General features: G+C 30.7%; 5 protein-coding genes and 1 long non-coding RNA gene across 6 annotated transcripts; 3 read left to right on the top strand and 3 right to left on the bottom strand.

Moving 5' to 3' along the window:
• Positions 1-19,083: 19,083 nt before the first annotated feature.
• On the top strand, positions 19,084-37,742 carry LOC136988610 (delta-sarcoglycan-like). Its single transcript, XM_067286516.1, is given in 9 exon segments — positions 19,084-19,111; positions 32,397-32,563; positions 32,565-32,651; positions 33,135-33,236; positions 33,926-34,013; positions 34,106-34,225; positions 36,521-36,593; positions 36,690-36,813; positions 36,898-37,742. Coding segments are annotated over 9 exon segments (951 nt in total). The 5' UTR covers positions 19,084-19,092; the 3' UTR covers positions 37,069-37,742.
• Positions 37,743-46,959: 9,217 nt separating this feature from the next.
• Positions 46,960-47,604, top strand: LOC136988524 (peroxiredoxin 2-like). Its single transcript, XM_067286395.1, has one exon. It carries the CDS (start codon positions 46,990-46,992, stop codon positions 47,602-47,604), a length of 615 nt encoding a protein of 204 aa, XP_067142496.1. The 5' UTR covers positions 46,960-46,989.
• Positions 47,605-50,318: 2,714 nt separating this feature from the next.
• LOC136988428 (uncharacterized) lies at positions 50,319-51,718 on the bottom strand. The gene is made up of 2 exons (XR_010882753.1): positions 51,500-51,718; positions 50,319-50,608 (listed from the first exon to the last, which is right to left on the bottom strand). It is a non-coding gene; the product is annotated as an uncharacterized lncRNA (long non-coding RNA).
• A 3,688-nt stretch (positions 51,719-55,406) lies between these two features.
• Positions 55,407-62,016, bottom strand: LOC136988498 (MFS-type transporter SLC18B1-like). Its single transcript, XM_067286371.1, has 14 exons — positions 61,958-62,016; positions 60,309-60,505; positions 60,144-60,239; positions 58,913-58,986; positions 58,700-58,847; positions 58,555-58,623; positions 58,397-58,484; positions 57,698-57,837; positions 57,528-57,626; positions 57,364-57,455; positions 57,186-57,281; positions 55,803-55,877; positions 55,634-55,727; positions 55,407-55,528 (listed from the first exon to the last, which is right to left on the bottom strand). Exons 2-14 carry the CDS (start codon positions 60,495-60,497, stop codon positions 55,448-55,450), a joined length of 1,341 nt encoding a protein of 446 aa, XP_067142472.1. The 5' UTR covers positions 60,498-60,505; positions 61,958-62,016; the 3' UTR covers positions 55,407-55,447.
• Positions 62,017-68,532: 6,516 nt separating this feature from the next.
• On the top strand, positions 68,533-88,914 carry Archease (protein archease). Its single transcript, XM_067286372.1, has 9 exons — positions 68,533-68,761; positions 74,212-74,236; positions 80,827-80,837; positions 83,686-83,717; positions 87,109-87,187; positions 87,998-88,080; positions 88,151-88,203; positions 88,262-88,298; positions 88,371-88,914. The coding sequence occupies exons 1-9, from the start codon at positions 68,671-68,673 to the stop codon at positions 88,458-88,460; spliced, it is 501 nt and encodes a 166-aa protein (XP_067142473.1). The 5' UTR covers positions 68,533-68,670; the 3' UTR covers positions 88,461-88,914.
• Positions 88,469-118,722, bottom strand: OstDelta (oligosaccharide transferase delta subunit). The gene is made up of 18 exons (XM_067286369.1): positions 118,635-118,722; positions 112,818-113,011; positions 112,653-112,745; positions 112,451-112,559; positions 112,308-112,371; positions 112,111-112,225; positions 109,841-109,930; positions 109,666-109,773; positions 95,915-96,111; positions 95,729-95,846; positions 95,570-95,661; positions 95,283-95,487; positions 95,067-95,171; positions 92,275-92,358; positions 89,089-89,184; positions 88,956-89,031; positions 88,748-88,884; positions 88,469-88,656 (listed from the first exon to the last, which is right to left on the bottom strand). Exons 1-17 carry the CDS (start codon positions 118,636-118,638, stop codon positions 88,748-88,750), a joined length of 1,887 nt encoding a protein of 628 aa, XP_067142470.1. The 5' UTR covers positions 118,639-118,722; the 3' UTR covers positions 88,469-88,656.
• Between the last annotated feature and the right edge of the window lie 13,166 nt (positions 118,723-131,888).

Here is a 131,888-nt window from a genome sequence, read left to right as displayed (position 1 = left end):
TCATCTTAACTGCGGCTGGCTCTTCATTCGTTTGTGGCTAAGTATGGTTGTGAGTGTATAATTGGTTTGGACGAAGCACGAAAAGTTCGTTTCTTGAATGCCTTTTAATTGAAAGAATGCTTCTGAAATTTCTTCAAGTGATACATCAAATTGACAATTGTTAACGAACAAGTGACAAAGTCGTTAAAGAATGATGTCAGAACCTCTAATTCTTCCTGACAGCATCCAAATGACAACTCGCAGGATCTTCGGGAGTTTAGATGACAGGATGACGTCCTTTTTATCTACTTTGTTGATTTTGTTTCTTTATCGATTATATCATCACAATATTCTACGTTAAGTAGTTGCAATGGCGAATTTATTTTGAACCGATAAAATGGATTTCGAAGTCCTATGAAATAAATCTTGAACGGACGAATCATTTCAAATTCTAATTTATTTTAATCAAAGTGCATTTTTCTTATTGCACTTTGCAATTTGTATTTAACTCTGATAAATTTAAGCAAGAATAATTTCAATAATTTCCAATGCAAACTAGATAAAGGCATTTATAATTTGTGTTAAACTTCCTATATGACTTAGTAGTAAGCAGATATAAACTGGAATATAAATTAAATTAATTATATGACATCAATTGGTACATTTAATTTAGTTTATATTCCGGTTTTTGATATACAGCAGATCAGACAGACAAAACAAATATTCTTCGATCTAGTCTTACCCTCAATCATTTTTAACGATGATGCCAACTGGAATGGGAAAAACTGACTCTATCGTATAACAACTCATTAATCCAATAACACTCACGGTGTAAATAGATGATAAATTTGTACATACACGACGATTATTTAGTATTGTAACTTATTGTGATACAAAATCATTGTGTTTTTGTATTGAGGGATATTTACAGAATAAATCATAAGTTAGCAATTTTTCATCATTTCTTCGTTTCGTTTCGAAAAGATACTATAAACATTTGATACAAACTTTCCATAATCCGTGTTTTTTTTTTATATACTTATGTGAGTTGCAATAGAATTTGTGTTAAAGGACAATGGTCTCCGTTCCAAGTACTAACCGGATGCAAAGGCCATTTTAAATACTTGAGGCATCCTGCTCAATTTCTTTAAAAGCAACATACGGATACGGATAGACCTACAGAACAAAAATATTAGTCATGACATGTGAAATGAGGCCTTCAAGAAGGCGAGACCCCAATCATGGATGAGGATACCCATGCATTAAAGTGGCCCGGGGAGTGCTGTGTAGTTTATTATGGTTTACAAGTATAGTTCCTTTTTATGGGAGTTGCTAGGATATGTTTTAATGAAATTATATTTTACACTATTTATGCTAAAGACTGCAGTCACGGATTTGAATTCTTTAATGATTTATGATAACGAATGCTTCTTATCCAACATAACTCGAGTAACTTATATAAAACGTATAATCAGGTGCAGACAGAGACGACTCAATAGGACCTTTTAGGCCCTAGACATAGAGATACTCCCCAAATTTAATACTTTATGTAAAAATATGTTGCGAAAGTGATAGAAATTAAAGTTTCTTTTGATTTTTTTTTAATGGCTTTTGGACCGTGATGAGGCCCCACATTTGTAACTAGCTGGGACCCTTCTCACCTTTTTAAAACTCTAGTATTGTGTAACTATACAAAACTATTAGAAAAATATATAATTTATTATTTCTAATGATAAATAATGTGTAAAGAAAGATAAGTGAAGAGAATTTGTTATTATTTACAGCTTAAATTCATTAAAAAATAATTATTGGATATTTATAAATACCTATCAAACAGTATTATAAAGGCATAATCATTAATTAAAATAGTTTCAATGGAAAGAATTTAAAAATGTCGAATCAATTTATACTTTAGAATTTTCAATCCGAGATGTGATAGATAATCTCTCGAAGAATTCTATTTGTGAAAAATAATGTTAATTAAATTAAAACTTATTACGTTCTTCTCCAGAAACTATGGAAACGGCAAGGTTAAGTATAAAAATAAAAAAAAAATATTGTCAATTAAATAATAATTATTGTTAATTTTATTAAAAGAGCCTCTTAACTATTTTAATTCGTTCATTTTTGTTTCATTATCGCATTGTCACAATTTATGAAAATTAACTTCTCTTCTTTTTATCCCCTTTTTCTAATTAGTAAAATTTAATTTTAATAAATCGCACACATTAAATTCTCAAAACTTATTCTTTTCTTTTATTCTTCATTATATTAAATATAATCTAAGATAGACTTAGCATAACTTAGACGTAGAGTAAACTTAATTTCCATTCTATATGCTGTATTAACTCAAGAAAGATTGTCAAATATGTATATAAGGGAGACTTTAAGTACAGTTTATATAATTACTTTTATTTTAATAATAACAAGGCAGTGATTTAGCCAGGAATTAAGTCAGGTAGATGCATACAAATGAATTTACATTTTATTAATATAAACCTGAAAATAACAAAGAAATTTGTATCAATATTGTATTTAAATTCTCTCTCTTTTTTTTTTTTTTGGTAAGAATTAATGGCCCTTAGTCTCACTTTGGCTGTGCCAGTGTTTTACATTTAGTATATTTTCCATAATGTATCAATATTTTTACTGTAAGTACTTAAAGAGAACAGTAAATAAGGTAAACTTAAATGCTACATTTTAAGTATTTTTTGAAAAATTTTCATAGATCTTCGCTTTCTTTTTTGTTTTCCATAAGACAAAGTAATTGATCTTTCATTGTCTTAAATCGCGTTAATTATTATAGAAGTATAAAGAGGGCCGAGGGTCAGGTTCCTTCTTAGAGACCTCATTTCGCTGTTTATTACTAATATCTATCTGTATAATGTCTCTAAAAAACTGGGTCGGAGACCTCAAAGTGCTTAAAATAGCCATGGATGATAATAATAATAATAATAACTCTCCTGTGGTCACCATCCGGTCGTGGTGGGAGAGCCCAGTAATTTTACTATTTTACCGAATCATAGAGCAATGCAGGTTGGAGCACAAGCTCCTGGTAGGGACATCCGTGCCAGGAGCTTGACCAATACCAGAGACATTACGTAATATTATCAAAATTAAAGTGTATATTAATAAGTAGACCTAGATATAGGGGAAGCCTATAGGGCCCTACAGTTTTCCTTCACTGAAAGGTCCTAAAACTTAGCTTCTTATGTAAAATATATAAACTGATAAACTCTATTTTATGGCTTTCGAAAGGTGGCAAGCCCCCAATTTGTAATTAGATAGGCTCCACTCTCACGTGTCTCAGGCCCTACATTAATAAATTTTCAAATCAAAATAAAACTTTAGTTCTAAACTTTAAATATTCTTTTAGATCAATTTATTACCTTCATTTTTTTTACGTCTTATTCCATATTATTAACTTTCTTGTAAGAATTTTCTTATTTTAGCGAATGAGAGGAAGCATAAAACAGTATTTCGTAAACATATTCTAAATATATAAAGTGTTTCGTCTATAGAATAATGTTTCTGTGTGTGTTCTAAGTGTTATTTTTACACATAGTCGAAGAAGCTATAGCTTAGGGCCTCACTCTAAGCTTAGTTTAAAAGGCCTCACAGTTTAAATTTATCGAAAAAGAACCTCTAAGTCTAGCCCTTATGAACTTTAACATCCTATAAATATTTATGTATATCTAATATACATTTCCTCCCCTATAAAATGTATATTTTAAATATAAACTATACACTTACTAGATATAGAAAAAGTGTTCCATAATTAGAGTATTTTGGTGTATTTGTGATAAGTTAACTCTTTTTACAAAATAGTTTAAGCTTTTTATTTATCACAATTTATCTTTAGAAAAGTCCAAACAATTGTTTAAGGTGAAAATTTTATAATTATCATCAGCTTTAAATATAATTAGAACTCGCATAGAACGAAAAATAATCTGTTTAGAGTTATTCTAAATTTAAACGATAAAAGACCCCGCTGAAATTCAAGAAAATGTGTGGATTTCTTCATTGGAACTAATCCAAATTGAGGAAAATTGAGTATAAAGTAATTACTGTTTTCTCTTTGATATGTTAAAGAAAATCGTTGAAAGTTATTCAGTAAAGGGCATTTTCTAATAAGTTTAGAGAAACGATGTTCATAAAGTGCCAAGGGAAATAAACATCATCTGAAATTTGATAATATCGCATTCATAAAAATCGAATTTTAAGAATTATTCCACGAATAACTCTTAAAATTCGATTTTTAAGAGTTATTCGCATATCGCATTCATAAAAATCCTATTTTTATGAATGCGATATATATATATATATATATTATCAAATTTCAGATGATGTTTATTTCCCTTATCTACTTCTGCATAATGGTGCCACAATGCAGAAGTAGATCAGGATATAACTTTTAATTCTCATAGAAAACAACAAATCAAATTGACAGTTTTATAATCTTCAAATTGTGATCAGAAAATAGTCGATAATATGTCAATTTACGATAAAACATATATTTTTATTTGATACACGCCTTTGCAGGAAGATGAATTAAGTAAAAATAAAAGTGTAAGTAGGCCCCATGGGGGTCTGCAGAGGGGGAAATGAGGCACTTTTCTTTCCCTAATTGAGATATGTAACCTTACACTCTCGACCATGGGTTGTTTTGATGCGATACTGTGTTCTATGAAAGTAAGTTACTCTCTCGATTTCTGAGAGGCCTTAAATGTAAGTAAGAAACGATTTGTTATTCAAATTTGTTTATTGAACGTCAATAAACTAAAGGAAGTTCCGATTTTTTTTCCTTCTAAGCTCGTCTTTCTTCTAATATTTTGAACTGATTGCACGAATGATTTATTCTAACCACCACAAACATAAAAGTCTCCTCCTCTCGACCATAATTTTTATCTTCGACTTTCTTCCGCATTCTTCTTAAACTAAACATTTTGACATTACAAAAAAAAGAAAGAAAAAAGTTCGTTCATTCATCTATTTTTTCGATTGTTTTAATTTATGAATGTAAATTATTTTTAAAGTGATCATCCTGGATAACTTCCAAAAGAATGTTTAGTCTACGATAGGATTTCATTTGTTTAAGTAGCTGTTTTCTAGAACCTTAAAAGTTAATGTTCTTGCTGTTTTATTATTTAAGAACTTTGGAAAGAAAAGAAAAAAAAACCCTTAAAATTATATTCTTGAGTGATTCTGTAAGGGATCCAAGATTTAAATCACTCAAATTTCTATTCTTTAACTCGTACTGTCGCGCAATCCGCATCAAATAACGTTCATCAATCTTATATAATTGCTTCAATTTTTTTTTTTTTTTTATAAATTTTAATAATGTCTAAAGTTTAAAAAAATATATTAAATTATAAACTAAAATACATATTATTTTTTACTAATTTTTTTTTTCAATTTATTTTTTTTTTCTAATTGAAAATGAGATACATCAACCATTCATATTACGTAAAGGCTTTTCTGATACAATTTTATTAATTATGATGATTCATCTTGTAAAACATAATGTCTTTATAAAGTTTTATAAAGTTTATCTTTATTAACTTACACGGATTTAAATCATACAGTGATCAATCCTTCGATAATTAAACTTGGACATTGCTTTGACACGTGTTAAGACAAGATAATTAACTAGAAACATAAACTATTTTTAAGAGGAGAAAAGTTCTAATTTTATTATTAAAAAGTGGGATTTAAAAAAAAAAATTCAATTGGTAAATGAACTGTTCCCATATTAATCTCTGCCTCAGGACATAAGTGATTAAGAGAAATGAACACATCCCAACTCCTTGAACAAGTGAATTAAGTTACAATTCGGTTCAAATCATAATATAAGGTGATATATTCTAATTTGTACATTTATTAACAGTATACTGTAGGGTATATAAATGACTTGACACATAAGCAGAGTCCAGGAGAGGATATTTTTAACAATCTGTTGTAAATTGACATTGGGGAGCGAAAATGGGCAGATTTTTCAGAAAGTGTCACTAGAGTGTCAGTTAATGATACCTCTCTCTTCGGGTCCCCTTCTTGATGGATGTAGCTGACACTCAAGTGGACGATCGATAGATGTTTCTGTATAAGAAACACTTTCTGGAATGTTTCTAATGTATTGTTACATCAGCTTCTTAAACATGACTTAAAAATAGAAATTAATAAAGAACATGTCAAATCTTAAATACAATGGGCTAAAAAATCGAGTTTTTTAAAAAATTAAAATAAACAAAATATTATTTTTAAATTTTAAATTTTATGCACATTTTATTCTTTTTTTTTAAATTGCTACGATTAAATATTTTATTTTATAATAAGTAACGATTTTTATCGCTAGGTAGCGCTGTAGATGGTGGCGCTCTATGTTATTAATAAATTATCCAATAAGCGTAACGTTTCATTTTAAACGATCCAATAAAAGAGACGTTTCATTTTAAGTGACCAATAGGAAAACTTTTATTTTAAATTAACCAATAAGAGTTAAATATCCGATTGAAAATTTTTAAAGTTTAAAAAATTAAAAACACGATTATTTCGATTTTTAAATTTAATTTCGGATAATAAAGAATGTAATTTAAGAACGTTTTTTTGTAATTTTTTATTTAAAACATAGGACAAACATTCTTAATAATAGAAAGAAAGTTTATATTTTTAAAAAGCAGATTAAGTTTCTATTGAATTACACGAACTTTAGAGTTTACAATTAATTTAAAAATTGAAAATTGTTGCAAACTATATAATATTTTATATATTCAGAAAGTGAATTTGAAATAAAATAAATCTCTAATGATATTTTTTAATAAACCTTTTTATGTTCTTTTAAGATGGAGCAAATTACATAATGTATAAACAACCATTTATAAATATTCTTCCCATGAGAAACATCATTAATTATTCTGTTTCCTAAAGACGATTAGTCAGTCCCAAAAAAGAAAAATACCCGGACAAGATTGTATCCCAAGTGTGTCGTTTGAGTATTGTCTTTTAAAACGAAATAGAAAAATATTCTACGATACTTCTTTTATTTTAATGTTAATTCTTAAATGTATTCGACTTATATTCAGTGTTTTTAAAAAAAAGTTTTACAAGTATAATTAATGTACAAATTTACTTAAGTGGATATAAAAAAATGAATGAAAACATAATTATTTATTTCTATCACATTATGATAAGTTTGACTACGCTTATTGGATAATTTTAAATCAAAATTTACGCTTATTGGCTAATTTTAAATCAAAACTTACTCTTATTGGCTAATTTTAAACCAATATTTACGCTTATTGGCTAATTTAAATTACTTAGTACGCTTCTTTTATTGGACGATTTAAAATTATCTTCTCTTATTGGATGATTTTAAACGAATGCATTTTTCTGATTGGATAACTTAAAGTAAAAATATTTTAAATATCCAAACTGTTAGTTTTTATTTGGTAATTTAAAATTTTTTATTTTAATTCTGATTGGTCTATTTAAATATTATAATATTAATACTTATGTCGTATAATTTTTACATAAGAAAGTGTATCTTTCAACATTTTATCATCATTATAAAAATATTTAACTTTTTTATTCTAGAAGTTGTGATGATATTCATTCGAACAAAAAAAAAAAAAAAAGAAAAAGAAAAAAAGCAGTAAATGAATAAAAACAAACGTAAATACCGTTAAAATTTAATGGAATATATTTTTATAAGTATTTGGTAACATTATACTTGTAGATCATATGCAAAGAAAAAAGAGAAAGGATCTTTTTCCTCCTGCTTGCCTTATGACTGGAAAATAGATATAAATGACCTGTCATTACCAAAGTTACAATGTTTTTATTTCTAAGGAATCACAAAGAGGCTTTTGTCGTAAAAACCAATTGGTTCTTTGTGATTGGTCCAGGTTTGATGGATGGTAAAAATCTGAAGATATGAAAGAGATGTTGGCAAAATAAAATTTTTTAACAACCCATTAAGACATTGTTGAACTTTCTACGATGGCAAAACACGGAAAGAGCTTTCTGAATACCTTTTCTTTATTTTGTTACACGTGTAGGAAGATTATTCTTTTTTTAATGCGGTTGAATAATCGAATAAACATTTTTAAAATAATTTAAATATTAATCATTAATAAAAATTAATGCGTTTTTTTTTCCAGCATTGAAAGTATTCAATTAATAAGTTTCCTGTAAATCTGTCTTCACCGCGATACTTCATTTGAGGTTTACCATCCGGATACATTTTTAATGTAATTTTTTTCTGTTTTTTAATTAATTTTAATTATTTAAAATGCGTAATTAATGTTTCTAGATACAGGAAGTTGCATATATTTAGCGCTAATTGTTTCGTGAAGTTATTAATAAAAATTAAGTTAATAATCGAAGAAAGACTGAATTACTTAAAGTACAAGTTAGATAGAATAACAATCAAACTAAATAAGACAGATCCAATATGTCTGCGCCTCAGATCAATCGTTATTCTATGTCAACACCGAGTAACTCGCCAAAATGAAACAATAATAATGGGTGTATCACTTGCAATAACAGGAAAATTTTCCTGCTTATATTATTTAGTAATTTTTATAATAAAAAGTATATATATATATATATTTCTATAGCCTTAAAAACAGATTACTTTACCTTATTTTTGAATGAGAAATATTTTTGTTATTATGCTTATTAATTGAATAATAAAATAACAAGAAAAAAAAATGATAGTTATCACTATTTCTTTCGTAATTTTTAAATAAAATATTTAATGAAAGTGATTAAGAATTAAAAAATAATTAAAATAAAAATTGAAGATGGTATGTAAAGCATGTGTTTTTAAAAAATTCTTTTCATTGCAGAAATTAATGATTTAATTTTCAGAAAATGATTCTAATTTAAGCAAACTTTTGTTCTCCGGTATGAAGTTTTCGCCATTTCTAACGATTAAAGCTTCTTAATCCCATTAAAGAATAATTCAAAGCTGTTTAATTATACTATTTTTCAATAATATATATTTATATAATTATTCCTTCCATCTCCTTCGCTTATCGTCTCATTTACATGAGGCTCTAGAATGATTTAATGAAGAGATGTATTTTCTCATTTCTCTTAATTAAAGGAAGAACTAATGGTTAGAATAAAATTCCTCTATGTGATTATTCACCTGTCACATCTTTTAATCGACCAAGTTACTCCCTTAACAACAGATATTGTCGTCTTGAGAGAAACTTCCTAGTTTATCACAAAGAAAGCTGTTTGAAACTCTCGAAAACTACCTTCGAATCCTTCTTACAATTGTAAATTTTAATTAAAAATTACTATTGGCAAGTTATTTGTTTATAAGCTTTTAAAAAATTAATTTTTTTTAAAATGAAATTAAATCAACTCTCCAGTGTATAGACGTGAAACCTGAATTACAGAAATTATTTAAATCCTGAAAACAGTGCTTCACTTTAATATAATTAAATGAAGAGAAGAGTGGTGGTTGTTTTTTTAAGGAACCTTTTAAATAAATTTAGTGACGTAAACGTATTATCTCTTTTTATATAAATGCCAAACCACACCCTGTTATTCCTTTTTAAAGTTTTATTTCAATATCAAAATGTAGACACCTGTAGTTATACTTTCGTGACTGTTGGCTGAAGATCTGTAGATCATCTGGAGTAAGTTTCTTATTGCTATATATCACGTAAAATGCTATATAGGATAACCTACATGTCCAAAATGGAAAAGAATATTTATTATTTTATCACATACAGCTCTTAAAATCAATATAAATGAAGGAGTCTATCTGAGTTCTATATAAAAAAAAAATAGGTTAAAACCTTGAAATAAAAATACTTTATTAATAAATTAGTTATAAAAGCTTTAAGCGTAATTATTTTATAATTATGTAAAAATATGAAGTGGAATAAATTACATTTTAATAGAAAATTTACGACATAAAAGAAGCGATTAAAGAATTTTAATTAAAAAAAAAATATTATCAATATTCTATTGTAAATAAATTAATGTCAAGATAATATGATTTTTAGGGAAGTAGGACGATAATTAATTTATTAAAAATTGTAAACGTTAAGGGTGTATTTAAAATAAAGAATAATTAACAAAAAAGTACATGTAGATAATATAATAGAACCTCTCTAAATTGGACACTAGTAATTTCATATAAATGCGTGTCCAATTTAGAGAAGTTTCCCGGATAGAGGGGATGAGAAAACTATATAAATGCCCCGCTGTACCAATTAAAAATGTCCAATTTAGAAGAATGTCAAGGATATAAAGACGTCCAAATTAAGAAGTTTTACTGTGCTAGAAAATTTTTCACTATACACAGACTAACAAACAATACCCCCGATTTAAGAAAGTATATCTAAATTTGAAGTATTTCTTACTTAAAAATATTACTCTAGAATAAAATAATATGCAGTTTCTATTGAATAATACAGAATTTACAGTCGAAAATAAACGTTTTATTTAAGGGTTTTACTCGTATCTGATTTTTATATAGTAAAATATCTATTCGAGCTTAAAAACGTAGTTACAGTTGGTGTGATGTATTCTACTCTTCAACCTCTTTTATCTTTCGGAAACATTAAATTTGAAAGTATAAAACGAAAGAAGCGCCTAGTTTTCGAAACTGGACAAGGATTTCGTTCTTTATGATACCAGGAAAGAAAAATCTGGTCCATTTATATAAAAACTATTTTGACATTGAAATGTGGCTGTCCATTTATCAAATGATGGCTGTAAATTATATTTTCAAACGAGATCAAACCAATGGCTGTGTAGAAAATTTTAAAATTCAATGTATAATTTAAGAAAAAAAAAGAAAAAATTTAAGTGGCAAAACATTAGGAAGATTACAAAAATGTTACATCCAAATCCTCGCATATACCGTTAGAAACTCGCTACGTTTAAACGAATTTAATACTCATACCGTATACTGTATGCATAATTATTATTATTTTTTAAAAAAAATTAATTTTTAGTAATTAAAAATAATCTACGTTATAATTAATTTATAAAGTTTACGTAATTAAAAACAATTTATTACGTGTAAGTGACTCGTTGTATACATCGTAATATAGGGGGAGAAAAAATTAATTTTTCTGTTTTATCGCTTTATTTATTTAACTTTTTTTTTTTTTTTTAATTTTTAGAACGAGTTCGGTGACTTATCTTCACAATTTTCTAATATAGAGAGAGAAAGGTTGACTTGATTGGAAGCTTTCCAGAAACTGAAAAGAAAGATGCTTCATTTTGGCATCCCTTCTCCTATTGTTAAATGATGGTTTCCGTGGTAACAAATATACTTAAGTTTCCTTCGAATCAAATCAATCTTCTGAAGTTTATAGAAGAATATTTTAAATTAAGAAAAGAGAGAGAGAGAGAGAAAAATATATATATATATATATATATATATATATACACACACACATATATATATATATTTATTTGATGACAAATGTATTAAATGGAAAATCAGCATTGGAAGGATACACGATTATCCTAATGGATTCCCGAACGTCATACACAAGTATCTCTGTTATTACTGCAATAACATTTACAAAACTGATTTAGATATTTTAACATTATCGTAATTCTACAGCTTAAAAATAAAATAAAATAAAATTTATATTTTAAAAGTGTATTTTGGATGTAATTTACAGTCGCCTGTTCTTTATTATTTAAAGACATTTCAAGTCTAAGAGAGAATTCTTCTAACAACAGAAGCACAAGGTTAGTAGAATAAGAATGTTCTTTCTTGAGAATTCTTATAATGAATTTCTATGTCCTTTTTTTTTTGGCACTGATACTGTTGATAATTGTAAAGTATCCTAGTCAGCACGAGTTATAAATGTCACTTAAAGCGTTAAAATTGTTTAAAACGTTTTAATACAGTATGAATAAATTGTAAAATAAAATACTTCTTATATTATAAAATGCATTAACTGATTCGAAAACATTATCTTAAGATAATCATATTTTATTTTTTCATAAAGGTTTTACTGATTGGCTGTATCAAGAGATGTATCATTCATTCATCTGTTTGATAGTAATCGATGACAGGTTTTTATAACTCCACCCAATATCCCAAATTCTCCCTTCGAATAATAATAACATTTCTAGAATTAATATCAGGCATTTATATGCGGGATATGCCGCATATTTTCGTAAAAATCAGTTACATATTCGCTCCAAAGATGGCGCCGTTATAAGTAATGATGTCGATTAATCAAAATCCTCCATTTTTTTCTTTTTTTTTCTTATATCCTTGACAATTTCTCAATAAATTTTTCGATTATACGGATAATGTTTAGCAAATATTTTAATGAAAACTGACACGAAACTACCAACTATTAACTCACATTGTGATACGTAAGGAGGTTGAAAAATAGTTTATCTTATCTGTCAGTAACACTTGTACACTCGAACTTTTGCGTGATGCAGAAGAGAAAAGACAAGGTAAACTTGCTAGCCGAAACGATTGAGTGACAGAATAAATTTGGGACAGGTGAGGAAAATAAAATAAGAAGAAGAAGAAGGAGAAAAAACATTATCGGTTCGAAAATTTGTTTGCGCTGAATTGATTCGTGTCACTAGCAGATGTTTAACCTATATAAAATGTTTTCCAAGTAAAGTTTTAAAGTAAACACAGGAGTTTTGCATTACAGGATTAATAATTTTTAACAAAAGAACAAATTTACGTATATTCCCATTGTTCGAAGCGGTTAGAAATAGAGAGATTTTCCATTAGTTCGAGCGATGTTATCTGATCGTTTTACTACTTTAATAATAGAGAAAATTGAATAGAAAATTTTAAACAGAACAAATAATTTTAGCGCTTATTTAAAAAGGTTGGTTAGCGTGAGAAAAGATTTCTAAGCGTATAATTCTTATATTGTGAATCAGAGTAAATAAGAGGAATAAAAAAGAAAAGAAAGAAAGAAAGAAGCGCCGAATTCGCATTCTACATCTCCAGGGTGTCGTTAGTAACGTATAAAGTCTATGGATGTCGCTTGGGGCGTCTTATTGTTGATGTAATAGGAAAATCGTTGGGGGGAGAGAAGAGAGCGAGAAAGAAGAAAAGCATCCACCAGTAAAAGTAGTGAGGTGCACAGCATCAATAACGTGACGCATCCCCAGATGAACTAGTACAAAAATCCAACCAGAAACTCAGCAACTTGATGGATTTTGGATGTAAGTCATCCACCCGATCTTCCTCCTTCAAAGCTTCGGAGTTTGATGAATGTTTGTTGAGTGGAGAGTCCAGAAAGATGAGATGACCGTTGGTTACCTGCCTTCCCTTCCGACATGTTCCATTTAAAAATAAAAATAATAGAAAAAATAAAAAGCGCCTACCTTTCTCTTCTCGAAATAGTTTACTTCCACTACATTTTTCATTGTTTTTAAATGGGAAAATTTATTTTCTTCCAGCCGGAAGTGGGTATACACTATTAAAAGATCGATAAAATATTTTAACTTTATATCAAAGCGTAATGGCGTTAGAAATATTTGTTTATGATTATAGAAAATTGCGTAGGAATATTTATAGCCCGTATATATAGATTATATACACTCTAGAATGTTTACTGCGGCTTATGCATTACATTAAATTTATATACACATCCCACAAAAATATATTGAAGCATATACATGCGGCATAATCTTTATAAGCCATAAAGAATTTTTTAAATGATTTTTGTGTGAAATTTATTGTAAATTTTTCTTTCCATTTTTTTCTTTCCTAAAAAAAAACAATGATGCATTTATAATGTACGGTTATTTCCCTATTTTACTTCAATACGAAGCAATTTAATAACTTAAGATTATTTATTAAAATTTCTTTATATATTTTATTAGCTATACATAAAAATGTTTTTCTTATAAACGAGATATATCAAACAATTCATTGTCTATTTTATCTAACCTCCTATTCAATCAAGTAGGCAATTTGCCATAATGCCTCTTTCGAGCGATTCCTCTTAAAAAAATAAAAAAATCAGGAAAAAAACCCTAAGGAAAACAAAAGAACAATAGATGAGATATAACACAGAACATAGAAATTCTATCAAAATTCTATCTTACCTGCAAAATGTAGTATAAGAGATTTTCCTCTTTTTTTATATTGTTTATATCAATATCTTTGATAAATTGTAAGAATGGACACAGTTAGATTTCATTTTATTCTGTAATTCCTACAAGATCTTACAGTATTTAATATTTAAATTATATATTTTATTAATATTTATGAACTGTATAAAATAAATAAACTTTGTTTTGTATCATAAAATTTTAAACAAAGTTCATAAACTTCGGAATTTTCAAACTTTTATTACACTTTGAAAAGAGTGGAAATATTCAGGAGGATAAGAATAAAAGGGATTAAAGTAAGGAATAAAAAAAAAGCGTTATAAAAAATGAATAAATATTCAATTGATCAAGATTTAAGAGAGAGAATTTTGTTATTAAATATTCAAAATTTTAAAAGAAAAATAAGCTTTTTAGAACTTGTTTATATCTTTTATTGATCCTAAAATCATTATCAGTTATTTTATTTATGAAGAAAATCGTCGATTTAAATACTATTTATGATTTTCTAATTCAAATAGTTGGAGAAATAACTTATTTTTTTTTTTTTGTCTAGAAATGGAAATTACGGTAGAATTTTAATAAATTTTAAGTAACCCCTGAATACTCTCTGTAAAACTAGAGATTTACTGGGAAGAAGATATTCAGGAGTTACTTAAAGATGAATTTATATTGCATTTTTATCTATCTTTACTTTAAAAAAAAAACTCACCTTTCAGAGTAATCTTAACGTATAATTTATAAAAAAAAAATCAAATTTACACTACAAAAAAACAAATTTATTAAGTTAAATTTTATAAAATGTGCGAGTTATAAACGATTTTTATCTTGTTTTTACTCCGTATAAAAGCTGGGAAAAGGAATTTTCGAACAATTTCCAACGTTGTTTCTCCCCGGGAAGGAGAAGGGAAAGCAATTAAAAGTAGCGACACTAATACGTCACAACAGCGCCCTCTCTTTTGCCCTACCTGCGCCTCCTGGTGAGGATAGTTGGCACACGTGCACCAGACCTTCATTTAGACGGAAGTGACGACATCAGACCGTTTCTCCCTACCCAAAATTCTCAAATTCAAACATTAGTAGACAATGTTTAGAAAAGTTATTCTATGGTTATATACGAATATATATTATTATAAAGGATACGATACGGTGTGGTTAAAGTATATATAAAAATATGGTGGAAAATTGATGGAATTTTTGAAAATACGAGTACAAAAATTTAGGTAAGACTTCTTCGATTAAATTAATAATTTATTTAATTATTTAAATTAAACTAACGTTTTTTTTTTAAATTTAAAATAAAGTTTTAAAATAGAAACAAATTAGCTCTGAACTAAATTCTTGTCAATGTTTGTTTAGGCAGGGTTTATTTATAAAGTTTTTTTTAGGAAGCATCCCATCCAAGGTCACGTGTCTTGTTAATGAAACTACTTAAAACACGATAAAAATTACCCCTTTACGAATTTTTAAAATGGAAAAAAATATATATATTTAACCTCTTTAAAAATAAGCCAGAAAACTAATTATTCCATTATTAAATTATTTAAAATTGATTTTACGAACGAAACACTTCGCTTTATGTCGAAATTTTGACAATAGTTTCCGTCCAGCGAAAACAAAATTCCTGGTTCAAGTAATCAAAAACCGGTTTTCGGACCTTATATGGACAAGACCTTATAAAGTAGAGGCTAAAGTATGATTTCAGCTCTGTAATTATTACATTAAAATATATATATATATATTAAAAATTAAATAATAAATTGAAATACTTATGTATAATTTTTGTAATTAATTGTAAGGATTTCGTATGTTTAAGTGTGTTTTTAAGGTGGAGGAAAATATATAAAAAGTTGAAATATTGCATTGGAATTTTTAAAAATTCGAACTGAATTAAGTAAAATATTTTTTCTTTTTTCATCTTTTTTTTTGAGGGGAGAATATATAAAAGTTAAGCACCAGCAACTTCTTGAAAGGTGAAACTTATTAATCATTCCTATTTCATTTCTAGTTAAAACTAACAGCATTAATCTCACTAGAAAAACGAAGAAGGGGGAGAAATATATAGAAAATGAAATAAAGAAATAAATGTGTATCTAGTTTCGTATCATTTCTTTTTATAATATTGCTTTAAACCTTTTATTATTTCGAATAAAAGTTTATTTTAACGAGCCAATTATTGTAAAAAAAAATAAATAAAATAACATTGCAAAATTTATGAAATTTCAAGGCCATTTTAATCATTTTTCTCTCCTGTTTATCATTGTTAAAAATTTTGTATCTAAACCAGTTTTAAAGTTAAATAAATGCTGTAATATGCGACTTTAATTTTTATATTAATTAATAATGAAAATATATATATATAAGGGAAGTTATATATAGGCTACATTTTAAAATTGATATTCAGTTTTGCCTGTCAGAAGATTTTATGTATGATGTGTTTTGAGATATTTTAGCCAGATGAGCTCTTATGTTGCGTTACTTACCGTTTATACCACACGTATGATTTCACGAAAGGTATGAACAGTCATTTAGCAACCGTCTCATTTCTCTTCTGTGCTTATTCCCAGTTGGACTAACTTTGTTTAGGATTGCATATGGTGTTGCTCCCACAGCAACTAATGCCAGATGCTATCTGTGCTTAGTTAAAGAGAAATACCAACAACTTTAAAAATAAATATGTTTAAACGAGGGAAAAATCTTACATAAAAAGTCCCTCTTAAAAAAAATAATAATACCAGACTGTTAAAAACAATACACTGGAAGCGGGGGAGGGGAGTGGGAGATAAGATATAATAGATTGAGCGAATCAATACAGGGCTATGTTATTATTTTACAGGCTTTTACCAGCTTTTACAAAAGGTATATCAACATTATACAGACGATCAAATTTCATTTGACCATCAGAGGAAAATATGTGAGTTGGAAAAGATCCAGAAATAACAGGGTTTCGTAGATAGTTCCCCCAAAACTAATGATCGAAGTAATGGCTAGGATCGAATGTCTAAGATCAGTAACTGGATACTTGATAGAAAGACAAACACTTAGCACTTTCGGATATCGGAATCTGAAGCACATTGCTGATGATTGATGCCAAATTAGATTGTCAAGTTTTGTCTCTTAAAAGTGTTCTACGTGAATGATGACATGAATTATAAACGGTTCCGTTTAATAGAAGATAGTATAAATTTTTTTTTTATTTTTTCTATTATTATTTATTCTAGAAAGAAGGAGAATTATTCAAGATTTTAAAATAAATCGTTTATTTGGTTGGACTTTTTTTGTTTTTATTCCATTCGTCTTCGAGCAATTCGAGTTAACCTAAATAACCAGCGTGCTTTTTGTTACTTGAGAAATAGAAAACGAATCAAAATTGAAAAAATAGAATTAAAAAAAAAAAAAGGCAAATCGTAATAAGCTTATATAGAATTTACCTGGAAGAGAATAAGGCAATAACGAAATGATCATCGGGGTGTGGCGAAAATAGTCGAAAAGATGCTTGTAGCGTGCAATCTTATCTTTAGATGTAATTATAGATTGACATTGTGGCCTACACCCTTAAGATGTCACGTGGTTTGGTGGGCATTTATCGTGTTAAAAATTCTTTTATGTAGGTCAAAAACTTTCTTAAAAAGTCATATAACAGCTCACAGCAACAAACACGTAATTAATAGCAGATGTTATAAGTGTTTTTTTTTTTTTTTTATAAGGTTCTGAAGAATTTTCTGCAGTTGTAACTCTGGTATTTAATATGTAGACTTAATTTTTGATAAAATTTAAAATTTTCTTCTTTCTTTTCTAGGTGAAAAATAGAATTGATCAATTATTCTTAAGGTAAGCGAATTATTTTCTTACATTCCTCCTCCATTCATGGTTTTAAATTTATTCTTTTCCATTTATTTTTTCGAGTTAAAACCGATGCAGTTATACACATTACATGTTATTTATAAGCAGTTTTCTCGATCGTAACACAAACATAACATCATCCGAATGTAACATTTTCGTGACTATTAATATTTCGCGTGACGACCGCTACTAGAGTTAAAGGTTTTCGGGTTATGCGGTGACGTCACAGTACCCCGGGTATAGCTTTTCGGATCGAAAAATTTGAGGATTTTTCGGGTGTTTATAACCGAAAATTTTATACTGCCGCTTTAAGTGCAGCTAATAATATAACGGGGACGAGAATAGATTTCCTGGAACATCTTTTACACGATGATACCCAGAACGAAGCGTTCAAATTTCATTGTTTGATTCTGACACACGCTTTATCATCACATATCGCAACAGGCAAGATATCCACAGGAATCTGCTAGCGACATGTAAATTATCCACAATTAAATTCGTTCATGGCTGATGTTAAATACAGTTGATGTGGCTGCGTCCAGAACAGCAGTAACTGTATAATTAATTTGCAACGTAGTCAATTAACAATATACAGCAATTAGTAAAATATTACCCGTAAATGATTATAATATATGTTTTAATTAACGTTATTTTGAATTTATTCGTCTTTAAATTTCCTCCACTTGATTTATCTTTAATATCTTTACGTTGTTTTTTTTTTTTTTGCTTTTAATCATCAGGCCGCATACCGATTAATGGTAAATTTATATTAAATTGATATTATTATGCCGAATATTGTCTTGAATTTCTATCATTAATTAATTAATTGTTATATAAATAAATAGTAAAGTTATCTAAGTAAATATACATGGTCGGACTTAATTTTAATAATAGAAAACTAATAAATTACTAATGCAAATACCTTCCTTATAAAGTCTTACGTGATGTTTATTTAACATTATAAATAATATTAAATCAAATTAAATACTCTGACGTGATTCATTTAGTAGAATTTAAATCTTTTATAATGTCATACAGTCGTAAAATATAGATTAGATGTTTTAAATAATAATTGGCTATAAATAAATTAATTAAATATTATACAGTTATACAGCATATGATTCTTATTGTTCAGTTAGTTCGGTTTAGCGCCACACCCGATTTAGTGCCAATCTCGTAATCAAGCAAATGGTGACGCTAAATAGAAGTTTAATCGTATTTAGTTTCGTTATTATAATTTTATACAATATTATTTATCAATTATTCTATTCAGAGTTACATTAAATAAACGTTAAACAATGATAAGCCACTGCATAATATTTTAATAAAATATTAAATGTTTTACAAGTTAACCGCTTAATTTTCAATATAATTATGTTTAAAATGATTCAAATTAATATTTTATACTTAATTTTATGCCTGGATGTAGTCCTATATTTGAATTTTTAAACCCTTTTTTACTTTCCCGGCTGTTATATATAACAGAAAGAAAATATGGCGATTTGGGGAAATTTTTGAATTATGGGGAAATTTTGAAGGGACAAAACGTGACTCTCCCAAAAAATTTTACATTTATGGACTTAGAAGACCTTAAAATGTCTAAAAATGAAAACAAAATTTGGGTTTTTTTTTCTGTATGTATGTATATTAGTGTGTGGGGGGTTATTGTGTACAACTTTGTTCACCCATTTTGAAGCTTTATAACTCTTGTGCCTTTTGTCGAAAATTACTAAAACTTTGCAGGAATGTTTGTACATTAGTGGAATTCATGCTATTAAATTTTGAAGGTCAAAGGTCGAGTGGGTGGGAAGTTAGAAGGGGTCATATGTCATATCTCGAATGGCTCGAACGTGAAGATTTTACTCGTTAAAACTCATCTCTATCCTCGAAATTAGGTTTTTTTTGTCATTTTATAATAATTTATAACAAAAAGTTTTTAAATACAGTCTCATAATGGCGCCACACAGAATTTTAATTCTTGCCGGGAAAGTTACGCAACTCGTTGCTGGATCTTTTTTACGCAAGCGACTTAATTTAAATATTCACCAGTCCTTCCTACCAGTAAATGATAGATGCCTATACATTTTTTTTTTTTTAAAAAAAGAATATAATAACATATTAAATATGTTTCAAACTTAATACATGATTCTGACAATGATAAATGATTGTTTTTTTGACAGAAAATCATTTCTACAGGATTGATTAAATGCATTTTATATAAACGCATCCATCTGAAGGATCTTTATAATTTTTTTATGTTATTATTATTATTATTATTATTAAATTTACAATTATCCTTTGATTTTTTTAATGTAGCATAAATATTATTTTCGAAAGAAAATTTTCTAAAGGACATCTTTAGAAAATTTTGTAGAAACACTTGTAAAATAGAAATTTTCTAGTCGAAGCAGTCATGCGAGTAATTTAAATCAATAGTGCTAGTAATAGAATATTCCTAGTGACATGTGAGAAATATGAAGAAAAATAAAGTGTTTGTATTTGCTTTTTTTATGACACGAGAGCCTCTTGGGTTATGTCGAGCCAAAGAAAATGACAGAAACTGCGAAGGAAGAGATATAGAGATGCTACAAACTTATGTCTAATGGGATGAAACCGAAGATTTATAGTAATATAATAGATCAGAAAGTATGGTGTAGTAAATCTAAGTTAGCAACGAAATAAAATTATTACACTGTAGTAAATTACAATCAAGTTATAAAATATAATCATTTTCAAATCTTATTTATAATCATGTAATTTAGGAAAAGAAAGGTGGGGTATACACGCTCTTAAATAATTACTAAAATTAAAATATACCAAAAATTACCTTTTCTTTCTAGTATCCATTTTTATATGTATAATGTATTTACTGTACAGAAGTTTATATTAGATTTATCTACAATAAATTTATGTACAAATCTAGATTCTTATTAATGCTACAGTAAAACCTGTCTATAACGGATCCACTGAATGATATTGTGTGTAAATTGTTATTATAAACCTGTCTAACGGGAGTTTTCTGGAAACAAATTACACGACAGGCGAAATTCTGCGTAACGACATCATTAATGCAGTAACTTGCTGGTTAGGATCATGGTCGACTTCTCGGTGATGAGAGTTACACATCATTTTTTTAAATTCTGTTTTATTAAGTTTGCACTTTCTGGAAAGTATCCTTGACAATACAACATCGCTGCTACTCCTCAACCCTCCAGAAGAGTTAGTTAATTAAAGCGTAACCTTCCATAAACCAGTAACGGGTTTTAAACAGGTTTTACTGTGTTATATTTTTAAAAATTTATATAAAAAATGAATCTTAATTATTATTTTATATTAATTATATTAAAGTAACAATCGATTACTTTGTAAAACTCTTAATTGGAGAGAGAGAGAGAGAGGGAAAAAAAGAAAGAAAATACAAACCAATTGCTTTGCAGATTCACGTAACACATAGAGTAATTGTTTCCCCTTACAAATTAACGACACAGAAAATAGAAATACGATTTATCGACTTGTAAGAATTTGGTGTAAATTCATTACAGTTTCACGGAATGAATTAAAAATTTTATTGATTAAATAGTTTTCATTAATAGCCAGTATGACGGGAATTTTAAATGTGTATCTATAAACCGTATAAGTAATATTTAACATAATGTAAGAAGATATGTGTCATAATTGAGGCGTAGCGTTAAGCCTGTTACATACCCGAACGTGTAGATGACAGAACTATCTGTGTTTTTTCCATCTAAACGTTCAGGTATACCGGACAAGCGCACCTGTTCAGGTACGTGTGTACCTGGCTTTAACGATGCCCCTTCTATGTGGTTTATAGAATTGAGTTCTTTCTCAAAATTTGACGGGCGGATTTTGATTAAACTTTATTATTTGGCGTAATACGGAACGAGGAAATTACAAATGTAATAAAAAGTCGAGAATCCACCATTCGTTTTCGATACGGTGGGGGTCAAAGTGCACAATGTCTAAGGCTGCTAGCACGAGCGTACTCAATTTTTTTAAATTTTATATTCGAGTCAATAATTTAGTAATTTTCGTGTATTATGATCTATAAAAATATTTAACAATACATAATTTGTGCTGAAAATATACAGAAAATTCATTTATTTCTTTACAGTTATAAAAGCATTTTTAAACACTTTTATTATGTTAAATTAATTTAATATTTACTATATAATTTAATAATTTTACAACACTTTAAGGTAAATTAGAAGATTTTTATACAATTTTCTATAAAATTTAAGCCGCAAGTTTCATATATTTTATGATAAATAAGTTTTTATTTCGGAATAATTACCTTAAGATGCTTATAACTGTAAAATTTTAATAACATATTTCCTTAATATTATATTAAATCCGATGATTTATACACGGTCGTTAATTAATATCAGTATTTTATACGTATTATTTGTAAATATCTGTCGGTAACGTCCGTTAACTGCCAATGGATAAAATATTTCTTATGACATTTAAAAATTTTTATTATACAATAATTATACACATTAAAAGATAAACTTTAATGTTATTATTTTAACTACTGGTGCACATTAAAGCATCCGCTGGATTTTATAAACGACTTTTTTATGGCATTTAAAAATTTCTAAATTATTTAATGTTCAATAATCATGATTCAGAATATAAAAATTACACATTAAATTTTCATCAAAATCTTCACTTCGTATCAATATAAAGGTGACGTTTTTATCAGTGAATTTAATTTCGATTTTTAAAATATTAGTTACACGTTTGATCATTGGAATTGATATGATTTTTCTTTCCCTTTTAGGGGATGGAATATCGACGATAAATTTAAATAAAATAATTAAATTACCGTAGAGATTAACGAACTTTCTGTTGAAAAATTCTTTAGTCAAGAAGACATAACATTGAAATGTGCTAGGGAAGATTTACAAGAAAGCTAAATGCATAACTAAAATAAGAATACCCCAACAGTGGCATGGAGCCAGAATTAAAAATAGTAAATGTGTATTAATATGACCAATGATTCGTTTTAAACGATCAGCACACGTTAGTTTTATCTTAAAACATGCAGCGCTTACAATATTCTTTAAAACATTTTTCAATGATTTAGCTTGATTTTCATCACATTAACTTCTTTAAATGCTAGTTTAATCATATAATTTTCTATTTTACTTGAGATTTAATTCGAATTTAAGCTATAAAAAGGAAAAAATTATGGTAGTTTTATATCTGTAAAGAGTTGAACAGTTGCTATCAATCTCCTAATTGTGTTGTGTTTTCTTTACTTTCTCCTGGATAGCATTGAAAAACGCTTAATACTCGATGGAAGAGAGTTTTATCAATAGAAATTTACTCTTAAAATAATTATATAAATGGAATGTGATACAGTAAATCCAATATTAGTAGAACAGTAATAAAAATTCACGCTACAGACATTGATTATTGTTTATTTAGCTACATAATCCTACTTACTACACAACGAAGATCCCAGAAATCGCTTACATCATATTAAATTCATCATCACACTTACACTTACTACTTTATTTTATTAATAATACAAATTCTTGCAAATCTTTCTACTATCATCATTTAATTTTAATTAAAAAAAGAGATTTAAAATTATGGCTAAAAGCAAAATAATATCCAACTTAAATGATTCCGCAGGCAAACGTGTACTTTCTTCTATTCGTAAGGATGTATGAGCGTATTGATCATCATAACATAAAAGCATAAGTTATAGCCTACTTTATAGTCTATAAACCTACTTTTATTCCTATTAACTCTTCTCATTGAGTTATAGTCCTACTTTTAATAATCCATAATCCTACTTTTAGTTCTCTATAGTCCATTATTTTTAGTCGTACTTTTGTATAATCTTATTTTTATTCCTCTGTAGTCCGTAATCATACTTTAAGTCCTACTTTTATTCCTCTGAAGTTCATAATCATACATTTAGTCCTACTTTTGCATAATCCTACATTTAGCCCTACTTTTGCATAATCCTACATTTAGTCATTTAGTGCCTAATTCTACTATTTTCCATCATCAGAATATGAAAGCATAAGTTATATTTCCTCGAAAGTGGTGACCTTCCTTCCGTTTGTAGGGGTACTAAAAGTGGCAAAGAGTATGACTTTTCTCATTGATCGAGATTCATTTCTATTTCAGTAATTCTTTCTCGACTTGAATAATATTTGTTATAGATATTTTTATACAAATAACATTAGCCGCTTACTTCATTTCTCTAGAGCATTTCAACTACGTTTTAAACATGTTATATTTAGCAGTCTCATACATAAAATAATGCATCTCCACATAAGAAATCTTCTTCTGCATACTACACTGGAGGATGAATACAATTCTATCTTATCCTATCAAGTAGTAAATATTCAAAGGAGCGAGGAATAATAAGAAAGGATAATAATCAATACAACAGTATAATTTATTGATCATTTTTATTTCAACAGAATATGTATTGCTCTAATAGCAAACACGTTGTTAATTTTTAAAATAATTTTAACCGTTTCAATCGTTTTAAATTAAACTTCGTGAAAGAAATAAGTTTTTTTTTTCTTCTTCTTTTTTAAATAATTTATGAAGCGTTTATTAATATATTTGTCGCAATTAATTTTCTTCTAAAATGTGACGTGTTCAGCAACTTTCCTGATAGAAACCCACCGGAAATTACGTACAATGACGTAGAAGGTCATATCCGGATGTTGACTAGGATCTATTTCCTGAACTATCTTTGACGATTTCCCAAAGGTATTTTCCTATAAGTTTCTGAAAGTATCGAATAAAAGTGCTATTTTTTTAATTCAGATATTGATTTTTTAAACTCTAGATGGCAGCACAGTTCGCGATCAATTAAAGAAAATTTCCTCTTATTTTATTTTATTTTTTATTTTTTAATTCGTTTAATTCGTAATACGAAAATAATTAAAAATATTAAATAATATAAAATGTTATAAATTATATTAATTTAAAACGGAAAAGAATTTATATATATATATATTTCCTGCGTAAATGTCTGTCCGTAACACTATCGTAGTATTTTGTATAAAAACTTGCTAAAAATGTGTGATTTTTACACGATTTTTAGTAAGCCATACCGCTTTATGTTTAGGATTTTATAGATATTCATACGTCAGATTAATTGAATGCGACGTCTGTCCATAACGCTATCATTTTGATGAATGGATCGATTGAAAATTTCCATATAACTTCTCATTTATCATTAGTAGCGTCATAATTGGATGCGAAATAAATTATTTTATTTAAAAAATTGTTTAAAAATTCCTAATTTGCCTGTGATTTTTAGTAATTAAAATTAATGCTTCGAACATTATCAGCGGTTAGTACTTTCCCGGCTGTTATAACAGAGGGAAAGTACGGCGATGGGTGAAAAATAAACCCTCAAAATGTTTACACTTTTGAACTCAGAGGACCTCTAAACGTCGAGAAATACAAAAAAGTTGGTTTTTTTTCTGTATGTATGGATGTTATGTGCGTGTGTTTGAGGGGCACGATTTTATTCACCTACTTTAAAGCTTAATAACTCCTGTGCCTTTTGTCGAACACTTCTGAAATTTTGCAGGGAGGTTTGTGTATTGAGGGGTATGATGCTGTTAAATTTTGGTGATTATAGGTCGACAGAGTAAAAAGATATATGGGGTCATGCGTCATATGTCGAATAGGGTCGGACTTACTGAAGATTTTACTCGTTATTAACATTTAAAATGTTTTTAAAAAGCTCAAAATGAAAAGTTTTGACATTTTATAATAATTAATAATATAAAAAGTAATTTAATACAATCTCATAACAGATGGCGCCACACACGATTTTAACCTTTTTTTTCTGCCTGGAAAGTTACGCAACTCTCTGACGGATTTTATAAATATTTTTAATAATAAGAATTTAATGGGAAACTAAAAATAGTTATATAATTATAGTTAAGCTAGCTATAGTGCTATAATACCGAATTATATTGGGATATATAACTGTAATAATCAGTTATACAGTGTGCGTGTTATATAACTAATAGGTAGATAATTATTACCGATTATTATATAATAAACGTTACGTAAATATAGAAAATTAAATTATTCATGCTCTAATTTTACATAAAAATTCGAAAAATATAATTTACATATAGAAAAAATATGGATTAAAAGACGATTAATAGCTACTTCTGTCTGTCCGTGTAGATTGGCAGGTTGATTCATGTATTATAAAATAGGCGATTAAAATTTACAGCCAGCTACTTTATTCAAAAGCTTCATTTAACTATAAAGATAGTACAAAAGATACAACGGAACACCAGTATTTTAGATATTACTTCAGGGAATAATAAACTATTTAGATAATTCCACATAACTTCTTTTATCCTCTTCTCATCTTTTAAACTTATTTTTAAAAGTGATAAAAATTTCCGTATTAAAAAGAACGTTATAAACATTAATTTATTACGTGTAAAATTCGCGAAAAATACACTTTTACGGCACCTCATCAATCTTTTAAGGGTATTAAAATCGGATCGAACTTTTCCAGATTTTTATCCTCTTATTTTTATATATTATTACGGCCAACCTTCGAACGACGGACACTGACGGAAACATAAAAGAATGGCCGTCGTTTAGAGATTATCTTTACGCATTTTTCTAAAAAAAAAAAAAAAAAAACCTTTCCTGAAAGATTGGCCGCTGTTTAGAGGTGGCCTCTATTACAGGTTCGACTGTATTATCCGTCTATTCTTTTACATTTTCAGTTTGTAAATATGTAAAATAGAACTTATTAAAACGACTCGTTCATGCATTTGTTTATCTTTTTAACGAAAATATTTTAACGTCTGTTGAACTCAGGAATGTTGACAAAACCAAAAAATAACACTTAAAACGATAAAAATTTTAAAAATTAACCATATAAGGAGAATATTATATTTGAAATATTTCCTACAAGATTTACTTAAATTAAAAATATGTGATATTAAATTCCTTTGTTGTAACAAATCTTTTTTTCCCCCCCTGTTCTGTTTTTAAATCCATCCCAGAAGATAGTCATGTATGCAAATAGAGTAGTGTCAACTTAATATAAATTTATTTTATACAAGAAAAATTTTTATTAATTTTCCGCTAGACGTCTAAGAAAATCAACGTTAACATTGACATCCCGGCATCTCTCTCTCTCTCTCTCTCTCTCTTGTTTAGTACAACTAAACAAATTAACGGTCGATAATTGCCTACCCTCTCGCATCTTACAAATGATAGCCCTCTTAATCACGTGACATTTCCAAAAATTTCCACCCCCCAACTCTGGTTTGGGGGTGGAAGATCTGTGGAAAGTTTTATTAAAAAGTGTACTACACGGCTGCAAACTAAACTTTTTCTTATTACTGTTATTATAATTATATTATTTTTATTGAAACTTTATCTTAGATAATTATTTGTTTTTCCTTTTTCTTTTCTTTTTTTTTTAAAGTTTTAAAAAGATTGATTAAAAGTAAGAACGTGTGGAGAAGAAAGTCGTTATTTTAAAACCCTTTTTAACAAGTATATTTTCAACACACATGTTACATGTCTACCTGCCTAAGTCTTGTTACTACGGTTGAACGAATTTTACTTAGGTTACTTGATGTTACCGAGGTAACCAAATAAAAGTTTGAAGAAACTACACACAGTACTTACTTTTTCTCAATTATTTTTATAATTTTTCTTTTAAAAAATAAGATTAATTCTTTACTTACTTAATGAAATTTACGTCGATTTTTTTTTGTTTATTTCTTTCATCCGTTGTTACGTTAATTTATGAATTTACACTGAATTACGTATACTTTACAGTACTTCTTTATTACTCTTACTAAAATGTTTAGAATTAAATTGATATTTTTTGAAAGATTTAACGATTTCTTACGATCAGGCTGTTCGAGAAGAATGATTCGGGGGTGACTAAAGTATTATTTATCTAATCTTACCTAAGTATAGTCATGCGATATGCGTTATTATGTTTATTTCTATTTTAAAGTAACAAAACTGATTGTTTTAGTATTAAAATGTACCCCTCTAGATATGCTCCCGAGAAGCCAGTAACGCCTCTGTAAATAATAAGATCTCGAATACAGATATTAATAATGGAGGACAGAAGTTTCTGAACACAGCAAATAGAGAGACAACAAAGTTTCGGGTAGGATAGGTCACACAGTACACTGAGAAGTTAACAGGATCCCAATTCAACAGACTTTTATGTAAAAAAAAAACATGGTGTAAATTAAACTTTATTTCGATTGGCAGTGAAAAATCTGCTTTTATATCCTTAACACGTATATTGTCTTTATTAAAAGTAATTGAAGAGTCATTCTTTTTATAGAAGGACAAACATATCCTCGAAGAGCAAAATGACTCATGCTGAACTCTTCTTATTTGTTGCTGATTCATTGATTTTAATAAACTGCCGTGTTTACTGATAACTCATAACTATTTTAATACTCGATATACATTTAACAGGTATTTTACATAAGAAGACAATAAATTTGCACACAATTTCATGCTTTATTCACAAGATTGTATACAATTAAGATATATTTGCGTGATTTTTTTTTTAAAGTTAATCTTCATTTATTTTAATTAAACACAATAAGTAATTGTTCAAATGATAATTTAATCTAATTCGGTTACATTTTTTAAAGTGTAATAAAACAATTTTAAGTGAAAAATGAATGAAATTAGATTGATAGCTGAGGACATAAATCTAAAGTAAATGGACGATTGTAACAAGAAAAAATATAAATAATTGAAGTTTTGTGTGATGAAATGTATTTTTATTCATTTTATTACTTAAATTGCCTTTTAATATTGAAAAGGATGAAGTGCATAAAGATTTTTTATGCACTTTATTCATTAGAAATATATCAGTTCTGTCATTTTGAAAGGGGGGAAATACAGAAATTCACGAAATTGATGACAGCAATGAAGGTACAGTACCTAAATATGGATAATCGTTAACGCATGGAGTATATAACCATTATACTATTAAGTTAGTGAAATCGTTCCTCTTACGAAAACCAACTTTAAATGTGATTAAAACCGAGAAAATACGTTATAAAATTTAATCATGTACTGGATACTTATATAATTTCTTAATTAATTAGCTCATTTAAGGCTAATTATCTCGTAATAGTTAGTATCTTTTTATGAAGCTAGACTTCTAGCGCACGGAGCTTATTACTCTTCAGGCTTATTGCCCGCATATTATACTATTAAAGCGGTGCTGGGCGTATCTTGTAAGAAGTCTACCGTAAGTCGTCCATCGTTGATGGTCCCAGTGAGACAATCACATTGTCACAGGAATAAAATCATCAATAATTCTTGACCATACCATACGCTATTGCGTGTTCATTCGACCATATATTTCAGCATTGGAAACCTATATTTATTCGAAAATTACAAAATTCGAAAGAGTTTTGATTAAAATTTAATTAAAGAGCTACACATTTTAATATTACCTCAAGGAACGGAATTAAAAAAAAAAGAAATTAATTATACATAATTAGTCAGGGTTAATTCAATAAATAGATTAGAGAGATTTATTTATTTATTTTTTTTTTAATTGAATTTAGAAATTGTTAAATTTATTATATTTTTTCCTCTTTACACAGTTTTTTTTTAAATATCTAATTATTGTTACTTGTGTTGATAGCGTAAAGACGTTAATAACATAAAAACTTCTGATAGGAAGGCATCATTTTAGTTTGGTTTTCATAAAAGTTTTTATGAGAATCATAAAAAAGTAGTGCCAAATACATCTTCCTGCATTGTTAGATAAGAAAGATAATGTTTATTTTCTTTAAATTCTGTGAAAAATTACCAAGATAAAGCAGTTATCTTTTGAAAACATTGTTAAAATAATTAACATCTATCGAAAAAAAAAACTAGATTTTAAATTAATTAATTCTGCCATTTAAAACATTTTATTTTTCTGATAAGATACTTTATAATTTTGTTTTCTGTAATTCTCGTTTTAATGGCATTTACCTTCCCCCCCTCTTAATTTAATTTCATATTAATTTTTATAATTGACTTTTTAACTTATTAAAAGTGAATTTATGTTATTATTTAATCGTTGCTTCAAACTTAGCCTAGAAAGAAGCATCAAAAGTAACTTATGTACTGTACTGTATAAATCGTATAGACCATACGTAACTACATTAATAACTAAGTTATTTCATTATTAAATTGTTAATAATTTAACTCAACTTCTCAATAACAAATAACAAATTTATTTTCCATTAAGAGAACGTTAATTCGATTTGAAAATTTGAACTTGGAATCCGTTATAAACGTACTTAAATTACACCAACTGCTATCGAAATGCATTGCTTCGGAAGGGAATTTCGGAGCTAAAATACGGGATAAATTGTCTAAAAATAGAAAATAAAATAGCTAGAATCATCAAAAATTTTTTTTTTTCGTCGATAGAAAACAATAATACAGATTTTCGGCTGATAGAAAAAGTCGAAAAAGAAAGATAATTACATAAAGTTTATGTGATACTATTTTTCTCATATCACATCCGAAACAATCAGGTAGAAAGATATACTTTCACCCCTCCCCACTCTTAACTTATTTTTCGGTTCAAAAATAGAATAATCCCGTTTTAAAAGAGTATAGCGTGATAGAACTTTACGGGAACAACTTGGGAGTAAATTGACAATCATTTGAAATAATGACCCCGAGCCATGCGTGACTGCACTTTTAAAAATACCAAGAAACCTGATAACAAAAAAATGTAAAAAAATGTTTACAAAAGTAGCTTTTAAGGAAATACAGTACGTACCATCGTATACGGTCAATAAGGTAAGCTTAACAGCAAATAACCGGTTATTGAAACTAACAGCTAAATATGTTATACATTCTACAAGCAATAATGTATCAAGAAAATAATCATTTTTATGACACTAAATATAGGTTAGAAAATTGTATATACTGTAAAATAAACACGCTCTCTCGTTAAATTGTATCTCATTCTAACATTGTTTAAATGCAAATGAGTTTGCGAAGTTAGTTATTCTTTCTGAATTTTTTCTTCTCTCTTGCAATTTTTTTTTTTTTTTGTGTATATTTTAATGAATGGTAAAGTGGTAAACTTCAATAATTTATGTTATAAATTTTAATTACTCAATAACTCAATACAGAATAATTTTTCGGGGGTTTAATGTAGTATCTACTGTGTGAATTTTTCAATGTTTACAGAGCTTTCCTTACCAGAAAGAATTCGAATTACAGCGGTAATCAAGTTTTGTAGCGAGCAAACAAAAATTTCTTCCCTCAACTTATCTGGAAGTATTTTAGGGAAAGAATTGCTTCAGGAATTGTGTTTTGCTCATCAAAAAAAAAAAAGGTGATAGAAAGAAATCGAAAACGGATTGTGGCAAATGATTTTTCTTTACAATTTCTTTATCAATCAGTCAATGCCGTATTTTGTTGTTTGCATCCCGAAGTAATGTGTTTTTGAACGTTTTAAAAATCAAAATTTAGCATAAATTTTTATGCAGCAAAGAGAGGATATATATGTAATAATTTTATTAAATTTACAGCTAAATTAGTTATAATTTAATGGTACTGGTTTAGCTGTAAATACCGCATCGTAAATGAGAGAGAGAGAGAGAGAGAGGAAAAAAAAAACTATTTAGTAGCACGATTATAAATTCTAAACTACTTTAAACTTATTAAAATTAATAAGCTAACTTTATAAATAATCTTGTAAGTTATAGTTAACAAAATGAATTTTATTTATTTATTTTTGTTTTTTAATTATTCGGTGGTTAAATTACTAGTTTTTAATGTGCTGATAGCGAAATTTATTTTCATTCTCTTCTCGTGGTACACAATGATGAAAATAAACAAAAACCGCTTAAATCTTTAAAGGATTATGTCCAGTAAAAGTGATGCAGAAAGAGTTCAGAGGGTGATTACAACTAAAATCGACGCTTAATGAGGCATCGTGTAAGGTAGCGATGCATGAAACACTGTGTGTTGTGGGGAAAATTTACCGATAACATTTTACTCTTTCAAATATAACGACTTAGAAATTTGGCGTTCTGCCAGACATTGTCTGTTAAGTAATGTTCCATCAGATGGTACGCCAAGGAGGACTGATGAATCTGCCTTCCTTTTTACTACATTTTAATTGAAAAATTGATTGTACTGTACTTATAATTCTTATATCGAAAAATTTTATAAAGAAATCTCTTCCTTGTAATTTAATATGAATTATAACTAAGGATATCCTTCATTTTTTTTTTTTAAAGCCACGTTTTATCGCGTAATCGGGATGCTTTGCATTATTAGTCATGTGATTAAAATTGATGGGACGTCGCGCTGATCTGTAGAAGTGTCGTATCACGTTAGCATTCACCTATCACGCGACACAATTAACTAGGAATGCATCCGTACATTCGAAACTTTGTTCGTTATTCAATATATATAATATCATTTTACAGATATGGGAAGAGGAGAGACTACATCCACAGCAACCACTTCAGCATCTCAAGATTGGGCAGGTGGAGCACCTCCTTCGTCTGTAGATGGAAATGGAATCCATTATGATCCATACAGTAATCAATATATATACGGAGTAGGCATATACGGTTGGAGAAAACGTTGTCTAATACTTGTTAGTCATACTCTTAACGGCTATGGTCATCATCAATATCGCTCTCACAGTGTGGATAATCCGTGTGATGGACTTTGGAGTGGTAAGTTTATAAGCGGATACCCTAATCGGTACACTAACTAAAGATAGAATAACTTTAAGAAAAAAGAAAGAAAAAAAAACCAATAACGAGAAATATATTCTTAAAGTGTCTTCCATCGACCCTAAAAAAATAACATTTCTAAAGTGGACAGGGGGTTCATTTTACGACCTTTTTATGACATTTTTCCTCGACCCCATACTTTCTACGTAGGTATAGCATCTAGCAGAATAAACGTTGACTGTAAAATTTCAGTTCGAGGTCATAGAAAGTCGTAAAAATGTTCCATTCTTTAATCGCAATAGTAGTAAATAATGTTGTTTTATTATAAGACGAAACTGCAACGTTATGACTCAATGATGAATTACTTATTTCATACCGAATGGTGCGAATGATAATAAGAAACGATTTATATACGTTAAATTTTAGCGGTTTATTTTAAATAAAATTTTATCTATAAAACATTATATGAAATTATCTTTACAGTCTGGAATGGGAAAATTAAGGATAATGAATAATGGATTGAGGGTGGAAGGTAAAGCCGAATTTCTCCATTATCTCTACGCGGCAGAGATTCGTTCCAGAAAGGTATAACTTACTGCATCTTATGCAATTTTATTTATATATAATCTTAAATCGTTTCTAAATCTATTTTCAATTTATATATCTTATATTTTAAAATTGAAAAACACTAATCACGAATTTACGATCTATTGATTTCGTAAAACAAACGTTAGTCCAATAGAAAATAAATAAAAAAATAACGAAAACAGGAAAATGCCGTCAAGAAAATTCACGAAAAAAAGAATTTTTCTAATTCTCCATATTGTTCAAAACGATTAAATTCTCGAATAATCACTACGTGGCGCTGCATACGACGTGCAGATGGCGTTAATAGATAGTTATCGCTACAGCGCCCTCTCGTTAATTTCCTACTGTTGGATACGATCTGATGTAAGAAGAAACTTACACTGCAATTGTTTTTCTTAGAGACATTTATTGTGTATCTTGTGGTTTATTGAGTAGTTATTGAGGTGTTCCACTGCTTCATTGCCGAAATGTATTATAAGCAATATATCTTTACGTAATTAAATGTTTTTCGCATTACATAAGATTAATTACGCTTCCTCTCAACAGATGGCGACAGAATAAAAATTAGTTTTTATGACAAATTTTCGATATAAAATACTGTATATTTTACAAACAATTTTTCATTGAAACAAATTAAGAAAATTCCCGTAAAGGGGAAAAATTTATAACGAAAATTCTATTTCTAGGAGCAACCTTTAAAGTTCGAATCTATGAGAAATATCACATTGAATGCCAGGAATGAGGAAGGAATTATAACAAATAGGTTAGTTGTAGGTAAGAAAAAAGTCAGCTGATTTAAATTTTTAATTATATTTTCATACATTCAATTGAAATTCGAAATCTTTTGAATGTTATACTGCTTTTAGGAGAATCAAAAATTGAATCAATGGCAGAAGAATTTACGGTAAAGGATCCTTATGGAGAAATTCTCTTCCATGCTGATGGCAAAGAAATCGTAATAGCTGCAGATTCACTTAGAATTACAGGTAAACGATTAATAAATTAGATGAATTTAAATTTTCTTTATTAAATTGTTGTTAAAAAGTATATAAGTTGTAGTAAATTAATACTTTCTTTTATAAGCTGATATTGAAGTTAGATGGAATGGTTTCGATTTTAAACATTCTTTTTTCCTTTACTTCACTTTACTTCTATGCGATTTCTGCAAGAAAAGTAAATTCTCAACTTTTAAAAATCAATATAATTCTAATATATTCGTTTTTTATTATCTCTCTCCCTAAGTCACTTAGATATTTTTTCAACGTTTCTACTGTTCATTGCTTTACTTTTATGCTTTTGGATCTAGTTTATTGTTTCTCTCTTTTTTAAAACTATGGCCATTTCTTTTTACGCTGCTTCTTTACCTTTAAGAATAAATCAGAAACTTCTGCAGATTATATTTATTTATTAAAATAATTTAATTTCCTTTCTTAATGCATAATCATAAGAATTTAATGTAGAATGCATCCAAGACAATGGAATAGTCTGTTTCATATGAAACGGACTTTATTGCTTAACTGTCCGTAAATATGCGTGAGTAGTTGCAAATTTAGACAATTTATTACTTGTTTTTTTAATTAGACTTTTTATTACAGATATAGAAAATATTAAATACAAATTGTCAATTATATTACATATAATAGCCTCTTTTGAGGTTATTATATGTAACGTAAGAGGGAAAGTATGACGACTAGTCATAAAGTGACTCCGAAGATTTTTACATTTTTGGACTCGGGACACCCTGAAATGTCCAAAAATGCAAAAAATTCGGGAGTTTTTCTGTATGTATGGATGTGTGTATGAGTGTGAGGGGCACAATTTTGTTCGCCCTGTTTAAAGCTTAATAACTCGTCGAAAGTTTCTGAAATTTCGTAGGCAGGTTTGTTTGTTTGTTAGAGGAATTGATGCTATTAAATTTTTTTTGGTGATTAATTAAAGGTCGAGGGGGTGGGGAGATAAAGGAGAAAAAGGGGTCGTATGTATCTCCAGTAGTGTTAGAATTAATGACGATTTTACTCGTTATTAACATTTACAATGTTTATAAAAAGCTCAAAATTAAGCTTTTTGACATGTTATAATAATTAATAATATAAAAGGTTTTTAAAATAAAATATAACAGATGGCGCCACATAAAATTTTAACTTTTTTGCCGGGAAAGTTACGTAACTCGTTGTTGGCTTTTTAAAAAATAATTTTCCGCTTCTGAATATTTGTGATAGAGAGTAAATCAAGAAATTCATTTTAATATGTATTTAGTTCTATGATGAGGTCATCATAAGGTAACATTTTAGTCACAATTTATGCCTATAATATTGAAGCAATTAATTTAATTCCTTATTTTTCTAAATTACAAAATATTACGGAACAATTTTAAAATAATTGTTGGGTCGGCTGTTTTGCAAGTGTGAAAACCTAACGACCGGAATCCAATCTGGAACTGATCAGGTTACACTTACGTGTGGGCGCGAGATTCGGGGACGTCTTTTGTTCGGGTCAGTTAGACGAGCAGGACGTGACCGGTGTCCAGTCCGACCGTTATACGCTTATTCTTTGTTAAATATAAAACAGCGATTTACGATTAGAAATCTTACACCCTAAGATCCTAACAATAATAACAGCACACAGACATAAAATTAGTTACAAAATATTCAAGTAAATAAATTCTTGCGTTTATGTAAAGGTAGTTTAATGTCGACAATGAAGAGCGAAGCTAAATGTATATAAATAAAGTAATAAGAAATTCAAGATCACGTAAAAATGTTGCAATTTTTAAATAATTTCGTCTGACCAATTCATATAAAAGTGGTTTCATACGTTGTTTATTCAACTTGAAACTACATCACTGCCTGTGCTATTCACTATCACAACAATATAAACTATGAATGCCACAATATAAAAAAATAACTGTACTTTTTATAGATGCTTTTAACGTTATCATACTATGATAAAGAATTTTAAAGCAATTATTTCGTAAAAAAGATATACAGGGTAGTCCAAAAGTAAATAAACCGATATATATATATATATTTGAGAAAATTTTGATAATTAGTTATCTTTACAGATACTTATAGTTTTATACTATAATAATAATAATAATAATAATTCATAACAGAGCGAATTTAAGTTTTAAAAGTTATAGATAAATATTTTCTAGCCAACTTTGTCTATAGTATAGAATTAATCCTGAGAAAATTTAAATGAATTTCTCTTATTCACTCGCTCTTAAATTACTTTCTGTCGCGTGAGATAAACAGGAAACTACTTAATTTTTATTTATTTAGGTGACAGCGGAGTAAGATTTGACGGATCGCTTCAAACACCAATCATCCGAGCCGAACCATTCCAACAGTTAAGGTATGCGTAATCGATATTTTCTAATAAAATGGAGACAAATAAAGTAAATATGATTAATTATTGCATCACAGTAAATTATAATTTCTGTACTCGCAGGCTGGAATCCCCTACGAGTACTATTAACATAAAAGCACCCGAGGGCATAGACATCAAGTCCAGAGTGGGCGACATATCAGCTACCTGTCTCAAAGATTTTAAGTTACAATCTAAAGAGGGAGTGGTGAGGTTACATTAAGTACTTTTAATATAAATTTTAATAAAGTTTTAATTTATTTCTAGGACTTGTATTTTTTTTTTCTTTTAGATTTTACTAGATTCGGAAAAAATAGAATTAAAGAATCTTAAAACGGTACTGCCAAGTTCAAGAGGGAAAACGTATGAAAATGTATATCAGCTGTGTGTTTGTGACAATGGCAGATTATTTCTGTCACCTCCAAAGGGTTATTGCCAAGCTGATAACGATGTATGCATATAAAATAAACTGCTGACAATTCAAAATTATTCATAAGTGGTCCAACAAAACAAAAAGACACTAAGCATATCTACTTTTTACCAGATAAGCCGCCATTTTGGATTATTCAATCCCGTTTTAACAAGTCTTAATTCGCTATATAGTTAAATATATTATAGAATCTTTTTGAAAATGAAACAGAATTTACTTTCTAATCACTATCTAGCGTAAGGAAATTTTAATAAATCAAGCATTAAACGTAGGAAATCAGAAAAAAAAGGTAAATATACACTAGAAACTCATAATTGTGATAATTTCGGAATGACACAAGTGTCGTTTAGGTGAGTATATTCAATATGGCCGCCTTTCTTCGACTGCCGAAGATGAAAAGAGTTAAAATAATTAGTAACTATATGACATTCAATTATTTATTGTTGAAAAAAAAAATTCGATAAAATGCCAGAACTGATTGATGGAAGCTTTAAAGATGGATGTGCCTTTAAAAGTCGGGTACTGTAAAATTAATTATGGCAACCCTAGGGGATATTCGTGTATAAAAAAGAAAAAAAAACTATTATTAATCTGATTGTGAATCCATGAATGTATTTTATACCTGTTTTTATATACAATATACATAAATATATATACTTATAAATAAAAAAATAAATAAAATCATCGCAATATCGTACCTTTCATAATATTGTGATTTCATGTCTATTTTATTGTTTATTTTATTTTTAAATAAAATTTAAAAAAAATACATAGAGTTTTGCTTTTTAATTATTAGCGAGGTTGAGGCCGAAGTTTTAAAAGCGAAAACGTGTACGTCGGACGTTCAGCGCCGCTTTCCTGTAAGCCTAGAAGTTTGACAGTGGCGTTTGGAACGTCGAGCATTCAACTGACTTTCCAAACGCCATTGTCAAACTTCTAGGCTTACAGGAAAGCGGCGCTGAACGTCCGACGTACACGTTTTCGCGTTATAATAGGAAGTTGAGGCCGAAGTTTTCATTATTATTATTTGTATAATTAAGCTGGCGTGAGTATAATCATTTAATAAACGTCGAGTCGATTTTTGATTAAACTTGGAAATGCAGCTTTTGTTTTTAATGAGTAATTATTAACGTAATTAAATGATCATAGAAAAATATTTAATTAATTTGCAATTTCTATTTACATCAATTAAAATGTAATATTTATATTCTTACGTAATTAAAGAATTTTTTAACTCATTTTTCTTCGCAAGAATCCAATTTGTTGAAATTATATGCTTTGTTTCTCCTTCATTAATACAATTAATTTTTAAAAAAAATTTATATATTTAGTAATTTTTCTCTACATTAATTCATTAAATCTTTATTTACTAATAAAATTTGGTACAGTACTAGATCAAATGGAGTAGGAAGTGGTGCGAATTTCTGGATTTTCCGGTTTTCTGGACAAAGATGTATTTTTATTTTCTATATATAACTGAATGTGTGGTCCATCCACGTCACGTGATCTATACTCGTCCAATCATAAGTCTAATATCGTACTCCAGAAAACCGGAAGTGACGCCATTATTGCTCTCTCTCTTCGAAGATTTTAATCGCTTATAGCATATTTTGATTTGAAAGTTGGTCGTAATTGCACACATATATTGTAATATTAATTATATTTATTAAATATTTTCCTAATTACAGTTGCTTCAGATAAAAGTAATTCCTACTCCTGAACGTAATAATGGCGGCGCATCCGGTTCCGTGCCTAAATGATTTACAAACAAAACAAATGAATATTTTATAAAATTAATTTTATTAAAATTTTCTTTGTTGTATTGCTTAATTAAGCAAAGTTTAAAAATATTAATTAATTAGCAAATTTTTTTTTATTTAAAACAATTAAAATGTTACATTACACCTTTTCTAAATAAGCGAAAAATTTTAATATTTTCGCAGATTTTACGCACAAAAAAATATGCGAAAAAGTATTAAAATATTAAATTATTTAATGTTTAAAATAAAATATTTACTGTTAAAATCCACAATTTATTATTAAATAGAATAAATAAAATAAAATATTAAATTAACGCGCTGTTTTAGATAAGGACAAGAGAGGGGGGGGAGAAATATTATTAACAAATATTAAATTTAAAAAAATAAAATATTAAGTTAAACAACAAATATTTATAAAGTTATTACGAGTAAAAATATGCGCAATATTTATTTAAAAAATAAATAAAACTGTTATGTGTGACATTAATACTGGAAGCTATTAAATATATCAAAGGAAGGTGCTACGGGGGAGGTTAAAATTGGGAAGGAACTTTGCCAAGTTGGCATTTTGCCATCATCCATATATCCATAAGTCATCTGTCGTCGTTGCTAACAAAATAACTTCTGATGTAGAAAGGTAAAGATGACGTTTAAAAATTGAAGATTGTTAAAGGTCCACCAGACACGGGTCTCTAACTGACAGGTGTTCCATGTCTCACATCAATTCTTCTTTTTTATTTTATTATTATTATTATTATTTTATTTTTCTTCTCTTCTTATCGTTTGTATAGTTGCTAGTTTAAGAGAATTGCTACATTATTTTGATCAAAGGGAAGGAGGATTGTTCTATCGCTATTTATTACATCGATATGAAATACCACGTCTCCGTTCACTTCTTTTTTTTAAAACTTCTACTCGTTCTTAATGGATTTCTAGAGAAATGCATTTAGACGTTGCTCGGTTTCTTTGAAGAATATTTGATTAATTGACCGACGTTTCCTTAATGTTTTATTGTTTAAAAAAAGGAATAAATATATAAGAAGTTTGAATGTTTATTAATATTTTTTTTTAAACCTAGTTTCGTTGGTATGAATTATTTGACATTAATCAACTAGCATAAACGACAGATTGAGAGAGAGTGTGTGTGTATGTGTTGCGTGTCGTGAAATGAATTTAAACTAATTTATTTATAATTACGTATGTAAATTTTAAGTATTAATTGGAAATTAATTGTAAAATATAATCATTCGACCTCAATTAAAAGAACATAACGAAATATTTTCTCACTTGATGTATTAAAGGATCTGGACAATGTAACAAATATAATTAGGATTTTTTATTACGAGTAAACAACGTACAGACAAAATATCCTGTAAATTTATAGTACATTAATAAGGTTTTTTTTTTTTTCTTTTATAGTTTTTCAACATCTCGTAAATTCTTCTTGTAAATTTACATTAAGTTATATAAAAGTTTGATATTATCCACTTTTCTTTCTACTGTATCTACGTCAAATAAATTAAATTATAGTCTTAAACCAGAACAGAAGTGTTAGTTATGATAGAAAGGGGAAAAATTCAAAATATTTATAGATAATAAACGTACAAACAAAGTCTTATTGATTTATATGGACAATTATAAATATATATAATAAAAACTTTATAGATTTTTTTGACTGTGAAGATATTATTAAGCATAAATTGATAATAAAATGCTACAAATTAAATGCCGATGAGTTGTTACGAGGGCACGAAATTGAATTTTTAAATTTATAATAACATAAACTTTTAATAATAATAAAAGATAATAAATTCTTTACATAATACAGGTGTTTTTAAAGAAATTTATGGCAAATTAATTATAAAATTCCATTAAATATATCTCGAATTCCCTCTGAACATTTAAGAAATCAGTATCAAAATTTTCAGGAATTTCACATTCATAAATTTATATTTTATACATCAATTTTTATTAAATTATTTTTCAGTAATCCATTATAAGAATATTCTTGAATTATAGTTTTTATTACCTGTACAGTACGTACTATTCAACAGTCTATTGTAGGCTATATTATTATGTACAACGTGTTAATTGACCAAGTCTTAATGTATTCGTGTTATAAAGTAATTAGGATAACTAATAATAAAAATTATGCAGAATTTTCTTCCCATATTCATCTATTTTTTAAATTATTTTTTAATTTAGATGCATTCGAGTAAACGCGTTAAAATGATAGTATACACATTGGTAAACTCGAGTCATAACATAGAGATTATAGTAAATAAGGGAGTGAAAACCGAGAATATTATTTATCGAGTTTTGATCTGAAGGAGAAAATCTATTATCGAATATCTAATCTAAAACTACCGTTATCTTACTAGAAAATCTTACCGTATCCACTAGAAGAGGATGGAAAATACATCATATGCTTGTCAGAAATTCGTTCAGAACATTTATAAGTAACGTAGAGGTAAAACGATATATGTATTTATATATATACCCATTGATTTATCAAGCAGACTATGTGTAGATATGTATAGAAGCGCATTATTCAATAGGTAGAACTATAGCAAGCGTGTTTCACTATCTCGTTACATTAGAACTACCTAAATAAATATCAATTTTACTAATTGTATTAGTCAACTAATTAATCCTTCTTGAAATAAGATTTGTTAGTTTTTCACTACTTATTACAATGTTTATTGATCTTCTATTATATATATATATATACGTGGGAGCCCGCAGAAAATTTTCCAGAAGAGGTTAAAGCTTGGATTCAATTACACCAATAAATTGTTATTTAATTTTTAGTGTTTTTTTTCACTTGTAGATTATATACTGTATTGCATCAAAGTTTCCGATGGCTTTATCATAAATTATAGATAGTTTTATTTCAGTGCGTAATAATTAAAAATATAAAAGATATTATTGAGCGAAAATCTAGTCTGGTCGAAAGAATAAAAATTGACCGAGTTGTAAGCAACAGAATGGCAATTATCACGAATGAAAGTATCATTATATGTAAACGTGACTATAAGGCAGATTATCCATTGAGCATTCGAACAAGTCATAATGTTTCTTTAAATTATACAATTATGCCATTTTAATGTTTCTTTGCTCAGAGATAATACTAATAACTTTATAAACTTTCTTTTACATTTCGTAAATTATCACCGAAAGAAAAATTATTATTACAAATGTGTACAAAAACTACACGTAATCATACCTTAAAAGATTAAAAATATGCATTGCACATGTAAATTATACTTATTTCTGTATTAATAGCTGAATACATTAGTTTACAGTTACGATAAAACAATAAAATCATAGTTTTACTTTAAAAAATCGTTTTAATATGATTATAAAGTGTATTAAATGTGCGATGTATACAATCTAATATAATAGAGAGGTTAAGGCGCAAGTACAAACGTTAAACTTGTACAGAAAGTGGAAGTACACGTTTGATGTTTTAAGTCCAAGTAAAAGACCTTGCGGCGCTCGTTCACAACATCACGTGACTCAGTGAACGTCACTCATTGACTCACGGGAAATTTGTTGAAAAAATGGCGGATGCATTTAACATCGAGGGCTACCAGCGAAGGTAAATAAACAAATTAAACTGTTTTAAAGTATTTATAGGATGTTTAATAACACTAAATAATTATTTTAATTAACGTCGTGTACCGTACGATAGGACGATAGGACTATCTCATACTCTTGTTGAGGGAAGTAGTGGCTTATGTAAATTTGAAAGCAGCTCGGAAAATTAACTTTTAGAAAATTTACAAACGTATTACGCTGTTGATGGTGGAAGAACAAACCTACCTTAAGATAAGCTATTATGAAGACAAATATATGTAAATTCTATAGGCACTTCGCATCACTCGCTAAAAAATTGAATAATTAAATAATTTCTGGATTAAAATCGTCTGTTTCTTTACAATATTATTCTTAAATACTTAAATAATCATTATTTTAATAAAATGCGTCATAATTTTAACCACAAACAGAAAAAAATGAAGAAGTTTAAGCCGATCGTCTACTCGCCATTCTAGACGTAGCAAACGCCATTATCGACCGTATAGGATTACCAGATGGCGGCGCTCGTCCGTCCGCCGTTCATGTTTTGGGCTGAATACGTGCACCTCAACCTCTTTTATAAACTTTATAAAATGGGTATTGTGTCTTTATACGGTTTAGGTCTAGGTATAACAAAAATAAATATAAATTTATTATATTCTTTTGCAAAATATTTATATTTAAACATCAATATTTGAGGCTTTTTTAACCATAATCACTGGTAGTTGGTCGCTAGTTTACAGATGGGTGCGGGTTCGTGTCCACCTGTAAGCTAGCCAAGTGGATTTTTCCGGGTTTCCACGCTTGTCTAACATCAAAATAGGAACAGTATTTCAGAAATTTCTCCTGAGAGGGACCCTCCCTCATAGCAGATCGCACAAGTATTGGTTTTCTTCTTCCATCAATCTCCCATCCCAATCCTTTGTCAGGCTACACAACTTCCTAACTTATTTATTGCACGAGAGGCATATTAATTGTACGAGTTTCAAGTATTATCGTTACACAATGATGATACTTGAAATTATTTCGCCACACGTTCAATTTATGTATGTTGTCAACATATTGAAATGCTATAAATATTTAATAAAATATTAAAACTTCTGTGCTTAATCAAGTATCAAGAATAGGTGAATATACAACAACAATAATACGTATTTAAATTATAAAACGCTGTTAAAGTCGACAAAAATCTACAGATATTTGGTTTATTGCTTTCCCGGCTGTGTTATATATAACAGGGGAAAAATGACCCCTCAAGATTTTTATATTTTTGGACTCCGGGGACTTTTAAACGTCGAGAAATGCAAAAAAGTTGGGATTTTTTTCCTGTATGTATGGATGTCGTGTGTGTGTGTGTGTGTTTGAGGGGCACAATTTTATTCGCCTAATTTGAAGCTTAATAACTCTTGTGTCTTTTGTCGAACACTTCTGAAATTTTGCAGAGAAGTTTCTGTGTTAGGGGAGTTAATGCTATTAAAGTTTGGTGGTTAAAGATCTAGAGGATGGGGAGATAAAGGGGTTCATGTGTCATATCTCCTGTAGGGCCGAACTTAATGACGATTTTATTCGTTATTAGCATTTACAATTTTTTATATAACCCATCCCGTCTTTTAAAATTAAGTTTTTCTTTTTGCTATTTTATAATAATTAAAAATATAAAAAGTTTTTTAAAATAAGATATCATAACAGATGGTGCTAGCAAATATTGCCGGAAAAGTTAAGCAACTCGTTGCTGAATTTTTTAAAATTTCATTTTAATTACTGCATTTACCACTAGGGAAACGAAGTAAACATAAAAAGTGATTGTATGCAGGGCTCAAATTTTCCCATATCTCTCTATCTTGAGCAAGTACGACGATGTCGGAGGGAGATTTGGTTTTCTCCATCTACTAGTTGGGTAATATGTTGGCAAAAGTGAAATTGTGATCTTCTCTACTCCCTTATCCATCACTTGATCTGAAAAGGAAGGATGATTATCAATTATTCAGAGGATGTTCGATGTGAATCTTCTCGGAGAACTTCAAGATTACTTTTATTTATTTCTAATATTAAATATAGAATATTATTTACTTATTATTTTCAATTGTTAGATAATCACGTCGTATGGTTAAGTTAGCATTTTCTTTAAATTAACACATAATAATTACGGAAATTTGTGTACATCGAACATAAATAGATATTACTCTCCTAAAGAGACTACTTTGCAATTCATTTGTGAATGTGCAATCACCTCTTTTTTTATGTGCAAAATAAATTTTTGTATTAATTTCTATCATGATTTTTAACTATACAAATAATGAATATTAATTAAATTAAATTTGTTGTAGATCCTAAGCTTCAAAATGGATTTATAATTTATTTTTCCAATCATTTCATTTCTTTTTTACATGCAATATAGTTTTAATTTAACTGTCAATAATTTATGATAAGGATATTTGAATAAATCAGAAAAATTCACAGATGAGAATAGCATTTTCATCGTCACTGTCCACTCCAACACGTGAATTATGAGCCCATTTGAGGTAGTTTTGGCAAAAGATTCACACCTTCAACAGATCGTGTCCCAGACGCAGAGGTTATGTTTGAAGGTTGTTAATCTATATTAGAAACGTGCAGTTTAAAGGACGATATTAAAGCAAATAAGCATAAATAGCAGTGCGTATAACACTTAATATTAACTTGTTTGACTGTGGCAGTTAATTCATTAGTGTTAACAGTATAGAAATAGAAGACATGACACAATAAAAAAAGAAATATTAATAAAAGATTTTTGAAAAATTTTTTAGTATTTCTACCATTTTTCTTTGAAGGTACCAGGGCCCCTTGCCCTCTCTGGACGTGTTTGACTTATTGCGAGAATAAGAATCAGTAAAATTATAATATATTGTTGGAAAAAAGGTGTTTTAGGATATTGATGCCCATTCACTGTGACCTCGACAGTGTAGACAAGCGCTATTGGGTCTGTTATGAAGTTCTTGCAGTTCTCGCTTAGTTTGCACCATCCACTGGCCATAAAATATAGGGAGTTATGTTCTGCCTCAGGGTTCCGTTCTGCTCCACTTTCTCTCATTTTTCCCTTTTTATCACACCCACCATACATTCGTCCAGGACCTTCATTGTGAGCCTGGTCAAACACAACCGGAATTACCTATTAAAACTTTTTAAAGCTGACATTAAATAATGTTAATAATGCTAAAACAATTAATTATATAAATAACATTATTTATGCAAATTTATGTTTACAACAGTATATTATCGCTGAAATTAAATACGATTATTTTCGAAGTAGAAATTGTTAAAAATTTATATACAAATTATTATAATTTACAATGCTTGCGAGCTTACACGTGTTTACGAGTACCTAAAATTACTTTCATTAGTCTACATTTTAAAATCATTTATTTTTCTTTTTACTCCTGAAGTATTAGCACATTTAGTATTATTATATTATTATAGCATTAAAAATAATACATATGAAAAAGATATGCTGCTAGCGCCATCTAGTATCTAATTTTCGAAATATTTTAGTTACCCAAATTCGTAATTGTCATCTAACAGAAAGTGTTTAAACAAATTAACTTATCTTGGAATTATTTTTTAATTTTAGAAAAAAAGATTTATATTGCATAATTACAGTAAGAAATGCCAGTAACTTAAGCTACTATATTGCGAGTAAGAAATGATTAACGTTTAAAATATACTGCGGAACCTCTATATTCGATATTCGTCATATTTTGATGGGCATGATTCTAAGTCCTCTTAGTTCATACTATAACAGGGCCTTTTTAACAATTAGTAATTATCCGAATCCGTTATGGGTTTGGCTGGGCCCACAATGGAGAGGGTACTTAATTAATGAGAGATGATTCAATATATCCGAATGCACCACCACCGATAAATTTCTGGGGTTTTACAACCGGGTTCTCCACAGCCATAGGTTGTCACGTAACCTCTCGGCTGTTCGCCCGCGGGATGATTTTGAAGCTAAAAATGACAATTTTCAAATTAGCACAAATAGAATATAAATAACTGATACTTACCTTTTAATTCTAATTTTCTCTCATGTTTTGCAGTTCGATTGTGTGTATTTCTTTTTAGTCGCCATAATGGTATTGAATAATAGGAAAATTCTTTCTAACCAAACCAAACCAAAACATAAATTACCCTAAAAAAGTTTCAACTTATATTCATTCTTTCAATTAGTTACTTGCATAACTATAAAATTTGTTTTTATTATTTATACTTAAATATTTCCTGTAGTTTTAACAATTTAACCCCGACAGGTTTTATTTTCTTCAATATTAATTCCAAAATGGCTATTTCGGTTGATACTGCACATATAAATTGATAGAAAATAAAATTCATTTTAGAATAATTTACAATGCATCTGTAACAGGGAGAAATCATCGGTTTACACGCAGCCATTAAAAAAGATCCTAAGGTTCCTAAAGGCCTTCTTAATTGCGGCCTCAAAGGGCCTAAAATATAGATGGTTAGTAGGAGAAGATGTAGCACAATTTGGCTTTAATATTCTCGATTATTATGAAATAAGTTATATTTAACATTGTTAAAGTCAACAATACTTTTATTTGATAATATCGAAATAACAATCAAGATGGCGGGTAAGAAAGTAAAGCGAAGTAACAGAAGCGGTACAAAGAGAACTCGTTCAGATCTGGGCCAATCTGCTCCAGATTTTTGTGGAACTGCCGTAATCAATGGAAGAGTAAAGGAAATCAGGCTTTCAAATTATAAAGGAAGATATTTAGTTCTCATCTTCTATCCCATGGACTTCTCTTACGTTTGTCCAACGGAGATCACCGCCTTCAACGAAAGATTACCCGAATTTAAACGCATGAATTGCGAAGTAGTGGCATGTTCCACCGATAGTTATCTATGTCATCGCGCCTGGTTAAACACCGATAGAGAACACGGAGGAGTGGGACAAGTAGACTTTCCCCTATTGGCTGACAAAAACTGTCGTATTGCCAGAAAATTTGGGGTGTTAAACGAAGCCGAAGGGATCGCTTTTAGAGCTCTATTCGTCATAGACGATAGAGGAAGAATTTGTCAATCTATTATCAACGATATGGACGTAGGGAGAAGCGTAAACGAAACAGTAAGATTAGTTCGAGCTTTTCAACAGGTTGATAGAAATGGTGAAGAATGCCCAATGGATTCGGAATTAGTCGAGCCAAAGTCCAAGAGAAACCGTCGATTCTGGTTTTGAATGAAATATAGAATTTAATTAGGCTGATTTGAAGATTGAAATATCGAAATAAAAATTCAATAAGTTTTCTTTTTTGAATAATTTTAAATCAAATGATAAAATAAAATCTAATTGAAGGTGTATAAAATTGTTATGTGAATAGGTTAAGTCGTTATTTTTTTAATTACAAATCATAAACTACATTTCTCGACGTTTTGAGACCCCCTGAAGTCAAAAAGTCAAAGAAAACAGAAATTCCGAGTATGTTTATGTGTATGTTTGGATTTATTATTATTATTTATTCAATTCAATTATTTATTTTAAGGTGCAAACGCACATACCCTGGCCCCGCTTTATAGCATTACCAGAATGTATCTTTGGATGTCTGAGCGTATGTGTTGGCAAGGACCACTTGTAAATAAAAATGGTTGAATAAATACGTTTTCAGAGGCGACATTTTGTCAGTCGCCATTAAAAACGTGTTTATTCGACCGTTTTCCAATTTTTTCCACCACTTTTTCATAAAAAAAGGCATCAACAACATTAGAAACGTATTTTTGCATTAATAGAAAGCAGCTATCCAAATGTAAGTGTAAGTTACGCACGTGTGTGAATTCTGTGTATTTCAAATGTGTATCCATTAGTGCCCGTGTTCCTCGAAAAACACACCACGCTCATCACTTCCAATTTAAAAAAACGCATTGTGTATGCTGCAACTCGCATCAATAAATTATTTTTTCCTATTGGAGGAAAATAATATTACGGAAAGAATATTGGGATTGCTGCTTATTAATTTATACGTCAGAAAGATGGCGGCCAAAACTGTCAATAAAAGAAATATATGTAGGAAAATATAATTTTGTGTTCTTTAAGAGACGAGAAAAATATTGTTTCTTTTCACCGGAAGAGAAAAAGAATGTATGTAAAAATTTTGTTAACATTATTAGGCTAAACAGGATTTAATAGGACCGCTGTACTATGATAGTGTCTTCTTACTTGTATATGAAGAATCTAAATTTAACAAGATTTAATACTTATTCAGACATCATCACAATACAGGACTGCAATTCTTTGCTCATATTGTTCGCTTCCATTCTGCTATTATCAGATAGCTCCCTCTATTATCAGTACCGCGCGTGACTCTGTTTCGAGATTACCGGAAGCGCCGCCATCTTGGCACCTAAGGTAACATTAACCATAATTTATGTATCATTAATTCTGTATCGAATGAAATATCACAGGGGTAATGAAAAGACATCCCAAAATATCTAATTGTTGAAATATTTAAAAATAAATATTTTTTCAGAAAAAAGTATGAACGTAATATTATATAGATGCGACACATGACCAGCTTCTATTTCCCCACGCCCTCGATCTTCAACCACCAAAACTTAAGAGCGTCAATCCCTCTAATTCACGAACTTCTCTGCAAAATTTCAGAAACTTTCTACAAAAAAAGCAAAGGAGTTATTAAGCTTCAAACAGGGTGAGCAAAATCGTGCCCCCCCACAAACATCCATACATATAGATATAGAAAAACCCCCACATTTTTTACATTTCTCGACGTTTCAAGATGTCCTGAGTCCAAAATTGTAAAAATCTTCGGAGGAGGGAGTTAATTTTTGACCGATCGCCATACTTTTTCTTTATTAAATATTAATATTATAAAAAAAACATGATTTTAGAGAGTAAAATGTCATTTATTCGGAGTTTTATTTTAACTAATCAAGAGTTTAGTGTTATTTCACACACGATAATCGGGAGAAAAACTCGTATTTTGCAATTCATGTGAAAATTAAAATTTTATAACATACTTTTCGAGTTTTGAGTCTTTTGCAGCGATTTATAAGTAAGTTTAGATTACGATATTTTTAGATTTAAGTACTTTTTAACTTTGATTAGCAAAATATCACTATTAGCGGCGGTGGTTTTCAATAAGAATCGATCGGTTTTTCAGAGAAACTGGATCTTTTCATAGTTAATTTTCCAATGGAATTGTTAAAACAAAATGAAAATTAATAAATAGACTACTTTAAATCTCTTATTTCTCGCTCTAATTTATATATTACATACGTATATACATTAATATCCCGTCCGAATTTTAATTACCGGTAATTAGAATAATTTGAATTCTTTGGTCGCCTCGTTTTCTCTATTTTCACAGATGTTTTGTGTTACCACCAAGGCCTTTCCAAGAATTTCCAAGAAAGGCCTTAGCAACAATTAAAAACAAACACAACGGAAATTAAGGTTATTTTATTAGACAATATTTCTAATATTAATCGTAAAATAATAATTTTCTCCAGAATTACAGTAGAGTGCGTAGAGCTATTCATTAGATGACAGCTGATTGTATACAAGGCAGAGAGAGTTAATTGTAACTTTTTACTGTTAAGAAATGATAAATTACTGTTTCGAAAAAAATTTGTCCGAGTTACCGGAGATTTACTGTAATTTTAAAATATATTATTAAAATAATGAAAGAATGATGCGATTTTAAATTGTGAGACTTCCGATAATTTAAACTACCTCGCCTTAACGTGACTCAATCCAAAGCAGGCAAGGAAGTAACTCTCGGAAATAAATGCTATGTTTTTCAGTTTAAATACAGCCGTATTTAAAAGGAATCTATGTATTTCTAGACAATGATTAACAAAAAGATTTATTATTTTAATAATGATGTAAAATTCCTCTTACTTTTTACACTCGGGCCTAATCATGTACTCAAGACATCATTTTAACTTGCAATAAATTTATTAAGATGAAAGTTTAGTACAGAAGCACATAGTAATATTCAGAAGCACGCTACAATCAATTTCTTAAAATACATGTGTTTTGACTATTATAATGGAATTATTAAAATACAGATTTTATCATAAACGTAGGAAATTCATGAAAAATCAACGACCGTAAGAACAAATACATTGTCTACTTCTAGTACATCTTCCTCCAAAACCACAATATCTTCTACACTCGCGATGGCTTCTACAACGACGAGGTGCAAACGAAGCATCATTTGTACCAACTGTAAACATAAAACATTAGAGTTATTTGAAACATAATTATACATTAAAAACCATGTAAATCGGATAACGCTATCTCGGTGTTTCCCAAATTCTATGAAATACAGCCTCCTTTTTAGTGCAGACACGTCTTTAGCACCGCCCATAAAACCAGTCCAAAATGATAAAATAAATGTTTACATTATAATACTTTTAATAAAAACGTTTTTTTAAATTTAAGCATTTATTTTATAAGTGAAAAAATAAGAATTGTCTAAAATAATCTTAAATTACTACTTTACGACTCAAAACTGCAGTGGCAAGTTGTAGCTCCTTGGGACCCAAATAAATTTAAATTAGGAGCCCACGTACAGTATCGGCTTCAAACATTTTACTTCTGGGGAAGATTTTGGGGAAATATTTTCCTATAAAAGATTGTTTGGCTCCTCTGTTGGTGGGGGTTCCAGGCAATCGACCTTTTTGCCAATAGGATAATGCGTCACTGCAAAAACTGACTGTATATTGTATTTATTTGAAGTTCAGTATTAATTTTTTTATTCAAAAATGAATTTTCGCCCCTTTGTTTTTCAATACTCCTACTGCTCCCTTGTCTTTCATCGCCTGCTTTGAGTCTTCTACCGCTCCCTAAGGGGTAGTAGCGCCCACTTTGGGAATCACTGAGCTTTATGAATAACAATAACTTATTAAGATCGAACTTCTGTTGTTATTTAGCATGTAAATATAAAATATTTTCGTTGGTATGATACTTATATTAATAATTACAGCTGTATTATTTTTACGGTTGAAGTACTATCAGAAATAATTAATTTTATGATAACTTTCAGTAGTCAAAAATTGACTATGGAATTTTATAAGAAATTAAATTAAGACATAAAAATAAATAAATTACTTACTTAGATTAGCACTCATGATAATAAAAGCAATTAAAATGAATACGGGAAGAGACTTCATCTTCTTTTACTTGTAACTTTACTGATGATACAAATTAATGGTGTAGACTGAATGCTTTATATATTGAACGTCTCCTCCTCTCGCAAGATATAGCGGAAATCCCCCTTCCGAATTCTAAATCTTATCTTTATTTGAAATCGTCCGGGTATCAAGGGTTTTATCTAGAATTGTATCAAAAAGTATAGCAAATATTTAAAATATAAAATGATATTTATCGTAAAATATAATTAATACAATTATAAATTAAGTAAATATGTATTATTTTAACCGAAAAGATCTTTATTTACGCAGTTTTATACTAAATAAATCTAATATAAGTTTTATCGTTATTATGTTATTATTTCTCTTTCTTTGTAAACAAATACAAATAATTATAAAATACTAAAACACTAATATTTAATTTAATTAATTTCTAAATATCTAACCAACGGCCGAGTGGATAAAGACCACTGATATTATTCAGGTCGCTGTTCGTGCTTGACCAAGGGCCAGCCCTTGGTCAAGCACGAACCCTTGGCCCCTGGTGTTTATTGGAGTGTTTTCACCTGTCTATCACCTAAATAAGGGGCAGCCTCCCTAGAAATTCCTCCGGAAAAGGGCATTTTCCTTGGCAGATCGTCCATGTGTTGCTTATTCTATCAATTAATCCTATCCTAATTTTTAAATATATAATTTTGTCATTAAAATTGTAAAATTACGTATTTATTAATATTTTGTATTATTATTTACATGTTTCTGATTAAAATTACGTATATATATATATATATATAGGCCCTATATTATTTTTTTATTTTAACATATAAAGCTATGGTTTTGATATTTTCCAGTAATAACGACAAAACAAAGGAGGAAATGACTAATTAACAATAAGGAGAATATCTTATAGTGATGAATATCATTTTAGTTATATTATAATTAATATATTATTTATTTTTTATTTGACTTACACACAAGTGCACAGCCAATTCATCACTTACGTATAGAATAAGTATGAATTTAGGACATTACAAATAATAATACGACATAATAAATATATTACGAATAACTGAATTTTTCATTAATATAGTTTTGTTCTTCTTATCCGTATTGTCAATAATAATAATTTTTTTTAATATAAATAATTTTAAAATTAATATAATACAAGTAATTAACAGGCTTAATTAATACAAATAAAAAAAATATAGTACAGTAGATAAATTCATACATTTGAATGCCCAGATTTATTTTTAATTCATTAAATATCCACCAAACACGTGTCTTGATAGTATTTCATTAGTACTTTATGGTAGTACGGTACAATGTACACTGCGTGTATGTAATGTACAGTACATACCAGTATACCGCAATGTACAGTATAGTCTTTAATAACTTATCCACTACAATAATATACAGTAATGCAAAAGACTTCCGGTTATCGAAAACACTCGTTAATTATAACTTTTTATTGTTAAGACATTTAAAATTACGTTTTCTAAAAATGTGTTCGAGTTATCGGGGATTTGTTGTAATTTTAAAAAATAATATTAAAATAACGAAATAAAAGTATGATTTTACATTGTGAAAGACTTCTGATAATTAAAGTACTTCGCCTTAACGTGGCGCAATCCAGAGCAGACGAGGAAGGAACTCTCGGAATCAAATGAATTTACCCTTACAAATACAGCTGTATTTAAATGGAATCTATGTATTTTTAGACAATGATTAAAAAACACTTCAAAATTTATTATAAACTTTTTAATAATTAAGATAAATCTAAAAAAAAACATTTAAAATTCCTCGTCCTGTACGTTTTGTATCTTTTAGTTCAAAATTTTCCGTGTGTTTGTGTGTTGGTGTCTATTTTGTTTAATATTTCAGGATGGGATTAAGATTAAGTAATGAAATTTGGCACGATAGCTTGTGTATAAGAGAGCATTGATGCTGTAAAATTTTAGTGGTTAAAGGTCAAGGGGATGAGGAGATAGAAAGGGGTCGTGTTACATATCTCGAGTGGGATTGGACTTAATGAAGATTTTTCTTGTTATTAGAATTTACAATTTTTTGTAAAACTCATCCACACTCTCAAAATTAAGCCATTATATAATACCGTGCATGATTTTAATAAAGGAGTCAGCAAGACAAAAGAGAAAGGCAGACAGAAATCAGAACATTCAAGAAACTTCTACAGAGTATGAATTAAAATATCATATGAATATAATGGGTGGTTGTCATAGACATTTCTGAATGTAGAAGATAAATTATTTTATGTTCCTTCAATATTTGCATCTTCTTGGAGCAGAAGAAGTATAGCAAATGCTTCAAGTGTCATGTAATTACTTTTGGAATAAGCAGAGACCTTAAGGCCGTAGTGCCGGCCTTAATTTTAGAGGGCCTTAATGTTAGAGTGCCGGATTTAGCCCAGCACCAACATACTTCATAACTGCGAAAGTAATATATGGCAAATTAGTAATTTATAGTTCATTATCATATCTTAGTTTGGATGTACTTCGTGAATGCCACGAATATCGGCTTAACTAGGGTTGCACAATGGCATAAGACAGAATATGATTAATAATATTAAAATAATTTTTAAACAAAATTACGTAACAGATGGCGCTACAGACAATATTCATTTTATGCTAATATGCCTTAGTGTTTTTCTTCGGGAAAGTTACGCAACTCGTTGCTTCACTTTTAAATTTAAACTCGAGTATATTATTTGGGATTTTTGACGTTTTTTTTCGTTTGTTGATCTTTGTTCAGAATCAGGAACATTTTGAGACTTGCAAGTATCATAAATACACACGTATCCAAAACTTAAGAACGGACGTGTAATGGTGAAGAATACGTCCGTTGATGAAGTCCTAAAATACAAAATAATAAATTTTAAAGCATGAAATCCTAAGTAGGCAGAATGGCCGCGGCGGCTTAGCTTCGGCTTGTCATTCTGGGGATCGGGAATTGAGTTTGGCTTACAACTACCTGGATTTTACACGAATACTGGCAATGTCGGAACTTCAAGTGAGGATGAGGCTGCTTCTCCCTCAGGATTCTGCGTTGTATTTTGGCTGCTGGACCCAGTTGTAAAAGCTGCGATGACCCCATGGATTATCAAGCGTGCGGAGAGCCGGATAGATTGACTCTCGCTCCTCGATTTCCGGTCGACCTGGCACAATTATGACCTCTGTTCTGGATGATTCCCCACAATAAAAGACACTAAATTATATCTTTATAGTAAAAACCTTTTAGCTGTAGATTGCTTATTTATTTTTAAATTTGGTCTCGATTTGAATATAAATTGAGTTTACATTCGTATCTCGTTAAAAGTTATTCTATTTTTTTTTATTTGTTTTTAAAAAATAAACCTAAGTTTGGATCATTTAAATGAATGAAATGTTTGCTTTTTGAGAAGGTGAAGCTATATTTAATTTACGACTAATCCATTCTTCACTAAAATTGTCATCCAGATATTCTCTAACTACGAGACTCAATTGAGTTTCCCAATATAGAGATTTGAGTTCATATTAATTCATATGCCTCTATGTCCTTATTTTCTACAATTTGTTAAATATTTGTCTACGAGGACTGAGCTTATTAATAGGACGTACTGCACTGGTGTTTTGGTTCTTGCAATCGATCAAAAAACTTAGAGAAAACAAAACAATCTTTATTTTTCACCTTATATTATGCCTGAACGTCCCGACTGAATCACCCCGCCTTTTGACAATGTAGAGATTTAGGTTCGTTTTATAAATAGCACGATTACAATGAGACATCACAAGTATGAAAATTGAGAATAATTTGTAAAACGAAAATATAACTTGAAAATGACAAAAGATGTAACTTTTGTTAATGATAAAAACAAATTAATATTATAAAAATTTTTATTGTATCTCTATTTACATTCAATTTTATTCTTTTAATAAAAATATTTCTTCACCAGTTTTATGTCGAAACTTCTTCCATATTGCAAAAGTTCCAACAATGATACCCTAAAATTAAATATTTAAACTTATTACAAATCTTTTAAAAAATATAGTGCAATTTATATAATTTAACCTCTAAAACTCTAAAAAATTTAAATATGCATTACTTACAATTCCAAGTTCTATACCAGCCACATAAACTGTTGCATATTTATACCCCACATGATCTAATAAAAATCCACCTAATGACGGCCCGATAAAGGAACTGCGAAAGGTTAAGTATTAGTAACGTAACTTAAATAAAAGATTTCTTATTTATTAAGAATTTAAAATAGTTTACCCGAGTGAACAAGCGGATGTAAGGGTACCAAAGACTATGCTGTAGGTAGAAACATCATCCGGCAATCCTGTTTCTCTAAACCAACAAAATTCTACGGTAAAACATCATTCATAATTTTGTTTTAAAACTATTTTAATATGTTCCTACTAATAGATAATGTTGTACAAAGAAATTTTGTTAATGTTACCTATGGTGCCAAAATGGCGGCTCGTCTCTGATTTGAGGAAACAGAGGAAAGAAAACAGTGGGAACGCACGTTCTAACCTAACCTAACCTATTCTAATAATTTGGTTGGTAATAATTATGGTAATTTATTAGAATAGGTTAGGTTAGGTTAGAACGTGCGTCCCCACTGTTTTCTTTCCTCTGTTTCCTCGAATCAGAGACGAGCCGCCATTTTGGCACCATAGGTAACACTAACCAGAAATTTATAGATCTTTACAAGAACAGGATGCCAATTAGATTTTAATAAGATCAAAGCCTATAAAAAGTACACTCAGACAATCAGAATGCATCCTTTCTTCGCAATGTTTTGAAACTAAATAGATAATATGAAACTCGACAGTAAAGATAAAAGCAATATGATCTGTCACAATTTTATCGTAGCAGACAATAGCTCATCCAAATATAATTAAATTTGTATCCATTCATACAGGGCCGGATTTACCAATCCAGGGGCCCTGGGCACAAATTCGGTGGGGGTCCCCCCTTTAAGAGTAGGCAAATTTGATGATTTAGAAAATTTACACAAAATACTGTACTTTCAATTAGATTTGAACTAGGAAGTTGTAAATTTCATTTAAAAATAGGGTTATTGTAAACATACATATATTTTATTGTGTAAAACTAATTATTTTAATTTAACTGAAAAATATTTATGTGAAATTTTCCGATGTTTCATAGGTTTTTTCCCGGGTTTGGTTTTCTCTGCCTGTTGCCCTCATGATTAGGCCACACTAGGCTGTCGCGGTAATAGAAAAAAAAATTATGTTTAAACATAATTTTTTTTTAGTTTTGTGGGGGCCCTGGGCACAGGCCCCAAATGCCCTTATGTAAATCCGGCCCTGCATTCATATAAATGGGAATATAGTCCATGTTGATATCACAAATATCTTCAGTTATTGGGCTGCAATTTGAAAAAATGATAGACCTATAAATTCCCACTGTCGTCCGTCTGTCTATCTTTCCTTAATCTTGAAAATAGAGTTAGATGAAAGACGAGACAAGATATGGAAACCTTATAATGGATAATGGAAAATTCCATTAACAAAAAGAAAAAAAAAACTTTTAAATTTAAAAGAAGCTACTTCTTAAATAACTAGGAAAAGAAACAAAAATTAAAAGATAAATAAAAACAATAAAAATTTCAATATGCAAACTTACATTGCTTCCATCATTGCATGCAAGAAAGCACAGATTAATTTTCCTCCCATTCCTAATCCTAGAAACACTTGAGCAACAATAACAAGCCATAATGTTCTGTATTAAATGATTAAAATTTACGGTATATAAATGCGTATTCTTTTTCCTTAACAACTAATATTTATAATTACAAACTTACGTTGGTAATGGTATGAACGGTACAGGTCCGATGAACAAAAATCCTATCATGGATAGAAATATACCAACTGCACATAAAATTTGCACGTGTCCCTAAAATGATACGAGTTTATTGTATATATTTAAAATTTAAGTGTTTTAATACAATAATTTAAATAAGCCTACTATTGTGTCGCATAAATAACCCCAAATTGGCGAGCCAAGGGCATAGATACCTCCTAAAATAATAAAAACCGTTCCTAATAATACAGGTGATAAACCAAACTGAAAAATGATAATAACCATTGAAATATTTCCTGAAATAAACAATAAATTTATGTATTTTTTTAACATACTTCTCTCAGATGAGGCTCTAACGTCGCATCGTTAAATCCCAGAGCAAAAAAACAACTAACACAAACTGTTAAATCGATTATATAGGTTGGGTTTTTCAATAGTTTTATTAAATTTCCAGGGTTTTCGGGTGGTAATTCGCCTAAAATAAATTCAATGCTTTAATTAAAATATAAAGTATTTCTTTCAATAAAAATTAAAAACTATTCTAATTATATTTTAAAGGTGTTAGCAATTACATACTTATTCTTCATTCGAAGAATAAGATAAAGATGGCCAGATGACGAAGCACTGAAGGATTAACCTACCGCTCTGAATGTCTTAAACTGAGGCTGTCCTCATTCCGGATTGGTCGAATTCATGATAAACATTTTTTTTTTAGTTTTCTAACCTCCCCTGATGATAGGTGTGATTGAAAAGACCCTCTTAGTGCCTTTTCAATCATGGATTCGACCATGCTCACAACAGAGGATCTGCCCATCATCACATCTCGAGTGGTAATGGATGAATTAGTTAATATTCAGTTAATTGATATTCCAATGAAGACACTGAATTACGAATAATATTATGTCGATATTCCTAACTTGGCTTCGACCGTTCGTAAAATGTATTTCCATTAACTGACTTTAGCGTCACTTTGTATTTCTAATGCTAAGAGATTCGGTTAATTTTATTCTTCAAGTTCTATTTCTTCAACTCACCACACGGAGGAATGATCATAAAGGACGTGAAAGAACCTACTAAAAGAATACATCCCATGGTAACGAAAGGTATGGCATATCCACCGATCTAAATTCAAAGAAAAGCTTAGTAGATTATATTTTATAAGATTTAATGGATAAAATTTTTAAAAAATTACTTGATATAAGGCACCACCTATTGTTGGACCCATAATCATACCTAAACCAAAAATGGTTTCTACGATAGACTGAAAAAGATAAACAGAATTTCAAAATTCGTTTTATGTAAATTACAGAAATGTTAAAAATAGAACGAGGATTTACCAAGACAGTGGCTCTTTTTTCAGAAAAATTCATAGCAACGATAGCGTAACTAGAAGTGAAGTAAGCAGCCCATCCCACGGCATCAAACATTCGAATGAGAAATGCTAAAATTATGAAGCTAATTCCAGGAGGTGACCATTCTAGAATTCTAAATGATAAGATCAATGTGAAAACATTTAGATTATAGATTCTCCAGTTTGTCGATAAACTTACCCAAATAAAATACTAGCGGAACCAGATAAGAATATTCCACCGTAAGCTAGAAGATTAGGTGTTATACGTGAAGCCTGAAAGAAAGATATAATTAATTAACAAAGAATATTTACTGAAAATTCTATTATAATACGACCATATATTATTCCCAAATATAAACAATTCTTAATTGAATAGATTAGATATAATATTAGGTACTGTACCTAAAATCGAGTCAAAATTACGATTAATTATAAAATTTCGGAGGTCAAATCGGATCAGGAGGGCGTGTTGGTGATGTAGACCAAACAGAAAGGAAACTACATACTTATTTTAAAATAAACGCCACGCGATGATAAACGACGGAAGGGAATGTCGGCCGAGAGAGAGGGAGCTTTGTCAAGGTTCTCGCAAACAAGTGTAGGGTCTAAACAATCGAGAAAAGGGAGAATTAATAACCAAAAGGACATCTGTTACGTCATGTAAGCCTGAAACCGTTAGGGGTGAGCGGCTACGAGAACATCTGGTAAATCGTTTAGGTTCAAAAACGTCAGAGAAAGGGCAATAACGGAGTAAAATACGAGTGCGGACTTCAAAGCTCCGTCAACACCTCTCGGACCTTTCCCGACCCGAATCGGTCTCGTTTTCGCCTGTAGACAGAAGAATGGCCAATCGGAGTGAGGGAGAGGGGACACGGGACCAATCAAAAGGGTGAGATTCGAGGGAAAATCCTATAAAACCCCAAATTAGAAATAGAAGGGGACTACAGTGCCACTCACTCACTTCAGTGGCGTAGCTAAGGGGGTGCGGTAGGTGCGGTCCGCACCGGGCCCCTGGAAAACGATAGGCACACGGGGGCCCCAAAATCACGAAAAAGTACCGAAAATTTTTTCGGGGTCCACAAATCTGGTTCCGCACCGGGCCCGGAGAATCCTAGCTACGCCACTGACTCACTTGTCTCAAACACGGAAATACTCCAAGATTTCATATTTTATATAAAAGGAAAGCGATGTAAATTAAAGTTTCTTCTGATAAAACATAGATTTTTTCACTGCTTATCTGTTTGATTGATTTATTTTATAGTTTTTGAGAAATTGTATTGTAGAGCAGCTGTAGGCAGTTGTCTAAAGCAAGACTATGACAAGAGTTAGTAAATGTAGTTAGAGCAGGACTGTCACATATGACAGAAAAATTCAAATATCTGTATTAAATTTTCTTCAAAGATTCCTAATTCCGAAAATAATATACATACCATTTTTCCACAAATAGGCGACACGATAATTACTATCAGCTGATAAAAACCAATTATTAATCCATAAACCGTGGGAGATGCTCCTTTATATTCGGCCTGAAAACAATACATTAAAATGTTATTTTTGTGTAATAACGTTGATCAGGATATGAATATTAGAATTACTTCTCTGGGAAAGAAAGGAGCTAATAATGCGTAACAAGCACCCATAGCAAAATTACAGTAACCGAATGCAATTAACAATAGTATCTGGTTGCGAGTAATTCCTTTCAACACACTTTTTATGCCATTTCCAGACTTCTTTTTCTTTCGAACGTTTTCGTCATTTATATTTACGCTTGTCTGCTCCCTCATTTTTATTCCTAGACAAATTATAAAATTAGTAATAAAATTAAATATTTTATCGATTAAAAAACAACAAATAAAAACAAAAGATACTTTTACTTTCCCGGCTGTTATATACAACAGAGGGAAAGTACGACGATCGGTCGGTCAAATCCCCTCCCAAGATTTTGACCATTTTTGCGGTCAAACGTCGAGAAATGCAAAAAAATTCGGGAGTAATTTCTCTGTGTGGATGTTGTGTGTATGTGGGGGTGGCACGATTTTGTTCACCTGTTTGAAGCTCAATAACTCGTGCTTTTTGTCGAAAATTTCAGAAATTTTGCAGGGAGTTTTGTGTATTAGGGGGATTGATGCTATTAAATTTTGGTGATTAAAGAACGAGGGAGTGGGGAATAAAGCGGGTCGTGTGTAACTCGAGTATGATCGGATTTAATGACGATTTTACTCATTATTAGCATTTAAAATATTTTATAAAACCCATCCCTACTCTCAAAATTAAGCTTTTTACCATTTTATAATTGTTAAAAATATTTTTAAAAATTTAATAATAAAATATCATAACAGATGGCGCCAGCATATGTTGCCGGGAAAGTTAAGCAACTCGTTGTTGTAATTTTTTTATGTCGCGAACACAGTCTACATAATATCTACATCCTGCTGCTCTATAAAGGATCCGAGTTCGAGTCCAGAATTTCTCACAGGTGAATCGACCAGAATGCCCGAAGCCCAGGGGTTACCAGCATGCCAGTTAAACTGTGACTAAAAAAATAAAATTAATCAGATCTAACAAATGTAGTTGTTAAATAAACTTTAAAGAAAACATCCTTTCGAGTACGATAAAATAATAACATTGTAATTTGACACTTAAAATCAGGAAGAAAGTATTCGTTTACAGTGCAATAAAACAATTAGCTGCTTATTGACATTAGTTGCAGTAGTGGTATTTAATCAGTGCGTGTTGCACTGACAATCCACCCAGATCTTAAAAATAACACCTGAAATTTCACACAAAGCAAATGTTAATCCGTGTAAGTCGAGATAATGTACAGCGAGTTTCTGAAATTTGATATGTTTATTTTCTACGTTTTTCGATCGAATTGCAATAAAATAAACATAAAATAGCATTTTCGTCATTCCACGAGAATTTCAAATAGTTAGAAAGAGGACAAAGTGGAGAAGTTAAACGTATAATCTTAGTTTTTGATGTAATGCTGACAGTTTCACTTAAACTGCATTTCTCCGGGATAGACCGACATGCCGGACAATCTACAGTACAAAAAACACGGTACAACCGCAAATAAAAGTAAGAAATTCAAATTTAATTAAAATTTATCGCGCGGTTTTCTCTACATCTCCGTGTTGTTATTAAAAATAGACTAAATGGGCGACGAAAAGAATAGGTCCTGTTAGTATTATTCTAACATTAAACCGTGTCTGTTTAATGTTGTCATTGGTTATGATACACTCACCTGCATCTGGAAACAGCCGACAACTTGATTTAAAGTCCTCAAACCTATCTCCTATCTCCTTTTCTCTGAAATATTATACTAACAAGATTACAGAAGCATACAATAAATTTTCGTCTTCACAAATCCGTCATTTCACAATCACAATGACAAAAAAAAAAAAAAAAAAAAAAACTTACAGAGGTGATGTTTGTTTGAGGTGAACTGTTGCTTAATGAACAAATGAATAATCTACCCTAAACATAAGATTCGAGAAGTCCTGCGAAAATTTAATTAAATAGAAAATATAGATCCATCTATCTTGCACCAAAAAAAAAAAAAAAAAATCTTGCGTAATTTGCGATGAAACGTAAAGTCAGCTAAGTAATGCAATTGTTTAATTATTTAGCAACATACAGTAGTTAAACATGACTGTAAAAAAATTTTTAAATTTGATCATGATTTAAAGACTAATCAAAGCAAAAAAAAAAAAAAAAAAAAATTAGATAAAATAATAAACTGCACACAAAATCCGAATAGAACTAAATTCCAATTATTTTTCGTTCTAATCTATATATATAAAGGCGAATGTTTGTTTGTTTGTTCGCTATGTACTCTTAGTCCGTTTGACCAATTGCTACGAAACTGGGTAATTCAGTTAACCTACTATAAACTAGAATAACGTCGAACATACCACCCCAAAATCTTTAACAGATTTCTATGTATCAATTAATTTTTGTGTATATTTGTTTTCCTGGATTTACCTGTAGCGCCATCTATTGGAAAAATTAATAAACTAAATATAATTCATACAAAAATGGATATAATTTTAAAAAATATTATATTCATTTAATTACTGCGACAATGATATAGCGCGAAGTATGCGCGTTATATTATCACTTCGTGACAGCACTCACCTGCATAGAGTGGAAACTATTACACTGGTCGTGGGTTTGCGCTTGGTCAACATGTATAGACATGTTGACCAAGCGAAAAACATGTATTTACTGTATCATGTTTTCCCTAAAACTGATGAAACAGAAAAGATAAAAGTTTCGACTTGATTCGTTATACTAATTGTAGTCCGAATACATTACTAATACGTTTCACTCCAGATAATTATTTGTGTTTCTCTAACTTAGGTGCATTGTAATGATTTGTTAGCTTTATTAATCAGTAAATAATGCGCATCGAGCTCTGCAACGCCGTTCATTTGCGCTTCGCAATTGGTTGAAATGCGAGTGAATTGTTATTATTTATTTTTTTTATCTTTATTAAATATTGTTTAAGATATTGTTTTCTGTAGATAAATTACAGATAACAACATTACAAGAACATTACCGATGAAATCACGCCTTTAAATAGAAAATTTGAAGATTAACATTTGAAAAATAATTATTTAATAATCCACATATTAATAAATTTTGAAATTTTTGGCATAATTTTTTAGTTTGTATGCTAATTTGTGAGATTTATTGAAGGACGGAAATAAAACAGAACATTGTTTTAGTGAGAGGGGTGTTGTTTGCACATTTTATTAAACTAATTTTTAAAATTTAGCTTTCAATTTTCAGTTAATTAATTCATATTTAAAGAAATCCTCTAATAATAGGGGGCATTATAAGTAGACTTAAATTAATCATTTCAGAGTGGGGAGACTGGTGGGCAAGATTATATTATTTTCATATTAAAAATTGCATAGGATAAAAGAATAATATTAATTAAAACCGTTATATAAATTAATAAATAAGAATTATAAACATACTGTTCTTTGCTTAAAATTATACTTATAACACTATTAAATTTATTTAAGTATTAATTATAAATAATGTATTTTTTCTTATATCATTATCAATTTATATATAATAATTGGAACTAATTATATTTTTATTATTTAGTTTAAAAATTATTCATAAAATATATAATTTTCAAAAATTGATTTAGATATTTTTAGATCTATTTTTTTTTTTTTAAATTAGAAATTTCATCAGCTGTATTTTAATTTGAAATTCTGTATTTTAAAATTTTCAAATACAAATTCCTGAACATAAACAACATGAAGTACTCACTTGTAAGCAATATTTTTAGGAAAGAATCGAAAAATTTCACTGCTGTCGCTTTTAAATTGTTTCAAAGTTCATCCCGATAATTGATTTGATAATAGGTCGACGACGTCAAGTGATTATCTTGATTGCCACACTGATTAACTGATTAATCACCTTCTAGTTAAAATTTACATTAATTGTAAATCTTGTAGTCATTTGTCATAATTGATCCATAATTTGAAAAAAACTCTAAATATAAAATATTTTCAGTGGTTTTATCCTCTCCAGCGGACTGGTCACGTGGAGTTTTGCGGGTTTCCTTCGCGTGTCTAATACCTTTTTCCATAAAAGTCTCTCAACAGGCACTTCCCTTCCTTAAAACTGGAGTAAAGCTCGATGCCTTTGCACATCGCGCATGTGTCGCCTGCGATCTGCAAAGGCTTCGAACTTTAGTGCCTTATAGTGTCGCGCCTCAATAATTTGCCTGAACCTTTGATTAATGTTAGTGAAGGAATTTAGGCACAATGCAACACACGAAACCTTTTTCTATAATGATGCTTGTTATCCTAATCTATTATCACGGTAACATTGCTTCGACCAAAACTTTTCGTAGTTGTAGTCTGTGTGATGTATACACTTTATTCACACGTTAATCTTACTCTCAAATCTGGTTCCGATATTCTCGCGCCACAACTTTCAAAGTGTTAAGGTTAATCATATTAGTCATTGTAAACCGCGCTTTAGTCAGTCGCTATCCGCTTATTTTGTGTGTCCGACCGTCAAAGAACCACTCGGGATCGAGTTACGTATATACAAGCTAAGTTTTTGTTTATTGTCTGGTCAATGTACACTTCCGTTTGTCAATTGTTCACGATAGGAGGCGTCCTTTTCGTGTAAGATCCAAGTCGGATGTATGTGAGTTAATAAATGTTCTTGTTGCCTTTGCCTCGCCCTGTTTTTGACTCGTTCACGGTTATAGGAAATCACCACACAAAGGTTTCCTTTATTTAGATGTTTTCGCTGGGCTATACTTTTCAACCTTTTAATTTTATATTTTCGTGTCACAGAGGAGCCGCAAAATTTGTTTTTTTTACATAAAAAACAAATTTTGCGGCTCCTCTGTGGCACATTATCCTATGGGGGAAAAAAGGGCAATTGCCTGAGCCCTCATCAACAAGGGTCCCCAAAACAATCTTTTATAAACTCATTACTGTAGTAAGAATATCGAAATTTAAATTTGGCGCCATATCTGAAAACCCTAGATTGACGGTATGGCGCAGAACTTAAAGGGAATTATTTGTCAATTTCTGTTTAGGACGCACCAGCAGAGAGACCGTTCATTGTCCTTAAAATAATTAAAAATTATATTTAAAATGAACTAGAAAAATTACGTCATTTTGCATTATTATACATCGAGAATAACTTTTCAAATAGGGTTGATTACAATGAACTTGGTGACAATTTCTCAGCTGAAAAAGCACGAGAAGTGAAAATATAATAAATTTCGTTTATTCGTCTATTTTGTAATTTTTTTTTAAATTTTCGTTGTAATTGCAATTTTTTAAAATTTTATTATTATATTTTGTAAAAAAATTGTGTATTTTTTAATTTATTAACTTTTTAAAATAGATGAATTAAACAAGAATTTAAATTAACGCTCCACTAGTATTCTCTAAGCTGCAAGATCTACACTTCTCTGTCAGCTCCGGACTTTACATAAATGTTTTATTAACTCTCTCTGCCCTGTGAGTACCAAGAGGCTTTTTTTTTATTTTTAGTAAGCCCATTACGGGCTTGTTTAGGGCGGTGAGGGACGGACGGCCCCTCGAAAAACTCCTGGGGTTTAGCGACCCGTCTGCATTCGATCCCGGGTCTTCCATAGTACCTTGTATTAGTACATAATTGCTGTGTGCCCAGAATTAAGTTTAGCCCTACGGGTATTTATTTGTTAGATATAAATCAATATTCTGTTTATAAAAGTTTTTTGATCCCAAAATATGAAGAGATACTGTTTCAAAATCAGTAAAAAAATATGTTATTTTTCTCATCTATTCGTCTATACACGACGTATGTCGAAATAAATACAAAAAACTGATAAATTCAACATGAAATATCAAAAGATATCGTCAAATAAATTCTATAAACATTTTAATTTTATCGGTGAATTAAAATATAACAAAAAAATAAAAATTTTATTTTATATTTCAGTTAATAATATACAATAACATCCATAAAGATTTAATCAAAATGTGATAAATCATATTCTAAATATGCCTCATTTTTATTTATATTATTTCAGATTTTATTGCTTACTCTAGGAATATTATTTAGTAAATTTAAGAAAAAAAACCTCCATTAACGGACAATTCTGAATAGCGAATACCTCTACTTAACGGACATTTTTACAAGTCCCAGATCCTTCAAATAGGACATTATATTTACCTCTAAATAGCGGACAAACTTATGGTCCCCACGGTGTCCGCTATTCGGAAGTTATACTATATTTACATTGCAATAATTACATTAATTTGTTTATATCTCAAAATGTATTTACAGGGCAAGACACTACAGCACTAATTTGAGATGGAGTGCATATATTTTAAATTAAATACAATAAAAATATGATTAAAAATTGCAGCCCGGCATTGTGACGATGTTACAATAAATAATTGCTGACGGCCGGATAACCGAAAAATCTAAGTGGCAGCCTACCGCTTTGGGGGATCCGGGATCGAATCCGGACTAGTCGAAAAATGCGCAAGAATTTTTCGGGAGATGGTTCGTTCGGGCCCAGTCTTTCACCACCCGGCCACCCCATTGTGTGCCTGGACTAACTCGTAATGGGCCTGCTGAAAGAGTGCCCACAAGGCGGAAAGAATTTAAAAAAAAAAAAGCAACTTGTCTATTCGGCTATCGCCGTTCTGAGAAGTCGTAAAACTTTCAAACACATAAGCTAAACATTCAATTTTCAGAGACCCGTTTTTCGGAAACGCTTGAGAAGTGGGTCCTATTATCCTATTATTTGGACAAAGAGCTGTTTGTGTTTAGGGCTACCAAGTTTCGTTCAAATCGGATGTCCGCTCATTTGACCCTTTCCTTGTTTGTGTTTTTAGCCGGAAAAAATTGCTAAAATTATTTGATTTGAGCACTGAAGGCGGTGCGAGAATATGTACTCACTATAGCTTTTTAAAACACTTTTTTCATTCTGTAGGCACTTTGCGGGCACTTAAAGAGGGCCTCTTTTTAGTGATCCTATTATGGGTTCGGCCAGAACCATAATGGGGCGGCCACGTGGTGATGGACGGATTCGACATATCTGGATGGATTACCCCCAAAAATTTCTGCGGTTTCCGACCAGTGGAAATATTCAGCGGGTTCGCACAGGTTCGGTCGAACCCGTTGTTAAAATTTTCAGTTTTCCGAACTTTGTTAAACACACGGAACATTTCTCAGTGTTTTTTTTTTTTTTAATATATTAAAATATACGTATTATACTCTGTAATACTACTAAACTAGAGCCTTATACCCCGTTCGCACCGCGGCCGGATGGCCGAGAGGTCAAGGTGGCAGCCTACCGCTCTGGGGGACCCGGGATCGAATCCGAACGGGTCGAAAAATCCCCAGGAATTTTTCGGGGGGTGGTCCGTTCGGATATGTCGGGCCCCGTCCCTCACCACCCGGTCGCCCCATTGTGGGCCTGGCCGAACCCATAATGAGCCTACTAAAAGAGGCCCTCTTAGTGCCCACAGGGCGGAAAGAGTTAAAAAAAAAAACCCGTTTGCACCGAGCATTTCAATCTAGATTGTGAGCAAGGTCGGGGACTATGTCTTGGTGCGATCTCTCTCGACCGTTTCAATCTCGACCGAAACGAAGTTTAATCGCGATCGATTCAAGAGAGTTCTTGAAACTAGATCCAGTCATAAGAGAGATCCCACAATCTCACGCTGTGGAACACGTGTCGGGCTAGGGACAGCGAAATAAAAAGGATATTGTATTTCGAGAGATGATGACATCTGTCTATTATCAGCAGTGCCATTTGGGGTGAAAAATTTCTCTGCCTAAAAGAAAAAAATAAAAAAGGTCGACAGCACTAATATACTATTGTTACCTGGTCTTCGCCCAGGGCTCGTTACGTTCCAAATACGCCACTGATTATTAGATATATCGCAAGAAAAGGTATTGTATTTATTTCTAGCCAAAACTTCCATTTCGTTTGTCGGTGATTGTCAGGGAAAAATTTTCTGCTAGCGAACCCTTTGTTAACTATTTCGAATATCACCACTGTTTCCGACCCATCCGGATTAATCCCGGTCCATTAGAGCAGTAGGCTGCCATCTTAGCCGCTCGGTCAACCAGCCATCTAGTCTCCTTGGCTAGAATTTTATCATAACTTTCGTTGAATTTTATTTATACATGTATATATATATATATATTATAGTATTTATTTATTTACTATAATAATTTATAAATTTAATAAAGATTATCTGTTATAATTTAATTTAATTTCTTATTTTCACACTAGGGAATACTGTGTAACCACGTGTATGTTTTGTGGTGATGAAAAATATTTCATCACCACAAATACGCCACTGATTATTAGATATATTGCAAGGAAAGGTATTGTATTTATTTCTAGCCAAAACTTAATTTTTGTATAGAGAGAAGGAATACAAAAGTTGGTAAACAATAATAATGGAAGGCGATACTTTAGAAGATGTGACGTTAACAGTTTTGAAAAACTTAACTGAAGATGACTTATATATTCCTCCTGTCAAATATGAGTGTAAGTCTTAAGCTTTTATGAAAATCATCTGTCAGATCCTTATTATTGTTACTTTTCTGTGTGATTTTATCTTCAAGTAGATTTTAAACTAAAGTGATCACATTTTCATTGAGACAAAGCGGGACAAATGGGATGAAATGAGAATTACAATTTAGTTATATATATTTTATTGTATACATTCATATACTTGTACAAAAATGTATTTATTATTAATTATTGGTAACTATAAAAATATTTGTAAAAAATAATAATTTGAACATCATGATTTTTAATCAAATTAAGTTTTTTATTTAAAAAAAATTATGATTTTCTTTCACGGTCATATTTTTGATCCGAGTGAATACTTTGCAATAGATTCGGATCATTTATTAAAATGTCGTGAAATATTTCACATGAATTGGTCAAATTATATTTTACACTTAATATAGATTTTAAAGTTTTAATGTTCAACTGCGTTTTTTCAGTTGTCCATATTTTATTGATACTAGAAAAAAACACGTTCTGTTGCTGCATTTGTTCCCGGAAGGGAGAGCACGAATTCTACAATTTTCAAAATATTTTGATAAGGAATATTATTCTGTTTAAAATGAAGGAATAACTCCGTCCATTTTTTGTCTGTCTCCACATTTGCAGACAACCAACATTTAATTTTTTTATCTGTAACATATCTTTTTACCAATGACACCTCATCAAAAAGATTATTTTCGCAAATATTATTTTTCGGAAAATGGTTGCTAATATATTCAAAAGATTTTTCCACATATTTCAATAAAATCTCCTTTTTTAATGTCACCCAATGAAAATTTTTAATATCTTCGAATTGAACTGTCCATTCTTCAAGATATTCCAAGCAGTTGTTATAAAAATTTTCGACATGTTTCAGAAAATCAGGTCGTTTAATGGCACCTTGTTCTTCCAACCTAGTGATGTCTTTTCGAATAATTAAAGGAATGTAATCGTTATCAATTCTTTCTCGTAATTTTGTTTTTAAATTATTGATTTCGTTTGACACTTCCGTAATTGAAATTTTGTCCCCTTCAATAATTTTCACAGCATTGTGAAATAATGTAGCTTGGTTGTGGATGAACTGAAGCCAAATTTGTGATGTGTCATTTTCAAAAAAGAGCTGCAATATTCTTGGACATTTATCTTGTGATAAAAAGTATGATTTTAATGGTTCGTATATTTTTAAAATATTTTCTACAGCTGGTAAAAGAGCTAGCCATTGTGTTTTGCTGTAACCAAGAATTCTTTTATATTCGATTTCTGCGCTTTCACAAAAATCCTTCAAACTTTCAACATGCATAGAATATATATAAAAATATGAATAAATTTTTGCAATAATATTTTCAACATCAACTGGAAGTAAGTCAGATGCTGTTTGAATAGTATTATGTAGAATGTGCACTGCACAAACTACTCCAATAATTTTTTGGTTCAAATGTTCGTTAAGTTTCGTAAAAACGTTATTGATGCCTCTTCTAGCTTTTCCACCAAAATTTGTGTTAGTGTTATCCGCACAATAGGCAATAATTTTATTGTTCAAATTATTCTTTTTTAAAATAGTACTTATTGAATCAAAAATTATTTGTGAAGTTTCACCCGGCAATGAAACAAAATCTAATATTCTAATTTTAATTCCTGTTTCTGGATCAAAAAATCTAACAATTGTGGGAAATAATTTTAAATCTTTGTGGTTGGAAGCATCAGAATATATGGATATAAATGTGCATTTTTCTAATTCTTTCTGCAATTGTGAAAACGAATATGGTAAAAAAACATTACAAATAATTGCTTCGGTTTTTGTCCTTGCATATGCAAATTTTTTGTCGTATAATGTTTTGATCATTTGCGACATACAATCCATTGATCTGAAACTTTGATTGTGGTTTATGGTGTGGAAAGCAAATAGCCCTTCCGCTAATGCTAGCTGTTTTTTCATGTTGCCAAAGCTAGCACTGCGAAAAAACTGTTCCATTTTAGACGAGGAAGCGGCATTATTCAAAAATCTTTTGTGCCTCTTTGTCGCTAGATGTTTAGTAATATCGTTTTTTCCACCATGTGAGACCGAAAATTCAGCATTGCATTTATCACACCATACCATATAGTCTATTTTGGTTTTTTTAATAAATGGAAATTCTCTGCTTAGCTCTTCATTAAATTTGCATTCTCTTTTTTTACTTATCTTTTATTCTGTGGGTAAATACTAGAAATAAATAAAAAATTTACTACAAAGGCTAAAAAAGAGTATTAAATTTTACCTTATTGACTGTTACGTTGTGGCCACTATTGCTCTACCTTCGTCAATCAAATAATGAGTCAAACCGAACGTCAAATTGAAAACAACAAACCGCACTGTCTGCACTTATCTGAATTAAGCCGAGACATAACGACTATGATCGAACACCACCGAGTAAATCTAACTCGGTACATTGTCTAATTTAGTTTACTCTGCATGCATTTTATGTGTTTTTTTATGTATTTTTTATTTCTTTATATTCACCATAATACTTAATAAATAATAGGTAATATATTTTTACAGTACATTTAAAATAAGAAATGCAGATATTTTCTAAAAAGCGGGACATTTTTAAAAATCGGCGGGACGCAGGACAGTCCACCAAAAAGCGGGACTGTCCCGCCAAAATCGGGACATGTGGTCACTTTATTTTAAACATTAATTACATGTACGTATAAGGTTCATCTGTAAACCACGTGTCGGGGTTTAGTGGAGGGAAGGGCTGAAGAGTTGTGAGGAAAGATCACGCAGGAGGGGGATGAATAAGATAAAAATGCCACGTGCTTATATCACATATACTCGAATGTAAGGCGTCCTTTTCTCAGGAGCTGTAGACCATGCCAAGAGTATAAGAAAAGTCGTAAGAACCAATGGCCTACATGTGATCCTTTGCAAGATATAGCGCTCGAAAACAGCCTATCTGAAATTTTGAAGACCTTCAAAAATGTGAAATTTAAAAATTTGACTGTTTTCCACTTTACTAGAGTTGGCTAAAAGCTGATAAAACAAGAACCATTGCACTGACTACAAGGGCACGATTGGAATCACGATATAAACTCTGTTAAGCATATTGAATGTTTAACAATATACTGACTTTGGAGGGTATATCTTACAAAGGGTCATATGTAAATCATCAGTTTTTTCACTTTTTTTACTTGTTGGACAAGGTCTACATATTTGATAAGGTTGCAACCACCTCATTCAGAGCTGTATTTGTATATAATAATTAGCAATTTGTAGTGCCATGCATCTTATTCCTCTGTCACTGAATTTACAAACTATTCAATTGTTCAATTACTATCATTTAGGTTCAACTTTTCTAGTCTCAACTCAAAACTGTCTTTTTCACATTATTTTAATGATTTTATTAAACCAATATAATACTAAATATTTAAGAGGTCAAGAGATTTGTAAATGAAAAACACACTCAATGCCAGAAATTGTATAATCATTAAAAACACTCTTTTGGATTATAGTACAGTGGAACCTCGCTTAATGAGCACCTTGCATAACGAGCAAAATAAATTGTAAAAAATTGACTCGCTTAACGAGCGATGTTTTGCATAACAAGTGACGAGGAAAGGGGAAGTCTCGGATTGTGTGCATGCTCCATCAGTCTGTGGTTAGCACTTGTTATGCTAGCATCTTAGTGTCACTTGTGATCACACATTATACGGAGGCAAAACACAACTAAAATCAATAGCATTGGCATTGAGATCTAAAAATTGCAGCCTGGCATTGTGACAATGATATGATAAATAATTGCTTGTTTAACAATTATTTTATCACATTAATTTTGCACTCATTATACTAACATGGTAGTGTAGAACAGCCATTCCCAAATATAGGGTCATAACTCTGGTGGGGTCAGTTCTTATGTTCTTATTTGGCTGCAGTTACACTTTTTCATATGTTATCAGCATTAGAGCTCTGTAACCAGTCCACGTGAACTCCTGCAAAAAGGCCAAATACGTGGCTGACACCGAGAGTGACCTTAAACACTGAACTTTGGGCCATCGTGTGCAAAGGTTGACGAGATAGAGTGCATACCAGTGGCTTCTGGTCAACGGAGGATCTATCGGACCAATTATGTTCATGTTAATTATTTGAAAGGGAGAGGTAAGCCGTGTAATTGGTTTTATTGGGGTCCTATCTGTTACGCAAGATGGAGCTCTTATCAAGAGCAGTAACTCATGGATCTCTCTTCATAACTGACCCTACAGAATTCTTATCAGTTTTTTCTACATACTAATGTTACTTGTAAATCTTAATTCCTGTAGATAATGGCAACAATAAACAATTAGCTAAATTAAAATTACACTTTAAATTATAATATCATATGCACAGTCTACAGATATTTACAAATATTTATTTTTTATTTTCATAATTGTACTATATTTGTTAAATATAATGCATTTTGTATTTTTTATTGTAATTTGTTAATGATGACAGTTCTGATCAGAATGCATTAGAAGGGTCAAAAAGTAAATTACCATAGTTTTTGCATTGATATGTGTAAGCCACTTTGCCACTTGTAAGTATCAAGCTCTTAAAGACAGTTGGAAACAAATCCAGTATATGTCAAAAAAGCTGCTATATTTTTTAAAAGAAAACCATTAAACTACCTCAAAAATTTGAAAAAGTGTTTTTATTGAAACAAAGTATAAAACAACACTTTTAAAGATAAATAGTTGGAAGAATTAGCAAAAAAATCAGATAAATGCCAGACACATGGACAGCATCTTTAAAAGCTAATTATCCGTGCAAAAAGTGGACAGAGCTCTGCATTATTAAGTTAGATTTCAAGGAGGCCCTACCACAGTGATTCTCAACCACCATGCCGCAGCACTTTAGTGTGCCATCAGTGCAAATACCCATACATAAGCGACGTCAGACAAATAGTTCAATTAGTTCTACCTACCTAGGGTGCATTTGGAAATTGTAACTGGTGTTACCGGTAACTGCCGATAGTTACCAAAGCGTTTAGGGAATGTGACCTAAATAACCAACTGCGTTTAAAAATCACTGTTATGACGTCATCGGTTGTTCTGTGGTACTTACTGAAGTAATTGTGTGTGCTGCCAAATTTTTAAATTATTAAAATGTACCGTGACAAAAAAAGGTTGAGAATCACTGCCCACCATATCAGATCCATACCTGCTTCATCTTCCATTTTGAATTTTTTGTTAAGATATTCTCGAAGTTGGAGACTAAGGATGCAATCTGATGCATAAGAACTCTATAACCAATTAATATTTATTAATAAAATTAATTAATTAATGCCAAACAAACTGTCAGATTATTAATCAGTCTTTAACAAGACTAATTTCAAATTAGCTTTGTTATAGTCCAATTAATAAGTTCATTTGGCATTAATTAATAATTGAATCGGATTGATGTAAAAGAAATTAATTTAAAACAATTATTTCAGATTTAGATCACCCAGCTGATGTTCAGTAAGTACTTTTTTTTTTAAATTAGATAATTTCTTTATGAAAATATTAAAAATAATTGAAGAGTATAGTGCAAAAAGTGTCTTAAATTTAATTTGACCACATATAGTTCCTAGTTGAGGGAGAGGTGACTACTATTTTCTTCATCCCCAGTTTTCTGGCTATGGTTGTGATGGTAAATCATTTGACCATCTACAAGCAACTATCAAATGATTTTTCCCCACAACTATAGCCAGAAAACTCTGGATGTAGTTCCTCATGTCATGTAACATAATTTTTTGGTATAATATTTGTTCTGCTAAGTGCCAAAGTCCATAATTCGATAGATACTTTACAAAAAGTGCATAAGTGACATAAAGCATAACCTCCCATTACCTCATATTAGGAAATTGCTAGTGTATTGTTAATAATAGACAGACAATTCAGATAAGAATTAGTTTTAATGTTATATAAAGTGTTTATTTAATTAGAAGATTTAAATATCAGGATTAAATCTGTAATGGTATACTATTATTATAAAGATTGTGTCATGGCCAAACAGGGTTATGATTGTGCCTTTACATATTCAAGTTTATTTTGAAAAATATTGCATTTGTTCTGTTATTTCTTATTCATATTATTAAGTTTTTAGACATTACCTAGAATAATGATATTAATTTGCATTTGAAAAAATAATAATGATTTATACTTTAAATAAATTAGCATATTTTGCAATTTGAAAATTAACTAAAATTAAAATTCCTGCTTTAAAAAACTAAATCTCCAGTTAGTTAATTTAATTGGATGACTATTTAAAATTTAGTTAACCGAAGCTTTAGAAGAGTATTATAATAATGGGCAGAAGAAAAATCCAAACAGCACAGATCTATAGAGACTTCAGTACCACCTTGAGTGGAGTGATCAAGAACATATGTAACAACAGTTTTCTTCTCAAAAATACTGGAGTGAGTAAATAAACAACCACAAACAAAACCTTTCTAACCAGTAATTGAACTTTAACGTAAAATACCTTAAAACTTGCCAAAAGAAATTTTACGTTAAAGTTCAATTACTAGTTAGAAAGGTTTTGTTTGTGATCGTTGAACATATCTAACCTCATTCAAAGAACAAAAAGATTTAAGTATAATGTTAGGATAGGTGAAAAATACTGTAACAGTGTAGGGAACCCGTTCTGAATCAGCGGATTCCGCCCCGTTGGTTCGTCACACAAAATTAAAACAGTCAGATATTTCTACACAAAAAGCTTTATTCTACACATGGGGACCACCACTTTGCCCTTCCTCTCTCTCCTGCATCCCAAACTCCTCTCACCGTCCCTCTTCCCACTTTTTTTCCCCTTCTTTTTACATTTCTTTGTCTATTCTTTTTTATAACCCTTTATTACCGCGTGCGGGTGAATTGCACCCATTCTGACGAAACCGCAAGTGAGGGAGGACAAGGATCACTACAAACAGGTTGTTTTTCACCTATCCCAGGTACAGTACAGCTAGAAGTACATGTACCTTAAAACTTCCACAGTCTACTTTGCTTTCAGCAAAATAGGTTGTGGAAAAAAATTCTTGCAAATGATGCACCTCCTAAAGATCTTTATAAACATTACAATGTTAAACTCAATAGAATCGAATCAGATTTGCTAAACAAAGTATGAAAATATATTTCTGATCTTTCAGCAGGATAATCATATTATTCAAGATCAGAAAATAGACTGTGTAAACACATTGACTCTGAATTAAATGTAGCTAAATTACCCAGATCTTTTGTTCAACAGCATGAGAGAATTTCATAAAGCAACATGTTTAGAAAAACTTTTTATAGATTAATTCAATATACTGTACATTTTGGCTTTACAAGGAAAGATATATGAAAGAATTGCAGATTTTGTAATCATATTAAAAGAAGCTGAAATTAGTAAGAGGAAGAAAAATTCAGAAATTTAAAAGTTGTGAGAGAATTTCTCCTTTGAAAAGCAGGATACTTTCAGAAACAAACAAATTCAAGTAAAGATATGAAAAGTGAAAATGTTCTCTTAATATGATTATCAGAAAAATTTGTTCATCCCTGTTTCACATTCAGGATGAATATTATCTGTGACAATTATAGTTCTGTACCTAGGGATTATTTGTTGTCAAAACACAAACAAAACAACAATCTACTGTATATTTACACAGGAAGGACCGAACAAGGTTATTATTACCTATCTGAAAGATTATTATAAAGAGTGAAACTGAAAAAACAAAATATTTATTTATATTCTTAGACCAACTATGTATTTCAATAAAATTATTTGATAAAATAGAAATTTAATACACAGTTCTGGGGCATAGTATAATGCCAGTTGATCAATACTTCACAATACTCAAGGAGGAAAGACTCAAACATCAACATATCAATAATCCCAAATTTTGTGTGAATTTGGTTCCATTTTGAAAACCAAAAAACCTATTTGATTGTGCCCTTTATTGTAAACTCTCTCAGATCTGATGGTGTTTAAAAGATAGCAATCAAATTGTTCAAGCTTAAAAAGTCACTAAAATTTTGTTTATAATTTTTAATAATGATGAAAAACAAAATAAATATCTTAAAATATTCAAAATAAGGAATTTCAGTCAGAAGATAAAGAAATGTAAGAAATCTACTCTAAAACTTAAAACAAAACACAGTAATACTTCACAAATACACATGTATTTAATACTATTTTGATAATGTTGACATGATTAACCTACCATTTTACCAAGCTAGACCCAAACCTGCTTGAAAAAATATAGGTGTGCTGTTAAATACATAGAATGGTATTTTTATTTAACTCTTTCAGCTCTCCTTGAACATCATCAGTTTAAATGTACAAATTTGCATATGAATTTACTGTAGCATATTTTTGGTATCTAAAAGAAGCATTATTGTCTATTTAATTGTCAACATTATGCCAAGATTCATTTAACTCTGTAGAAAAATTTATTCATTTATTATGATAAACATTTATCATTCTTATGATCATTGTGCTCTTAATGAAAAGAACAAACATTGGATATATTTTAGTTGTTTAAATTTCATAGGTTTTTTTTAATGCAAAATAGTTAGTTTAATTTTTTTTATATAAGTAACAAATATATGTATTTATTAATGGTGCAGTTTTTTAACATATTTTAAAAAACAACTTTTAAAAAACTTCTTAAAAAATTAGAAAACTTCAAAGGTTAATATAGAAGATAACCGTCGCTTTTTATCTGTAACCGCATTTTATCAGAGACAAATTACTAAGGTCTACATACGTTAGCTTTATTATATTACGATGTGCATTTCGGGTGCAAGTTTTGTTTTCACTTGCACCCCTCTTCAGGTAATACATATCTACATTAAGGAAAACATACACATGTTACAATAACATTACAAAAAAGTTACAACATTCAAATGATTTACATTATAACAAACTAACCTATTTTGCTAAAGCTTTCCACACTCCACTATATCGATATCCTACTCTCGAGGCATTGTACTAACAGCCTTTTGTCTATTTCTGAACTATTTTGCCCTTACCACTTCTGCCCACATCTCATCTATCTTCATCCCATTATTTAAATTAATGGTGCTATGTGCACTTACAATCACGAAATGTTCCTTGAACCTTCGTACAAACTTATCTTTTTCTTTGTGGATTATTTTTATATTATTATTATTATTGATTACAGTGATCGGTCCATGGTGATTGGTTATTTTTTAAACGATTGCTGTTTCGTGCTCTTTTACTCTAGTCTTGAGTTGCCTTCCTGTTTCACCAATGTAAATTGCTGGTTTATTGCACGTACATTTAAGTTCGTATACAACTCCTGCTTCGTCTAGTTTTTCTTTATTTTTAATTTTATTAGTATTAATATTAATTTTGATTTTATTTTTTAGTTTGGCTGCTAGTACAACTCCATATTTTTTGAAGACATTTCATGCACGTAACTATAAACTGCGGGAAAAATGCTCTTAATATAAAAACTTTAAAAAAAAGCTGCAATGTGGATAATAATCTAAATTATAAATCGTATTATCCTATAACAATTAAAAGAAATAATCTTGTGACAGCACTATCGAAGATATGGAGCAGAAAATCTAAAGCAGAAGATGGAGAAAAACAATAAAATGAATTAATAAATACATTTATATTAAACAATTACCCAAGTAGATTATTAAAGAAATGGATAACGGAATTTATAAAAAACAGAATTAACGTTAAAAATATTAAAAAATGTTTCCTTATATTAAAGGTATATATGAAAATTGTAGAAATGTCTTCAAAAAATATGGAGTTGTACTAGAAGCCAAACTAAAAAATAAAATTAATATTAATACTAATAAAATTAAAAATAAAGAAAAACTAGACGAAGCAGGAGTTGTATACGAACTTAAATGTACGTGCAATAAACCAGCAATTTACATAGGTGAAACAGGAAGGCAACTCAAGACTAGAGTAAAAGAGCACGAAACAGCAATCGTTTAAAAAATAACCAATCACCATGGACCGATCACTGTAATCAATAATAATAATAATATAAAAATAATCCACAAAGAAAAAGATAAGTTTTTACGAAGGTTCAAGGAACGTTTCGTGATTGTAAGTGCACATAGCACCATTAATTTAAATAATGGGATGAAGATAGAAGTGGTAAGGGCAAAATAGTACAAAAACAGACAAAAGGCTGTTAGTACAATGCCTCGAGAGTAGGATATCGATATAGTGGAGCGTCAAATTCTTTAGCAAAATGGGTTAGTTTGTTATAATGTAAATCATTTGAATGTTGTAACTTTTTTGTAATATTATTGTAACATGTGTATGTTTCCTTAACATAGATATGTATTATCTGAAGAGGGGTGCAAGTGAAAACAAAACTTTCACCCGAAATGCATCGTAATATAATAAAGACTAACGTATGTAGACCTTAGTAGTTTGTCTCTGATAAAATGCGGTTACAGATAAAAAGCGATGGTTATCTTCTATATTAACCTTTGAAGTTTTCTAATTTTTTAAGAAGTCTTTTTAAAAAATTGGTTTTTAAAATATACTGTATTAGTTTAATTTGTTTAATCTTTGATATAATGGGATGAGAGAAAAACTTTCCAGACTGAGTTTAAAGCATTATAGCTATTGAACTCAATTTTTGGCATAAATATTTTTAAATTATCTTTTTATGTCATTACACATGCTCGGTTACAGCAAATGAAGTTTTTGAACATTCGTGAATCAGTTCAGAAAAATGGCTTCAAAATAGGACATATTAAGAGAGCAAGTTGTACAAATGTACAAAAATAAAGCAAACCACTGAAAAAAATTGGTGGTGCAGTATTTTTTAGAGATGACCACAGTAAATCATGATATTTTGAAGTAGTCTAAAATATCTGGAATGTGGAAAAGAAATCCAGAAAGTGAAGAAATCCAGTTGTTGCTAATGCTAAAAACCAAAGAGCATTGCAACAAATGTTTGACAACAAAAATGCAGTTAGCCAGGTGGAGGCAGCTAAAATGTTCAATTGTCATCGAACATACATAGATAAGACATTTAAGATGATGGGCATAAAGAATAGGAAGAAGAAGAGCACTGCAGAGTATACTGCTGAAGAATTTGCTGAAATCCAAATGCAATGCAGATAACTCGTAAGAAATTTGGAAACAAAATGCTCATTTTGGATGATGAGAAATACTTTTCTCTCTCTGGAACGCAAATGCCATGAAATGAAATTTACTGTGCGAGAAATGAAAATCAAGCACTTTCCGAAGTAAAGTGCAAATTTAAGAAGAAATTTGAAGCAAAAGCCATGCCACACATTGTCATCTCACCTTTTGGTGAAATGACAATGTATAGTATGACTTTTGCTTAGCCGTTCATGTGTGTCATTTTTTAAGAAATGCCATATATGGTTGCTAGCACATACCAAATGAATGTCTAAAGAATATTCTAATCCCTCTTCTTAACAAGCATCATCAAAATGACAATTTCATCTTTTGGCCTGACAAAGCTTCGTCTCACTACTCAAATTTGAACACGAGTTTCTCAAAGTCAAAAACATTCCTTTTGTATCCAAAGAACATAATTTGTTAAATCTGCCACAATGCTGGGCAATTGAGGATTTCTTTGGATATTTGGCACAAATAGTACACAAGAAAGGTTGGCGAGCAAATAATACCACACAATTGATCCGAAGAATCAGACTTTTACGACAATTGACACGAAGGCCATCTAAAGGAGTTACGAGTCCATTGAAACAAACTTACGGCATGTCGCCAACCGTAAGCCATATGATCGTATTCATTAAATTCTATACCATTGTAAATAAAATTTCTTTTAAAATGATACATAATATTTAATAATTACTTGAATATTTTGATAAAATATTATGCTTTAAAAACAATCCAGATTTTTTCTCATCCCATTAATAATGCTGTGATAAACTAAAACATTTATAATATCTTTATTCTCTGACATTCAAAGGACACATTATTGTGGATATTAATGATGATGATCTGAATTGTTATTAACTAATCTTTAATGCAAGAAGGTAACACGACGATCAGATTATTTAAAAGATTTAATAATTTGAATTTATTTTTGCAGGTTACATGGATGTATCCTTAATGCACTGAAAATAAAACAATTTGATTTAAGGACACTTAGGGAAATATAAATTATAAATTATTATTGATTTTTCTTGTTATTCTTTAGAAAACTTTGTAGTAATTTATCATTTATAACATAGGAGTACACTTGTATTCTTACGCTATTATTTGACCGTCGAAAACTTTTCCGGAATGTAGTCGTAGTTCAAATATTTGCCACCCAGGTGCCATCTTATCTATAGAAAGCCCATTTTGTACTGTTGTTTACACCTCATTTGACAGTGTTTTTAGGAAGTTCTTACAAAATCATGTCTTTTAAATGCATGCATAATTACAAAGGCAACTTATTATACAAAGAAATGAAAAATAAAGGCATTTATTTAAGGCACAAAAAGATTTGGAATTGTCAAAACATGGAAACAAGCGATACTGCATGCAGATCGAGAACTGATCGATTTTGGTTTATTTGGTTACTGCAACACAACACATGGGCAATCTATGAGAATTGACTGAACTCTATGACATTTGTGAAAAGCATTTTGCTCCACATCACATTGTTTGTGGAGAGTATATATAGTTGGAAAGGAAATTGCCAATGTTCCTGATAAAACTCCTCAACAAACTAAGGATGTAGTTCCCAATTTGTTTCCAAATTGCCCGTCATACTTTTCTAAACACAGCAAACAACCTTGAAAAAGTCCTTTAATTATCTTTATTATAGTTTATAAACTATTTAACCAAACCCATAAATTAAAGAGCAGTTATTTATTGTGAAATCATCACAATGCCAAGCTGCAATTTTTAATCATTTATTAAAAATATGCTCTCCACCTCAAATTAGTAGTGGCTTGTCCCTGTACATCATGTTATTCTTTTAACAATGGAGTCGTGGCTAGTCATCTATTAACTCCTTTCAAGGGAAAAGTTTTGAATTGAATTGAAGTTCTTATATAGTTAATCGGGGCCTGCTGCCCCTAAGATTTCCATATCTGGTCTTGTCTTTCATCTATATAACTCCATTCTCGAGATTAAGGAAAGACGGCGACGGCGGGAATTTATAATCTACAATATTTTTAAATTGTAGCCCGAAAACATACTGCTAATTACTGCATTTTTTCTACAGCAGTGTATAAAAATTATAACCAAATGTTTATACACATTGCATATTGGTGGTTTTAATGGGGAATATAATTACATTAAGATCTAGTATTTGCAAAATTTTTTTCAATGAGAAACCAAGAGTTACTTATGAAGTAAAGAAAAGAAAAAATCATTTGAAAAGACATCCAAAGACGATCTTACCCACTTGAAAAAATTAAGAGAGAAATTGGATGGACATATTGAAAGAGATATTTAGGAGCATGATGAGTTAACTATTATTTTTTAACTACTTAGCCAAATTATCAGTAAGCATGTTTACTGATAACTGATAACTTTCTGAATGACATTGCAGAAGCACATAAAAAGATCTTGTTTCCATGTAAAACACAGAAGTACAGATTTTATCATTTCATTTTTAAGGTTAAGGTAATTGAGTTTATACTATTTGAACGATCCGCTATTAAAGGATTAGTTTTTTCCTGCAACAAATTTTAATAACACGTGTCAAACCCACAGAATAAAACTGTTCTTAAAAGATAATTCCAAATAACCGACACTGTTAATTAACAAGCTTCCTGTTCTATATTTAATATCAGACTGGAAGCTCGGGCAGCGGGATTGCAGGTTTGAGTTCTTCTCCAGACCGATTCTCTTCTTCCAGATTATTCTAAATTATTTAATTTAATTATAATTGTTTTTTCTGTCACAACTAGGTGCATAGACAGACACTGGGCATTTTTGACATCAGTCCTTATTTGGGAATATCTTGTGGGCCAATATGCATTTTAGGCATACACCCCTCAGCTACTTAATAAAACATGAACATGAAGTTTTCATGTTACAATGTACTGTTTCTTTTCAAGATATCTTGTAAGGAGGTGTTAACTAATATACATATATTTATGGTTAAAAATTTGTACAGTTAAAATTTCCTAGCATTACACTGAACGACACTTTGCTCACACTTATGATGCCATGTCTGTGTTTACTAGGTTCTTACTTCTTCTTTGTTAATATTGCAATTATTTATTGTGTAATGTTTGTAAAAGACTGAATTTACTCTTCTATATTTCAAATCGGCGATATGTTCTTTTAGTCTTACTCCTGCTTCCCTTTTCGTTTCTCCTATGTAATTTTTTGGGTTTTCACAAGTCTATGGTGTGGAATAGACTACATTCACTGTGCTATATGTATCCTCTATCTTATTACTCTGTTCAGGCTTTATTTTTTGTATTCTCTTTTGTAATTTTTCATAGGTAGGAGCAAGTTTTATATTTACTTTGTTAAAATCTTTATTTATTTCTTCAAAGAAGCCTTTGATATAAAGGAAAGCTACATATTTCTTGTTGGCGCCCTTGTTTTTTTATGTTTATTGCTGATTTTGCTTTCCCATTTTTGTATTATTCTATTGGGATAAGAGAGAAATTTAAATTAAATGGTTAATTCTTTTATATACTTATTTCTATTCTGCATTGTACTTGTTATATTTATAAATAGAACAAGTAACAATTGTATTTAATAATAATCAATGGTAAAAAATGGACTTGTAGATCATCACATCTGGTGGATACTCAAATAATCTCAACCACTTCACCGACATCATTGAATGGAGAGTGGTATCACCTGTACTCTTACACCATGATTTATAACATTAATTTGTAATGATATTTAATGCAAAATTATTTCAAAATATACATAGTCGCTAATAATTGTTTCACGAAAGAATAACGAAATTTTCCTTGATAAAAATACGAAGGGGGAGACGATCTGGTCGAAGCATTTGAACAGGTAAATTAGAAAATAATTATTTAATCTAAGTGTGATTTATTTGATTTTTATATTTTCTTATTTAAATATTTTGGTTTACAAAAGTCGACAAAATCTGCACAACAATATTGTGCATAACTAATTACTATTCATTTTAAAACTTAAAAATATTAAAGTATTTGTGTGCTTAAACTTTGAATTGGGAGTTAACCAATACTGTTTTTAATAACAAAACAAAAGACATTTTTTAAATATAAAATATGAAGTAAACTTTGAACAAAATGATGCATATTTCATTGATTACACAACTAGAGCCAGATTAGCTTCTTAGAGTCTGAATGTAAATTAATAAATGCTTAGACCAAGGTTTGTTTAGGCCAAATTATATTGGGTAAAGATAACCATTTATTACTGTAATCTTGCTCTAGTAATTTAAATTGATCATTTTGTTCTTTTTCTATTGTGTAAAATCCAGTGTTGAAGCAATTCATGTGTTTGTCATCTTCCAAAGTTTTGAATATTTTAATTAGGTTTATATTACTGGTTTTTTGTAGACTTTAAAGAATTAAAAGCTAGTGGCTTTCTTTATTCAGTAACACATCACACAAGGAACAGTTGATTTATGTATATTTTATTTCCTGAAGAAAGAAAGCCACTAGCTTTGAATATTTTCTTTCATTAAACCAACCAAATGGCTGTGCAATAAAGATGCCGGTCTATCACTACAAGGGACTAGACTCAAGCTTTGTAATTTATCATGGATGGTGAGGTCTCATTCCCCATCTATTATCAGCGGCCACCACTGTTGTAGGTCACCCGTGATAGACGTTACGTGGCTAGCAACGTGTCTAATATTGACTAATCAGTTTCATTAGAGTTTTGTAAAAAGAGAGATGGATAAATGAGAATATCTCAATCTAAACTGTAATTAACTGTGTATAATTGATTAGTCAAAGAGCAGTCTGATTTTATGAAAAATAATCATTTTCTTGACTTTTGTATATGTTAAGCTCATTCAAACACCAAGAGATTTTTTTTTTTTTTTTAAAGACTAAAATCAGAGGATTAATCTCCATCCATAGCGCCTTTCTACCATAAACAATAGATATTTCATCCACCTACAGTTTAGTAAATTTAAGAATAAACTGCTGAAAGAATTAAAATGTTCATCTCATTCTAGAAAATTCAACTGTCTTATAATAAAGAACTGTATCAAAACAAAAAAAAAGCTTTGTTATTACTCACCTTATTTTTTGGAAACCCCTTGTATTATGAAAAACAATTTTTTTGTAATAATTATGAATAAGATAAAACATGGTAAACAGATAGACTCAGTAATAACATTCAAAAAGACAGCCATGAAGCAACAATGGCATCATATTGCCCCGACAAAGTCCGGATGGAAGATGGCAGCTATCGTGCAAGTGCGGTCCAAAACAGGTATCCACGAGTATTCATTTCTTGCAAGCAAAAAGGACTTCGCTAGATGACATTCACCATGAATTGGTTGCTGTGTGTGTGGTGTGTGAAAGGTTATTGACAAAGAAGCAGATGTGTTTTTGGTGCATTGAATCTAAAGTAGACCACGTTGACCATTGACATCAGGCTTTTATCCAGTAAGACAGAAGACATTTTGCATATTGAGGACACTCTTCTTGAAAGCCATAGAGGAAAGTGCATAAAATTTCAAAAAAAAAAAAAAAAAAAAAGATAAACTTGCCTAAGTTCATTGTTTACAAAATTGTTCAGATGTCCTTAGACTTTGAAAGGTGTGCTGCTGCTGGGTGCCTACATTACAGAACAACATTAGGTAACATGTATGGGGATGTCTGGAGAATCTGTTATGATATAATGACAAAAACAAAAATTTTCTTGTCAATATAGTCATGGGGCAGACAATGCGAAAGTCACGACAATAGGCTCCAGCTATCCTTGGACTTCTTACCAAATAAAATAATCAATGCAGCCTATTTGGGTGCCTTAGGGGACCAAAAATTACTAGGTGTCATTTGGGGATATGTGAACAAATAACAATTGATATATCTTTGACATGTAGGTTTGATTACAAATAAACATAAAATAGATTTCATCCTATCAGTTTAGAAAGGGCTCAACAAATTATGTATTAATAGTTGGGTCAATAATCCTCAGACTCATAAATGGAGAAACAGAAAACTATTAATTTTATTAATAAAATGTTTATTATATACATTTATTTTACAAAATACAATGCCATAAGTGAAAGTGTGTGGTGTAATATGGCAGACAGTCTTCAAATGCTCAGAAATTTGGTCATTTCTTTCTTCAGTTTAGAACAGCACCTACTACTAAGAACTAGTGAGATCTGCAAATTTTGTCAGAAATTAAAAGAAGCTCCTGTTTTCCTGGATTTCAGAGCACCCACACTCCCCAAACAGCTACGATTACCGTCTGTTTCAAGAGACTGGGAGAAAACTTGGCCGGGTATCTTTCGTCAGTTGATAGGCTAATTTTGGAAAGATCTGGAATCTTTTGATATAAATCATCTGTTCCGAATATTACAAAGTTAATAGTGAGGTTGAGGCCGAAGTTTTAAACGCGAAAACGCGTACGTCGGATGTTCGGTGCCGCTTGTCTGTAAGCCTAGAAGTTTGACAATGGCGTTTTGGAATGTCAGTGGAATCGTGCTCGACATTCCAAACGCCATTGTCAAACTTCTAGGCTTACAGAAAAGCGTCGCCGAATGTCCGACGTACACGCTTTCGCGTTTAAAACTTCAGCCTCAACCTCGCTATTATTTATTTTGTGCATGCAAACTTCCTGTTAATTTGGATATTTTTGATTTATAAACTTATCATAATACAAAGATCTTAATTATCTAGTTATGGTTGATACATGTTAAAATTCACATTTAATACATATATTCTAGTATTGTTTGTTTTATTAGGTTTAAATGTTCTAGACCTTGATATAGCAAAACCTGTTAAAGCACAAATGAATACTTATTTATGGGAAAGAGATCTTCCATTTAATACAAACTCAGTCATTTCGAATTACTAATTGCATTGCAAATAACATTGAGAGACGGAAAACTCAAACTTGTGGAAATACCTCATTACAGCATTTAATTATTATTTGGGACTTGGTTTAGTGTCAGTTTTAGAAAGCAACCAAACGATGGCACTAGATCAAAGTTTTGACTGTAATTTATTTGATAATCTTCAGCATTTAAAGTAATGTATTAAGTAATCAAGAATTAATCATTTGAAAATAAATTGTCATATTCATATAAATTTAATGCTACAACTGTTTGATAAACATCTGCCTCTTTTGTACTTCTGTAATTATTTTATATTAATGTAGCTATAGTCTTAGTTGAATTGTATTTTTAATATTATAAGTACTGATTTTAAACGTGAATATATTTTTATAGGTTGGTGTTGCAATGTTTGGTTATATGACAGAATTAGAATATGTAGAAATAAAGATGACAGGAGATATAGAAGCTGAAGGTATGGACAACTTGAAATAAAATTGTTTGCTAATTAATTTTTATTGATTATACACACTAAAAATTTTAAGATTTATTTTCATTTAGTTGCAAACAGTATTATTTACAAAAAAAAAATAATTTGACCATTTCTACTCTCACTTCCTTATATTACTCAAGATTTGTTCATTAGAAATGCATTTCTAACTTTTAATCTTTAATATTTAATTCCTCTCAAAACATGAATTATTGGATCATTTTGAGTAATATCATTAACTGGTTGATAAAATGAACATGTTGAGGAATTTCCCAAAAAAGCATTCTGTAAACCTCAGGACAAGATTTTCATGTTTAATGGCATTTACCTAAACAACTCTTATCTAAATTTGTGTCCATTCCAAGCTTAGATAAAATAGAAAATTTAAAATATTAAACATCAGAAGTCTAAAAAATTTCATCATACCATTATAAAAAATATATATTTTCCTTATCCAATAAGCATGTTCCTTGTTCAATGATAGATATTCTTGAGAATGATACCTCAATGTAATTAATTGCATAATTCTTTCTGAATATAGTGAGTGTTCTCTTGGGAGTCGTGGAACACAACTCCCAAAAACCTGAACAGGCAATAATATCATTATTCTAACTGAAAAAAGCTCTTTTTCCATATCTTCAAGAAATTTCTCAGCTTGGAGGCAGTATCAACTTCTTCCAACTATAATAATACTTTATAATACTTTTCAAATCATATTGAGAAAACTCAATAAATATAACAGCAGTTAACCACATTTATTCGTGTGTATGTATTATTTTCATTTATATTTTTCAGGGGATGATATGTTAGCTCTATTATTCCATTATCTGGACGAATTTTTGTTTCTTTTTAGCGCCGAGCCCTTTTTTATTCCTAGGGTAAGTACACGCAACTGTAAAATTTTAAATTTACATAGTGCAGTGTTTTTGATTTATCATTTTATTTCAGAAAATAAAAATTTTAGAATTTGACAGGGAAAATTTCAGGATTAAAGCCAGAGGGTAAGAAAATTTTTGAAACTACATATTACAGTTTAAATCATGCTAACTTCTCTTACAGATATGGTGAAGTATTTGATTTAGATAAACATCCACAGGTAAATCATAGTAGAATATTTCTTTTGTTACAATTGCTCGTAGCTAAATGTGGTATTACTATATTTTTTTAGGGCACAGAAGTAAAAGCCATCACTTATTCCAATATGCAAGTTCACGATAACGAAAATCAGCACGAAGTGTTTGTTATAATAGACATATAGAATGAAAGTATTTTTCGTTTTTTTTTTATTTGAAACAACTTAATCATCAGTATAGAAAATTCAAAATGACATTTCTCTGCTGGGTGATATAACAACAACTCAAATATGACACAAAAGTTGCTGGAATGTGATGTTTTACAAACAAAAACTTGCACTGGAAGGCATCAACTCTCCTACTCAACATGTTAAATGCAATCTGCAATTGTGATCAAACAACAGCTTTAAAAACCCACATATTTAAAAAAAAAAAAAAAAAAAAAATACAAGTGCATCAATTGATTTCTTACTTATTTTCTGGTTGATGCCAATTTACTTAGGAGATTATGTCCCGATAAAAAGGTTACCACACCCAACGCTAACAGATATTTTAAAGTGGTAAACATGTTCCACTTCAACCAAAACATGGTAAATAAGCCAAAAATTGCTGTAATAAAATTATTGTTGTTATTATAAATGTGTTATTTTTTCTGTTCATTTATACTTTAAATAGCTTACCTGCTAATCCTACATGAAACCCTATGGCACTCAGGCTTAAAGGGAAGTTAGAGATATTGACACCCATTCGTCCCCACTGTAAGAAAATTTCATATTATTGCATGTCAAAATTAATAAAAAATTTCTAACTTACCAATATCAGTAGTAGCAGAAAAGGAACTAGCAATAATCCGCAGAATGTATTTGAAACCACTGCTGGAGGTGTTTTTTCTTGTTCTCTAAACATGTGCTGAAAAAAATATTTTTTTATTAATACAAATTTTAGAGTATAATTCAATGTATTACATCATAAACAAGGTTTTGACCAGAAAGAGAATTTGATATTAAATATATCAATAAAAAGGAATTTCAACAATTTACTGTCCTTCACATAATATTAATTCAAAAAATAACTAAGTTTTATTTAGTTAATAATCTGTCTATATAAATTAGAAAGAATTTTATTAGATATACACACTTTTTTGGATGCTGTTATCTGCATTAGGAATTTAATAATGTGCAAAAATCAAATTTTCATATTGGTGTTTTAACGTTGCATATATTAAGTACATGATTATCCCAAACACAACTGTTGTAATATTTTATTGGTATTTGACAGTAAATGAAGGGGTATACTAATGAGGGTTGGCTTGTATTTTTGTCAGTTATTTACTTATGAACAACAAACCTTCCATATTGAGCATACATTAAAAAATCCCAATTATTGTGCCAATTCAATTAATGCCAGTAAAAATTTCTGGAATTCCTTCCCCCTAAACAGTTTTGTAATGAATCATGGTAGTGAAATTTTCAGTGTGACTTACCCATAGCAAGTAGCAATGAGTTGTCACTTCCGGCTTTTAAATCTGTTGCTCTTCCATATGAGTAAATGAGCAGTCATTTTGATTGTATAAATAAATTTCATGTTTTTCTTTAATCAAAGAGAAATTTCCAAATACTAGTCAACAAAGAATGGCAGAACACTTCATTTTTGTGTAAGAAAATCAGTCACAGATGTATTGGACACATCTTGGAAGAAAAAAACTAAGGCATTGCATCTTAGATCTGCTAAACATGAGAATCTTAAAGATGCCCTAGTAATCTGGATTAGACAAGTTAATGCCAAGTATGGAATTGTAACAGAAGCTGTAATCATAGAAAAAAGCAAAAGAATTTGGAAGACAGATGGTAATTACAGACTCCCAATATATCAAGATTTGGTTGGCAAAATTCAAGCAGCATCATGGACTTTCACGGTGAAACAGCAGAAGTGGATGGCCAACTATCATATCAGATGCTCGTGAAACATTCTCGGATATGGTTATAGTATGAGTTGTAAAATGTTCATAATGTGGATGAAAGTGGGTTGTATTACTGCCTGCAGCCGACAAGACAATTTCCCGTGGTCCCATAAAAGACATGTAAATCTATCTTGTGTTTACTTACATTGTTTTTTGTACAAATGCAGATGGATCTGACAAGTCACAACAGTTACTGGGAAAACTACATGTCCACAATATTTCAAACATTTTGATCCAAACCTTTATATGAATTGGCTTCGTAATTGAAAGGTTTGGATGACTGCAGTTGAATTTAGTAACTGGCTCCAAGCATTTAATGAATCTATGATACGTCAAAACCATGAGGATGATGATGATGATGATTAATGCACCATGTCATAAAGCAGAGAAGTTGAGTAATGTGAGAATTCATTTTTTTCTCCCCAAGAATACTTCAACTTCAACCTTTAGATACCCAGTAATTATCCGATGCTTTAAGGCACGCTACAGACATTTCCAGGTGAAGTACTTCACTGAAGGCATTAACAACGACAAGCCAGTTACTGCTTCAGTGAAGCATGTTCTTTTCATGATTGAATGTTTCTGGAATGGGGTAACACCTAAAACAATCCAAAATTGCAGGAGCCCCACAGAGTTAATTCCATCAGTTCAGAGTTCATTACAGTAAAATCATATGGTAGAAGAGCTGACAAATGTTTTGAACCAACTTCAAGCAACAGCATCATTGGGAAATCCCTTACTTAAGAAGAACTTTTAAAACTTGATGACAACTTGCCAACGTTTGAAGAGATGCTGAAAGCTGCAAAGCATACTGAAAATTCTGATTTAGATGGTGAGACTGAAGAAGTGCAACATCTGCTAAAGAAGCAAAAGAAAAAATTAGAAGCATTGTGTTGATTCTGATGTAATGTCCAATGTTTATACTATAACTGATATTGATGAAACAAGTAAGCATAAAAAGTGCAGTCATTAATACCAGATTTCTTTGTCTCAAAATACAAATACAGTAGAGCGTCAATTATCTGAATGCCGATCAACCAAAAGTGTTCCAGTCAGCAAATTCAAATTTCCGGTAGTGCTGTGGCACTGCAATATTTGGCTATGTCCTGGGATTTTAGTTATATTCTAGCAATTTTCCACACATTATACGCCATTTCAAGTCATCCTCATGAAAGAGAATAACCTGATACTAAGTATAGCAAGCATGTATCTATGCTATTTTTATTGTACAGTGGAACCTCGGTATACGTCTGCTTTAGAATACGTCCTGTTCGAACGAAACAAATTTTGCTCAGTATATGACTTAATTCAATTAGACACGCCATCTATGAACAAGTAGCACTATCAGTGTACTAGACCAGACTAGACGTTCACAGTCCCATGGTCTATAACTTTGTTAAATTTCTTCTGATTTTAATTTGTAAGTAAAATTTTATTATTTTTATTAATCATGAATTGCAAAAAGGACAAATGAAAAGCAATGAAAAGCAACAAAAAACTAAAAAAATGACTAGAATCACAATGGAACTGAAAAAAGAGATTGTTGAGAAATATGAAGGTGGCACAGGTGTTTGAGATTTAACTGATATCGTGAAAAATAAAGACATTATAAAATCTGCTAACATTACGAAAGGGGTTTAATCAATTTTTAAACAGATTATTAGTATTAAGGAGAGTTTGATTTGATTTTGATTTAATGATTTAAATAATATAATACAATATACTGTAATAACTTTAATAAAAAAATAAATTTTATTATAGATTTTTAATGTGCTCAAACAGTGTTTAAATTATTTTACAACCCCATTAATATATCATATCAAGAGGGTTTTTTTTACATGAGAATGGATTAATCATTTTTACATTACTTCTTATGGGAAAGGTTGGTTTGGTATACGTCCTATTCGGTATAAGTCCAAACATCAGGAATGGATTAAGGTCGTATACCGAGGTTCCACTGTACTTTATTTTGCCATAAACAAATTGTTCTGTTACTGCACAAACATGAAGAATATTAAATAATAATTGAAAAATCTTACTTTTATTTCTGCTTTAACAGCATAAGGATTCTCTTTGGCTTTAGGAGGATTTGGATGAGGAGGAAAGCTTAAAATAATTTCACTCTGAAATGATAAATATTTTAATACATAATTTTAATTAATGAATTCTCTACTTAACACAAATTTCTAATTGATTAATTTACCTGGTATAAAAAAATTTAATGTTTAGAAGATTTCAGATATAAAATATTAATACATACAAGTACCTTTTAAAAATACTTAATTAAACTATTTTTAACATTATAAAAACATTGAAAATTTTTCTAATCAAGTTTCCACACTAAATTTTATTCAATACTAGATAATGAATGTAAATTGTAAAAACAAAAATATAAATAATATTTAAAATTATCAAAAACTATTTAAAAAAAATTTTAGTACTTAAATCTTACAAAAATAATTTACAGCGAAAAAATTATAGCTTGCGTATAGTAAGTAGGCTCTTATGCCAATATTAGATTTCTTAAGATTCCAGCAAATGTTGAATCGGCATAAAGAGAATATATTTCAAAGGAATGAGTTCCAGATAAATATATCCTATATATTTAATCTCAATTTTTTCTTTTGTAACTAGTGTGTGAAGTGTACAAATTTCTTACATTAACATTACATAGATTTATATTGAATTCTGTAATAAAATATATACACAGACATTAAGAAGGAGATCTTAGTCTCTATCTGGGGATAATCTGCTATATTTATATCAATTGGAAGCACTTCAAGTTTTATAATAATAAAGAAAGCTTGGTCAATTCGTTTGGCTCCTCCTACAAAACATACTGGTAAGACAGACTGTAATGATTCCCCTTATCATCTAAGATCTTACATTGAACAATTGTTCTAATTTCTAGCTATCTATTAATTGCTATAAATTATGCATTTCTTATAGATCATAAAACACTTCTTGTTCTTGCTAATGTTTCAGAGTGAACTGTACATCCAGTAACACTAAAATTTACTATAATGAATGCACTAACATGATTTTACACGATCGATAGCATGGTGTGATCTTTCTTTAGTAGTTAGAACATGGGTATAGAATTTTCAAAAATTTTGAGAAAAATAACATAATTAAAATATTTTCAAACCAGCATATATTCATTAACATATATCAAAGATCCATATACTAATATATATACTGTATATGAACAACATTAAACGAAGTACAAGTACTCCTCACTTTACGACCGAGTTTCGTTCTGACAACTACGTCAATAAGCGAGGAGCTTGCGCCGGGAATATAGGATCGTTATAAAATTATGCAACAAACTTCAAATTTATTCATAAAAGGACTATTATAGTACGCTTAGTGTGCATGTCACCATTCACCACTGACCGACACTCAAGCCGAAAAAGGGGATTCCCCGAATTGCAGGTCGAAACTCGATTGGTCGTTAAGCAGATAGGTCGTAAAGTGAGGAGTACCTGTATAACTAATGATGATGATTAAATGTCAAAATTTACAAACTCTAACAAAAAAATTACAAATTTACTGATAAAATTTCACACAAATGTGTAAATTTTTGACAATTTTCAAATTCTTTTAAAATTGATGATGTTACTGATGTCGATATTCTCTTCTAAAAGTGATTTTATTAAAACATTTCCAAGCCATTCATTGGATAGTTTGTTGATGAAAAAATTTATACATAAATTTAAAGTATTTTTTAAAAGGCAACAATCCAAACATTTTTTAGATAATTAAACTTCATGTAAGACAGAACCATACTCTAAAAATTCCTGAAGTTTTTCTAACACCTCATTCTATCAAAATGTAGTACTGTTTGACAATTACTGTTACTGTTGACACAAATGTAGTAACGTGAAAAAAATTGTAGATTTGAAAACTTTAACAATGATTTGTTTACTAAGTGCAAATATGATCTCATTTCAATTAGTTAATGATCATTCATGTTAACAGAGCTGAACATAAACTAAGTGAATGTATAGATAACTGTTATTTTTTCATTTAATTTTGCATAAAAATTAACCTGATGCATATAAGTTGACTAATTTGGTAACTTCAACTATAGCAAGATTGAGGCAAGAAACTTTGGTGTAAAAATATAATTTTTATTACATTTTTACATCAAAACATTTTTGTATGCTTATACATTTTTATATGTAAGCACACAAATGTATAAAATTAAGAAAAAATTTTTTATCCATTAATTTTTAGTTAGTTTTCTAACTTTATATACTGTTTAGGTAAGTTGGGAATATAAGTGCATATAAAGAAGTTATTCTGTACTTATTTTTGCTTTTGTAATCAGAATATGTCCTAAATGCAAGAGAGTTTGGCCACGCCTGGTTTAATGATAAAAATATTCAAAACTATATAATATTTTAAAATACTTTATATGGTATTTTAGGTAATGACTATAATATAAAGAAATACAGTAGAGAATCGTTTATCCGAACACCGGTTATCCAAACGCTTTCCAGTCGGACTGTGTCGTGCTGAATCGAACTTTTTTGATACTAGATTTACTTCTAAAGTATAATTTTATATTTTTCAATATATTTATTTTGATTGTACAAAATAAAGAAATAATTTTTAACGATACGATAGCCTTGATTATTATTATAAAAATTTTCGTTAGGCTTAAAATCGACGAAAATTCAACACGAAGTGACACGCGACGGAGAAAAATTTCAACATCAGACAGGTTAATATATTTTTTCCTACATAATTGGTTATCCGAATAACCCCAGTCCCCAACTGATTTGGATAAATGACTCTCTACTGTGCATGAAAATGTTGAACGTACAGTTTTCCAAACAAAAGGATTTGCTATGACAGCATCGCCAACAATTAAAATTAAGTCATATTTGCCTGAAGCGTAATCGAATTCCTTGGCTTTGCCATTAACATCCTATTTAAAGAAAGAAAAAAAAAATTAACATTGAAAAAACAATACAATGAATATGGGAATTTATCAATTTAGCATCAAAAAATACATTTAAAATATATAATTGTTTTCTACCAAATCAAATTTATAAACTCCAGCAGTATCTGGCTCTGCTACAAATACTATCTGCTGTTTAGTTTTCTGATTTTCTAATTGGACAAATACTTGATGTGCATTCATTATATCACCAGCAATTTTATCTTTCAGTGTAAACTTCATGATAAGTTTCTGATGATAATCTGCTTCAAGAGATGTAGCTAGCTGTTTATTAAATTCCACTCTAAAAAAATACATTTTTAAAAATTATTTTATAAATTACAATGTTTTAAATAATTTAAAAGTAATTATCATGCATTCATTACTTTGTAGTTTTTGCAGCTGTTGTTTGATCTCTATCAACCAAACCAATTTCTACATTTTCAATTCCAACTTCTGTCATCACTTTAACATGAATCTAATAATTTAAAGGATTTTATTATACAATTAATTAATTTGAAATAACAAAATATAAAATTACTTACCAATACTCCTACATTTCCAATGAGTCTTTGATCTGGTTTACTTGGTACTGCACTAAGAGAGATTTTATAAAATCCACGTAAGGGCTTTTTCTCCAAGAAGTTCAAAACATAATGGGTGCTGGAAATCAAAATTTTAAAGTCAGAATAATATAAATATCAAACACTTTGGTATTAAGACCGACTTACGCGTCTCCTTTCACGGGCATGAATGGCGTTTTACTCATGATGACAGCATTATCCTCCAGACGAGTGGCCGCATCAGCCACGACTTGCAATGCACCTAGAGAGGCACCCAATACATTTGTAACCTGAATCTGTACATTAGGATTCTGAGATGATAGTGCTCTATTGCTAGCAACAGTTACAGCCACAGGAATATGGAACTGGTGAAAAAAGAAACACAACTTTATTAAATAAAGAATATGTATTTTACTTATCAAATTTATATAGAAAAGAAATTAACAAATTAAAATTCTAACACTTGTTTTACATGCATATGCATAATATATTAGCTTGTTAAATTGTTTTATCAAATTTACTTATTTCAATATGGGTAAAATGAAAAGATACAATTAAACAGTAACAGTATATTGTGTGCGCGTGTCAGGTGTGTTTACGTAATCCTATGCTTAAGAATGTGGGGTGTGATTTTCCTGCTTAGAGAGGGAAAAATTGTGCATTTTCTTTTGGTATGTCAGGTCAGTGTTGACCAGGATGTGTAGCTGTGTAGCTGGTAAGGAATCAGTGTTTTGTGTATTAATTAATTGTCGGACGCCAGAGTGTTGCGCGCTTGTGGAGAAATTAAAGTTCAAATTTTGTTGTTGTGTTATAAAGAATCTGTGTACTGTGTTTAGAATGTGTAAATGAGAACATTTTAAAACATTTTACAAAAAACAATTCTTGATATATCATAATATATATTGATAAAAAGGGTTTTTTCCAAAAAAAAAAAAAAAACTTCATACTACATCTTAAGACAGTGTTTTTCAACCTTTTGCATTGAGTGGCACCCTTGATTGAAAAATAAAAAATCGTGACACTCTTGACCAGCGGCAGATCTAGAATCTAAATAAGGGGACTTTAATGGGGGCAGATGAATTCTTTGCAAAAATGAATATTATGTGCAATGCTGGGGTGGGGTCCTGGGGAGGGGACTCCCTCCCCAGGAAGAAAAATTTTAAAAATTGACAGTTTGAAGTAGCATTTTAATGCAGAAAAAGTATTTGTGTGTGTTCAAAATCAAAATTTAAGTCAATTGAATTTTGTCGAAATATCTTCATGTAAAATAATAGTCTTGCTATTGTGAGACTGCGGATTTTAGCGGAAAAATCTGTGAAAATGAAAGAAAACTTTCATTTTTTTGTTCAAAATATTATTGTAAACAATCCCCGAGAGAAACAATTCCTCGCGGAGAAAGGAGGCAGCGGTCTCCCTTAACTAACAACAGTTTGGTGGGAAAGTTGACACTTAGCTGTCAAGAATTCGCAAGTCATCGTCAACAACCGACAGCTTCCCACACTAACTCTATAAAAGCTCGCGCAACCAGAACTTTGCGCGCTCGCATAGGAAGTTATTATTGTACTTGTGTCTGTCTCCATGCCCAGGAACGAAGTCCCGTCGGAGGACCTACGAATAACTCGTCCACATCGTCAGAGATCGCCACATTTCGAGATATCATCCAATCTCACACCAAGAGGTATTTTGTTAGGACCTTTGTAAACTCTCTCTCCCGCACCGGCAATAGGCTTAACGCATAGCCGTCTTAGTAGAATCTGTAAACTTGCATTTAACCGCATACTACCGTAGAATAGTTTGTAATCGCTTTATATGTTATTCTAGTTATTCAATAAATGTTTTATTTGTTAACCTGTCTCCTGTCATTCCAAGACGCCTGTCGACTTACCAACGCACCTCCCCACTCACTTTTTTGCCCTCCTAGCCATCCGAAACGACAACGAGATCGGGTTTTGCCAACCCGTGCAGTGTAAGTGGTCAGCGAGGATAACCCCTGACCCTCTGCTTATCTCACACTATTGTTTTTTAAAACTAATTTTATTATCGGCCCTAAACTTTGAGACACCCCCATCGTGGCGCTGCGGCACCCTAATGTACCGCAGCACCCCAGTTGAAAAACACTGTCTTAAGAGGATCAAGATGAATAAAAAAATCCAGTAATGAGTTGCACAACTTTCCCGGCAAAATGCTAAAATTGCACGTGGCACCAACCGTTATGAGATTTTATTAAAAAACTTATTTTATTATAAAATGGCAAAAACCTTAATTTTGAGAGTACAGATGAATTATAAAAAATTTTAAATGCTAATAACAAGTGAAATCTTCAATAAGTCCTATCCTACTAGAGATATGACATGACCTATCTATCTCCCACCCCCTTGACCTTTAACCACCAAAACTTAATAGCATCAATCTCCCTAATACACAAATCTCTTGCAAAATTTCAGAAACTTTTGACAAAAGACAGGAGTTATTAAGCTTCAAAATGGGTAAACAAAATCATGTGCTCCAGACACATACAATAACATCCAAAGATACAGAATAAACCCCAAATTTTTTTGCATTTCTCAACATTTCAAGGTTTTGAGTCCAAAAATATACAAATTCAATTTTACAACCAACAAAATGTTTGCATTCTTATTCTAATATGAAAAATAAAATACAAGTTATCTTTTTGTCTCATTGTAACAAAATGAAACATTTCATAATGGTAAACTCTTTGATAACTACTTCTAGGAACTGCTCAATTTTGATAATCATAAAGAATATTTTTCTTAACACACGAAACAATATACAATTTAATTATAACATATCTATATAGAACGACATCAATTCGGGGAATATTCTAAATTAACAATTCTCGGCTTCATAAATAAGATATTGTAAAGTGTCTAGTCAAAGAATTATTTTCTTGAAAATTAAAAATTAATCAATATGCAATAGAAATTTTATGTCCTAAATTTTACTGACTAGTTAACTTGAAACTGAACTTTAATAATTCGTCTCATTATTACTATTTTAAATTTATGTGCATAAATTAAAAGATTCATTATTTCACTTAATGTCAAACAAACTGCCAAATTATTGGGCTTATAATATGAGTAGGTAGTTAAATAGTAAAGAATTTTTCTTAAGGAGTAGCCAAGTCCTATTTAGTATTTAATTAACTAACTAATATGTTACAGCCCAATAACTTGACAATTCCTTTGGCTTTAACTATAAATCAGGTTTGAGTTGATATTTATACGAGTATTTATATATATTTTTATAAATAAATAAATACATACAGTCAACTCCGCATAAGTTGACACCCGGATAACTCGTCACTGGTTGGTTATGTAGTGAATTTTTTGTGGTCCCAGCCGACTTACCAGTGGCGTGCCGTCATTGGAAGTGATGGAAGCGCCGATTCCACCTTCCAATGACCTTCCCTTGTATTTTATAAAATATAAATTTTCATATTTTAACGTACTTTGCATTAATTAAAATTAGTATTTTATTATAACTGCATTAAGTATCTTTTACAAATTTCTATACTACATGTGAAAAAAATGATAAGATTGCTATTGTATATTCGAATAATTCGGTGGCGGAAAGAGTGTCGAAACCGGGTCAGTTTCCAATCAGCCAGATTATATAGGCATTGTCACATGCAGTTTACAGAGCACCAACCTCACCCGGTTTAGCTGGTAGAAGCAACACACGCATAAAGCTTCTAATTTTATATCCCGGACGGTTGTGGGCTGTTAGCCGCCTGCCTGCTAGATGTTCGGCCGCCCTCGCCCAATTATGCGAATCATGAGTAGATTAGATCAACGGTGGGCAACCCCCGGCCCGCGGGCCAGCTACGGCTGGCGAAAAGTTTCTATCCGGCCCGTGAGATCTTTAATAGATTATTAAATTAGAAAAAATAACTAATTAATAGTTATTTTTCCAATTCTTTGTAATTTTCGAAACGATAAGAGAAATAAATGTAGTAATTAACTTTTTATTTCATTTATTTCATATTTGCAGACTAAAAAAATTACAAGTCACAAGAAGGCGTCAATTAACTACTACGGCCCGCGGAGAAAAACGTAAAATTTATTCTGGCCCATGTTATAAAAAAGGTTGCCCACCTTAGACTAGATTTATAACTTAACCCAACCGATAGGAATTTACTGGCATGTTTTTATGATAGTTCTGTATAGTTGACAGCAGTTTAAAAAAAATCCATTAAAATATTTGATATATTTATTCTGTGTTTATTCTGCTCTCCCATCTTATATTACTTACGGATTTCAATGTTAAACCGGTGATATTACGATTTAGTATGTCCCATCCGCAAGGGGATGCAGAAAAAACGTGTACAATTCTAGTACAGTGTTAAAAAATTAACTGTTACTTTGGCAGCATCATTTACAACCAAATTTAATGAATGAGACGTACAAGGTACAGAAAAAAGCTCTAGAATTTATTTTCCTTAAATTTACGATTTATGTATCCGTTGTCATAAAAATTTCTTTCCACTTCTTTCCCAAGACTACAGATATCCAAGTACTGTACAAAGTAACTAGTTTCGACTTATTTCTACTTAAGAAGTAGTTAAATAATTAAGCGATTAGGGAATTAGAAACATAAATAAAACCCTGATGAAAGAGCCGAAATTTTACTTAAACAGAAGCTTAACCCAACCAATCTCTTGCTGAGTACAGTGGGGTCTGTTCTCTTCATAATATTAGATGTAATAAAGACAGAAATTTTTCCAGTTCAATGAGAGTGACCGAAAAGTTGTAAATTTTGGAAATTTCCTTGGACACTCTGTCCTAAAACGAATGTTAGAAAACAAACGACGGACAATCTGTTAAGTTTAACATATTTAGATTTTTACAGCTATGGTGAGAAACGTTTAAAATCTACAACAACCCTGTCGCGTCCTTTGATATATACTAGTGATGGATGCGACAAAAGAGGCATTTGACATTGACCGGTATCAGCACCCTCGAGATTTGGCACGCACACACTTACCTGGACCGTCTCTGATTCCATTCATTAGCCACTCGTAGGGAGCTACAGTATTTCACTAAGTGGATTGTTTTAAGATTTAAAAAGTAAAGAATATTTTGTTATTTTTATGTACGTTTCTTCACAAAGTTATATTTAATTATAAGTTTCTTTAAAAGTATATTCGTACAATTGAAGAAGTTTTTGTACTAGGTATGTATATTCGTCACACATTTTGTTTTACCGAGTAAGTTTTTTTTTATAATTTTAATTTTAGCCCTTATATCGTGGCTAGTGATTCAAAAATTTATTTTAAAAAAGTTTTGGCTAGAGACCATATAATGAAAAAGAAAACATTATTAAAAGAGAAAGACCTATGCCTAAATTAAATATAAATACGTCAACAAAAAAATTTCGACATTTTGACAATAAAATTTACGACGAATGACGATTCTTTCGTAAAATTGAAGCAATTTAGAAATCAAAATAGAATAGAATTTAACATTGGTAGACAATATAAAATAAATATTGAAAATTATAACGAGATAATTACGATTAATAGGTATATCTAAATTAATAGATGTTATATGAATTGAGATTTGTAATGACAGCTGTTAATATAGTAAATATATAGAAGTCTCTGTAATCCGAACAAAATATATTTGTAAATCGGTAGACTATCTTTCAGCCAAACTGCTAATAACTTCTTTTATTTAATATGGTAAATGCATTTCGGTCCTATTTTACATCATGGACCCTCTTCAATACCTTCATACTCCCGGATCTTATATGTGCTTCTACTGCACCAATACAGCTAATTTACATGTAAACATTCACACAGTAGTTGACTGTGATGCTAAAAACAGTTAAAAGATTACATTTAATGTACAACACTAATTTGTTATAATTATATGTTATAAAACCGAATTTTAAAAAATTGAAAAAATACAAAATTACATACGTTTTTGGTGACCGTGGAATCAATTCCGTACAATATATATATATATACCAATAAAACATCACTGCGGTATACAATTTTCAGTGGTAATACGTCACATAACCAACCCGTACAAATTTACACACTGTAACAATCGTTATACAGCACTATCTCACTGCGCCATCTATCAGAGGGTACCATCTCTGATCAATTTGCATACCGTTGGAAATGTTGATCAAATTATTATTTTTACTGTTGTTGTATTTTATTATTTCTATGTGTTCTTTAAATTTGCGTTTATAAATATCCCGTTCATTATGTAAAATTTGTACACTATTTCTATCAATTTGACAATTATTATTAACAACATGAGGGTACCAAGGAGAAATATTATTTTTCAAACGCATAGCTGCTTCATGTTCTTTAATTCGTTTTTCCAATGTACGACCTGTTTCCCCGATATAAACTTTCGGATTCTGACAGTTGCAATTAATTTTATACACAGTACCAATCTTTTTTTCCCTATCAATTTTAATTGGGTTAGTTCTTACTTTAATATTATTTAATATTTTATTGGTCAAGGACGGGGCCAACACAATTTCATCATTTTTTAAAAAATTTATACACTTATTATATATAATATCCACATAAGGGAAACTATTATAGAGATGTTTTTTATTCTGCTTAATATTAAATTTATTTCTTTCATAATTGGTATGCCATTTCTTTAATATGTGTTGTGGGTAACCATTAAAAATAAATTTTAAATTTAATTTATTATATGCTATGGTTTGTTCGTTATTATTAGTGATTCTTGTGTATATTTTCCTCAGTTCCATTATATAAACATTCTTTTTAAAACTTATTGGTGCACTTGAGTAATAGTTCATTGTTTTTTGTACATTGGGGGATTTTGTATAAGTAGTAAATGAATATTTTTCTTTTTCTTTAATTATTGTTATATCCAGAAAATTAATTTTATTATTTTGTTCTAACTCTATATCGAATTTTATATGCTGACTTATATTATTTACAATCTTTAAAATATCTTTTTCATTTATGATTTTGTTATTAAAAATTAAAAAGTAATCATCTACGTACCTTCTTACTATTTTTACCCCAGGTATATTTTGTATTTTAACATCAATATTCTTCATTACTAACTCGGCAAGTTTTGGCCCCATCCTTGACCCCATGCCTATACCGTCAATTTGTCTATAATAATCGTTATAAACTTCAAAATAATTGTTTTTATAAGCGAACTTGATTAATTCAATTAATGCTGGATTGTTATTATTTTCAATTAAACTATGTTCTACTAATTCCCATTTAATGTTAGGGTACATATTTTTTATGTCTAAACTCATGAGGGTATCTGTGTTCTCTCTTTTGATTTTAAGAATAGTGTTGATAAATTCATCCGCATTTCTAATGCTATTACTAGAATTATCAATATGTTTTAGCTGTTCTTTTATGTAACTTTCTAAATTATACAAAATAGAGTAACGAAAATCTACTAAGGGTCTGTATTGTTCAATTTCTTTGTGTGTTTTTAACCGAATGTTTAATTTCGGGGTTCTATTATTTTTAAAATTTAATATCTTATTTTTATTTATTTCACTAATATCATTATTTGAATAAATATTTTTAATTATTTTAGTGAGGTCTTTTTTAATTTTTTTGTATGGATTGTTATTGAGTTTTTTATATAGATTTTCATTTTTTACTTGTTCTTTAACATTATTTTCTAAGTCATTATTATCTATTAATATGAGTTGTTTAGTCTTATCCGCTTTAATTATTGTTAAATTATTTTGTTTTAAAAAATTTATTGTTATATTTAAACTGTTTTTATACTTTTGTACTTTATATTTATTCTTTCTGTATTTCAATTTTATATCATGGGTAGCTATTTCCTCATGTTGTTAATAATAATTGTCAAATTGATAGAAATAGTGTACAAATTTTACATAATGAACGGGATATTTATAAACGCAAATTTAAAGAACACATAGAAATAATAAAATACAACAACAGTAAAAATAATAATTTGATCAACATTTCCAACGGTATGCAAATTGATCAGAGATGGTACCCTCTGATAGATGGCGCAGTGAGATAGTGCTGTATAACGATTGTTACAGTGTGTAAATTTGTACGGGTTGGTTATGTGACGTATTACCACTGAAAATTGTATACCGAAGTGATGTTTTATTGGTATATTATATATATATTGTACGGAATTGATTCCACGGTCACCAAAAATGTATGTAATTTTGTATTTTTTCAAATTTTTTAAAATTAGGTTTTATAACATATAATTATAACAAATTAGTGTTATACATTAAATGTAATCTTTTAACTGTTTTTAGCATCACAGTCAACTACTGTGTGAATGTTTACATGTAAATTAGCTGTATTGGTGCAGTAGAAGCACATATAAGATCCGGGAGTATGAAGGTATTGAAGAGGGTCCATGATGTAAAATAGGACCGAAATGCATTTACCATATTAAATAAAAGAAGTTATTAGCAGTTTGGCTGAAAGATAGTCTACCGATTTACAAATATATTTTGTTCGGATTACAGAGACTTCTATATATTTAAGATGTTATATGTTTTTTCTCAAAGCAAGAATTGGCATTTAGAGGGCATAGGGAATTTATTGAATCTAATAACGGAGGTAATTACATTGAACTTTCTTATTTATTAAGTATGTCAGATAATCTATTAAAAATACATTTAAAGAAGTATACGGTTTTCTACTGGCTTATCAAACAAACGAATATGAACGGGCCCTGACGTGCAATTAATTGATTGCCCCTGTAAGTCGGCTTCTTACAGAAACACAGCTTCCCTATCATCAAATGTCACGGCACGCCACTGCGACTTACATAGGCATTAATGTTATTAACCTTAAAAATCTCGGTTTACTCAACATTGTTTAACTTGTCACCACTGGAGAAATCTACATACTTTTTCTGTTTCATACTTTTTAGAATTCTGATAAGTCGACTCCCCCCTGAAAATTGAGTTCACACCACACAGCTTATTGTATGGTGTGAACTCATTTTTTCAGGAGGGGAGTCGACTTATCAGACGTCAAAAAGTGTGAAACAGAAACAGTATGTTGATTTATCCAGTGGGTGACGAGTTAAACAATGTCGAGTAAACCGAATTTTATAACATTAATAACATTATTGCCTATGTAAGTCGGCCGGGACCACAGAAAGCTGACTAATTAACCTACGGTGACGAGTTATCCAGGTGTTGACTTATGCGGAGTCGACTGTATATATATATATATATATTAAGCAGAAACATTTATAAAAGTAATTATAATTATGTAAATATTTTTATTTAAATTGTTTAATATAAATCAAATTTTGAATTACTTTAATTTTAAATATAACTTAGGCTTTAATCTCGAATTTTCTCTGACACATTTACTACAAATCAGGGATTGTCAATGACACCTGTACAAATGACAATCTGTGTCATTTGTACAGGTGCCAAATGATATCTGTGATCATTTATGATTTATTGTCCATAATAACTCAATTATTGATATTTACCATTTTGTTAAGAGGAAACAATGTGTTTATAGAATAAAAGTTCTTATTGTATTAGTAGCAAATGGAATGTAGCCAAAATATATTCCATTTGACAATTATAAAAATAAATACAGTAAATTTCATGAACTTCAATAATGCTTAAAAATTTCTTCCTGATTTAAGAGAAAAATAGGCAATTCTTAGTACAGTGATACCTCGGTTTTCGTTGATAATCCATCCGAAAATAATCGGCGAAATCCGAAACCAACAAAAACAAACCAAGGCAATTATTTCCATATGAATCAATGTAAATCACTAAGCAGTTTTCACTGTATTTATTTTTGTTTATGATTCCAATCATCATCTCTATGTAGCTTTATTGAGAACATAAAATATGTATTAATTAGCCTAGAGTTTTTTTTACCTTTTTTCTAATAGTGGCATCCCCAACTCGGTAGTTTTTTCTTGTGGTACCCCTACGTTTTTATCAATGTATTTTGCTTTCAGTCAGTAACAGGTTACATTTTTGGTACCCTGAAACTTGAGCTGTTATGGTGGTCTCTTCACCCTTGTTTTGGGAATGCAAAGACTGAGTTAAAGAACTATTAAGCCATGCACTAACAAAGGATTCAAGCATCCAGCTACCAAAATGTAGGCTATGAATAAATTCTGTGCTCTACTAGGAGTTCAGGCATTGCAAGCCCCCTAGAGAATTTTGAAATTTGACCAATTACAGGAATAGTTTGAGGTCATATAAAATGGATATTAGAGCATATTCTACAATCAATATTAAGTACTTCAACCCATCAACTTATGGTATGATTTTATCACTAAAATAGCCTTATGACAAATACTTTTAAAAAATTCCATCAATTTTGTTAAAAACATCATTCACTAAAAGAAAAAAAAAAAAAAAAAATTGCTTCAGGACCTCACCAGGATTGGAGGGGACTGCAAAGCTTCATTAATTTCATAAAGAATCCACCACTGCTTTTTGGTATTTTTTAGCAATGCCCAGAAGGGTTATGGCACTGCTCAGCACTGGGGCCCACCAATAACAAAATGGATGAAACCACTGAACACTGGTAGTTAGTTTAGGCTTGCATTTCACTAATTAGCCACGTAGAGTTTACCAGGTATTCTACAATTGTCTAATACCAAAATAGGGGCCACTTCCCATAAATTCCTCCCAAGAGGAACCACTTCTTGGAAGATCACTAAAGTCTGGTGTGGCCTTCTTACATTAATCCATTTCACACTTCACTCTAGTGTGCCTAGTGGGATCCCAGTTGAAACTGCCGAATTAGTTAATAAGTAAACAAATAGCAATATATATCTATAGAGCTAGTGGAACTGAGTTGAGTGCCACCTGTATGCAGGCAAAGAAAACTACTTCGGGAAAACATGTGCATCTTTGGGCTGGATATGCACTGAAACACCATGCTTGTTTTCTTCCTGTGATAATAAACCACAGCTTTCTGCAACACAAAACTTCAAAAAATAACTGTTGTGTGGTCGGCTGTAGTGTTACCTATATGCGAGGTTCCTAAAATCAAATCAAGAACATCTGTCAGTGCAGTAGACTCGACAGAAAAGAAAACACTTGTCGTAAAACAAACGCAACACAGTGATGAATGATGGAGGGAATGTCGACCAAGTGAGAGGGAGCTTTGTTGTGGTGCTCGTATACAAGAGTCGGGTGTAAACAATCAAGAAAAAGGGGGAGACTAATGACCAAAAGGACACATGTTAGGTCATGTGAGGGTCGTTTAACCCCCCAATGGTTTAGGGTCATGAGAACCCTAAACCATTGGGGGGAGTTAAACAGACACAAAACATCTGGCAAATCAGCCACGAAGTGTTTGTCGGAATCCCAGGAACGTCAACCAGTCACCCGCCACCTACTCAACAAACTATCCTCCACCAAAGTCCTGGGGCAAGTATCTCTTGGCATCATACTCTTATTCAACGACCAACATCTAGAACTCCCCCAACCACAGATGATCTAGATTGCATTCTTGTGTTGAAATTGTGTAAGTTAATTTTGATGTTAAAATAAACAGTTCTCGTAAGACACTTGTCATCTTGGTCTCTGCTGCTACCACCTACTGCTCTGCTGCACATATGATCCATCCCTAGGCTTCTCCTGACACGCAATTAACTTATTGTCCCTGAAAATCAGCATCTTACATATATTACTGTACTGCCAGGTACAAAGTTTTATTCATTCCTGAATAGACAATACCCTGGCAAGAAAGAGAAATGGCTGGCTGCAATTCGGTAGATTGAGTAAGTATTCTTCTTGGACATTTTCATCGTAGATATTTTTTTAAAGTTGTTTATGTTGTTAACTGTGACATTTAATTAAAGGCATTGTATTGTAATTACAGTAGAGAGTCGTTAATCCGAATCAATTGGGGACTGAGGTTGTTCGGATTAGTGATTTGTTTGGATAACCGATTATGTACGAAAAAATATATTAACCTGTCCGATGTTCAAATTTTTCTCCATTGCGTGTCGCTTTGTGTTGAATTTTTGTCAATTTTAAGCCTAACGAAAATTTTTATAATAATAATCGAGGCTATTGTATCGTTAAAAATTATTTCTTTATTTTGTACAAACAAAATAAATATATTGAAGAATATAAAACATGAAAATTATACTTAAGAAGTAAATCTAGTATCAAGAACGTTTGATTCAGCACGACACAGTCCAACTGAAAATCGTTTGGATAACCGGCGATTCGGATAACTGGGGTTCGGATTTACAACTCTCTACTGTATCTCTATAAATCACTAGGGTGCTTTTTTAGCGATAAATAGGTGTAGTCCACTTTATATTATATTACTACCCATTACTTATGTAGTGCATTGAGTAATAATTCATTAAAAATAGCAAAACATTTCATATTTACAAAAATCTAAAATCCTAATAATAAATAACTACATTTAAAAAATGCTTAGAGGTGTCATTACTAGTCATGGGACACTATAAAGATCATTTCAAGTAATTCATTACTCAAAAAGTGATCAAAGTCATCTGATAATTGTAATACAATATGTAAAAATAAAAAAACTTTTTAGAAAAGATGGCAAACTTGGCAACCCACAAAGTACAGCAAAGTCTGCAGTCAGCATTTTGTAGGTGGATGGAAAATTGATCACCCTGACAGTCCCATTTTTTCCAACATGCTACAAGAAACAGGGTTGTGGAAATATTGATAGGTTTTTAAGGCAGGCAAGAAGAAAAGGAGAAAAGGTAGAGAGTGTGGGTAACAGCATGACACCAAAACCACCTGTGATCACCAAACACGCCACTGGAACACAAATTGATGTAGAGGAACCACTTTATAGTACAGGTAATATTGCAGTCTTATTTTGTGAAAAGTGTAATGATGTGGGTATCCAAACTAATATTTATTGTAAAAAGCTGTTACCTAAACCTAATAACCAAATAGTATATAACCAACAACTTCTCCAGTTGGACCTTGATTCATGTTTGAATCTGTGTTCTTGTCCATAGAAATCTCTCTTAGTTTGGAAACGTGTCCACATTTGAACAGTTTCTCTCCTTTCTTTAAGTTACTTTTCCCCAGGGTTTTGCAGATATTGCACTAAAATCACACTGCCTTCTAAGAAACATTACTTGTTCGCTTCAAAAAGGAGCAGCACATGCCGCCTTTGTAGCCCCGATTCTGTTACCCAGTGACACCGCTAGAGGCACCTCGATCTAGTTTTGCCATTCCTTCCACTAGCTCTATATGATAAAATTTACTTTTTACTTAAATTAATAATTTTTACAATTTGTAAAAATTATTAATTTAAGCAATTTTTGTATAGAATCGATTAACTGGATTCTATCTAAAAAATGCCTTTAGACTATTATTCCATAGAAAGATTTGAAAAATTCTATCCATAGAAATCAGAAAAAACTATCACCACTAAATAATTTAATTAAGTTATATTATTATAGTTAAAAACTATAGACCAATTTTTATAAGAATCTGATTTTTAGTTTTTCAATTTTCTTTTAATTCTTAAATGAAAAATTACTAGATTTATGACCTAATAATTATAGCTAAAATTATTATTAAACTTATTAAACTGGAAAAAGTTAAAGAATAAATCAATGCAAAGAAAAGCTAATATATTTCTTTTTTGCTATTCTTTGCACTAATTTTTTTCTTCTTCAAACCTTCTTCATCCAATATAATAAAATCAATTGCTAATTCTTTGATATTAAATTCAAATTATTACACATTGGTTTTCTTACTACACATAGAATTACTATTCTGTTCAATTTAGTTTAATTATATCTCTAAAATAATCCAGTGTATAATGTTCAATTAACAAAATTTAATAAATCCAGCTTGCCTTAACCTTATACTTTTTTTAATAATAATAAAAACATTTAATTTTTAAAATAAAAATATATGAATACCTAACTTACTTTATTTTCTGTTAAGATTTTCAGCATATCTAATAATAAAGCTGCACCTTTAACAGTTTGTACAAACTTCCTGCTCAGAAAATAATTTGTAAATTTGATTGCTTGGTCCTAAAATGAAACATATATTATATTATACACGTTTAAAGTAATTTAATTTGTAAAAATGTTTACATACATTAGAAATAGCTGGTGCTTTCTTAGCAGCTTCTGCAAGTCTGTATGCTCCACTTATTATAGTTGCAGTTATTGTTAGGCCTCCTTCAAACTAAAATAAATTGTTTATTAAAATTTAAAATTAACATAATGTAATTTATTTTCTTTATTGCTTTAGTTAAAAATTTTTAGTTATAAATTTACATTTTATTTTGAGTACAACTAAGTCTATTAAACTACTATATTGCATTTTATATCAATCATGTTCTGTTTTCATAGTAATTCATGTATTTTTCCATTTTCCATAATGTTTCAACAATATTTAATTAACACAAAATATAAACATGTAAGTTTATATTGTTAAATTTGACTTTTAAAGCAATAAAAACATAGACAAGTTCAATTTATTGCAAAATTAACTTTAACAAATTAAAGTGAACTGAATTTTTCTTATAAGAAACTAACCCACAATGGGCTATATATCTGGCCTTAATTTTGTCTACTTTTGAAGGGTGACTCAAAACAGCATTGGAGAATATCAAATGTGGGTTAATGTTACCTACGGTTCTAAAATGGCAGCTTGTCTCCGATTCCACCAAATAGAAGAAAGGAAACAGTGGGGATGCACATTCTAACCTTACCTAACCTATTCTAATAAATTACCATAATTATTACCAACAAATTAATTATTAGAATAGGTTAGGTTAGGTTAGAACGTGTGTCCCCACTGTTTCCCTTCTTCTATTTGCTGGAATCAGAGACGAGCCACCATGTTGAAACCATAGGTAACATTAACCCACTTATGTCATATTATGTCAAAATAATTATTAAAAAAATACTTACATAACTTTTTATAAATTTAAATCAACGAGTGATCAAAATAACTACATAATTATTTTATTCAACATTCTTCACCATTATCATAATGAATTATATAATTGTAAAATAATACAATTGAAAATCTGTATAATAATAAGAATCTTATTCAAATGTATTAATGGATTAGTAAATACGTTTAAAGTAACAAAACCAATTAAAAGTTTTGTAAAGGATTGTTTTTAACAGAGTAGGGACAAAAGTGACATGACCTTGTGAATTGGTCCCACTAGGTGTTGTATTTGTAAACAGGTGTGGAAACAAAAGGAGCACCATCTTTGTTTATTGGACTTGCGTGAGGGCGGGCAATGTGTTTGCCACATGTTAGCTTGCTAGAAAAAAATGTAAACAAGTGACGGACGTTATGGTGAGCTTGTTTCGTCAGAAGAACAGCCGACGTTTTGGAGAAGCTTCCGATGAAAGGAAGAATCCTGATTGGTCAGAAGTTGTCATCCAAAAACTCTTTAAATAGTAAGACAAGCAAGAGAAAGGTAAGACTGGTATACGATAGTCTCAGGCACTTGGGAAACCCAATGAGTGAAGCGAGAGTGTTCTTCTCTGGTAAACATCTCAGGGACGGGTTAGTGAGGAGACTGGACTGACATTGCAGTTAAGCCAACTCCACAAGCTGACTGAAGCCTCCCCAGAGTCTAATAGTTCCCGAAGGTCAAGCTGATACGTGAGACGCCACACTTTGTTGTCCTGTATATGTTACGTCAAACTTGTACATTCTACATATTTTGTTTTGTAAATAAACTGTAAATATTTTCTGAATTGAGTGTGGAGGTGTGCTTTCATCGAACCTGAATCAACTATCGGATCGTGATACACACGGAACCCAACTCAACGAGACAGAGTTTGGGAAACATCATCACTAGATCTTCACCAGATCTTCATTAGTTTACTATTAAGATCCAAACAAATAAATGATATCAATTTATTTTCAGATAACAAATAAAAATAACTGACAGCCAGATGGCTGAGTGGTTATGATTGCAACTTATCACTTTGGGAAACTTGGGATTTGCAAAAATCCAAGAATTTTTCAGAATCTCCCCATGTGGTCCTAGCCAAATTCACAATGGACTTACTAAAAAACAGCCTTCTTAGTGCCCACAGAACAAAGTTAAAGTGTCATATTTTGATAAGAAATTTCATTTTGAAATAGAACTTTATTAAATTGCACCATTTAGTTTTAATCTGTATGTTTAAAACTTGCAATGAACCATTATATTACACGTATAACACCTTATAATATAATCTTATAAAACCATTGTCAGATCATTTGAATAATTTCTGAAAATGGCATAAAAACTTAGATTTGTCTATCAATTTAAATATTTGATATTACATCACATTTCAAATAAAATTATATAACTGATAGATAAAATTACAAATTAGCCTACTATAACCTACTTGTAAATATTTTCCATCTACTTCATCTGCTTGAACAATAGCATCTTCAATTCTTTCAAAAAAAGGAGTTAAATCTCCTTGTAATTGTGAAGCAATGTGGAAAGCATATCCTAAGCTGTAAAGATTATTGAAAATATAAATCATTATTACAATAGTCATAAAAATCAATTTTATTTTTACTTTTTATCTTCACTTACTTTAATACACTATCATCTTTCTTTAAAGCCGATGTCAATGCTTTAGTCACTTTATTTGAATCAACTTAAAAGGAAAATTTTCAATTTATAAATGGGAATGAAATTTTACTATCAAGATATAAAATTTTTTAGCATAAATTTACCTGCTAAAGCAAGATTTTTCAATGATAAAACTGAAAAATATAGATCGTGTACTGATGCATCGTCTTTAATTGCTGCTTCTAATATCTGATGTAATCCTGCTGCAGGTAACTAAAGAAATTTTGAAATCATTCAAGTCAAATTTCAATATAAAATAAAGTGAAATTAATATAACATAGATGCAATACGTAAATATTATTATACCTTGCAATCTAGTAGTTTGTTTATTCCTGTAGCATGGTACACAGATTCTAAATTTTTTGAATCCAATTTGGATTTTACAAGATTACATGTTTCCTAATTTGAAAAGATGTGAAATTTATTTAATAAATTAAATAATATAAAGCTTTTTAAATAAAAATACTATACCTGAACATTAGGAAATTTCTGTGAAAGAAGTGTGTGACCTAAAATTGAATAATATGCTACAGATAAATCAGCAAATGGCCACTGAGCAGAAAAGATTCCTCCCAACCTTGTACGATCAGTTGACGTTATATATGTTGATGGTGAGGGAGTCTGCCCAGCAACATAAATTACAAACATAAACAACAACCAAATATCTGAAACAAGATTAAACATCATTTACAAATTAATATATGATTTGCATATCTGATATTAATAGGTATCTGCATCTATTTTTTTACACAGTAATAGTCTTACTCTATAGTTTATAAATAAAACAGCATTCGGTAACACCTAATTGTTTTTCTATTTTCATTTTATAAATTCATATTATTAATAAAAATATTTATTTCCCATTTTATTATTTTAAATTTTCAAATTTTTATTAACTATTTTCAATTGAAATACAATTATTGATAGACTACTTATGTAAGCCAAAAATGGTGAACCTTTTTGAGTTCATATGCCATATACAGGTAGGTATACCTCGAGTTACGTCGTTTGTCAAGAAAGTATATGGAAAAATAAAAATCAAGTTTAAGTCATTTTATTCGACTTTACATCTATCCACCACAAATATTGAAGTCGTAATATCACTAGAAAAGCGTTAAATCACATAAAATCATATTAAAATATGTACATTTACAGTAAATGTTAATATAATCACCATAAATCCTAGAGAACGAAACATGAAAACATCTGTGTTTCTGTGTTGTCGTCTTATTTAGCAGTTTTTAAGTGCTCATTATTGGCATTTTCCATTGTAGTTTTGACTTACTTCATAACTACACGAGTAAATTCGACTTACGTCGCCTCACCTGGAACCAATTACCAATGTAAGGCGAGGTATACCTGTACTGTTAGTATAATTATCTTTGAAAATATTTATAAATGTCAACGTTGTAGATTTTGAATAATGATATTTAAAGAAACAAAATGAAAATGCTTTAATTAGAATAAATGTAAAGAAGCTGATTGAAAACGATGGACAATGAACTAAAATCATATGACATGTTACATGCCAGATGATTCTCCAAATGTGATACAGGTTTCCTTTCCATAATAAGCTGTACAGCCTGTATATGAAAAGACAGTTAACCATCATATATAATAGACACTTACTACTACCCAATTTAATAAAGAATATTTCAGTTAACAATTTAGAATTTCTTCTTGTAATTGTGTGAAATTATACTATTGATTCACATAAAGATTCAAAATGTAATTTTCCATACAGTGTGCAGAAGTAATTCAATATCAATATTCATTTATAACTTCTCATGTTTGAATCTGCATAAATGAAGAAACTAAATATCTAAATGGCCAAGAAAGTTAAAGCATCCACTTACTGCTCTAGAGACTCAAAATGTAATCAAACTCACCACGAATTTTTCATGAGTGGTCTCATCCCAGATATGTCTGGCCCTATGCCCACCATATGGCCAAATGCACAATGGAAATAAAAAAAAAAAAGACCTACTTAACATCCATGAGAGCAAAAAAAACTTTTAAAAAACTGCTTTTGTTTTTGTGTTTTCATTCATTAAACTATTTCCTACTTTAATATTACCACTGAATTATAAGCTACTAGAAATTTTAATAAGATAAACAACATTTATTTGTAATATATATTGCAAATAAAAAAATTGTTCATTTCATTATTATTGTTGTTTGATGTAAAATTATATATTTAATTCATTTCTCAAGAATCTATTCAAAGAACAATTACATAATTGTACATCGTTTATGACATTTTCAAGTGTATTGTCAAGGTGTCCCCAATGAGAACATCAGTAAAAGGATCAACATTGCCAACGTGTGAGTAATTATTTGATGTTTTGGGTATTTTCAACTGTGATAGATAATTTCAGAAATTTTAACACTAAGTTCTAACAATAAATAAACAAAGCTTACTGGAATTGTTTCTATACAGTAAAATAACAACCTCTGTGACAAAATTCGGGGTACCCCTTTCATATAAAGAGCTCATTGCAATTGATGCGCAAACTGGAGAGAATTACGCTTAAAGACAAAGAATATATGACAATAATGAATTATAAAGCCTTGTACCCCTCCATAAAATTACCACCTTGCTTCTGTGCTTTGAGAGATTTTTTATTTGCTAACATCAATAATGCTTTCAAGTACCATAAACACATTCTGGAGTTAGCAGATTTAATCTGCTACATGTCTTTCTTTGAGTTTGAAGGAAAGACATACCTTCAAACTAGAGGCGTCCCGATGGAAAGCCCAATGTCGACAGTACTTTATGAGTTAGTACTCCGTAAACTTGAGTGCAAAGTCTTAACCACGTTCCAGAAGGATATAGTAGCATACACCAGATATGTTGATGATATTTTCATCTTGTGGAATAATAACTGCAATGTGCGCCAGTTTATGAACAGAATCAAGAACAACCCGTATGGATTAACCTTGGAATTGGATCAGGAAAGTGGGGTTAGTGTTAACTTCCTGGATGTAATGATAATATGTAAAGAGGGTGAAATCAAGACAAGTATATATCATAAACCTGTTTATCAGCCGATTTTTATACCGAGCAATTCTATAGACCCCGAGCACTTTAAATTGGCAGTGTTTCGATCCTAGATAAAACATGCGCACACGCATTGCACAAATGTCTGTGATACTTATAATGAGTTAGAATACATAAGAAATGTAGTGGTTCAACATGGGTACCGGAGGAAAGTAATCGACGACCTGATTACGAGAATGCATAAACGCAAACAGGACCAGCAACAACCCCAAACTGGGCAAAGAAGAAATTTAGTTCTGGATTTTATACCGTTTTTAAGTAAAGTAGTTAAGAAGGTAGCGAGGCATAGGAATCTGCACATAATATACAGGCGTAACCCAACAGCGTACAATATCTTGAAAAACGATAAGAGAAAAGAAAAGCACAACGACAGAACAGGAGTATATTCCATCCCAACTAGAGATAATCGATTTAACACCGATCCAGTATATGTCAGCACTACGATGAAGAGCCTAAAGCAGAGAGTATATGAGCATAAGCAGTTGGTGAACAAGAATGTTGATTCCACAGTACTGGAAGCATTTGCGAAAGAGCAAGGGATAATATTTTGGGATAAAGCCTCGATTGTGAGGGCCGCAAGATCAAGACAAGCTGTTAAAACATTGAAAAAATGGAAATACACAGAACTCATTTAACCACAAACTGCATCAACCATAGAGATGCAAACACGTTATCATCAGCCTGGAAATCCTTCTTTGATAACCTAAGTAAACAGTGACAGAACATCATTAAAATGCCACTTTTAGTTTATCGTTATATTTAATGTAATATTTTACGATGCCTAGGTAAATATGTTACTACCTTTTTGTTTTACGTTTGGATTAACGCGCAAGCGCGTTACCGACAATTTGCGTAAGCGCAACAGAATTTTGTTTAAGTTTTAATTTAAAACTCTTCATTCTTATTTTCATAATTTTATAATTCTATGTTCTTTTTTGCTGTATGTTTAACTGATGATGGCTGCTTAAAGCAGTTGAAAACGTTTTTATGTAATTAAAATACTGCTGGAACGGAAAAAAGGTTGTTATTTTAACTGTACTAAGTTCTAACATTTTGATAATTCAACATTGCACAAAAGTTAAATCCATTTTTTGCCATCTTCAGTCATTCACACTTTCAAGAAACATATTGGTCTATTAACCAGCTAATTTAATGCTTCTTTTAATATACTGTATATTTAATATTGTAACTATAAAGGTTACAATGTATGCAAGTCCAAAAAGCATCAAATTAGATTTATGAACTCACATGCATCTTCGTAATTCATATAGGAAAAATAATTTTTAATTAGTTGCATTTATTAATTTATCAAAAATGGCAGATCATGAACTTTATTGATAAATGAGAGATGTGAAATGGCACAGCTAAAACTGGAAAACTACAGAGCCACAAGAGAAAATTAAACAATTTAATAGGAAAAGAATAGACAAAATACATTCATAAACGATTTCCTAGAGAAAAAAGAAGAGATCGAGTGAAATTTAGATTTTCAGGTAATTTTTGAATGTGATGCAAGTAATTTCCTTTGCCAAAAAATGTGTCAATGCACAGTTGTTGTGGTGTGGTGGACATTGCAGCATGGAGCTATAGTGTTTATCTTAATTGCTTCACACAAAATATAAGAGAAAATGAATATCACAGACCTAGGGTGGAAGGTATACAAGAAAACAGGTTCAAAAGTACTGACAATTTTGACCTAACAAGACCATATCATATGGGAAATCCTAGACACTGTGCCTTGGATGTAAAGACAGATTTAAGTTAACGTGACTTCAAGTTTCTGCAGCTTGACTTAGCAAGGTTTTACTATAAGAAAATGGTAACTATTGTATAATGATAATCTTAATACTTAATCTCAGACAGACTAAAAATTCAATAATAAATTGAAATCAATACTACTGAAAATTTTTTGTCACTCAAATCTATATCATAGTGCACTTATCACATATTCGGTTAATATTAATATCTGGTGTAAATATTAATGACTAATGAATATACCGTATATCTCAGTGGATAAGACGATGTGCAAATTTTTGTCAAAGTTTTATAGTTTTAGCATATATCTGTCCTATAAGACGACCCCCAAACTATCAACGGTTTATGAATTTAGTTTAAATCAGCAATCATTATCTGAATAATAAATACTGTATAGCGTATACGGAATTATGTCCTATTTGTAATTTTTCGAATGAACAAATTTTATTTTCTTGCATCTGGCGGTTTTTGCAAACATTCACACTAATTCAGGCATTCAGGTAATGACCATGACTATTCACAAAAACATTGTATGGGCTATTCTATTTTGTGCACATACCCTACTCTCTTCCAGTAAATAATTACAATTTGTTTGTCTTTTTATAATGGTTTTAATTTATGTAAATTTCAATCTAATTTTTTTGTATCTGTCCTATAAGACAACCCCGGATTTTTGGGGCCATTTTTTATGGTTCAACTATCGTCTTATCCACCGATATATACAGTAATTATTGATTTACAAATTTTACAAAAACTTTTAATGTAAATTTCTTCTGATTTAATAATAATAATAATTTGAAAAACTAATGCACTAAAATATGTCTTATACTATTGAATCCTAAATCATCTATACAAGCATCCATTAGAAAAACTATGTTCTGCTGAAAAATACTATCTTCTATTTGCTAATATGGATATATCTTTCTGTGTATTAAAAACTATTATACTGGATAAGTCAATTTTGTTAAGAATATAAAATTTTAATATATAATACGAGAACTTTCAAATCACATAGTAAATATTTAAAGATTTTGTAAATAATGTTTGTTAGCTGTGTTAAAGGTTGTGTAAGTATCTTTATTTCACACTTATTCAACATAATTCTTGTATATATATTTAATTAAAACATTTTTTTTTTTATTAACAACTGCGAAGTTTTCATTATAATGGCAAATGCTTTCAGAAAGCACTATTTATTTAACATTTTAAAGACAAAATTAGACTTATGTATATTGACATATTAGTATATATAATATAAAGGAGACGTCCTGTAACAACATGCCACGCCATCCATACCCACGTGGCATACTAATCCCGCATCCAATGAGCTTACAATTTTTCGAAAAATATATTAATTAAAAATTTTTCTATATTAATAACATCGGAATAATTAACTTTATCGTATCAAATTACAGAAATATATTTGTTTAAATTTAAAATGCTCAAAGCTGTTTAGAAATAAAACGACTCACTCATTTTGTTTCTTTAACACTTTAACCGACTCCACAAAAAACGATTCGAGCCCTTAAGCCGGGCGATTGTAGCGACCTCTCAAAATATATCTTTTAAAATAATAAATTTAATTATTTTATTTTATTTATTTTTTATTACTTGAATCGTATTTAAAATATAAATGTTGTTTAAAATAATAATAATCTTTAATTTATTTTAAATTTTAAATAATTTTCGACTTTTTTTTTTAACTCTTTCCGCCCTGTGGGCACTAAAAGGGTCTCTTTTAGTAAGCCCATTATGAGTTCGGCCAGGCCCACAATGGGGCGGCCGGGTGGTGAGGGACGGGGCCCGACATATCCGAACGAACCACCCCCCGAAAAATTCCTGGGATTATTCGACCCGTTCGGATTCGATCCCGGGTCCCCCAGAGCGGTAGGCTGCCACCTTGACCTCTCGGCCATCCGGCCTACAAATTTTCGACGTTGTCCTTAAATGGATAAAATTTTAAAGTGCAATGAAATGGCGGTCGAGACCCGGATACATCGGGTCCGTTCCATCATCATCCGGTCGCCTTTTTTTTTAACTCTTTCTGCCCAGTGAGCACTAAGAGGGCCTCTTTTAGTAGGCCCATTATGGGTTCGGCCAGGCCCACAATGGGGTGGCCGGGTGGTAAGGGACGGGGACCAGACATATCCGGACGGACCACCCCCCGAAAAATTTCTGGGATTTTTCCGACCCGTCCGGATTCAATTCCGGGTTCCCCAGGGCAGCAGGCTGCTAACCTTGACCGCTCGGCCATCCGGCCGCCATCCGGTCGCCCTATTGTAGGCCTAGCCAAACTACTATAAGCTTGATTTAAAAAAAAAACCTTCTTAATGCACACAGGACAGAGCCAAAAAATAAAGAGAAATATGTATTAAATGATCTTCTTACTGCTTACTAAACGAATAGTTTAAAAAATTAACGCCGTAGTTATAATTCCTGTACAAACTTCTTATAAACAAAAACAGTATTTATTTATTTATTTGAACAGGCTTATTTGTCGACATCAAATGAAAATTAAAGGATGACAACAGATATTTTGGATATCTCACACATTAACAAATCATCAAAGTAGGTTTTTGTTTTAACTTTTACCGCCCTGTGGGCACTAGGAACGCCTCTTTTTAACAAGCCCATTATGGATTTGGCCAGGCCCACAATGAGGCGGCCGAGGGGTGAGGGACCGGGCCCGACATAACCGGACGGACCACCGGACCGGATTCGTTCGATTCATTGTCGAATTCCCAGAGCGGTAGGCTGCCACCTTGACCGCTCGGCCATCCAGTCACACATAACTGAGGCTTAGGCCGGGTAGATCAGGTAGTAAAGAATCATTCTGTAGCTCTGAAAATCCGGGTTTGAGTACTGATCGGAAACACTCAGAAATTTTTCATGGCAATTTCTCCCGGATATGTCAATTTCCCCTCCTTATCATCCACCCCAAGTAAGTCATGATGGTTCTGAAAAAAAGGGTTTTAAAAAATGTCTGGATGATCAAAGAAACTAAAGTAAGTTTATGCAGACTTGAAAAAATTTAGGTTCGAATTCTATAAATGGTTGGTGCTGATATGTCGATCTCACTTTCTCACATTGTGAGCCTTGACGAACCATGATGAGATTTCTTTACTCTTTTCGCCTTGTGTAAACACTAAGAGGATCATTTTATTAAGCAATGGAGAGCCCGGCCACTTCATTGCAACTAATCCAAGTGATGAATGGCGATCCGACTTACCTGGAAAGGATCACTTTTTGAGAAATCGCTTGGGTTTTTCTATCCATCTAGGATTCGTTTAAGAATTTCCAGAATGGTAGGTTGACATTTTAACCACTTTGCCATTCGCTCCACTATGACTGACTTGTAAAACAAGCCCCTTTAAAGCTTATAGGGCGTAAAGAATTTTAAAGAAATATATTCTGTTAATTTTGTCGCACTTCCGTTCCAGTGAATATATAGTAAAGTGTATCGCGGGAGATAAAAGGATGAGGATTATTCCGAATACCAGGGGCGAATTCTCTGTGCTTGCTTAGCATGCTCCGCATGCTTAAGATAAACTGTCAATATATTTTTTATATGAGAACAAATATGTCAATAATAGTTTATTCTAACGTGTAAACTTTTTTATCATTTGTGTTTCCTTTTACATTGACAGCTAGCGGCTAGCCGTTTTAAGTCAGCGCGATGCTTACTGGAACTCGATCACTTGCTTGTGTAGAGGTTTTCCGCAGCAAACAAGTGCGCGCGCATGACGTCATTAGACGCATTTCACACTGCCAGATTGTATCGAATGTTTGCGGTACCCAGTCAGCATACATTGTATACAGGGGAGGAACTACATAGAGATTATAATAGGGCTTAGGCCCTAGACCCCCAGTGTCAAGGGCCCACAAAATATGAATTATCATCATAAACTTTTAATACTTTTTCATCTTATAATATAATCGAAATGGGTTGTAATAACGATAATAATAAGCGCAGAGCACAAACTGTTAGGAGTTGAAAGTTGAAATTTGGTACACAGTAGGGTACGTCACGAGAATGTACACTAACAAGGAATTTTTCGAAATTCCTCTCCGCGGAAGAGAGGGAGAGGATTAAAGGAGGATGCACACATGCGGCGCGGCAAGGAAAAGCGGTGTCGCAAACGCGTCTTCGCCGCGCGGCAGCACAACCATACAAGCGGCAATCCATTTATATTTCGGCGCATGCGTTCAGTATTCAAGATGGCGAACGATAGCGACACTGTTGCTATCCACATGTTTACAAATTTTGTTTTGTACCGCTCGTTTCATTTAGCTAGAAGATTTCGTCGAAGAATTCGAATGAAGATTTTGGATTAGAGATATCATATTGGCAAGAACCTTGCCGAGATATTTTGTTGGATCGATAAAGGACTGATGTACAAAATAGGCTCATTCTTCCATTAAGATCTCTTGATAAAGAATACTGTTTTGCAGTGGCGTGCCGTCATTGGAAGCGATGGAAGCGCCGATTCCACCTTCCAATGACCTTCCTTGTATTTTATAAAATATAAATTTTCATATTTTAACGTACTAGCATTAATTAAAATTAATTTTTTATTATAACCGCATTATGTATCTTTTACAAATTTCTATACTACACGTGAAAAAAAACGATAAGATTGCTATTGTATATTCGAATAATTCGGTGGCGGAAGGAGTGTCGAAACCGGGTCAATTTCCAATCAGCCAGATTATATAGGCATTGGCACATGCGGTTTACAGAGCACCAACCTCACCCGGTTTAGATGGTAGAAGCGACACACGCGTAAAGCGTCTAATTTTATATCCCGGACCGGTTGTGGGCTGTTAGCCGCCTGCCTGCTAGATATTCGGCCGCCCTCGCCCGATTATGTGAACCATGAGTAGACTAGATCAACGGCGGGCAACCCCCGGCCCGCGGGCCAGCTACGGCTCGCAAAAAGTTTCTATCCGGCCCGCGAGATCTTTAATAGATTATTAAATTGGAAAAATAACTAATTAATTAGTTATTTTTCCAATTCTTTGTAATTTTCGAAAACGATAAGAGAAATAAATGTAGTAATTAACTTTTTATTTATTTATTTCATATTTGCAGACTAAAAAAATTACGAGTTACAAGAAGGCGTCAATTAACTACTACGGCCCGCAAAAAAACGTAAAATTTATTCTGGCCCATGTTATAAAAAAGGTTGCCCACTGTAGACTAGATTTATAACTTAACCCAACCGATAGGAGTTTACTGGCATGTTTTTATGATAGTTCTATATAGTTGACAAGCGTTAAAAAAAACTCCATTAAAATATTTGATATATTTATTCTGCGTTTATTTTGCTCTCTCATCTTATATTACTTACGGATTTCAATGTTAAACCGGTGATATTACGATTTAGTATGTCCCATCAGTAAGGGGATGCAGAAAAAACGTGTACAATTCTAGTAGTGTTAAAAAATTAACTGCTACTTTGGCAGCATCATTTACAACCAAATTTAATGAATGAAACGTACAGTGGTACAAAAAACGCTCTAGAATATATTTTCTTTAAATTTACGATTTATGTATCGGTTGTCATAAAAATTTCTTTCCACTTCTTTCCCAAGACTACAGATATTCAAGAACAAAGTACCCAGTTTCAACTTATTTCTACTTAAGTAGAAGTTAAATAATTAAGCGATTAGGGAATTAGAAACATAAATAAAACTCCGATGAAAGAGCCGAAATTTTACTTAAACAGAAGCTTAACCCAACCAATCTCTTGCCGAGTACAGTGGAGTCTGATCTCTTCGTAATATTAGATGTAATAAAGACAGAAATTTTTCCAGTTCAATGAGAGTGACCAAAAAGTTCTAAAGTTTGGAAATTTCCGTGAACACTTGGTCCTAAAACGAATTTGTCCGTCGTTTGTTTTCTAACTATCTGTTAATTTTAACATATTTAGATTTTTACAGCTATGGCGAGAAACGTTTAAAATCTACAACAACCCCGTCGCGTCCTTTGATATATACTAGTGATGCGACAAAAAAGGCATTTGACATTGACCGGTATCGGCACCCTCGGGATTTGGCACGCACACACCTACCTGGACCGTCTCTGATTCTATTCATTAGCCACTCGTACGGAGCTACAGTATTTCACTAAGTGGATTGTTTTAAGATTTAAAAAGTAAAGAATATTTTGTTATTTTTATGTACGTTTCTTCACAAAGTTATATTTAATTATAAGTTTCTTTAAAAGTATATTCGTACAATTGAAGAATTTTTTGTACTAGGTATGTATATTCGTCACACATTTTGTTTTACCGAGTAAGTTTTTTTTTTATAATTTTAATTTTAGCCCTTATATGGTGGCTAGTGATTCAAAAATTTATTTTAAAAAAGTTTTGGCTCGAGACCATATAATGAAAAAGAAAACATTATTAAAAGAGAAAGACCAATGCCTAAATTAAATATAAATACGTCAACAAAAAATTTCGACATTTTGACAATAAAATTTATGACGAATGACGATTCTTTCGTAAAGTTGAAGCAATTTGGAAATCAAAGCGGAATAGAATTTAACATTGGTAGAAAATATAAAATAAATATTGAAAATTATAACAAGATATTTATGATTAATAGATATATCTAAATTAATAGATGTTATATGTTTTTTCTCAAAGCGAGAATTGGCATTTAGAGGGCATAGGGAATTTATTGAATCTAATAACGGAGGTAATTATATTGAACTTTCTTATTTATTAAGTACGTCGGATAATCTATTAAAAATACATTTAAAGAAGTATACGGTTTTTACTGGCTTATCGAACAAACGAATACGAACGGGCCCTGACGCGCAATTAATTGATTGCCCCTGAAAGTCGGCTTCTTACAGAAACACAGCTTCCCTATCATCAAATGTCATGGCACGCCACTGCTGTTTTGAGTAAGATTCGGTTGTTTTGTTCTTTGAATTAAATAATATATGATTACTGTGTATAGAATTTGTATTAAATTTATTATTCTTTCCTCTTTATTCTGATGTTAGGTATCTCGGTTAACCACGTCAAACTTTCCGCCATTAAAACACCACGTGATTGTATTTTCTCACGTGAGTGCTAGACGAATTGTTATTGGCTGATAGAAATGCGTTTTGGCGGTGGCCGCCCCGAAAAATAGAATTCGATGAACTTTCGCCGCACGAGAAAAGCGGCACGAAATAGACCTCCGGCAAAAAAGTGACGTCCTTCTGCCACTTTTCCTTGCCCCGCCGCATGTGTGCATCCTCCTTAAGATTTACCCTGAATAATTCTGCTTCTACTGTACTAGTTTAGATGCGGTGTTTTGTGTTTTTGACTGCGTTTCACTAGGGTACGTCTTCAGAATGCCCACTGAAAAGGGATTTTTGAAAATACCGCCCCTCCCGCGGGGAAGAGGATTAAGGATTACCCTGAAGAATTTGGCTTCTACTGTACTATTTTAAATGCAGTTTTTGTTTTTTGCGTTTTTGGTGGAAATCGAACATATTTTTTTTAGACTCATCTAAAAATTTTTTTAATTAGCCTCGGAAGAGGGGACCTTAATTCTTGCACCCGGTGAAAATGGATGATAATAGGTTGTGGCCGAAGTTCAAACGTTAAACTTGTATGGCAAGTAGAAGTACACGTTTGACGTTTGAACTCCGCGTAAAACACGGTGCGCCACACGTTCCCGTCGCGCACTGACTCATGGGATATTGTTGAAAAGATGGTGGAATACGTTAAACAACGACGAATGTTACTAGTGAAGGTAAATAAACTAATCAAACTATTTTAAATTATTTATAAGATTTTAATAACACTAAATAATTATTTTTAATTAGCGTCGCGTCACTACTGTACGAAAGGACGATAAAACTACCTCATACTTTTGTCGAGGGAAGTAGTGACAATAAAGAGAAAACAACACCTTTCTTAAATTCCAGCAAAACTTTAACTATATAAGAACGTTTTCAACTGATTTCATCAGTCTTCTTCAGTTACTCGAACAAAAAACAAAAAGAAGAAAGAACCAAATTCAAATTTACAAAATCACGAGAATGGAAAGAATTCTCGTGATTGCGCAGACTATGCAAAAACGATGTACCGATAAACGGTAAAAAATGCAAATTCTTGACAAAAAAATGCAGATTCTTGACAAACTATATATAATATCACAATCTTACGTTATCCAATGAATGATTTCCAAGCAGACGATAGCCCATCTGCGTCCCTGTGGTTGATGCAATGGGATGTTAATTGTGCCCTATATATTTCTAATTTCTCCAAATGTCTAACGGCCTGTTTAGATCTAGTGGCTTTTATGATGGAAGCACTATCCCAGTGTACCGTGATCTCCTGTTGCTTAGCAAATGCTGCTAGGACTGTGCTGTCAACTGTCCTCTTAACTGATTGTTTATGCTCTTTTATTCTTTGCTGTAAACCACGCAAGGTGGCCCCAATGTACACTAGATCGGATTTAAAACGTTGGTCCCTGATTGGAATTGAGTACACTCCTGTTAGCTCATTTGGTTTCTCTTTCCTCTTATCATTCCTTAACAGACGGTATACTGTCGGGTTGCGCCTATATATTATGCGTAAGTTCCTTTCTTTGGATACCTTCTTAACAATACTTTTAATAAACGGAATATAGTCCATGACCACTGTTTTTTTCTGTTCAGTTCTGTGTTGTTGATGTTTACGTCTCTGTATATCCGTAATTAGACGGTTCACTACCCTTCTCTGATAGCCAAACTGTGTTGCTACGCTTCTTACGTACTCCAACTCCTTGTACGTGTCGCAAATACTTGAGCAATGTGTGTAAGCTCGTTGTATCCATGCTCGTAAAGCCGCTAACTTAAACTGTTCAGGATCCACGGAGTTTCTGGGTATGATGCTAGGTTGATATACCGGTTTCCTGAAGATATCCGTCTGTATCTCCCCATCCTTACATGTGATCGTCAAGTCCAAGAAGTTAACCCTAAAGTCACTCTCTTGGTCCAACTCCAATGTGAGTCCGTAGGGGTTGCTGTTGATTGCATCAAGAAGAGCATAAACAATCAGTTAAGAGGACAGTTGACAGCACAGTCCTAGCAGCATTTGCTAAGCAACAGGAGATCACGGTACACTGGGATAGTGCTTCCATCATAAAAGCCACTAGATCTAAACAGGCCGTTAGACATTTGGAGAAATTAGAAATATATAGGGCACAATTAACATCCCATTGCATCAACCACAGGGACGCAGATGGGCTATCGTCTGCTTGGAAATCATTCATTGGATAACGTAAGATTGTGATATTATATATAGTTTGTCAAGAATCTGCATTTTTTTGTCAAGAATTTGCATTTTTTACCGTTTATCGGTACATCGTTTTTGCATAGTCTGCGCAATCACGAGAATTCTTTCCATTCTCGTGATTTTGTAAATTTGAATTTGGTTCTTTCTTCTTTTTGTTTTTTGTTCGAGTAACTGAAGAAGACTGATGAAATCAGTTGAAAACGTTCTTATATAGTTAAAGTTTTGCTGGAATTTAAGAAAGGTGTTGTTTTCTCTTTATTATACCAGTTCCAGTAGGTTCGTTATTCATTTTTATGAAGTAGTGACTTATGTAAATTTGAAAGCAGCTCGGAAAATTAACTTTTAGAAAATTTACAAACGTATTACGCTGTTGATGGTAGAAGATGCGTGGAAGAACAAACCTACCTTCAGATGAGCTATTATGAAGACAAATATATGTAAATTTTATAGGCACTTCGCATCACTCGCTAAAAAATTGCATAATTAAATAATTTCTGGATTAAATTCATCTGTTTCTTTACAATATTATTCGTAAATATTTAAATAATCATTATTTTAATAAAATACGTCATAATTTTAACCCCAAACACAAAAAATGAAGTTTAAGCCGATTGTCTACTTGCCATTCTACACGTAGAAAACGCCATTTATCGACCGTATAGAATTGCCAGATGGCGGCGCTCGTTCGTCCGCCGTTCACGTTTTGGGCTGAATACGTGTGCCTCAACCGCTTTTACAAACTTTATAAAATGGGTATTGTGTCTTTATATGGTTTAGGTCTATGTATAACAAAAATAAATATAAATTTATTATATTCTTTTGCAAAATATTTATATTTAAACATCAATATTTGAGGCTTTTTTAAAGAGCATTTCAATTGGTTACTGAAATGCTCTTTAATGTTGTTCATAGTGTCATACCTCGTCTTAACGTGCTCACATGATGGGCGCTACATTGAACATTTGTAAATTTGTTAAAACAAGATTAAAAAAATAAAAATGTTTTTAGTGTAAGCTCTAGTAACAACTACACAAAGTATGTAATCTTATCAAGCTCCACCTAATGGCGATAAATGAAACTATGTTGGTACCAAAATTTTTTTATACATAAAAAAAATCCCGCATTTTTCTAAGCATTCCTGTGAAAACCGCATCATCTTACTGCAAATAATTTGCTAGTTATTAATTTTTTTAAATTCCTGTGACATGAATTTCTTAATCCATTAATGACGCTTTATATTCAGGAATTTTTTAAAAATTCCTGAATATAGGTATGTAAAGCAACGTTTAAGATTAAGAAATTCAAATTATTATTAATATTATTATTATATCATAAAATAGATAAAATCGATTTCATTTACAAAGTAGAAAAACGCATTTTAATTTCGACTTTACACGTAGAAATTGCGAAGATTTTCACAATATTCTGGATTTTTCTTATTTATAACCCACAAGTAGAAATCGTAATTAATGAAATATTAGCGTGTAATTAAAGCTACAAACTTATGATCGGTAATGTTTTACCATAAGGACGTAGTAAGATGTTTTGTTTTGAAATTCGCGTGACGTCAAATAAGCAACCAATGAGAAGCGTTTCTTCTCTATGAAGTACTGTACCTTACCTTCAACGTTCATGGGATGAAATAGCCATGGAAGCTAACGCCCAACCATCCCGCCAGAGGGTGAGCAAGCGATTAATAGCGATACATTTTCTACAATTTTTTTTAACATAAAAATCGTGTCGGTATAGATGAAATATTTTCAATTTATAAATGTGTAAAATTAATATATACAAGGGAATGACATTAATTAATTTTTACAGATATATTTCCAAACGAGAATTAAACGTCACCGCGTTAACGACTATTAATTTTCGAATTTGTTCTAGGAGGTTCTATAGCTGAACCGTTTTAATGTACTGTACCGGTAAGTGGCAATTAAAATTTTAATTAATTTTATTTATAAAAGAATATGTTTAACATTATCCAGTTTAAACATATTTAATTAATATATAAGATTGTTAAAATAATTAATGGCAATATTATTGTTTAATTGGATATTTTGTTCGAATTACGGAAACAAACTAGTAGGCCTAACATAAATTCAAAAATTAGAATTATAAAAATATTGAAAGGGATCAAAAATATAAATTCGGCAATAGTGTGGAATTGCTTTTCGGTGTGATTCGAATCCAGGATCTCCCGATGGAAACGGATAGATTTTTCATCAGTTTATTCCATTTCTATGTAGAGTTTCTTCGCTCCCTCCACAATTTGGGCATAGCTAGCAAGTAAGAGAAGATCAATAAATTCCAATAAAATGTAAAATTAAAAAATATTTCTTCACATTCTCTTACTTGACGCCAAATTACAGATATTTAAAAACATTAGAGCGATTGAGCCCGAATTTTTCAACTTTAAAACGTGAACATCGAGAGCCGCCATCTTGTAAGCCCAGAAATTTGAAACGCGTTTGGAACGTCGAACAAGTACTTCAAATGCTGGCAGCTGTTAAAGAAAACTTATCGAAACTAAAGGAATTTATGGGAAAAATAATAGGTTTTTTTTTCGACCTATAAGCTCAGTAGGCAGGGTTCCCTTTACTAGGGTAGAGGACCCCGCTGACCGTTACTAAGAGTTGGTCTCTCGTTGATAGAAAACTTTCAGTGCAGGCTGCACCAAAATGTATGTCCATGTACGAGGGTTGGACTTGAGAGCGAGGAAGACAAGGAAGGTTGGTCTCTTCTTGGGTTGTTACGCCAGAGCCAGAGCCCGAGCATTTATCTCAGGTTCGACTTAAAAGAGTCGAAGAGACCCAGTGGCCGCTGGGTATCAGACCATTCCTATGATTAACCCCTTCTGAACTGTATTTTAAGTTCGTTAGTGCTTATTCCGATCAGTTCTTCTTGTAATATGACATCCGTTTCTTTAATGTCACCTATGGATCGATAATCCACTGTGGTATTTCCATAGTCAAAACATCCTCAAACCTAATTTCAAAGTCTGTATGAGACATATTTAACGTAGGTTGAAACAGCATAATCCTGGCAGTTTGTCTGTGACAAATTGGGAAACTGGGAAAATGATGGACTTTGTTTGTATCAAAATTAGATTGTCACCTTGTAACAGTAAGTTAACCTCATTAAATTTAGTGAACAAATCTGTTAAATAAGTAATATCTGGTTTCCACTTAATTGAATTTTCTTTTAAAATTGGATCTTTATCATCCAAAAACTCTAAAACTGCTTTAAAAATCTTGTCAAACATAAGCCTTTTGACAGCCAGCATACTTCAGTGTGTAGGAGCGATCGATGAAAGTTCTCGTCATTTTCTTCACACAGCTGCGCAAATAACCTAGTATTCAACGCGTTACTTCGAATTTTGTTTACTGCGTTAATGACAAATTGAAGAGATTGATGCAATCTACCACTCAGATTTATAGCAACTAAATGTTGTCAATAGATGATACAGTGTATTGCAAACACCCCGGGTACATTTTGTTTTAAATGGGTTATAAATCCATGATAACGCTCAAACATGGCCGGTGCTCCATCTGCTGCCGCTGATATTATATTTGATAAAGGAATCGCTTTTTCCATGAAATAATCTCTCAAAGCATTACATATTCATTCGCCTTTAGTGTCTGTTGTCAAAGTTTTCGCAACGATGCAGTTCTTGGATTTCTTGGTCCATAACAAAACGAACATATGCCAATAATAATGCTCCATTATTAGGTGAAGTTGACTCGTCCAGTTGTATAGAGAAATGGGTCGTTTGCAGATAATTACACAAGAAGCTATCAATATCGTAACTCATTTCCTCAATACGTCTTTGAACTGTGTTGTTGTTCAAAGGAATTTTTTTTTATTATATATTCAGGTTTGTGTAGAACAGTTATTAAATCCTCTTCAATGGCCGGCACAATTAATTGTTCCTCGATAGTATGCGGTTTTTCAGATTTTGTTATAAATAGCGAGATATTGTAAGACGCCCGCAAACCATCATTACCTATTAAAACATTTTAAAGCTGACATTAAATAATGTTAATAATGCTAAAACAATTAATTATATAAATAACATTATTTATGCAATTTTATGTTTACAACAGTATATTATCGCTGAAATTAAATACGATTATTTTCGAAGTAGAAATTGTTAAAAATTTATATACAAATTATTATAATTTACATGCTTGCGAGCTTACACGTGTTTACGAGCACCTAAAATTAGTTTCATTATTCTACATTTTAAAATCATTTATTTTTCTTTTTAGTCCTCAAGTATTAGCACATTTAGTATTATTATATTATTATAGCATTAAAAATAATACATATGAAAAATGTATGCTGCTAGCGCCATCTAGTATCTAATTTTTGAAATATTTTAGTTACCCAAATTCGCAATTGTCATCTAACAGAAAGTGTTTAAACAAATTAACTTATCTTGGAATTATTTTTTAATTTTAGAAAAAAAGATTTATATTGCATAATTACAGTAAGAAATGCCAGTAACTTAAGCTACTATATTGCGAGTAAGAAATGATTAACGTTTAAAATATACAGCGGAACCTCTATATTCCATATTCGTCATATTTTGATGGGCATGATTCTAGGCCCTCTCAGTTCATACTATAACAGGGCCTTTTTAACAATTAGTAATTATCCGAATCCGTTATGGGTTTGGCTGGGCCCACAATGGAGAGGGTACTTAATTAATGAGAGATGATTCAATATATCCGAATGCACTACCACCGATAAATTTCTGGGGTTTTACAACCGGGTTCTCCACAGCCATAGGTTGCCACGTAACCTCTCGGCTGTTCACCCGCGGGATGGTTTCGAAGCTACAAATGACAATTTTCAAATTAGCACAAATAGAATATAAATAACTGATACTTATCTTTTAATTCTAATTTTCTCTCATGTTTTGCAGTTCGATTGTGTGTATTTCTTTTTAGTCGCCATAATGGTATTGAATAATAGGAAAATTCTTTCTAACCAAACCAAACCAAACCAAAACATAAATTACCCTAAAAAAGTTTCAATTTATATTCATTCTTTCAATTAGTTACTTGCATAACTATAAAATTTGTTTTATTATTTATACTTAAATATTTCCTGTAGTTTTAACAATTTAACCCCAACAGGTTTTATTTTCTTCAATATTAATTTCAAAATGGCTATTTCGGTTGATACTGCACATATAAATTGATAGAAAATAAAATTCATTTTAGAATAATTTACAATGCATCTGTAACAGGGAGAAATCATCGGTTTACACGCAGCCATTAAAAAAGATCCTAAGGTTCCTAAAGGCCTTCTTAATTGCGGCTTCAAAGGTCCTAAAATATAGATGGTGAGTAGGAGAAGATGTAGCACAATTTGGCTTTAATATTCTCGATTATTACGAAATAAGTTATATTTAACATTGTTAAAATCAAC

The sequence above is a fragment of the Centruroides vittatus genome, unplaced genomic scaffold (genome assembly GCF_030686945.1).
Source record: "Centruroides vittatus isolate TY-2023 unplaced genomic scaffold, ASM3068694v2 scaffold_3315, whole genome shotgun sequence".
In the NCBI taxonomy this organism is placed as follows: domain Eukaryota; kingdom Metazoa; phylum Arthropoda; class Arachnida; order Scorpiones; family Buthidae; genus Centruroides; species Centruroides vittatus.
This window is presented reverse-complemented; position numbering and strand designations above follow the sequence as displayed.

What these genes read in the sequence shown, in the direction of transcription:
- LOC136988524 (XM_067286395.1), top strand. Translation starts at nt 46,990, where the DNA reads ATGGCGGGTAAGAAAGTAAAGCGAAGTAACAGAAGCGGTACAAAGAGA.
- LOC136988498 (XM_067286371.1), bottom strand. Translation starts at nt 60,497, where the DNA reads ATGAGGGAGCAGACAAGCGTAAATATAAATGACGAAAACGTTCGAAAG. An exon ending in TCCGCTAGTATTTTATTTGG is followed by an intron (nt 58,848 to 58,912) that starts GTAAGTTTATCG and finishes CTTATCATTTAG; the next exon opens with AATTCTAGAATGGTCACCTC. An exon ending in GTTATTTATGCGACACAATA is followed by an intron (nt 57,456 to 57,527) that starts GTAGGCTTATTT and finishes GTATCATTTTAG; the next exon opens with GGACACGTGCAAATTTTATG.
- Archease (XM_067286372.1), top strand. Translation starts at nt 68,671, where the DNA reads ATGGAAGGCGATACTTTAGAAGATGTGACGTTAACAGTTTTGAAAAAC. An exon ending in TGGTCGAAGCATTTGAACAG is followed by an intron (nt 83,718 to 87,108) that starts GTAAATTAGAAA and finishes ATATTTTTATAG; the next exon opens with GTTGGTGTTGCAATGTTTGG. An exon ending in ATTTAGATAAACATCCACAG is followed by an intron (nt 88,299 to 88,370) that starts GTAAATCATAGT and finishes ATATTTTTTTAG; the next exon opens with GGCACAGAAGTAAAAGCCAT.
- OstDelta (XM_067286369.1), bottom strand. An exon ending in TTGGAAATGTAGGAGTATTG is followed by an intron (nt 95,662 to 95,728) that starts GTAAGTAATTTT and finishes TTAAATTATTAG; the next exon opens with ATTCATGTTAAAGTGATGAC. An exon ending in CTGTTAAAGCAGAAATAAAA is followed by an intron (nt 89,185 to 92,274) that starts GTAAGATTTTTC and finishes TATTTTTTTCAG; the next exon opens with CACATGTTTAGAGAACAAGA.